Here is a 144,179-nt window from a genome sequence, read left to right as displayed (position 1 = left end):
TCTTGAGTTAGTGTCGTAAAACATAGTTTAAAGTTTAGCGCGGAAAATAAGCAAAAATAACAAGAAACTTGAAAACAATGTTCGGAGTTCAGTTAAACCTCTCACTCTTTCACCCTTTCTCTCTGGTGCTAATAAAACGGTAAATTCTCTTTCATGTTATTTCTGCAGCCAGACTAGGGCCATTTTCATTGCTATTCTTTTTAGTTTTGTACTTTGTCAGTGCCTGATATCGATAAAACGATATCTCGCCTGGGAGTTGGTCATCTTGGCTTGCCTGATCTGCAGTTGTCTCTAAACTTGATGGAACACTAAACGTTGTCTCATGAAGATTATTTACTGCGGTGTAGATTCTCTGATGCTAATTTTATTCGTTCCTGAAATGATAACATGATAACATAACCTGTCCGAGCTTGAATTCGCAATATTCAAGACTGAAGTAAAAACTGAATTAATTATAAATCAGTTTCTTTTCGTTATATGTTTGAATATCTGAGTCTTCACTTCATCAACTTACAACTGAACAACTCTAAAAAGTGTCCATAAACAACACATGTAACTCTGTGTAACTCTGCCCACTTAACCCTAAATACAGTTTATGAAGATATATATATGTCACAGTTGGCAGTGATAGACTGTTTTGTTGTCTATCTTAAGGTCAGTTCTTATGACTTCTGATCCTGTAGGTCAACAATCAAAATGATCTAACCGGTCATCTGCCACTTATTCGGACACAAATGTTTCTTGGACTATATTATCTAACATGTCCTTATTTCTAAGATGGTGCGATTCGAGGGAGACTTGTTTACTCTCTCTAATGTTTTGTTACATAATAAATCTGATTATAATTAGTCGATTTATATTAGAGAAGAGACGAAAAGTCATTCTAAGTCAACTTCACTGAAATTATAACATGAAGACCTGACAATTCTTTAATGGATCAATGTGTTACGAGATTTGCCATTAGCGTTCAGGCTATTTATTATCATCTTTAATGTATTAAAGATGGCCTTTTTTTTATTTCTCCCCATTTTCATCAACACTGCTTTCTTTTGTATGCGTACATCAAAGCCAGGGCTTCTAATAAATACCAAATAATGAAAGAGACATTGACATAGAATAATGTGTCATAAATCTATTTCTATAGAGTGTTTTCAGGACTAGAAGAAGAAAGAAAACTGACTGTTCCAACAAAGGACTTTTATCTTCAAATAATACGTCTAAATTCGGTTTGAATTTTAAAGACTGTCTCAATCAGCGCATGAGAGTGTGCACACGAACAAATACACGCAACAAACACACACACACACACACACACACACACACATTTACCCCCCCCCACCACCACCTACACACACACACACAAGCACTCGCACTGCCACTAGCCTGTGTGTATATATACAACATTTCAAGAGTCGTAACCACCCAAATATACTGGTTGTTCTATCTTTTAATGGAATCGGCCACAAATATTTATTTAGAATCCGAGAAGAAAACAGAAGCTGCAAAGAATATAAAATCTGGAATTTTAATCCTACAGCAGGGAAACTAACTTGGCAGCAGCCAACAGTAGTTGTTTTCCTGTTATTTATATTTTTGTATTTCTTCTTTTCTCTCTTTTTTTTTTTTATATTCTTCTCATAGAAATCTGTTTCTGATTAGCTAGAGTTCCCCCGCTGAATGCTTTGCCACTGGAAAGAGAATTTCATAACCATGTTTTATGGGCAACATTCACAGCTTTACACCGGTTAACATGATTTTTTTTTTTTTCTCTAAATAAAGTTTTTCTAGTCGTTCCAAATTTACTGATTCCCCTCCACTCTATGTTAAGTATCGCATTAAACTCTACTTTCTGACATTACGCCTGTTAGATTATAACTCGGCCAGATGTTAATCTCTCTGCCAATTCTATTGGAGATTTCGTTTTCGAACAGGAAGAATGTTATTAATTCTTCTCAGCAATAGACACAGATGGCTGCCTGTATGGAGCTGCCAACAACTGGACAATTAAAGCATTCGATACCGGCTGTTTGGAAGAGCAGCGTCTTGGTAGAAATAATAGAGCGTCGGACTAAATACTGTAAAGTATTTAGTCTTTGCTCTCTTTCTCTCTCTATCTCTCTCTCTCTCTCTATCTCTCTCTCTCTCTCTCTCTCTTTCTCTCTCTCTCTCTCATTCCTCACCTCTGTCTCTTAGTTAATTTAGATTTTCATCTTACCAAAACTGATAAAATAAAGGATCTATTTTAAAACGGGGGCGCCAGTTTTCATTTATGCTTTATGTAGTGTTTTTGGTACGGAAAGACTTTCAAACTTCGTATACTTATCTATTTTGTGTTATAGAACAGAAAAATATTTTTGTATTCGAATTTATTTCATGTAAAAAATTGTCTTATTTCGATAATTTCTACTAATCACTGACGTCTATCCAGTTGAAAACAGTTAGCGCTGTAACGGTGTATATCGTATTAATCCCCTAACCCTAACTAGACTGTTAACCCTAACCCTAAAACTAACCCTAACTCTAGAATCCGAACTCTAAAATTGTTACACACATAGATAGATACGCAAAGCGTAATTTATTATATAAACAATATATGCGTATAAATTACGATTAAACCGGATGAAATATGTCACAGGGAATAACATTTTTATGACCGCCCAGCAGTAACTCTTATTGAGCTGAATAGACGTCAGTGATTGGTTGAAATTACAGAAATACGACAACTTTAACATGGAATAAACTTGCGAATTCCTTTTTTTTGTTAAGAAGACTAAGAGTAAAAGATGTTTTATATGACACATTCTACCAGTGTCCCAAGTTTCAAAGCGTTTCGTTAAGAAAATACTGGCGCCCCCGTTTTAAAATAGATCCAAAATAAAAGCAAAATATAATTTACTGGGACCCATCCAATCCTTGATTACACTATCATCTTGACAGAAAAGAAGAGACTTGTGTAGTTACACGTAATTCTCTCTCCCCCTCTCTTGTGGCTGTTGTTTAACCCCAAGTCAACTCCAATAGAACAGACCTCAATAAAAGACACTCCAGCCACAACCATCTCCGCTTTCTATACTGTATTATCCACTGACTCCTTTCTTTTTTAAGACGGTGGGTATAATTTGATGAGAACCTTTTTGGCTACTGTTCCAGGCAGAACAAGTTATGACGAAGAAGCTCTCTCACAAGTACACTCCCATCAAGTCAAGTTTGCCACTCGGTTTCGATCCTCGGTTAGAACAATTTCATTCTCTTATAGGCGGCGAATTGTTGTTGTTGGCACTTCGCTTACGACGTCGAGGGTTCCAGTTGATCCGATCAACGGAACAGCCTGCTCGTGAAATTAACGTGCAAGTGGCTGAGCACTCCACAGATACGTGTATCCTTAACGTAGTTCTCGGGGATATTCAGCGTGACACAGTGTGACAAGGCTGACCCTTTGAATTACAGGCACAACAGAAACAGGAAGTAAGAGTGAGAGAAAGGTGTGGTGGAAGAGTACAGCAGGGTTCGCCACCATCCCCTGCCGGAGCCTCGTGGAGCTTTAGGTGTTTTCGCTCAATAAACACTCACAACACCCGGTCTGGGAATCGAAACCGCGATCTTATGACCGCGAGTCCGCTGCCCTAATCACTGGGCCATTGCGCCTCCACAGGCGGCGAATTAACAAGGGTGTTAGAGTACAAGACTTCAGGCTTGAGATATGCATGTACACCCATTACCTATTTTTTTTCTATCTTCGATCGCATTATCTATATAGATATATTTGTATAGAAAACATTGTAACAAATCAGTGCTGGCTCTGAATTTTATAGATAATCTATCGCGATAAACTTTAAAATTCTTAATCCTAATTTTAACCTAAACTTCATCTGCAAAACTTAATGCTCGCTTTTTATTTTATCTCCTACCTCTTCTCTCCACGTCTACACTTAACATGTTATAGGTGAGTTCTCAAATCAAACATAGTTTCAAATCCACTGACTATCGAATTTACAATGCCTCTTTGAAATTCGTACAATTTTATGGAATTGATAATTAATTTATCATAATTAAAAGTTTATAAATAAAGCTACCGCTTTATTCATTTTGTGATAGAGATGACAGGAGCATGAAATGTTGTGTGTGTGTGCGTGTGTGTGTGCGTGTGCGTGCGTGTAAGTAGCCATAGAAAGCCATTAGATGAAATTCGTAATCGAGTGATGACATCTTGAAAGTTATCCAATTGTACGAAAGGAGAGACCGATTGAAAATGCTTCGAAAGCACGAAATTATTAAAACATCTAAAATGTCGATATATTTATAATTACTGACATGCTGCTGAATTGCTTATAAAATTCAGTGTAAAATCATCCTCACCCATATGTCAATGCTAACTTCTGTGCCATCATCTGTTGTCTCCGCCTGTATCCTTACTCGGGATATGTCCAGGATACCCTCCTATATAGCCTGGAGTTTAAACAATCTGGAAACGATTTATAAATAAGCTTCTCTAAACTCCTACATGTCACTTTTTTCTTAATTCCACCGATTTTTCTGTTGAGGGTTGTCTTCAACAGAATTACGACTGTGTATAACAATATCGGTGAATCTCTACGATATTCCATTCAAAATAACAACTGTCTTCGTGATTAGTGCGCATTTTATACTTTTCATTGTTATTTTGTCTTCTGTCATGATGGATGCTTTCATGAATCTTTCAAAAAAAATTTTAGCCTCATTTTTACCAATATACTATCATTTCTTCGTTTTCTCACCCACACTATTCTAATACTGTTGTTTTATTAGATGCTGCAGATTTTTCAGTATAATTCTTTTCTTTGTAGATCTTTATATTTCTCTTGTAGAACTTTCTCCCGTCGTTGTCTTTCACTCTACAGAACATACAAATACAAACAGACTGTCAGAATAGTCTGCTTGCATTTGTATACTAACAACCATTTTTCAGTGTCTTGCCTATAGTCTTTCTATAGTTTTTCTCTTAATTATTCTTATAGCCTCATTGCTTATTCCTTCCGTAATCTCTATCATTTTCCTTTTTTAGTCATTGTCTTAAAGATAGACTCTATCTTTATTCTTATTATTGTCACTGTGGGCCTTATACAGTTGTTTTATTTTTTAAATTCATTCTGTAGTTTCTGTCTTTATTCGTTGTAAAACTTCTGTCTTTACCTTTTTAATTGTATATGCATAATTTGTCTTTTTACAGTCTAGATCTCTAATCTTGTACAACTGTCGATAGTTTCCTTTGTTCTTTGTATCATCCTTAACTTTATTTCTTCCACTTCTACCTTTTTTAGCTTTATTCTTTGTGTGATATCGATATTTATTTATTGCATAGTCCGTTTTCGTTCCTTTTATAGAGCCTTCGTCTTTAAATAGTGTATGTTCTTATTCTTCCTAACCTAGTCTTATAACATCCATTTTTTTATCCTTTGTGTGGTCTCCTTATAACCGCTAGTTTGATTTCTACAATCCGTTTCCTTATTGATTCTATTGTCCCCCTCCTTGTTTCTTTCTAGACTCACTATCTTTAGTCTTGCAATAGTATTAAAGGCTATCTTCTATATTCTTAATCTTGTTATAGACACTTACTCTCTGTTTCTAAACTCTAATGTTTATAACTCAAAACTGTTTTCTAAATTTCTCATAAACCTATTTCTTTTCTATTATTATTTTTTTTTTACCATTACCAGTTTTTACCTTTTCATTACATATTTAAAAAGTTTATTGCTATATTAGCTTTATGATTTTTAGAAAAAAATATTGATTAAAATGTTGATTTTTGTGATGACTGAATTTTTATTTTGCATTTCACATATACATACATCGATTGTGATACTACTCCCACAACGGCTGCGCATGTCGACCCAGCATATAAAAATTACCAAGAGGAGAGGTGACAATACGCTCCCCTGCCGAAGTCCAACACCTACTTTGAAAGGTTCCGACTTCACCCGAACACAAACATCTAGGCATTCATATAGGGACTTCACGGCAACGAAAAGTTGCCCATTAATTCATGACTCTTGCAAAATTTCTACATATCCTGTGGCACGCGGTCATGTCCCTGTTTGAGGTCTACAAAGCAACCGTACATCTTTTGGCGCAATTTCCACGATTCTTCAAAGACTTGCCGTAGAGCGAATATCGATCGGCTGATGCTACTTGGTTCATCAGAAGATGATCCCTAGCATACACCAAATGAATTCCATGCAGAGTGTGGTGACAAAACTTGTCTAAATACTGAAAGCTTATCAATTAGATAGTGAAGAAAATCGTGTTAGGAACTGATTTCATGGGATTCACCATTTTGCACCACATTAAAATCTTAATTTATAATTAAATAGAAACCATTCGAGTGCATTTCGCTAAAGTGGAAACTTTTGTAGAAGATACGTGGCGATAAGATACTTTATCTTGATACTGACATGGTCCTCCTCCTCCTCCTCTTCCTCCTCTTCCTTCTCCTCCTCCTCCTCCTCTTCCTTCTCCTCCTCCTCCTCTTCCTTCTCCTCCTCCTCCTCTTCCTTCTCCTCCTCCTCCTCTTCCTTCTCCTCCTCCTCCTCTTCCTTCTCCTCCTCCTCCTCCTTCTTCTTCTTCTTCTTTGTTCTTTACCTTTCTAAAATTGATACAGTGTTTCAAGTATACTGGGAGACAAATCAAGTATATCTCTGCCTTAAAAAATGTGTTACCGTGTGCTGAAGTTAGAAATTGTAGTTGTTGTCCCTATCCTCACCTACATCATCATCATCATGAACAGCAACAACAGCAGCAGCAGTGACGTACTTTTGTATTCAATCAACAGAGAATATTTCAAGTGTAATTTTCCATAAAATAACAATTTTCTCGAACGAATCTTCCCTTTATCTTCTGCATAATTATTCCCGCGTTTCCTTGTAACAAGTCTCTCTTTATTTCCAAATACATTGAAGCAAGAGATTAGAAATTAAGCGTCCAATCTTCCTCGTTATTCTTATATTTACGGGGGGTTTCTTTGTATTGAAGCTTAGCGTCTAATGATAGCCACGTGACTACCGTGGTAATAATAGACGAAACGGTTTTCAATTTGACAAAAAGGTGTCACACTGATTTCAATGAATTCATTCTTCTTCTCACTCAAGTTGCACAATACCAAAAAGCGTTGATTGGAACGTTTTGGTCGAGGCCACGAAATATGGTTTCTGTTTACGACAGAACACCTGCTTGACTCGACTAATGACCATGGCTTCAGCAAATCTATCCTTGATAACACCGCTAAACTGAAATATTATCAGTCACTTTGTAAATGTCGCTAATGAGGGACGGGGCGGGTAGACGACTATATGAAAGTTTTCGTTATCATTGCCATGCTATGTATAAGTATATATCTTATTTAGACAACGCGTCTGTTATTTGATACCTCGTGGTCATGGGCATCTCTCAATGGGGGATCAAATTTATTAACTCATAAACAAGATCCGTCGGACCGTAATGTCTTTTTTTTAATGGAAATATCCATAAAGAACTCGGTAATAAAAGATAAGGAATTAGACGTTATTGTGAACTGTAGGGCCGCTGCGTAGAGGAGCAAACCACTACAGATTGTGATACCTGTTTATAACTATGTACATTAGGCTATTAAGAAATACTCATCATACATTCAGCAAACTTTAGTGTACATATATGATGCACTGAGTTATTTGAATCTTAAATCTCGGCGACAGATTACAAACCCAACTCCCTCTATTAGAGGGAATATATATATATATATATATATATATATATATATATATATGACTTAGAGGTTAAACTATCGGAGGAATATTAAATGTCCAATATACTACTGGATGTGTACCTACGTATTTTTAACCAAGTGCTTACTATGGCATGGCAATTGTATATATATGGCATAAGAACGTAGTAGAGTACTGTATAAAGCTCGTCCATCTTCAGATTTACCCTGTGCTATAGAGTAGTAGTATTATACGTACTTCCAGGTTTGCGTTTGGACATCCGTCGCGTGAATATTACATACATACATACATGCATATATATATATATATATATATATATATATATATACCTTTCACTTGTTTCATTTATTAGACTGCAAACATGCGGGAGAAGCGCTTTGATAAAATTTTTAGTCGAATGAATCTACCCTAGTACTTAATTTTGATAAGCTTGGTGCATATTCTGTCGGATTCTTTTGACGAACCGTTAAATTACGGGGACGTAAACACCAAAACCGGTTGTCCGGTGATGGTGGAAGGACAGACAGACACACACACACGCACACACACACACACACACACACACACACACACACACACACACAAACAAGCTTAATATAACTAACCTATCTATCTCTCTATATATAATAATGCTTCGACATACGAGTTAACCTGTTCCCAGAGACCACTCATAAAGCAAAAACTCGTAAAGCAGAGCAATAATTTTCCATAGTAGTAATGTTATAAATCGTAATTCGTTCCCAGACAAATATTTTACCTATAAAATTTATAATACTCGTAAATAAATGACAATAAATGAACAGGTTTGCATAGTTGAGGCCCATGTATACGTATCTATCTATCTATCTATCTATCTATACACACACAGACACATATACATACACACACACACACACACACATATTGATGGATAGCAACATCAATTAAATTGAATTATAGTCTCCTTAACAAATTGACTCTTACACTTGGCAGAATATTTGTCTAGACGTTCTGTGTTTAGTCATTTGACTTACCCATACCCAGTCATGACAAAATGGCTGGACATAACTGTTTGCGAATATACTAATACAACTGACATTATCTTTTTAGTATTATTAATATTATTATCTAGGTCACGAACTCCATTTTAGACTATCGTCAGTCGTCGTCGTTGTCACTACCACTATCACCACCACTGAAATCATCATCATCGCCATCTTCATTATTACTGTTGCCCATACTGGGACAAAATACCTTAAAAACCGGATTAATGAAGTGATTCCTATCGCATATGTCTATATTTTCCTTCGTTATTTTATTTATTCGTTTATTTGATTTTGGGCCGATGAATGTAAACCCTATTGCTGTTTCCATTGTTATTTTATTGTCATCGATGTTGTCATTATCGAAGTGGTTTTTTGCAGCAACAACAACAACAACAACGACGACGACGACCGTTTTGTGATGATTTCGATGTGAAAATTATTAGGAAGACTGACTCATTTCAGCCTTAGTCAAGTAGTTGTTCACTATAAAAGGTATGTTTAACGTTTGTCACGAAATTTATGTCAGCTGGGTTTTTTTTTTTTATAAAAGAAAAAAATGCATGAATGTGAGCTTCCTTGGCAAAGAATCCCAAGTTGTTTAACAAGAGATATCTGATAACATGTAATAGAGAATCGGTTTGGAGAATACGAACGCTTTAGTCGTCGTTGCATAGTTCGAATTACCAGTGTAAGTTTTCTCTCCAGCACAATAACAATACAGGTGCAATAACAACGACAACAACAACAACAACAACAACTACAGCACAAGCGTTGACCCATGCAAAGCTAGTCTGTCACATTTCGCTTGAGGTCTCCTTCTACAGGAACTTCAACAGAAAATTGATATGTCAAAAGGTGCACGTTAAGAAATTGTGCTGGGAAGCGTATAATAATAATAATAATAATAATAATAATAATAATAATAATTTCTTTTATTTGCCTCAAGGGCGAAGGACAGACACAAAGCGTTGGAGGTTGCAGATGATAAAATGACAATTTTTAAAAAAAAGTATACACGGTATACATTAAAAGAAGGGAAGTTTGCATAATATACGGTACTAGAAGGGAAAAAAATGAATGATGGAGCCCTCCCGATAAGGAGGACCTCTAGGGATAATCGAGGAACCCCACCATCTAAAATCACCCTGAATACCAAGGAAGAGTGCCTTCTTCAACTCCTTTCCTCCGACTCATAGGACTACGCTGAGAGTGGTACCATCCACACTTGCCATTTTCGTAACTTTCAACCCACCTATTGATAAATTCACCTGAGGACAGCATTTCCCCCTCCCCTTCACCATTTCAATTGAAACTTGGAGCAGTCGAAGAGGGATGTTTCTGCTCTCATTCCTTTCAACCTCGTCCACCAGACAATCTCTTGCGTCACAATCACCAGGCAAAGGAAAACTGCCTTGCCTGCCCAATTAAAGTAGGACGGTAAGGCAATCATCATTATGGACTCAGCTGACAGATGGATCCGTCCCACACGCGACAGCAGCTGTTCGACATAAACTCCACAAGTTAGCAATGCCCAAACACTGAATGCGTGCATGTAGAACATCTGTGAGCACCTCGGACAAGCCCGTCTGACGGTACATCTATGTCTGTAGAGTTTATCTCGGATCGGTAGCGCACCCCGGCAGCACTACCAGGCCTAAGACATCTGCAAATTATCCACAATAGTCACCGAATGGAATGTCCTCCGGAATAGACTTGTCCGTTCGTCTTCGTCAACGCTTAGAGTTTCCTCAAGGACGCCGTCGCACTTCCCCGCTACTAATCCTCTGTATATAGCTAAAGTGGAACATCTACCGATCCTATTGCCCGGCTTGTAGAGGACAGTGAGGGCCTGGCGACATTCTAGGACTTTACGCAGGACTGCTGCTTCGTCAAGGAGACGAGCTGCGGAAAGGCCGCCACGCAGACTGACCGTCTGACCATTGACACGTGTCTCTTCCACAAGAAAATAAACAGGATACGCTCCAACTTAATCAAGCAGAAACTGTGGCATGGTACGATGATCAGACGATAAATAATGACAGAGGCGATGTAGGCATTCGCCACCTCTGCCCGACCTTTCAAGGACAACTTCCTCTCTGCCCATTCCTGGGTAAGACAAGTTACCTCGTTCGTCACCTCGTTCAACAGGTGATGGATGCGATGCTGGCAGACTTACAAATTGTTATTCCTTACCTTGATGACGTATTAATCAAAAGCGAATCGCGGAATGAGCATATCGAAGTGAAGTGTGTCTTTAAAAAATTAAGGATTATAGTTTCACACTCAGTGAAGAGAAGTGTCATTATATTTGCCTTTAATGAGGAGCTTTGTATATTGGACGACTGTGGACACGGACATCGAGAAATTGGTGAAAGCATGTAGAATTTGCGCACTGACAACCAAAGTACCACCAGTAAAATACCAATCGTGGCCGGAGAATGAGAGCCCATGTCCAGGATACACACCGATTATGCTGGACCAGTGAATGGTGCATGCTATCTAATCGTTGTGGATAGCTATACAAAGAGGCCAGGAGTATGCAGATGTAAAAACCCACAGCAAAGACAACAATAAAGTTCCTACTCGAGTTATTTGTTCCATACGGTGTTCCGGACACGTTAGTTTCAGATAATGGAACACAATTCACGGGATATGAATTAAGAAATTTCTGCGAATTACATGCTATAAGGCATATCTTTACCCTGCCCTACCACCCGAGGGCAAATAGGCAGGCGGGAAGATTTGACACGTTCAAAAGAGCTCTTAGGAAAGCTAGGAACGAGCTAGATAATGACGAGGCACTAACGAAATTTTTGAGAGTTTATAGAATAACGCCAAAACCAGATACTAATTCAGGAAAGTCACCAGCAGAGTTAATGTTCGCGTAAAATAAAATCGATCTTCGATAAATTATTGTCAGGAAAAAAAAAACATATAAAGGAAAGACAAAAAATACATTTGAAGGAAATACAAGAAATATTTCAAAACATTTCAAAGTAGGAGATAAAGTTCATTTTAAAAATTACAAAAATGGCAAAGAAGGTTGGGAGGATGGATGTTTAATCAAAAGATTAGGTAACATGATGTATTTAATTAAAAGATAACGCTCGGAACATAAGAGACACCTTAAACAGTTAAAGATAAGACATACAGAAGAAGGGTAATACCAATGGAAGTCTTCTATGGTATGTTTGAAGTGCCAGTACCGAAAGGATATTGAACCTTGTAGAACTAGCTTCAGAAAACTAAAACAGGCTAAATATCTGGAATACTTAAACGAAAAAGATATTAAATTTTCAAAAAAAGAAAAAAAAAGAGTGTTTAGTTCAACGAAAAGAGAAAGCGCTGTGTGCAACGAACAATACTACCTTAAAAGTCGGGCAACAATTAAGATACAACAGCTAGAGAAGGAAAGGTGCTGGAAAGAAAAAAAGGGAGATGCTGTGATGAGAGTTATAGTGCCCTCTTGCGAGAGATAGACTGGTCCGAGTAAAGTATAAGTAGTAACGATCCGAGTGAGTTCAGGGTTTGGAGTCGAATAAAATTCGCGTTAGTTCGCAGTGAAGTCGGAAGGTTTCGATTGGTTAGTTCACAAGGAATATTGACTGTTGGTTTGTAAAGAGATTTGTTAGTTCGTTACATTGTTTTACTGTTGTCTGGTTATCTTATATATTGTACGCAACAAATTACGTAAATATCAAACGGGGCAAACAAGTATGTAGGCCAAATCCCTGGCAGCCCCAAAATAAGAGAATTACAAAAGATTACACTTATGGATACCTCAGATATTCTACGTAAATTTCTCTTCATGTAAACGTAACCTTACTCATTCTGTATCCTTTTCTGTCTCCCATAGGCATTAGTGTTTTCAATTGCATGGCACCTTATCTGTTAGCATCTTCAGATGCAAAACCTTGTTGTCTCTTGGCGTCTCTGGTTGACTTGGGTTCAACTCGTATAAATTAAAGCAAAACCAAATCATAATAATAATGCTAATGATGATGATGATAATAATAATAATAATAATAATAATAATAATAATAATGGTGATGATGATGATGATAATGATGATGACGACGAGGCTTTGTTTTCGTTTTTTTATAAGGTAAGAAAGACATTTTGACAAAACAGAAAAACGCAGAGGGTTTTGAAACATGTACGCTGGTTACAACAAAAACAAGGTAACAATATAATTTTAAACAATGAAAATTTGCCCGTGAGTGCGAAGAGAAATCCGAGGGTTACCCATGAAAACAGCACAAAATGCATGGTCAGTCACCCCAAACTCTGAGCCAAACGCTCTCTCTAATCTAAAAGCGCATACTCAGAGCAGGCTCGTTCATTCGGACCATGATTGACGCTCTCATCCCCATTTCAACGAATTTCCTGGTAGGCAACACTTCCTTCCTTGTTCTCAGTTTCCTTTTCAAGTTGACAAGGGCTTGGTTAAAGAGGAAGGTGTCTATCTTCAGCCCTTTCAGTCTCGTTCACCATATGACCTCTTTCACCATGCCTACAGGCAGACGAAGACTGTCCGCTTTTCTCGGCCAAAGGGTAGTGGTGGATTAATCCTCAATATGGACTCAGGTGAGAGTTGGATCCGTTTTATATGCAGGAGCAGGTGCTTGACATAAACCCATAAATCGGCAATGCTCGTGCAGTACGCTTTCGTCGCTCTGCATGCGCCTCAGATAAGTCCGGCTGACGATGCTTCCGTACCTATAGAGCGTATCTTGAACCAGCAACGCCACCCGGTAGCACTCTCAAGCCGAGGATTTCTGGAAATTATCTATGGGTTGTGAACCGAAAGTCGTCCCGAGCAGAATAGCCCGTTGATTTTTAAGCGACGCTTCGAGTTTTCCCAAGAACGTCATCGTACTTTTTCGCTACTAATCCTTTATTAATCGCCATGGAATTTCCCCCGACTGCATTGACGAAATCCAGATGCCAAGCATTCTGTCGAAATTCCAGATCCCAAGCGCCCTGTCTCGGTCTTCGCTTGATCCAGGGCTGTAACTCTGTCAATGAGACGAGCTGAAGAAAATATGTCTGACAAATGATGACCACACCAGTCCATTGACAAGGACAGGTTGAAGATGTTGCACGCCCCGCGCAAGACTGCACATCGTTAACCACGATATGCGTTGTAGGCATTCGCCTTCTCTTCCCGATCTTTCAAGGGAAACTTCTTTTCAGCCCATTTCTGAATAAGACTGGCCACACTGTTCGTCACCTTGTACTAGTTCTTGTCCAAATGGAGGCCTCAGGCAAACCAGAGTACGAGATTTCTAGTAGGCCAGTTCGTCCAGTGACCATGGTTCTGTTGGACAGCATGGACCTGCTTCTTCAGATGCCGTGTTGCTTGCCTGATGACATCCCGCGGTTAATTTTTCTCTCTTGTCATCATCTCGTCTTGCCCTAGAGCAGTGCCGATTTACTGGATGTACTTGCTCAGTGTTCGACACTATGACGGTGAAGTTTTCCGCATATGCCGACACAGATGCACACCACGCTAATTCGCGCTGTATGTTCTTCAATTTCCGAGGTGGTGGCTCTAGAGTTAAAGCTTACAGAAGAAACGAGAGCGGACAGCCTTGGCGACTTGAGTGCATGATACTGAATAGTTCCGAAAGGTGGCCATTCATTCTGACCACTGAACACATACTACTGTAATTTGCAGTGACCCAGCACTTGAAAATGGGGCCGAAGTAAATTGACTTAGATACACCACATAAACTTGCAAGTAATACAATGACTCACAACAAAATAAGTCGACTCCTCATCTACCATCAGTAATTTACACTTCGCATGAAATTCAATATATATATAGGAAAGAACAAGTGATATGTATGTGTGCATATGTGCGCACGCACACACACACACACACACACACACACACACACACACACACACACACACACACACACACACACACTTGATGGAGATTATAATAACAAGGATATCTTCATATTTGCACAAAATATTTTGGAAGGTTGCATATGCAGCATGGATCTTATCTATAATGGTCTTTATAGCACTATGTACGGTTTGTAGGTACAGTTTCTCATTACTGGCACATCCAATTAACATATTTATACATCCTATTGTATACCATTATCTACAGCCTCGCAGCACCATATCGTTTACTATATAGTAGAATCATAGACTAGATATAATGTACTATTATATTTCGGTAACTGTTCAAGTTGTTTCATCAATCAAACTTAAAACAATGTGTCACCTCAAAAGATTAGTTGGAAATTATCATGTTGACTGACCCTAACTAAACGAAGACATATTTTCGCATTCTTATTAAGGTTTGTAATTACCCAATAGTTATAAAACAAATAAAGAAATAACAACAACCAAAGCAACCACGTTTATTATTCAATAACAATAACAAAATAAAATCGCAAAAAAAAAGAAAAAATTATATTTATAAAAGTCATTCTTAGGAACAGACGACCTTTCAATTTCCTAGTCCATCCTCCATTTTATTTCTCTGAAAACATCTGCTGTTACGGCTTCTTAGCATGAGAACTGTACATTCTTCGGTGCTGCTTACAACACAATGTCATTTTTAATAACGACATGTCAACACGTTGTAATAACATGGCGACTAGCTGTGTCACATTACTGAGATGTAACAGTGTTTAGAGGCTGAGCTGGGTCCTCTAAAATTATCTGAGAAACTCTGGAAAATCGGTTTCACTACAATGTTTTAACACTGACTTTTTCGGCAGAGAATTACTATGTCAGAAAATCACCACCATCAGATTGTTGTGAATACCTGAATAAGTAGCAGGGAATGCTTTAGTTTAAACTCACTATGACCTCTGGCCTCAGACTTAAAATTCGGCTGGCTTTTTTTTTTTTAACATGATAGTGTTTACATAAAAACAAAACTAAAAACAAAACAGCAAACATACAACAGCCTCCTGCCGCCTTGTCATTTTAATTGGGGCAGGCTCCGAGTTAATCATTGTCGACACGATTGGGCCGCTTGCTTAAAAGTTTGTCACGTACCATGATAAAAAGCACATAATTCCCCCACAATGAATAGCTTTTCCCACCCTAAACAGCCAGAGAGTAACTACTGTCTCAGTTGGTATATAAGCAATGATTTCATGGAATAATTTCGCCCTCCCCATCCAGAACAGATTTTGTTCATTTCTCTTCGAATATTTTTCTCTTGGAGTAAATGACTCATGCTTTGTATACACTGTAGTTCGTTATTTCAGTAGCTAAAAACAAGAGATAATGACGACCAGACTAAATGAAAATAATCCATAATAGTTTTATCAGTGGGAAACTCTACTGGTACATAATGGAGCAAATTGCATACATACTCAAACGGATGTATCACTTTAACATGCGCACACGCGCGCGCATACACACACACACACACACACACACACACACACACACACACACACTCTTACATACACACATACATTTTAGAATCATTATCTCTTTCTTCCTGTAGATTTAAATAAAGACTGAAAAAAATATAGGTTAGTTCGGTTGGTCAAATCTTTCTCTGGCCACTTCTATTCTGGCATTAAAGCATTTTTTTCTTTCATGTTGCAAAAGCTAACTACAGTTGGAAGAAGGTCTGATGAAAAATAAACAAGTATTATCGGTAGAAACGGGAATAAAGTGAAAGACCCTGTTCTAAACTGAAAACTACGAGTACTAACAATAATAATAATAATGTTACCGCTCTCCATTGTTCTGAGAAAGATGGGAATTGGTTACAAACTACGGATAAACATGAGACCAATCAATCAACTGATATTTATGGATGATTTAAAGCTTTACGGAGCTAGCTGTGGTCAATTGTATTCCCTTATTCAGTCAGTACGAATTTTCTTTCAAGACACCCAGATGACATTTGGTATAAAGAAATGCGATGTTATCGAACTAAGGAGATAATGAAATGTAAAAGTAGATAACAGTAGAGTACAACTTCCAAGTTTATGAGCGGATAAGATACGTGAACGAAGAGGGTTACAAGTAAGTATTTTGGTGTTTTACAACAACACCAAATACTAAACACCTAGACGAAAGAGAAAATCTCTTCTGAATATACCAGAAGAGTTAAAAAGTTATGTAGGTCTAAACTAAATGGAGAGAACTTGATTAGAAGTATCAACATGTAGGCTGTAGGTGTGATACGTTACTATGCAGGTGTTGTGGAATGGTCAAAGGAAGAACTTATCAAATTGGATAAAAAAACAAGTTGGAAAGTAATGGCTATGCATGGATGTCTTCGTACTAGGAGTTACGTAGCAGCGCTATACTTAGCTACGAAGGAAGGTGAAAGAGACCTGGTTGGAATAGAAGATAGTGTTGTGAAGGAGATCAATTCCTTGCATGCTTATGTGAGGAATAGTGAAGAAAGAATGTTGTAGGCTGCACTAAATGAGAAGGTACTCAAAGACAATGGAAGAACCCTCCAGGAGTACAATATGAGAATTGATAGAGAAAAGAACACAAACTGGAAAGAGAAAGTCCTATAAGGAGAGTTTTTACAACAAATAACGGATGAAAGAGATGGTTAAGACAGGGTTCTTTAAAGAAGGAAACGGAAGGACTTATTCTTGCTGCTGAAGAACATGCTTTACGTACTCATTCAAATGTAGTATTGATAAGATAAAAGCATCACTTTTGTGTAGACTTCGTGGAAAATCATCTGAGACAGTTAAACATGTAATTAGTGGATGTTCAAAACTAGCCCAAAAGGAATACAAAAAAAACCCCGCTATGACAAAGAATGCACTGAGAGAAGTGCAAGAAGTATGAACTAGAATGTTCCAACAAGTAGTATGAGCACCAACCTTTACCAGTAGCAGGAAATGATCAGGTGGAACTCATGTGGAATATGACAATATATACAAACGAAAAACTACAACATAACTGGCAAAATATCACTCTCCTACAGAAGGAGTCCAAAGAATAGATCTGCATCGACGTAGCGATACCTGCAAACGGATATATTGCTAAGGTTGGGAAATACCAAGACTTAGGATAGGCAATGAAAAGAATACTTAGAGCCTCTAAAGCGAGTGTGGTACCTATTGTGATCGGTGCACCAAACTTCATAGGAAGTATTTAGATAGCAGTAATACTTGTGTTGACGAAAGTGATGCGTCCCAAAGCTGTGGGATGGAGCTGAGACGTGACATAGGCATAGATAAATTGGTTAACTGAATAATAATAATAGGTGTATTGCAAAAGTCGGCATTACTTGGAACTGCACGCATATTGCGTAAAGTACTGTCTGTCTGATGTCCTTGTTGTGACTTGACAAACAGTACAAGCCCTCGGTAGACACAAATATTCAATCAACAACTTCATATTGTATACCGAGCGATGTCTATAATAATAATAATAACGATGATAATAATAATAATAATAATAGTAATAATAATAATAATACCGGTTGTTAGTAACCTAAAAACACACCTCATTTGCCAAGAAAAATAAATGACGATAACGGTGTGAACGGGACTAGAACCTATGGTGAAGGTGCCGCACCCGGCAGGTACCCCACTGTGCAGTAGGGTGGGCCCGATCATAATCCAACAACTACTAGCCATACTATAAGACACAGTCCATGTACTGGTCAAATTACGCAACGTGCACCAAAAGGTGATTCAGTGCCATGAACAAGGCTTGCTAGACAAGAACAGTGGCAAATGTAAAGCTGTCGGAAAAAGATCATTAGAATTTTGGAACCAGCTGGGTATGTTCCAGATTACGGAAAATGGATTCATGAATCAGATAAGAATAATTCGGAATAGAGGCTTTCTTAATGGGTCCAGATTAAGACAATCAGGTAAAGCCTCTGTAGTGGTGAGAATCTCGAGGAGAATAACGTAGGTGAAGATCAGCGAATGCGTAGGCAAGGTGATGTTGTAGTGGAGGAGAGGCCGGCCAATCAATATAATGTAGTAAACCCCGATATAAGAGAAGATATGACTAAAGAACAGAGAAACCTCAGGAAAAGACTCAAGGATATAAGAATTACAAGAACAGAGACCAAGCCGGTGAATCTAAGAAGCTTCAACCGTAACAATGTGAAACGCGCGACCCAAAAAGTTTCTGAAACACATTCTGACAAAGGATTTAGCAGAAACAAGGGACTTGATCAGATCCGTTTCAATTTTAGTAGGTGAACTGGTTGGAAAGAAAGAGAGGAAAGCAGACGGACAGAAGGAGCCAAGCAGAAGAAGCGCACCAGCCTGTTCAACCACGAAGCGGGGCAAGGGACGACATTCAGGTGGTAGTATATGACGGATGCGATGTACGCATTCGCCACCTCCGCCCGACCTTTCAGGGACAGCTTCCTCTCGGTCCATTTCTGTGTGAGACTGGCCACCCTGTCTGTCACCTCACCCCAGTTCTTGTCCACTTGGAAGTCTGGACCGAACCAGACACCGAGCAACTTAACCGATCCTTCCGTCCAGCGCCCCCCAACGCCGTCGGTCGGCAAGGACCTGCCTTTCCAGGTGGTGAGCTGCAGGCCCACTGATTTATCCTTAATCATTGCTACAGTTACCGTTTCGTATTCCATTAGGGTAGTGCCGACCATTTCGATTTCCGAGACTCCCGACACTATCACGTTGACGTCGTCTGCATTTGCCGACACAAACCTTTCGCGTCCTAGTTCACGCGGAATTCCCCTCGAAACATCCAGTTCCCGCAGTAATAGCTGAAGTGCCAGTACGTATAGGAGGGATGAGAGTGGGCATCCTTGACTGACCGAACGCGCGATGCTAAACGATTACGACATGCGGTCATTTACTTTGACCACCGAACAGATGTCGTTGTACATTGTAGCAATCCAGCTTCTGAAAACGGGACCGAAACCAGCTGCCTTAAGGATAGCATCCAAGTACTGATGTTCGACCCTATCGAAAGCTTTCGATTGATCCAAATTTATCAGGGCCCTCACTCATGTCAGGTTCTTGTTTCAGTCACTCAATTACTTTTCGAACTCACAATTAAATAATTATAGTTTAAAATCCTCTTTGATGGACAAACAAAAGAACTTTAAATCGATATTCGAACAATGCGCGCACACACCCGCATACACTTACCCAAGGTCCCACTGCGTGGCTCTTTGGGCAAGTGCCTTGTGAGTGGGTTTGGTAGACGGAAGCTGAAAGAAGCTCGTCCTACACATAAATATATATGAGTGTGTGTGCCTTTGTGTCTGTGTTTGTCACCACCACCGCTTGGCAACCAGTGTTGGTGTGTTTATGTTCCCGTAACTTAGCAGTTCGGTAAAATTTCGACAGAATAAGTACTGGGGTCGATTCATTCTAGTAAAATTCTTTAAGCATGGCTGCAATGTAATGACTGAAACAAGTAAACGAAGAAAAAAAAAAGATAAAGGGACCATCGAACATTGTTCAAATGCCAGTGCTGTTATAACAGCAACCTATTTCAATGAACTGTATTATATAATTGTCATTACTGTATTGATAAATATAATAAAAAATAAAACTCACTATTGTCACATAATAAACAAACAGAAGTTCATGTATGAAGTTCATTTCTTTTCTACTTCAATTATTATGTAAGATCAACGCTTTCACGAGATCAGTCAGCAGAACTATTTGCAGTGCAACTTTTGAAACTCAGTGAAGGGAGAGTTCCAATTGATGAAGAACAGTTTCTTACACTCAATGCAATATATAATTCAACTGATTCCGTCGATGATTTGATGTATGAAACCTTTCTTAATCTTCTTCATAATTACAACAATACAGATTACATCGATGACAGAGTTATCCTGGCTCCAAAAAATGTTCTTCTTCATACCATTAATAATATGCTAACGAATAAACTTCCAGTGTTGTTGATGATCAGGATAGTGTTGGCTACCCCATCGAATTCTTTAACTCACTACAACCATCAGGTACAACTCATTATTTTCAGTTGAAAAAAGGGACTCCTATTACGCTATTACATATTTTGTCTCAACTAGAATTATGCAATGGTACAAGATTAACTGTGCATAAAGTTCATTGGCCCAAACATGCTCACTGTTTGTAGTAAAGGCTTGTGTACCACGAAATAAAACAAAAAAACATTGTTCATAAAGAAATATTCATTCTTAATACAACATGAATACTTCAATAACTTCATTTACCATTACTATCATTACATTCAAGAATGAGTAAATTGCCTATTTCAATGAACTGTGTTATTTTATTTATCAATACAGTAATGATAATTATATAACACATACATCTCACTTATTATCATGTAATAAACAAACAGAACTTCATATGTAAAAACAATCTTTTTCTTACTTCAATTATTATGTCTTTCTCTTATAAAAATATTCTTTTCTACTCCAGGCCGAAGTTTTTGGGGGAGGGGGTCAGTCGATTAGATCGGCCCCAGTGCGTAGTTGGTATTTAATTTATCGACTCCGGAAGGATGAAAGGCAAAGTCGACCTCGGCAGAATTTGAACACAGAGCGTAAAGATAGACGAAATACCGGTAAGCATTTCGCCGGTGTGCTAACGTTTCTGCCAGCTCGCTGCCTTTCTCTTATAAAAATATTATATCATTGCCATTACTGTATGGATAAGCAAAATAACACATACAACTCATTTATTATTGTCGTATCATAAACAAACACAAGTTCTTGTATCATATTGGTCTTTCTTCTACTTCAATTATTACGTAGTTTCTCTTCTAAAAATGCACACATACAGGAGGGGTAAATTATACATATAATAATACTTTCAATGTGACTCCCGATAAACAGTAATTACTCGATATATGTATATATATATATATGTGTGTGTGTGTGTGTGTGTGTGTGTGTATGTATGTATATATATATATATATATATATATATATATATATATATATGTGCATGTATGTACGTATGTATATATGTATATATATATATATTTATACACACACACACACATATATATATATATATGGGTATGGTGATGCAAACAGAACGTAAACAAGTCAACGCTAGTTGTCAAACGTAAACACAAAGCTGCTCACGCGCACACATACACATATACACGCGCACGCACACATACACACACATACACATACACACACACACTCACATCCAAGGAAACATATACACACACCGTATGTTCATACCTACACGCATACATACAACAGACTTTCGCAGTTTCATAAGACACTGGTCATTCCGGGGTTTAGTGGAACACACCTTTCCAAGGGGAGATAGATAGATAGATAGATAGATAGATAGATAGAAGTGTTGTGAGGCAAACAGAAGAAAGCGAACTCAAAATATATCACTGTCGCATACTGTTGTCGACCCAGTGCTGGATGAAAACCTCAACCGAGCATTGTCAGTTTTTTTTCAGTCTTCTTCTTGATGTTACCAGTTAACCCAGTCGCACTGTGTCTTTCATAGTTTTTTTCCTTTTCGTTTGTCTGCTAATGGTCGCAATTCTGTAGTGATCTTTGTCCACTGATTGTCTCTCCTGCTGATGTGTCCTGACAACCTACATTTTCTACGTTTTACGTTAAGAACAATATTGTCTGCCTTCATCTATTCTCTTATCTGTTTGTTTTCCTCAGTAAATTTTATCATTCTTCCAGTTTCTTTCCCATCTCTAATGTTAGAATCCATATTCTATATCCGAAAACGATTGCTAGCGATAAGCGTTGACTGAAGCTTTTTTCTTTTGAGATAGACTAGAGCTTTAAGGCCATAATGCTGCAGCGCTTGTTGAAAGAGGCCCAGCTTGATATTATTCTCCTCTTCATTTCTTTCTCTTGCTCTTTTGCGCCCCGTTCTCGGATTCGTAGCTTTGTATTTTTTGTTTCGTTCCTCCATTATAACCATTTTTTGGTGCCATTTCATTATTTATCATGATTTTTGTTTTGTTCATTTTGAATCTTATTTATGGCGCAAAACTCTCTCAGCATTTCCAGTCTACATTAGACTGTCTGTTATCAGCATGATGCCATCGGCGAATCTCAGATGATGGAGGTCGTTTCTCTTGATACTGATGCCTCGTTTCTCCCAATCTATCATTCTGAAGATGTTTTCCAGGGATGCAGTAAAAAAATTGGGCTTTATGATGCCTCCTTGTCATACTCCATTCCTTATCTGGACTTTGTTATTCATTATATGTCATTAAATTTTATTATGCAGATGGAGCTTTGGTTTTCGAACTAGTTATAAATTGTGTCTCAATTGAGTTGATGGAATTTTCGTAGTCGATATCAATTAGGTATAGTTGTAGATTGTACTTCTAGTATATGTTTTATAATGTTTATTGATGTTGTAAATCGAGTCGTTAGTAAAGAAGCAGCTTCTGAAGTTTGTCTTCTCCCGTGGGTGTCATCTCCATTCTGTTGGTAAGTATGCCATGTTGACACACATAATGTATAGTCAGTCTAGCAAGCTCTCTGTTTATAACTTTATCTCACTTAATAATAGTTATAATTTTATCTCAATAATAGTATCGATCGTAGTGTTTTCAAATTCTTGAGCATTTCTTGTCATTTGTGTATTTTATTTCCCAAATGGTACGGCTTGTTAATTCCGATAAAGTCTATTTTGAGTTTTGTTTTTCAGGTTCATCAATGTTCGTTTTCGATTCTTGTCCTTTTTGAAGCAAGTGTTCGTGATTTCAGTTTGTTAGATATTGCAAATTCTAATATTCTTTGTCCTCTTTCATTACCCTGTTCAGTGTTGCCCCATATTTCTCCTTCCACGTTTTTGCTCTCCGGGTTTCGAGTTAAAGTCCTCCATTATTATCTTTTTTTATGAGACGTGAATATTTCAGCTAGCCTTGTAACATCTTCGTAGAATTCGTCGACTTACTCGTTAGTATTAAATTGTCGTTTGTACATAAAACTGGACTTTCTAATGTAAAGTTTCACTGATATTTCCGTGTTATTCGTTCTCACCTTTTATTTCTGCTTTGTAATTTGTCAGTTTCTTGGCAATAAAAAAATTCGATTTCTGTCGATTTCTATCTTTCATTCCCCTGTGGTATAGCTGATGTCTATTTTATAGTTCAACATATTCATCTAGTCTCTTCTTACTTAACTCAACCATTGAAGTCCCTTATTAAATCCTTTAAGGTTTTGTAGTTGTAAATCATCTCCACTAATCCAGACTAGTGGGATCCAGGCTGAGTGAACTGCTAAAGATATGGGGCCATTTATTTGTTGGTTTACTCCTGTTGGTTGATTGTAGACCTAAGCATCCATGCGGACCAATTCTAGATAACGATGTTATTGGATCCATCACTGAATCGAGGGTAGATGGCACACTAGGGCGAATTTCACTCATGGTGCATTATCTATAAGGGCTCTTGCTACTCGGCTATTTGAAGGTGTATTTGTCAATATGTAGTAGAACACGCTTCACACAGCGGCCTATACACTACACCTCACCACTGTGGACCATACTGCTCCGAGATCACTCGCATATTAGCCTATCTCCGTTAGTAAACAGTCCCTATAGGTTGTTACATGGAAGCCACAGAATATTCTTTAAAAAGAGGCTATACAGTGATAGGTGAGGGTTACACACAAGGCAGCTCCATTTTTCTCATTAACGGTTAATCGTAGCTATCCGCGAGTGAAAACATCACTAGACACTTCATTCATCCCTATAGCTTGCACCATTCTCTAATAACTACGTGAAGAAAGGAATACACGTTTTATTAAGTGAAAATACTACGAAATTAATGGAGGGAGTAGAGTTTTGTCCGTGCTGATGCACCTAACAGATTGATGGCAAGTAAAATCTCAATGACTGTTTATGTGGGACATGAATGAGAGGTTCTAAAATTTTTTAACGAATACCTTTAATATCACGTGATTATAGTGCATAATTTTCAAGATTCGCTTTTGTAATATGATATAAATATGAGATAAAGTATGTATATAAAACAAGTATATTTATATATGTTCACGGCTACACTCGCAGGCGCGCAACCACGTGGTAGCACACACATTTGCTTTCTTAAAAGAATATAATATATATACTTTCTAATAACAGAACACATACCTGTACACACATACTTGAACACTGATACTTGTACACTGATACTTGTACACAATAAGGAAAACATGCGTATATACAAACACACATGAATTAACGTGTGTAAAGAAGGCACAAATGGAAATACATATATGCGTATAAATTAACACAAACAAGCATATGTTGAAATATGTACATTATATGCACGCACTCTCACACGTATATATGTATACATATATGCATGTGTGATTATATATGTGTGTGTGCGTGTATATATATATATATATATATATATATATATATACGGCAAATAAGAAAATGGAGAGGATACAAAAACGACATACATCAGCCGGTTGACATTCTAGTATGTCTGTTTATTCCAATGTATTAGAATGCATTAGATGAATACATACACATGAATTAACCATGTATTACATACACATGTACTAATATTACAGAAAAGAGCAAAAGATCAGATTGTCAGTAGTTCCTTACGACCGTTTCTGCCAAGAGGCAACGAAATCGTCCATCTCTTCAGTGTTCTGTAGGGATGGGTAGATAAAGTTTGGATGATGAATGTGCCTCTAGGCTTCCTCAGAGGGTCTAAGTGGTTGGGAGGGCTAATACATATAAGAAACAGTTAACAATAGGTACAGCATGTTTGTCTTTTTTAAAAAGGGCAGATAAAGAATATTCCTATACCTATTCTTTTTCTGCCGTTTTTAAAAAAGACAAACATACTGTACCTATTGTTAACTGTTTCTTATATGTATTATCCCTCCCAACCACTTAGACCTTCTGAAGAAGCCTAAAGGCACATTCATCATCCAAACTTTATCAACCCATCCAAGAGATGGGTCAGGAACCACTGGTCAGGCGCTCCATCTGCTGCCAACAGCCGCTGAACGGAGGCCTTGGCATGCCGTGATTGCTGATGTGCAAACATGCGCTCAGGCTACGACATCTCAAGCGTTTCCTGGACGGTGAACAGGTGTGGTCGCCGTTCGTCAGACACGATTTTTCGCAGCTCGTTTCTTTAACAGAGCTGCAATCCTGGATCAAACGTAGACCGAGAAAGGGCGCTTGGCACCTCGAGTGCCGCCAAGCTCTTACCGCCCTCAGTCAAGCGGGCAATGCGATCGGTAGTAGCCCCACTCTAGCGTTCTATAGAGGGTTAGTGGAGGAAAAGTGCAACGACGTTCTCGTGGAAACTCTAGGCGTCGAAGATAATCAGTTAAACAGGAAGATGAAAGTAGAGAGGGAAGTGCTGTCTCATAGCAAATTTGTTGAATGATGGGTGACTGTTGGAAGAATGGCCAGTATGAACTGACCAATTCTGAAGATACACCTGTAAAAAATAGGTAATATAAAAGGAGAAAGGGCTCTATACCCCTTTCTTATTTTTCTGATCAGGCCCCGGTGGCTTTTATGGGTTTTTCCACGTGTAACCTTTTAAGCGCCTCCCCCTATTGGGAGTTTTATTTGTTATATCTTTCTCTGTTTTCCTCACTGTTTACACGAACGTTTTCTTTTCGGACAAAACTCTTTGTAACCTTCGTCCTGTCTTTGTCCTTACATGTTTTTAATTTATATTAGCCCTTGTGGCCAATAAAACCAGAATTATTTATTATTATTATTATTATTATTATTATTATTATTATTATAGGACAAGACGGTGTTGATATCTTTTCCAAAGATATTAACTGTGTAAGTGAAAGCGACTCAAACAGGAAATCGAAACCGCGCTTCGGAATAACATGTCGGGTGTCGTCTATCTTTTGCTTTGCAGTGGTCGCTGGGGGTGATGGGAAAATATTTCCTTTTCGTTAACAGCCGAAACTAAGCAGCAGAGAATATTCTATGTGTAAATACATAATAGACGCAAGCTATTTCTCGCCCAAACAACGCTTCAAAAGCATCCATTTTCTATTTCGAATCATCATCAACATTAATAAGTAAGGCTTTTTTGTGTTCGCAATTTTCTTAAATAACGGTATTGATACGGGTGGCGGCGGCGGCAATGGCATTGGTGGTGGTGATGTCAGTGTTGGTGGTTGTAACGATTAGTAATTGGCCGGGTGGTAAAGTTCACTTGTGTGTGTGTGTGTGTGTGTGTGTGTGTGTGTGTGTGTGTGTGTGTGTGTAGATATGTATGTATGTATGTATGTATGTAAGTATGTATCGTTACAGTGACAGCTCTCATTTCTACAATTATCGATATCATCTTTAACATCACCACTACTATCACCACCACCACCATCACTTCTGACACCACTCCATAGTCACCACCAACGCCGCCGCCACCACCACCACCACCACCACCACCACCATAACCACCACCACCACTTACCAATGCTTTTTACTCACCGTCTGGCTTCTTGATCAAATTCTTGTTTTCAGTTTGCCACAGCGAATAAATACATTACTTTCATTGTGTATGCTTCTGTTTGTGTGAATAATAATATGTGTGAGTGTGTGCGTGCGTGCGTGCGTTTGCATGCATGTATGTATGTATGTATGTATGTATGTATGTATGCATGCATATATGTATGTATCTGTGCGTAAGTGTATATAAGCGTGCGTCTGCGAGGGAGTGTTTGAACGGTTCCTTTCATCAAAGAACATGTTCCTCACCTTTCCCAACCATCCCACGCTATCGTCGGAGGAAACAAGGAACGGGGGGTGGGAAGGGCAGGGCAGGGCAATGGCGAACTGCTAGGAAATTTTCATGCAAACTCATGCTACATTAGTTTGTGTTCATCAACAGCCAATCGATATTTTTGCACCTCTATTTTTTTTTTTACGAAATATTATTGATGTTGATGTTGCTGCTGCTGCTGTTGCTGATGATGATGATGATGATGATAACGATGGTGGTGTTGGGTGTGATGGGGAAAAGGGAAGGGGGGGGGGCCCTCCCATAGTTTCGTTTCTGTCAGTGATGATTTTTACCTTTGATTTTTTCCCGACACTGCTGCTCTCTTCTTGTTTCTTTCAACAAACACCTTAAATAGGAAAATGAGCCGAAAAGCATTCTTCAGAGTTCAAGATTTTCTTCCTTCCTTTAACAAGACTCTTCTTTTTTTTTCGTTTTCTTCCTATCGATTTTTGTCATCAAAGGGAATCTTCAAAGAACACCGAATCTGCTTGTTTGTTGAGATCTCATAAAAAGGTAGTTTCTAAAAATAAAACATACTTTTATCTAAGACTTATATTTTATTTCAGTTGTTTTTCTTTATTTTTCTTTCTTTCTGTCTTTTGACACAGCATATATTTATTTACTTCAAGTCCGATGAACGATAAACCAACGCATATGTTTTTTAACGATTTAATATAATTTTAGCATCTAACACGTTTTCGTCTTTCTTGTTTGTTGTTGTCAATGTTATCGTCATATTAAGAGTTGTATTTGTTACTGTTAGCGGTGACGTTGTTTTTCAACTTGTTATTGTTGTTCCTGCTGTTGTTAAGTTTATTATTGTTGCTGTTGTTTACATCGTCAATAACATTTTTTTAAAGTTTAAGACTCCCTAATGATAAATAAACTATATTGAGACAGTGGTACATCATCAACAAGGATTTCTATATTTGTTTCCTTTCTCGAAAACGTTTTTTTTTTTAATGAAGCAATTAAATTTCCACTTCAGTATTGAGAAAGGGTTCTCAAAAAATTAGGGAAGTTCTGATAAAGTTTTCTCATGGAAGCAGACGACTATATCACAGGCGAAGGATTTTTGATGCGAAAATACCAAAAGTTTATTTGGAAGGATCGTTGATAAGAATACATAGAAAGTTTATTTTGAAGAATTATAATACAAAAATATCTAAGAAAAACTTAGTTCTAAGAATTCTTGAGAAGAAAATATAGAAAAATTATTTCGTTGAATTGTTGATATGAAAATATAGAAAGTTTAATTCCGAAAATTATTGAAAATATCCTTATTTCATTTCTCATCTTCAGTTTCTGCAATATTTCAAAGTAACTTGAGATGTTATTTATGATATTGATTTCAAATTTTGACACAAGGCCAGCAATTTCAGGGAAGGAGCTAAATCGATTACATCAACCCTAGTGCTCAGCTAGTATTTATTTTATCAACCCCGAAAAAAAATGAAAGGCAAAGTAAACTTTGATGGAATTTGAACTCAGAACGTGAAGACGGACAAAATGCTGCTAAACATTTTACCCGACATGCTGCCGATTCTGCCAGCTCGCCGCCCTAATATGATTTATAATATTACAAATTGATTTTGCTGTCCCTTTCACTTACTTACTAATAGAATAGGAACTATCTACCTTCAGACTCCTTCATAAAACTGATAAAGTTCATTGATGCCATTATTTTAGAGACAATAAGAAACAACCGGTTACAAATTCCGTGTTTCTGGGTGACCATTGATACGAGTTCAATTTCCACACTATCCCTTACACATATATAGTGTTGAGACGAAATATTTTCGTGGAGAATGTGCTAATGAACATAATCTTTCGAAGTTGATATTCTGCAATAAATAAAACAGAATCATTTGGATGACCATCTTTTATCTTTTCAGTCGTTTTGAGTGCAGCCATGCTGGGGTACCGCCCTCAAGGATTTTAGTCGAATGAATCGACCCCAGGACTTTCTTTAAAAGCCTAGTACTTATTCTATCAGTATCTTTTGTCGAACGTCTCAGTTACGGGGACGTAAACACAGCAACCCAGGTTGTCAAGTTGTGGTGGAGGACAAACACAGGCACAATGACACACACACATAGATATATATGCATATATATATACACACACACACACATATGTAGATATCTACATACGACGGGCTACTCTCAGTTTCCGTCTACCAAATCCACTCACAAGGTTTTGGTCGGCCCCAGGCTATAGATGAAGACAATTGCCCAAGGTGTCACGCAGTGCTACTGAACCTTGAACAATGTGGTTGGGAAGCAAACTTCTTACCACACAGCCATACCTGCGCCTATCTACATTAAAAAATAACCCATTTATCTCAAATACATTTTCCCATGAATTTATTCTTGCTTATTCTCAGGTCACGCTTCATCGAACCGGCCTGTGACCAAAGACTTTTGCCGATGTAGTGTATCAAGGAGTATATTTTACTTGTGTACTTTATAGAGAGATTTGAAAAAGCTTTGTGTGGACCGTATAGAAACTCCTTCGTTGAGTGGAATGAAATGAAATGATACTTGGGGAAAATGCACGCAGTGCCCCAACATGGCCACAACCAACTGTTTGTAACAGATAAAAGGGTAATGGAGTCAGCTCAGAATTACAATAATCTTATTATTCGTTAATATATCAAATTAGAAGTTTTACTGGGAAAGTAATTACCTGAGGACCTTTATTGGTTAAGGGTAGTACTGTCGAATGAGATAATCTCAGACTATTACTAGTACTTTGTAGAGTCTTTCGAAACATGGAAAATGAACATGTGATGTAAACTTTAAACGTAGAAGGGCAAATTTTAACTTTAAACGTAGATGGGCAAATTTTAATGACTCAAAGGCCTTTACTCCAACAAAGTATTCTTTCGGTGTTCTCACTAATATGAAATAGTGATTCCTAAAACATCTACACAGAGGGAAGGCGTTCATATTTGCCTCCTGTACTCTTGGGTGGTGCATAAGTTTATCGATATCAGAAAAATGGAAAACAAAGTAGACATCGGGAGGTGAAGCAGAACTAAGTGTTCAACAGCAGCATAGTCAAGATGATATGTTTTCTTCTCTTACACTTGTTTTTTGCACACATCTACAAAGTGACTTTCTAAAATGAAATTCAATTATGCAGCTGAGGAGTACATTTTCATTGTACATTCTATGTAGTGTTCTCACTACATGAATAAATGGACCTTGTACGAAACGTACGTACTGCTATAACCTTTTTAATTTTTTGTTGCTTTTCTTCAAATATATATATATATATATATATATATATATATATATATATATATATATATGTATGTATGTATGTATGTATGTATGTATCCACGCACATAGATATACGCACATAACATTCCTCCGCTTCAAATATGATATATATATATATATATATATATATATATGAGAGAGAGAGAGAGACGAAGATAGATAGATAGATAGATAGATTATTGGACTTCACCGTTGTTTCGACGAACGAAGTTTCGGCAGGACACAGTCTCTCAGTGTTCTCAGTTAATGTTTTGCCAAGTCGTCTCTTGTAGGAATACAGACCCTGTTGCAGACCTTGAAGTGTTGGTCACCGTCATTAGGGAGTACATTGAACCTGGCTCTACGCTGGGCTCTTTTCTCTCTCAGGTTGTTAATTCTGGCTGCCTTAAAGTTGGAAATGGCTTGGTAGCACTAGCGTCTATACTGGGCTCTATTTAGCGCTACCAATTTCCATGTCTTCAGATTTATCTTGTAGGTTTTCAAGCAGGTCTTTAGAGTGTTCTTTTAATGAAACAATGGGTGGCCTTGGTAGTGTGTGTGTGTGTGTGTGTGTGTGTGTGTGTGTGTGTGTGTGTGTGTGTAAGTGTGTGTGTGTGTGTGTGTGTGTGTGTGTGTGCACATATATAAATATACGTATGTGTGTGTGTGCACATATATAAATATACGTATGTGTGTGTGTGCACATATATAAATATACGTATGTGTGTGTGTGCACATATATAAATATACGTATGTGTTACATGACAGCGGAGGCATGTGGCTTCGTGATTAGAGTGTTGGATTCCTGGTCGTAAGATTGTGGTTTCGATTCTTTCACCGGGTGAAGCGTTGTGTTCTTGAACAATACACTTCATTTCACGTTGCTCTAGTCTGCTCAGCTGGCACAAGTGAGTAATCCTGCAACGGACTGGGGCCTCGTCCTGACGCCACGGAAATCGGGAAAACCGACCCTCTGAGTTAGTACGACTTCATTTTTTTGTTTTACATACATATGTATTAAATATATGTGCATGCTGTGTCTGTACGTATGTATGTATATATATGTATATACATACGCATATGCATTACTTATATATCTTTACATGCATATACGCAAACATACATGTAGACGTACGAGATACATATACACACATATTTAACAGAGATAGACATAGTCAGACAAATGGATGGACTGATGGAGTGAAAGATAGGCAGACAGACAGATAGGGCGAGAGAAATAGACAGATAGACAGACTGACTGATAGAAAGACAGACAGACAAATAGACAGACAGGTACATAGAATGATAGATAGATAGATAGATAGATAGATAGATAGATAGATAAATAGGTAGGTAGATAGATAGATAAATAGGTAGGTAGATAGATAGATAAATAGGTAGGTAGATAGATAGATAGATAGGTAGGTAGATAGATAGATAAATAGATAGATAAATAGATAGATAGATAGAAATGCATATAGATAGACTGATAGATAGATTGATAGATAGAAATGCATATAGATAGACTGATATATATATATATAGATACATTTCTTTTATTAGCCACACAGGGCTCAACGAAGATGGGACAAATACAATGTAGAGCTTTTCTTTTTGGGAGGGGGAAGGAAGGAAAAAAAAATTGGTGGTGTCGATCAAAAGGGATCGTAGGAAGGGAAAAAGGGGCAGTTCGATCAAAAGGGATCGAAAAAAAAAGAAAAGGAAAGGCCGATCAATAGGGATCGTGTATCACACAGTAATGTTCTCGTGTAAAAAGAGGGGAGGACAGTTTAGGTTTAGCCGTGGAAGGAAAAGCCCACGGAAAAGACCACGGTAACCTTGGTCAATATTCTCATTGAAGAAACTATAACAGTAAGTGACTCTCTTTTGCCTTTTTGTTTTTTTTTTTTTTTCTTGTTCATAGGGTTATGCTCAAGATGGCTCCGTCGTTCACACGTGCCATCCTTGCTACATTCACCCATCTTTTTTTGAAGCATTCACTAGACAAGACTTCCTTTTCTACTCTCAACTTCCTCTTCAGGTGATACTTGAAGAAGTTGATGAGAGATTGCCCAGAGAGGAAAGTCTTTGTCTCTAGACCTTTCAGACGCGTCCACCATACACATTCTTTCGCCATAGCCACCAGTACGATGAAAATAGCTCTTCCTTCCCGTTTAAAGGAAGGAGGCGCGACAATATTCACGATAGACTCGGCTGATAGACCGACTCGTCCCACACGCGATAGGCGAAGAGATGCATATAGATAGATAGATAGATAGATAGATAGGTACACAAATAGACAAACATAGATAAATAAACAGTGGTGAACATTGATAAAAAAAAACAACACTGATCCTTCTATACCTATTTTCAACATATATATTATTTTTATTATCAGGTTTTTTTTATCTTCTGTTTAATAAATTCTTTTTCTATTCTCTAAACTATGACATCTGATCAAGTATCAGGTGTGTTCACCTCAATGCAGTGCTAAGTCCTTGACAGGATAGAATCTTTGTCTATGTCAGTTCGATCTCATTCACAAACAGATCAAGTGAAAAACTTCGACTGACATTAAGAATGGATCTTCTTTCTTTTGTCCTTAACTACATGTCAATTAGGCTAAACAAATATTGCACTAACTAGCGACTACTTAATAATAAACGCAATTACACTAATCATTTATGCCCGGATCAGTACGTGTAAATATGTGTTTATGTGGACAAATGTCCACACGAACACATATTCCACATATACATTCATATTCTTTTACTTATTTTATTTATTTTAGTTATTCTACTGCGACCACGCTGGGGCACAACTTTTAGTCGAACAAATTGACCCCAGGACTTATTCTCTGTAAGCCTTGGACTTATTCTATTCTCCATCACCGAACTGCTATATTACGGGTACGAAAATACACCAATATCGGCCGTCAAGCGATGGTGGTGGTGGTGGTGGTGGTTGTGGTGCAAACACTGACACACAAATACACACACTCACATACACATACACACACACAGACACACACACACACACACAAAAGGGCTTCTTTCAGTTTCCGTCTACCAAATCCATTCACAAGGCTTTGATCGGCCCGAGGATATAGTAGAAGACACTTGCCCAAGGTGCCACGCAGTGGGACTGAATGCGGAACCATGTGGTTGGGAAGCAAGCTTCTTAGCACACAGTCACTCCTGCGCATATATATATATATATATATATATATATATATGCATGTAGGTACGTATACATTTATATATGTATGTATACATGCATGTATATATACATATGCATATACACATACATATATATATATACTAGACATACATATACACACATACGCATAAAGTCTGTCATACCGGCCATGATGAAATACCACAAGGTGTAGAAAATACGTATTCGCCTTTATATATTTAATCCTTTATATTGAACACTCAATATTTCATGTATTCAATAAGACATATTCCATATATTCAATAAGACATTCAATACTTTATTTCATTGTACCATCCATTTTTATTTTATATTATATATTGTATATTATATTATATATTGTATATTCCATATTCCATATTCTATATCCCACATTGGTTTTGCAGGAATATAAATAAAACATAAAAAACAGACAATGTTGAACTCTTTTAAACAAAATAATATATATATAAGCAATGTTAAATCTCTGAACGAGGTATTAACAGTAACTGCACGATAAAGTGAAGTATATTTGCCACTTAAATGTGGCTGACCCCGAGGGGTGGATGTTACTGTTGCTTTTAGCCCCAGGAGGACATCTCCTCCAGCTGGCTATCGACACACTATATATATATATATATATATATATATATATATATATATATATATATATATATATAGGGAAAAACAGGAAAAATCTTGAAATTAAGGCCACTGGTGTCATTAGTGGGCGTATGTGTGTGTGTGTGTTTGCGTTTTCGTGTGTTTACAAGCGTGTATGATGTAGACACAGTGTATGCTTGTTTATATAAGAGAGAGTGTGTTGTTCTAAGCTTATGTATTTGTGTACGATTGGGAAAGAGAGACGAGGAAAGTCTTGTGCGTTTGTGTGTAGGTGTGTATGTCCTCGCATCATTATGTGTGTGTGTGTGTGTGTAAGTGTGTATGTGCACGCTAGTATGCGTGTTTGTAAGTGAGTATCTGTGCGCGCCAGTTTGTGTGTGCGCGAACGTACATCTGCTTGCATGTTTAAATATATATATGTGTGTGTGTGTGTATGTATATATATACATATACATATATATATATATATATATATATATATGTGTGTGTGTGTGTGTGTGTGTGTGTATGTATATATATATACATATATATATATATATATACATATATATATATATATATATATATATATATATATATATATATATATATATATATATATATATATATATATAAATGTTAGAGGTAATACTTGATAATTGTAAGCACCAGTGTATGCCAGCTCGTGGTTGAGGTGAATGAATAAATTGTAAATGCAATTACAATTTAGATATATATATATATAATCAATTTTTTTTTCTCCATGTTTTTCTCCTTGTCTCCGTATTCTTTCTGTTGAAGAGCGTAGCTCGAAACGTCAAAGACCTTCCGTATTCCCGAGCGTCATACTAATATATCCTTTTGTTATTTACACCACCTGTCCTCGTCTGTTGTTATTATTTGTATATTCTCCCACATATATATATATATATATATATATATATATATATATATATATATATATATATATATATATATATATATATATATATAGATAGGCACATGCACACAGACACACACACAGACACACACACACAGACACACACACACACACACACACACACACACACACACACGCACACACACACACGTCTGTATGTTCTAGATTCAGTGACAGAATAAGCATGGATATGTGTGTATGCTTGTCTGGGCATATGTGTGTGTGAGTGTGTGTGTGAGTGCGTGTGTGTGAGTGTGTGTGTATGTATGTGTGTATAAGAAGCAGAATGAAGAAGACTGGCGGTCAGAGAGACTGTGACTGTGTGTATTGAGTGTGTGTATATATAAGTGTGTGTGTGTAATAAATTGGTCGGGTAAAATAAATAACGATGTCGGTGTAAATAGATATTTAAAAGGAAGCAGCCAGGTGACAACGATACCTGGGATACTAAAACCATTAGGATGTATACACAATAAAGTAGATATTGATTGTAGTAACCATTTATTTGTTGGAAAGACACGGGTTGACAAGATTGGTGACGTCAGTGTCGGGCGACGGTGGCAGCACGAGTTAGATTGGAGTAGAGTCTAGAAATAATATTAAGAATAAACGGTAAAAACCTGTTTTAAAAAGTGAAGCGAAAAATTTTTTATGTTTTTCACCACAATGGAGGGTAACTGGACACTGGCCATTGCTTACAGTTGTGAGCTGTTCTTATTTTGTAGAAGCTATGTATGTATGTTAAGGTGGACACGACCATTTCAGAGTTGAGTGTCTTGTATTGGTGACAATATAAGAATTGCTGACCATTTCTGCATGGCCGTCTACTCGTGACCGAGGAAGACCATTGCTGACCTTCAGGAACATTGTGCGCTCTAAGGACTTACTTATATTTTGCATTTGCGGTTCCGTTGGTGGTTAATGAACCCTGCTCTTGACAAGCATACACAACTGCAAACATTTCAAACCAAGCTTTCCCCATTCACCACACCAGCAGTGCGCTTTCGAGCAGCACGCTTAAGTTCTTCATGCAGAATACGTGCTCTCTCAAAGGTACCGACCCCCTCCTTAACCTGCTTCCTCCATTTGTGGAGATGACTCTCTCAATCAGTCTCCTGCATATCACAGGCCTTTAAGGAAAATTGACACAGTCCTTAAATCGCAGCCTTGGTTTCTGCTTAGGGATCCTGCTACCCTTCATTCTAATAAGGTGTCCAGTCCATCGTAACCGGTGCTTGTGCACCATCACCTCAATACTCAAGATATCAGCTGTCCTCAGGACCTGTGTGTCTGGAGTTTTTAAGGTCCAGCCAACATTCAGAATGTCTGAGACATCTCTGATGAAAGGGTTCAAAGGACCCTTACATGATGTTTGTAAGGGTCCACGTTTCACATGAGCAAAGGAGCTATGTCAGTATACATGCACGGTACATAACAATTTTTGTTTGCTTTGTAATGCCATGCTGGGACCAGACACGAGACTGAAGAGACCAGAAGGAATCAGTTGCTTTCTGCAGCCTGAAAGATATTTCATCATCCAGGGAGCAAGAACGGCTGAGTGTGCTGCCCAGGTAAACAAACTTGTCTACCACTTTCAGAATTGTTCCTTCAACCAAGATAGCTGGTTCCACATATGGATTTCCTGGTGAAGGCGTAACATTACAACAGTCTTGTCCAGGCTAATGCTGAGTCCAAATGCCTTGCAAGAAGCAGAAATACGTTTCATAAGTATTTGCATGTCATCCACTGTATGAGTGACTAAGTCACAGTCACCTGCATAAAGGAGGTCACGAATAAAAGACTGGAAAATTTGAATTGACAGCAAATCGGCGCAGATTAAAGAGGTGGCCAGAAGATCGATACATGACATATATTCCCAGAGAGCTAACCTTAGCAAAAGCATGAGTAAAAGTACAAAGAAAAGAGAGTTGGGGCAAGGATTTCACCCTCTTTGACACCATTCTCTACAGGAATGGGTCTCGCCATGCCACCACCAACATTAACCCAAGCCTCCGTCCTATCATGAAATGATTTACTTATAGATACAAAGTGATCCGGACATCCAAATTTGCCAAGTATTTTCCATAGAAAGGCCTTATTTACAGTATCAAAGGCCTTTGTTAAATCAATGAATACCTGGACAAGATCATAGCACTCCTCCTGCATCTGTCTTGCGTGAAGATCATATCCCTCTACCAGATCGGAAGCCACACTGAGATTCAGATAGGACATCATTTACGAGACACCCATTCATGCGAGTAGAAGAATATTTGCCAGAACCTTGATAGCAGCTGATAGTAGAGCATAGTCCTTAGGCATTGCAGATGCCCTTATAAGTTCATGAAGGGACTGTATGATGTAATCACCACCAAATCGCAAGACCTCAACACAAATTCCATCCTTTCCATGTGCCCTACCAATATTCAATTTACTTATTGATGTCATTATCTTATCTATTGAGGGCGTGGAATTTAAGGAGCAATGATAGGTCCTTGTTACAAAGTATCAATCACTGTTTCATCCACAACTGACTCATGGATTAGGAGTTCAGAGAAGTGTTCAATCCAGCGACCTGTGATTTCTGTTGATTTAGTAAATAGAGGAGAAGACTTCTCAGAAAGCAAAGGAACTGACGCGGAGCTCTTAGGCCCATAAACTTGCTTCATGAGATGGTAAAGCTTCTTGCTGTCATTTGCATCAGCAGTAGCCTGAACATCACGAGCAAGATACTCCCACCAAGAGTCCTGCATCTTTCTGAGAGATCGCTGCAATAGTGATTTTACACTGCTATAGTGGGCAAGTGCTAGATTTCGCTGCACAGCTGAAAGTCCTCTGTGCAGCAATACATTGTAGGCATGGCGCTTTACAGCCAATAGTCGCTGAAATTCAGCATCATTTTCATCAAACCAGTCTCTGTGTCTGGCAGTAGCATATCCCAGTGTTTCAGCGGCACAATGAAGAACCTGGTTCGAAAATAATCCCATGCTGCAGTATTTTCAATGCAAGACAAGCGAGTCTGAAGCTCTTTCTTCAACACAGCATCATATATCTTGTGGACGTTCAGACGCCGAGGAATGCCGATTGGCCCTCTTCTCTCTTTCACTCTAACCATCATCCGGAACTTTCATGGATCGGAATGCTGGAATATGTATATATATATATATATATATATATATATATATATATGTATGTATGTATGTATGTATGTATGTATGTATCTCCTTCATTGGAATTTCAACATTAACAACAGGGTATTTTTGTTTGTTTGTATGTATACATATGTGCAGATTTGAATGTTTTGCTTTATGTATGTATTCTCATGTATATAGTTACATATCTAGACATGCTCACATATATCTAAATGATAAACTTCTGGAAAGTTTTACAAATTTTTACAGTTCCGGCGATGAATTGGATCTGTAGTCTTCAAATTACCTTTCTCCTTTCTGATTTTGAGAAGCCTAATTTCTCAAAATTGCTGTTTACCTGAATATGGTGGTTTCTATGTTATGTTGTAATCTATGAGGACATCAATAAAACTCTACCGAAAGAGCTGTCGTAAGTTTTAAACACTATTTGTCTTCTCTTTTTATACCTACGTCACTCCAGGAATCAGCCCAGAGTCGGATCTATGGTTTAAATTAAATTTGAAACTTACATATCTGAAGCCGTTTGGCACAGATTGACCTTGAAGTCTGCTTTGCATGGGCACTAAGTTTCAACGTTCTAGCTCACTCCCGTTGTTTACAGCAGTGCTTGGAAGGAAGGTGTGTTGCGTGTGATCGTCGCAATGACCATGGCGATACCTGCTCAGAGGCTAACGCAAAGTTGCAGAAAGTGTATGGAGAGGAAGGCATGAGCCGCACACAAGTGTAGATATTGGCGAACGTTCAGGGAGACCCGCAACCAGGTGTGCGTGCAGCTGTGAGGGGAAATCGTCGAACCACCATCCGTGGGTTATCAGAGGATGTGCAGATTAATTACGGTTCAGTTCAGACCATTATTACTGAAGATTTGGGTACGTGAGGCGTGTCTGCCAAGTTTGAGGCAAAACTACTTTCAGCTGACCATAAAGACACTCGGGTTTCAGTTGCAAAAGATTTCTTTGATTGCGTCGAGAACGATGAAAACTTTTTGAAAACATTGCTAGGTCTCTGAGCAGGTATCGCCAAGCTTTTGGCAAAATTTGATGCAGATTCCCTGCTCAACTTTCTCTGTTATTGTCAATGCGACGATCACAGCCGGATTACTACCTCCCACTTTGAAGAGTATGCGTTTTCAATCCAGGAACAAGAAATATCAACCAAGTACCTGATTCACAAAAGAGAAGCAGGAAAAGCAGTAAAATGTGATAACCGATGCAGACTTTGTGGAGTTCACATTGAAGATATCACCCACATCATAATCAGTTGTCCGAAAATGTCATCACGGTATTATCTACCGATGAGACATAATGTTATAACTAGGACTCTCTATAATGAAATCCGTCAGAACGATAATCCCGAGGACAAAGAAATATGTACCCACAATATGGTAGAAGCTATAGCCACTCATAATGAAAAAAAGTACACGGGTATAATGTACCAGTGAAGACCTCAATAAAATGTAAGCACAACAGACCTGATATAATGATTTCGGAGAAGAGAAACTGTGTACAGTTGTAGAAATTAGCTGCCCAGCGGATGTTAACATAAAGCTGAAGATAAATGAAAAAGAAAACACCTACGCTGGACTATTGAGAAATCTGCAGTTACTCTATCCAGATTACAAGTTCAGGTTTATACCTGTAATTGGAGGGGGGGGGGCTGGGATACGTAACACACTGCCTAAATACCAATCTTGAGAAATTAGGCTTCTCAAAATAAGAAAGGAGAAAGCTAATTTGAAGACTACAGATCCAGTTCATCACTGGAACTGTAAAAATGTGTAAAACTTTCCAGAAGTGTCATATAAATATATATGAGCATGTCTAGATATGTAACTATATGCATGAGAATACATACATAAAACATTCAAATCTGCACATACATACATACCCTGTTGTTGATGTTGAAATTCCAATGAAGCCTTGGATCTAGGTTAGAAACCGGTTCTATCTCTATTGACCAGAAATCTTGAATTAAACTAAATAATGACATACATACATACATACATACATACATACATACATTACGTTGTGGAAATCAGTCGCACTCTCGACACGAATGTGGTTAAGAAAATACAAAAGGAAGAGATTTATAGACCAGTGATAAGGAGTCTGAAAATCCAGTACTCAAGATACACTTTCAGTTTCATACCTATTACTATTGGAGCAACAGGATACATACCAACCTATTTGGAGCAAATATGGATGAACTCGGGATCTTGGGGAGAGAATGCAAGCCCTTAATTCATATGCTACAAATGATCGCGATATCTGGAACTATAGAAATCTGCAAGACTTTCTTAAGATTTAAAAGATGGTGGTTAAAACAACATGCTTTCCTTCGCAACCTTGTTACCAAGCAGGCGGCTGGTTAAAAATTATTCTAAATTTAAAAGTGAAAGAGAACATACATACATACATGCGCTCGCGCGTGTGTGCACATGTGTGTGTGTGCTTGTATATGTGTGTGTGCTTGTATATGTGTGTGTGCTTGTATATGTGTGTGTGCTTGTATATGTGTGTGTGCTTGTATATGTGTGTGTGTGCTTGTATGTGTGTGCGCGCGCGCTTGTGTTTGTCTCTCACACCTTGACAACTAGTGCTGGTTAGTTTTCGTCTCCGTAATCTAGCGATTCGGCAAAGAAACCGATAGAGTAAGTACCCAACTACAAACACTGAAGTTTATCTAATCGACTAAACCTTCAAAGCACTGCCCTAGCTTTGCACTGAAGGCTCAATCAGCTGAAACAACGAGAGACTAAATCTGTATTTTATTAATATTCATTATATCTAAATTCATATATACTTGTTCGGCTGAGCTGTATTTCGTTGCTTCAGTTTACAAGCTCGTTTAGACGGCAAGTTAATGTAGAGAAAGCAAAAGAAAAGAAAACACGAACTCTATATCGGTGATTGTTTGCGACTCTGAATGAGGAGATATAATTAAAAGAAATTACCAATAATTCTCGGAATTAATATTCTATTCGAAAAAGCCAACAAATTTTCCTTTCAATGGCAAGGGACATCGATGGACTTGTGTTTCTGACTTAATGGGCGTCATTGTCATAACTTATTGTCCTTATCTCCTCCGAATCAACTGTAGACATTTGACAACCATCGAAAGCGATCACGAAATAAAAACAAGCAGAACAACAAATACAGCCACCACAACAATTGTAGAATTAGTTTCTATTTGGAGAGATAGATTTTTCTCAGTAAGCGATAAATTATATATAGCTTTAATATATATACATATATATAAAGGGTGTGTTTCGGGGTCGAAACCAAGATATATAATTAACGGGTGTTTATTTGTTACCATGAATGTGCAGTTAAAACCAATGGAGAAAGGAAAACAAGTAGCAACAATATTGATTTCAAATTTTGGTACAAAGCCATCAGTTTCGGGGAAGGGGGTTAGTCGATTACATCGAACCCAGCTTTCAGCTGGTACTTTTTTTTTTATCGATCTCGAAAGTATAAAAGGCAAAGTCGACCTCGGCGGAATTTGAAACCAAAACTTGAAGACGGACGAAATGCCGCTAAGCATTTCACTTGGCGTGCTAACGATTCTGTCTGCTCGCCGTCTTAAGTTATAGCAACAATATTGACAACAACAAGAATCACATGAAGCTTAACAACTCTAGAAACAAATACAGTAACAGGAACCGCACCATTCGAAGCGTAAATGACAGAGATAGAACAATAGATATTAGGATGATCTAAAAGAGAGAATTAGGCCTCAATGCCATCGACTAGAAGAATATATATAGGAGTCAAGAACTAGAGTAGATAAGAATTTTGAAAGCTGTATCGCATCTGAGAGTAAAACTCTCGGAGCCATTTGGGTGGCGTCTTTGATGTCAAATATTTGAGAATACAGAGATAAATATCATGCACTAAACTAAAAGTGATGGAAGACCATCTTCCTACATTTGGTAAAACAACGAGCAATACAGCTACAATATATTCTCCTATCACAATTATGGAACGAATGTATGAGTTTTTTTTTTATCAAAACATTGCCGAAAACTTGTGAGAGGGCGGATATTTTCAACCCAGGTGGTCCAACTGATATCAATAGCCCTGGCTACTTTCTCGTTATCTTATCCAGTCGAAATAGAAAATTTGAACTCAACAACTCACGCTGACGAGATAATCCTTTATTACATAATATAAATATTGGTTTCAAATTTTAGCACACGACCAGCAATTATTTCGGTAGAGGAGATAAGTCGATTACATCAACCTCAGTGTTCAACTGGCACTAATTTTTATCGAAAAGGATGAAAAACAAAGTCGTCCTCGACAGAAATTGAATTTTGAATGTAAAGACGGACGAAATGCCGCTAAGCATTTTGTCTGGCGTGCTAGCGATTCTGCCAGCTCGCCGCCTTACGTAATATAAATATTACATATCAAATGATAGGTAATACAAAGCTGGTCGCTGATAATTGTATCTGTCCGTAAATCTTATTTTCAGGAAGGTGATAGCGTACAATGTTTTCAGTCAATGACCCGACATCTTTTCCATTCGACCAGCTGTGGTCCTATACAACGTATTTCTTCAATAAAAACCTTATAATTTCTAGACACTAGAACACTTTGGCTTTCTTTAATCTAGCTGTTTATTTTAATTTATTTCACAGTGTCAACAAATGTTTCTTATATGTGATATTAACTTACCTATGTAAGATGGTCACCTAGCAGAACCGTTAGTATCCCGGAGAAAATGCTTAGTAGCTTATCTTCATGTTCTGAGTTCAAAATTCGGCCGATGTCAATTTTTCTTTTTATCCTTTCGGTATCGATGATATAAGTACCAGTTGAGTACTGGAGTCGGTGTAATCGACTTACCCTTTGCCTGAAATTGCTGGTCTTGTGTCAAAATCTGAAACCAATATTAACTTTCCTATATAGTTTACCATTTTCTTTAGTTTTTCTTTTTCTTGATAGTATATTTCGTTGCTGCCAGTATGTATCTAATATAAAGACCCAGCGTTTCACAAAAGAATACCATTTTCATCAAAAATTTAAGCAATTGGTCTACTTGCTTCCAACACTTCTCTGATCTCTAACAAAGTTCCAGATCAGAAATAGTTTTACTGTGAACTTGGAGGATAAACCAGTTTTAGTCCCAGAAAGCAACGCCCTCCCCTAACAAATAAACAACAACTTAACTAGAGGCTAATCCAAATAAATCCGTCCTAAAATCTTCGACAGCAGATCTTCTGTCTGGCTTTTTTTTTTCCTTCTTTTTATATTAGAAGAACGGCAAACCAAATAAACATAATGATTTCTATAAAACAAACCCAAAAATATATTCTAAAGGAAACTACTGCTCTAAAAGAAAAATCAAATAGCGATTAGTCACGTTCGTATGTAGTAAACTAGCGCTATGTCTCCGGTGACGTGGCTAGCTGTTCGCTCGAGTTGTTGTATATCCCCACCAGCACACACAATCATTTTCTGTTCAGTCAAAGTTTTCAAACTGGTAGAGAAGGACCTGATTTTCTGGCTGCCCAGAGATTTCCCATGTTTGATTGCAATAAAGATGTTCATTATTTAGGTTTATATTTTACTGTCAACACCACAGTGTCTTTATAATGATGCCAATACTACAATGTCTATATGTCAGTGTTGATAATCACAGTGGCAATGTGTTAAAGTCAATATAGCAGTGTTAATGTGTTAGTACTTATAGCATAGTGTTAGTATTACCAATGGTAGTTTGTTTATATGCTACCTCCAACATTACCATATCTGTATATAGAACAGTATCTATATGTTGCTGCCAATATTACAATGGCTAAGGCAGCGAGCTGGCAGAATCGTTAACACGCCGGGAAAAATTCGTATCGGCGTTTTGTCCGTCTTCATGTTCTGAGTTCAAATCCCGCCGAGGTCGACTTTGCCTTTCATCCTTGCAGGATCTATAATATGAGTACCTGTTGGACACCGGGATCGATGTAATCGACTTGAAACCAATATTACAATGGCTAAGGCAGCGAGTTGGCAGAATCGTTGATAGGTCGGACAAAATACTTAGCAACATTTCATCCTTCTTTTCGTTCAGAGCTCAAACTCTGTCGAGGTCGACTTTACTTTTCATCTTTTCGGGGTCGATAAAAGAAGTACCAGTTGAGCACTTGGGTTGATGTAAGCGACTATCCCCATTCCTCCAAATTTCAAACCTTGTACCTATATATTAGTGCTAATAGCATTATGTCTATATTAATGCCAATGCCAAAAGTGTTTTTGTATTAGTCACTATATCAAAGTGACTTTACATTAGAGTTAATAACACAGTACTATATCGATACGTTTGTGCCAACATCACAGTATTAATATATTAGTTTCAAATTTTGGACAATGCCGGTAGTTTTGGAAGAGGGGCCAAGTCGGTTAAATCGATCCCAATGCTCAACTGGTACATTGTCAACCTCGGTGGAATTTGAACTCAGAACGTAGAGACGGACGAAATGTAGCTAAGCACCTTTCTCGGCGTGCTAACGATTCTGCCAGCTCGCTGCCTTTACAGTATTAATATATTAGTGTGAATACCACAATATCGATATGCTGTTGCCAGCCGTTAATATGATGACTCTCTAATCCAAAAGTATCTATGCAATAGTGCTTATCTCGTCACTGTCTGTATGCTGTTGCCCTTATCATAGTTTTCATACCATAGTACTAATAACAGAATGTCTATATCTTAGTTAAACTATTATTGGATCTGTATGCTATTGCAATTATCACAGTGTTAGTATGTTGGTATTAAAATCCCTGCATCCCTATGTAAGAACTAATATCTAATTCTTCATACGTTCATGTTTCTATCTTAGTGTCCTTTCGTTAGCACTAACACTACACAGTCTATCTATGATTGCCTGACTCAGAGTATATGCTCATGAGTATATGTTCATTATCACACTGTGTTAATACCTATCATTTTGTATGTTATTTTATTGTTTGTGTTAGTGCTAAAACGCCTGTACCTCTAAGTTAGCGGTAATATCATATTGTCTATTTGTTAACACAGTTCCTAATAATATTTACTTATAAAAATATTATAATAGCAATCCAGTAGAATAACCTAGAAATAAAAGGGGCTCATAGGCAAAAAATGGTTGAGAAACACTGCTTTTGTTCAATCTGTTTTTTGTTAGTGTGCAGATAATTTGTCGGCAGACAATTCGCCGATTGGACAATTGGCTGATTGGACAATAAGTTGACATGCGGAAGTGTTGATCATGGAGTTCATCAAAACGGAATGAGGAGGCAGAAAACTTCCATACAAAGGGTACGCCTATATTATTGATAGAACCGACAAATTGTCCAATCGGTCAATTGTCCTGTCTGTAAGTTGTCTGTCGGCCAACTGTCTGTCGACGAATTGTCTGTCTACCGTTTCTGTTAGTGTCAATATCACAGTGTCACTGTGTTAATATCAATCGAGGGGCAGCACAGGAAGAAGCGAGGTGCAGGAATGAAGGGAGCATAGAATTTCATTTTGGTGTCATGCCTAATTAATAAAGTGGAGATCGTCAGGAGTGTTTTTGTTTCACCTACGGATGCTAGGACTCTTGTTACTTCTCTACATGGCAATATCACACTGTCTATTCGTTAATTTCAGTATCACAATTCCTAGTTATTACTGCTAATATTCCTGTTCATTAAGGCAGCGAAATGGCAAAATCGGTAGCACGCCGGGCATATTGCTTGGCGGCATTTTGTTCGCCTTTACGCTCTGAGTTCAAGTTCTGCTAAGGTCACTATGTCCTTCATCTTTCGGGATCGATAAAATAAGTACAAATTGATCACTGGGGTCGATGTAATCGACTTACCCACTCCACCGAACTTGCTGGCCTTGTGCCAAAATTTGAAATCAATATTCCTGTTAATCAATATTAGTACTGATATCAAAGTATAGATTAATGTAATAGTGCCAATAACTCATAAATTCCACCTATTCTTCAACCTCATCCCCATTTCACCAGCACTACCCCACCCTGCTGTACTCACCATGCTCACCCCATCGTCTTCGTAGCCACCACCCCGACACCCACACTAACCCTCGTTTCTTTCACATCACCTTTACAGACACAATCTTCCACCTTACCCTGTTCCATATAGTCATTCAGCACCTGCACCCACACGGCCCCCCAAACCTAGCACGAAATCAGCTGTGCTCTCCGCCTCTTCAACCTCCTTTTTCTCCTCCGGCTCCTCCCGCCTAATTTTTACTATGGATATGGATATCATCTCTCTTTACACCATAACCTTTCACGATGACGATCTCAAGGCCCTTGAACACTTCCTCGACCTATGCACCATTCTCCATCCCAATACTCCTGCTTTCCTTTATCTTGCCGAGTTCGTGCTCACATTTAATGCTTACTCCTTCGCAGGCAACATGTATAAGCTGGTCACTGAAGTGGCCATGGGAACGAGAATGGGATCCATCTGTGCCAACTTAGTCGGTTACATTGAATCCAAAATTCTCTCCCAGTTCATCGGTCTCGCTCCAAAGCAGTACGGTCGTTAAGTTGACAACTGATTCGGTGCTACCTGTCTTCTTCGTAAGAAGTTCCTTTTTCATCCACTTTTCCAGTCTACGTCTATCATTTTCGAAACTTCCCTTGCCTTTACATCTCTCTCTCCATCGAACATGCTACTCGCACCCTTCCCACATACGTTTTCAACATACTCACCGAATTCCACTCCAACCGTGACTTCTGGTCGCATCCCACCCACACCAAACGCTTCATTACTTCCAATTCTTCCGTTTCTGGCGCCTCTGCAACTCTAACCACGACCCATCCACTGCACTTTCCATATCAGGAACATCTTTTGCTGCACCTTTAATAACTTGACATATGCGCTCCAATCCCTCTGTAATCTCGCCGGCTGGTTGCTATATTCATGGATCTTTTTGTTCCCTCATCAGCAAAGAAAAAAAAAATCTCCCGAAATATGGCATATAAGCCCATTATCCTTTATTCATCTTCGATCTCATTGCTTGTTTACAACTGACGTCTCGGATACGAAACGTCGTAATAAAAATTAGTGCTGGTTATAATTTCTATAACCAGCACTAATTGAGATAACTTTAACAAGTGATGTCAAGCGCCCTACTAACACAATAGAACTTATAAAATACGTGTAATATACTCTATAGTATATTATGGTTGCATAACGAAATACCGCGTCCGTACAAGTCATTATACCCACACATCTACTCTCAGCCCACGTGTATCTTACACGTATACACCAACATATACATATATCGCCATTCATCCACCTTCCCCCCTCTCTCTCTCTCTTTCTTTCTCTGACAGATACACAACCACTACACTTTACTTACGCACACACGTTTAAATTTATGCATATACACATATATAAACACACATCCTTAAACTAGAGTGCACATCCATCCACACACTCACATACACTTGCATACACACATTTTCTCACTCTCTCCAACGAAAAAGCCAATAGTAAGTATCCAGTGTAAAAGGAGAATTCATCCCCAAACCAAGGAGAAAAGTTATTTTCTGTGTTTAGTGAGATTGAGATATAAAGAATGACTTCCATCATGAAGTGTTAAACTATAATGAAACAGTTAATGTGAAAATGTATCGTTGTCAACTGGAAGCATTGCACAAAAAATTGCAAAAAAAAAACAAAAAACAAAAACAAAAAAAAAAACACCGATGATTGGTCAGTCGCTAAGGAGTGTTGCTCTTCTACGCTAACAATCTGTAACAAAATTTTTATTTATTTATTTATTTATTTTTGCTTTGGTCAGTAAGTGTTATTTCCTATTTGCTTCAGTCTAGAAATCAAAGGAAATTACTACTCTTCCCTTCAAACTTTGCCTTTGGGACCTGGACATCAATGTTTTGAAACTGACCTCTTTTTCCATTACATTTCAGACAGATTCAGTGCTGAATTGCTGAAGCAGAAATATCATTATAGCGAATATTCTGCTCAATATCACATATTTCCTTGTCAGTTGCTTGACCTTAAGCATTTGAGCTTGTCCCTTAATGGTTGACAATATGCGCGTCTCTGATCATGAGCTGGAGTTGTGGGGAGGGGGGAACACCATATCCAAGTACTGAGAGGGATTCTTTAGGGTTTGAATAAATGTAAGAAAAGCAAAGTTTGAAGGAAATATTAGCCATTTTTCATATTCTCTAGGGGTAAGCAAATAAGAAATGACAGTTGCTATCCAAGGACAAAGATCCTGTTACACATATTGTCTAAGTCACTTAGCAAAAGATTATAGCAATAAATAAGTTTTGCCTCATCCTTCTAACCCTCTAGACCTTACACCATCTGACAATCATCTTTTCAGATCATTGAAACATTGTTTAGAGGTTAAAAGTGATGTTTCAAAAATGGAAGAATTTTATACCTAGAGGTATAATATGAAGGGAAATGTCTTGATTAAATATATAAACTCAGGTCCAAAAAAGCATTTATTTGTTTCTCATCATGAAATCAACAGGACTTTCTTTCCAATCAAATACAATCTGCTACTAAAGCTGAAATGCACCATAAATATTTTTTACATTTCCAGAAATACACCCCTCCCTACACACACACAACATTGCATACATGTATATCGTTCAATTCGTGTTCGTTCCACATCACTATCGTTATTAACAGAATATGACTATTAACAAAAAACAAATAGCTTAAGAATACCACAGCGCAAGGTCTAAGGGAAGTAACTCCGGATAGAAAATATAGCAAAATGTATTAAATCGTGAACGCACGCACATACACAAATAAACACGTACGTACTTACATACATACATACATACATACACATGCATACACACACACATGCACGCACGCACGCGCGTGTGCACACACACACACACACACACACACACACACACACACACACACACACACACACACACACACACACACACACACACACACACACACATAATTAGCAAATATCTATATTAGTTTTAATATCTCATCTCTACATATTATCAATATCATAGTTTTGATATGTTTGTGTCAATATTGCAGAATTTAGTACTACTATATATCTCCGTCTATGTATTTTTGTCAATATGAATGTTTATATATTGGTATTAATTCTACAAAGTCTCTATGCGGTACGTCAATATAACAATATCTATCGTTTTGTATCAATACCAAACTATTTATACATCAATATCAATATTACAGTGTCAATATGTCAAAAACCTAAACTGCACTGTCAATTCCTTCATGTCACTTTGACAATGTCTTTATGTGATGTTGAGTGTTCCTATGTTAATATCAATCTGTCAATTCATAGTATTAATGCTTTGAGTGCTTTAAAATGAGTTAGTCTGTTTGCTATGTGAAAGCGTGTGACGAAGTGGTTAGGGTATTTGGTTTGCGATCGTAAGGTTCATACTCAGCAGCCATAATATCCATGAGCAAGACAATTTATTTCATGTTGCTCCAGTCCATTCATCTGGCAAAAATTAGTTGGACTTGTATTTCAAAGAGCCAGCTTTATCTCATTCTGTCTCTCACTGAATATCCCTGAGAGCTACATTAAGAGTATGCGTGTCTGTAGACAGCCCTGCTACTTTCACAAGCAGGCTGTTCCGTTGACCGGATGAACTGAAATCTTCGTTGTCGTAACTGATAGAGTGTCAGTCTATTTGCTATTGACGATATCACATTGTTTATATACTAGTGGTGGAGGCGCAATGGCCTAGTGGTTAGGGCAGCGGACTCGCGGTCGTAGAATCACGGTTTCGATTCCCAGACCAGGCGTTGTGAGTGTTTATTGAGCGAAAACACCTAAAGCTCCACGAGGCTCCGGCAGGGGATGGTGGCGAACCCTGCTGTACTCTTTCACCACAACTTTGTCTCAGTCTTACTTCCTGTTTCTGTTGTACCTGTAATTCAAAGGGTCAGCCTTGTCACACTGTGTGTCACGATGAATATCCCCGAGAACTACGTGTCTGTGGAGTACTCAGCCACTTTCACGTTAATTTCACGAGCAGGCTGTTCCGTTGATCGGATCAACTGGAACCCTCGACGTCGTAAGCGACTAGTGACTGAAACCATATGATCTAGTACAAACTATTAGGTGGTCGGGTTGTCTGTAACTAAAGCATCTCTCACACCATGTTGGTCTTGTGAGGAGGGTTGCTAGAAACCTAGCATGACACAAGCTAAACTTGTTAATAGAACGGATGAACCGAGAAAAGTCAACGTTTATGTTATATGGGGCCATAAAAATACTGAGTTGGTGATTGAACACACAGTGATACCATTGGAAGTAAAGAGCCACTAGTTATAGTCAGAATATTTTCTTAGGGAATTGAAAAGTTTAAATTTACCTTGCCACCCACTATATTGTAATTAAAACAGTGATGTACGATGTTCATTGACAGACCTGAATGCAAGAAGCAAATAATCTCCCAACTTCTGGGCTGTTGGTGAAAGTAGAGGGCGAAGGGAAATAACTCTGACATGAATCAGAGTGGTACCCCGCAGACGGGGTTCAGTTCAGCCGTTGCTGAGTCTCTGGAAATTATTGTATCCAGACAGTTACTGTATCCAGTCTAGTCTTTAACCAAACTGATCCTGATTGTCAGGTACATGTCGTGAATTTGCGCCCGACACGAACATCTTGCAACCACAAATAGAGAACACAAAAATAGCACTTCCATATATACAATGTTTCTAGTGCAGATAATTCCCCTTCTGAGACCATCAGGCACGATCCAGAGCCTCGTTTTCAATCCAGAACCTCGTTTTCAATCCAGAGCCTCATTTTCATTCCAGATCCTCGTTTTCATTTCAGAGCCTCGTTTTCATTCCAGAGCCTCGTTTTGAATACAAAGCCTCGTTTTCATTGCAGAGCCTCGTTTTAAATACAGAGCCTCGTTTTAAATACAGAGCCTCGTTTTCAATCAAGAGCCTCGTTTTCATTCCAGAGCCTCGCTTTCGTTTCAGAGCCTCGTTTTCGATCCAGAGCCTCGTTTTCGTTCCAGAGCCTCGTTTTCGAACCGGAGCCTCGTTTTCAATCCGGAGCCTCGTTTTCGTTTCAGAGCCTCGTTTTCGTTTCAGAGCCTCGTTTTCGTTTCGGAGCCTCGTTTTCGATCCAGAGCCTCGTTTTCGTTTTAGAGCCTCGTTTTCAATCCAGAGCGTCGTTTTCGTTCCAGAGCCTCGTTTTCGATCCAGAGCCTCGTTTTCGACCCAGAGCCTCGTTTTCGTTCCGGAGCCTCGTTTTCGATCCGGAGCCTCGTTTTCGATCCGGAGCCTCGTTTTCGATCCAGAGCCTCGTTTTCGATCCAGAGCCTCGTTTTCGTTTCAGAGCCTCGTTTTCGATCCGGAGCCTCGTTTTCGATCCAGAGCCTCGTTTTCGATCCAGAGCCTCGTTTTCGATCCAGAGCCTCGTCTTCGTTTCAGAGCCTCGTTTTCGTTTCAGAGCCTCGTTTTCGATCCAGAGCCTCGTTTTCGATCCAGAGCCTCGTTTTCGTTTCAGAGCCTCGTTTTCGTTTCAGAGCCTCGTTTTCGATCCAGAGCCTCGTTTTCGATACAGAGCCTCGTTTTCGTTTCAGAGCCTCGTTTTCGATCCAGAGCCTCGTTTTCGTTTCAGAGCCTCGTTTTCGTTTCAGAGCCTCGTCTTCGATCCAGAGCCTCGTTTTCGATCCAGAGCCTCGTTTTCATTCCAGAGCCTCGTTTTCGATCCAGAGCCTCGTTTTCGATCCAGAGCCTCGTTTTCGTTCCAGAGCCTCGCTTTCGATCCGGAGCCTCGTTTTCAATCCGGAGCCTCGTTTTCGTTTTAGAGCCTCGTTTTCGATCCAGAGCCTCGTTTTCAATCCAGAGCCTCGTTTTCGATCCAGAGCCTCGTTTTCGTTTCAGAGCCTCGTTTTCGTTTCAGAGCCTCGTTTTCGATCCAGAGCCCCGTTTTCGATACAGAGCCTCGTTTTCGTTTCAGAGCCTCGTTTTCGATCCAGAGCCTCGTTTTCGTTTCAGAGCCTCGTCTTCGATCCAGAGCCTCGTTTTCGATCCAGAGCCTCGTTTTCATTCCAGAGCCTCGTTTTCGATCCAGAGCCTCGTTTTCGATCCAGAGCTTCGTTTTCGATCCAGAGCCTCGTTTTCGTTCCAGAGCCTCGCTTTCGATCCGGAGCCTCGTTTTCAATCCGGAGCCTCGTTTTCGTTTTAGAGCCTCGTTTTCGATCCAGAGCCTCGTTTTCAATCCACAGCCTCGTTTTCGATCCAGAGCCTCGTTTTCGTTCCAGAGCCTCGTTTTCGATCCGGAGCCTCGTTTTCGATACAAAGCCTCGTTTTCGTTTCAGAGCCTCGTTTTCGATCCAGAGCCTCGTTTTCGTTTCAGAGCCTCGTTTTCGATCCAGAGCCTCGTTTTCGTTTCAGAGCCTCGTTTTCGATCCAGAGCCTCGTTTTCGTTTCAGAGCCTCGTTTTCGATCGAGCCTCGTTTTCGATCCAGAGCCTCGTTTTCGTTTCAGAGCCTCGTTTTCGATCCAGAGCCTCGTTTTCGTCTCAGAGCCTCGTTTTCGATCCAGAGCCTCGTTTTCGATCCAGAGCCTCGTTTTCGTTTCAGTGCCTCGTTTTCGTTTCAGAGCCTCGTTTTCGATCCAGAGCCTCGTTTTCGATACAGAGCCTCGTTTTCGTTTCAGAGCCTCGTTTTCGATCCAGAGCCTCGTTTTCGTTTCAGAGCCTCGTTCTCGATCAAGAGCCTCGTTTTCGATCCAGAGCCTCGTTTTCGTTCCAGAGCCTCGCTTTCGATCCGGAGCCTCGTTTTCAATCCGGAGCCTCGTTTTCGTTTTAGAGCCTCGTTTTCGATCCAGAGCCTTGTTTTCAATCCAGAGCCTCGTTTTCGATCCAGAGCCTCGTTTTCGATCCGGAGCCTCGTTTTCGATACAGAGCCTCGTTTTCGTTTCAGAGCCTCGTTTTCGATCCAGAGCCTCGTTTTCGATCCAGAGCCTCGTTTTCGTTTCAGAGCCTCGTTCTCGATTAAGAGCCTCGTTTTCGATCCAGAGCCTCGTTTTCGTTCCGGAGCCTCGTTTTCGATCCGGAGCCTCGTTTTCGATCCGGAGCCTCGTTTTCGATCCGGAGCCTCGTTTTCGATCCGGAGCCTCGTTTTCGTTCCAGAGCCTCGTTTTCGTTTCAGAGCCTCGTTTTCGATCCAGAGCCTCGTTTTCGTTTCAGAGCCTCGTTTTCGATCCGGAGCCTCGTTTTCGATCCGGAGCCTCGTTTTCGTTTCATGGCCTCGTTTTCAATCCAGAGCCTCGTTTTCAATCCGGAGCCTCGTTTTCGATCCAGAGCCTCGTTTTCGTTTCAGAGCCTCGTTTTCGATCCAGAGCCTCGTTTTCGTTCCAGAGCCTCGTTTTCGATCCAGAGCCTCGTTTTCGATCCAGAGCCTCGTTTTCGATTCAGAGCCTCGTTTTCGATCCAGAGCCTCGTTTTCGATCCAGAGCCTCGCTTTCGATCCGGAGCCTCGTTTTCGATCCGGAGCCTCGTTTTCGATCCGGAGCCTCGTTTTCGTTTCAGAGCCTCGTTTTCGATCCAGAGCCTCGTTTTCGTTTCAGAGCCTCGTTTTCAATCCGGAGCCTCGTTTTCGATCCAGAGCCTCGTTTTCGATCCAGAGCCTCGTTTTCGATCCGGAGCCTCGTTTTCGTTTCAGAGCCTCGTTTTCGATCCAGAGCCTCGTTTTCGATCCGGAGCCTCGTTTTCGATCCGCAGCCTCGTTTTCGTTTCAGAGCCTCGTTTTCGATCCGGAGCCTCGTTTTCGAACCGGAGCCTCGTTTTCGATCCGGAGCCTCGTTTTCGATCCGCAGCCTCGTTTTCGATCCGGAGCCTCGTTTTCGTTCCAGGGCCTCGTTTTCGTTTCAGAGCCTCGTTTTCGATCCGGAGTTTCGTTTTCGTTTCAGAGCCTCGTTTTCGATCCGGAACGAAACGAAAACGAGGCTCTGGGTCGAAAACGAGGCTCTGAAACGAAAACGAGGCTCCGGATCGAAAACGAGGCTCCGGAACGAAAACGAGGCTCTGGATCGAAAACGAGGCTCTGAAACGAAAACGAGGCTCTGGATCGAAAACGAGGCTCTGGATCGAAAACGAGGCTACTGATCGAAAACGAGGCTCTGGATCGAAAACGAGGCTCTGAAACGAAAACGAGGCTCTGGATCGAAAACGAGGCTCTGGATCGAAAACGAGGCTCTGGATCGAAAACGAGGCTCTGAAACGAAAACGAGGCTCTGGATCGAAAGCGAGGCTCTGGATCGAAAACGAGGCTCTGAAACGAAAACGAGGCTCTGAAACGAAAACGAAGCTCTGAATCGAAAACGAGGCTCTGGAACGAACACGAGGCTCTGGATCGAAAACGAGGCTCTGAAACGAAAACGAGGCTATGGATCGAAAACGAGGCTCTGGATCGAAAACGAGGCTCCGGATCGAAAACGAGGCTCTGAAACGAAAACGAGGCTCTGAAACGAAAACGAGGCTCCGGATCGAAAACGAGGCTCAGGATCGAAAACGAGGCTCTGGATCGAAAACGAGGCTCCGGATTGAAAACGAGGCTCTGAAACTAAAACGAGGCTCTGGATCGAAAACGAGGCTCTGAAACGAAAACGAGGCTCCGGATCGAAAACGAGGCTCCGGATCGAAAACGAGGCTCCGGATCGAAAGCGAGGCTCTGGATCGAAAACGAGGCTCTGGATCGAAAACGAGGCTCTGAATCGAAAACGAGGCTCTGGATCGAAAACGAGGCTCTGAAACGAAAACGAGGCTCCGGATCGAAAACGAGACTCCGGATCGAAAACGAGGCTCCGGATCGAAAACGAGGCTCTGGTTCGAAAACGAGGCTCTGAAACGAAAACGAGGCTCTGGATCGAAAACGAGGCTCTGAAACGAAAACGAGGCTCTGAAACGAAAACGAGGCTCTGAAACGAAAACGAGGCTCTGAAACGAAAACGAGGCTCTGGATCGAAAACGAGGCTCTGGATCGAAAACGAGGCTCCGGATCGAAAACGAGGCTCCGGAACGAAAACGAGGCTCTGGATCGAAAGCGAGGCTCTGGATCGAAAGCGAGGCTCTGGATCGAAAACGAGGCTGTGAAACGAAAACGAGGCTCTGGATCGAAAACGAGGCTCTGGATCGAAAACGAGGCTCTGAAACGAAAACGAGGCTCTGGATCGAAAACGAGGCTCTGAAACGAAAACGAGGCTCTGGATCGAAAACGAGGCTTTGGATCGAAAACGAGGCTCCGGATCGAAAACGAGGCTCCGGAACGAAAACGAGGCTCTGGATCGAAAACGAGGCTCTGAAACGAAAACGAGGCTCTGGATCGAAAACGAGGCTCTGGATCGAAAACGAGGCTCTGGATCGAAAACGAGGCTCTGGATCGAAAACGAGGCTCTGGATCGAAAACGAGGCTCTGGATCGAAAACGAGGCTCTGAAACGAAAACGAGGCTCTGGATCGAAAGCGAGGCTCTGGATCGAAAACGAGGCTCTGAAACGAAAACGAGGCTCTGAAACGAAAACGAAGCTCTGAATCGAAAACGAGGCTCTGGAACGAACACGAGGCTCTGGATCGAAAACGAGACTCTGAAACGAAAACGAGGCTATGGATCGAAAACGAGGCTCTGGATCGAAAACGAGGCTCCGGATCGAAAACGAGGCTCTGAAACGAAAACGAGGCTCTGAAACGAAAACGAGGCTCCGGATCGAAAACGAGGCTCTGGATCGAAAACGAGGCTCTGGATCGAAAACGAGGCTCCGGATTGAAAACGAGGCTCTGAAACGAAAACGAGGCTCTGGATCGAAAACGAGGCTCTGAAACGAAAACGAGGCTCCGGATCGAAAACGAGGCTCCGGATCGAAAACGAGGCTCCGGATCGAAAGCGAGGCTCTGGATCGAAAACGAGGCTCTGAATCGAAAACGAGGCTCTGGATCGAAAACGAGGCTCTGGATCGAAAACGAGGCTCTGAAACGAAAACGAGGCTCCGGATCGAAAACGAGGCTCCGGATCGAAAACGAGGCTCCGGATCGAAAACGAGGCTCTGGTTCGAAAACGAGGCTCTGAAACGAAAACGAGGCTCTGGATCGAAAACGAGGCTCTGAAACGAAAACGAGGCTCTGAAACGAAAACGAGGCTCTGAAACGAAAACGAGGCTCTGGATCGAAAACGAGGCTCTGGATCGAAAACGAGGCTCCGGATCGAAAACGAGGCTCCGGAACGAAAACGAGGCTCTGGATCGAAAGCGAGGCTCTGGATCGAAAGCGAGGCTCTGGATCGAAAACGAGGCTGTGAAACGAAAACGAGGCTCTGGATCGAAAACGAGGCTCTGGATCGAAAACGAGGCTCTGAAACGAAAACGAGGCTCTGGATCGAAAACGAGGCTCTGGATTGAAAACGAGGCTCTGGATCGAAAACGAGGCTCTGGATCGAAAACGAGGCTCCGGATCGAAAACGAGGCTCCGGAACGAAAACGAGGCTCTGGATCGAAAACGAGGCTCTGAAACGAAAACGAGGCTCTGGATCGAAAACGAGGCTCTGGATCGAAAACGAGGCTCCTGATCGAAAACGAGGCTCTGGATCGAAAACGAGGCTCTGAAACGAAAACGAGGCTCTGGATCGAAAACGAGGCTCTGGATCGAAAACGAGGCTCTGGATCGAAAACGAGGCTCTGGATCGAAAACGAGGCTCTGAAACGAAAACGAGGCTCTGGATCGAAAGCGAGGCTCTGGATCGAAAACGAGGCTCTGAAACGAAAACGAGGCTCTGAAACGAAAACGAAGCTCTGAATCGAAAACGAGGCTCTGGAACGAACACGAGGCTCTGGATCGAAAACGAGGCTCTGAAACGAAAACGAGGCTATGGATCGAAAACGAGGCTCTGGATCGAAAACGAGGCTCCGGATCGAAAACGAGGCTCTGGATCGAAAACGAGGCTCTGAAACGAAAACGAGGCTCCGGATCGAAAACGAGGCTCTGGATCGAAAACGAGGCTCTGGATCGAAAACGTGGCTCCGGATTGAAAACGAGGCTCTGAAACGAAAACGAGGCTCTGGATCGAAAACGAGGCTCTGAAACGAAAACGAGGCTCCGGATCGAAAACGATGCTCCGGATCGAAAACGAGGCTCCGGATTGAAAACGAGGCTCTGAAACGAAAACGAGGCTCTGGATCGAAAACGAGGCTCTGAAACGAAAACGAGGCTCCGGATCGAAAACGATGCTCCGGATCGAAAACGAGGCTCCGGATCGAAAGCGAGGCTCTGGATCGAAAACGAGGCTCTGGATCGAAAACGAGGCTCTGAATCGAAAACGAGGCTCTGGATCGAAAACGAGGCTCTGAAACGAAAACGAGGCTCCGGATCGAAAACGAGGCTCCGGATCGAAAACGAGGCTCCGGATCGAAAACGAGGCTCTGGTTCGAAAACGAGGCTCTGAAACGAAAACGAGGCTCTGGATCGAAAACGAGGCTCTGAAACGAAAACGAGGCTCCGAAACGAAAACGAGGCTCTGGATCGAAAACGAGGCTCTGAAACGAAAACGAGGCTCCGGAACGAAAACGAGGCTCCGGATCGAAAACGAGGCTCCGGATCGAAAACGAGGCTCTGAAACGAAAACGAGGCTCTGGATCGAAAACGAGGCTCTGAAACGAAAACGAGGCTCCGGAACGAAAACGAGGCTCCGGATCGAAAACGAGGCTCCGGATCGAAAACGAGGCTCTGAAACGAAAACGAGGCTCCGGATCGAAAACGAGGCTCTGGATCGAAAACGATGCTCTGGATCGAAAACGAGGCTCCGGATTGAAAACGAGTCTCTGAAACGAAAACGAGGCTCTGGATCGAAAACGAGGCTCTGAAACGAAAACGAGACTCTGGATCGAAAACGAGGCTCTGAAACGAAAACGAGGCTCTGGATCGAAAACGAGGCTCTGAAACGAAAACGAGGCTCCGCAACGAAAACGAGGCTCCGGATCGAAAACGAGGCTCCGGATCGAAAACGAGGCTCCGGATCGAAAGCGAGGCTCTGGATCGAAAACGAGGCTCTGGATCGGAAACGAGGCTCTGGATCGAAAACGAGGCTCTGGATCGAAAACGAGGCTCCGGAACGAAAACGAGGCTCCGGATCGAAAACGAGGCTCCGGATCGAAAACGAGGCTCTGAAACGAAAACGAGGCTCTGAAACGAAAACGAGGCTCCGGAACGAAAACGAGGCTCCAGATCGAAAACGAGGCTCCGGATCGAAAACGAGGCTCCGGATCGAAAACGAGGCTCCGGGTCGAAAACGAGGCTCTGGATCGAAAACGAGGCTCCGGATCGAAAGCGAGGCTCTGGATCGAAAACGAGGCTCTGGATCGAAAACGAGGCTCTGGATCGAAAACGAGGCTCTGAAACGAAAACGAGGCTCTGGATCGAAAACGAGGCTCTGAAACGAAAACGAGGCTCCGGAACGAAAACGAGGCTCCGGATCGAAAACGAGGCTCCGGATCGAAAACGAGGCTGCGGATCGAAAACGAGGCTCCGGATCGAAAACGAGGCTCTGGATCGAAAACGAGGCTCTGAAACGAAAACGAGGCTCCGGATCGAAAACGAGGCTCCGGATCGAAAACGAGGCTCTGGATCGAAAACTAGGCTCCGGATCGAAAACGAGGCTGCGGATCGAAAACGAGGCTCCGGATCGAAAACGAGGCTCCGGATCGAAAACGAGGCTCCGGATCGAAAACGAGGCTCCGGATTGAAAACGAGGCTCTGAAACGAAAACGAGGCTCTGGATCGAAAACGAGGCTCTGAAACGAAAACGAGGCTCTGAAACGAAAACGAGGCTCTGGATCGAAAACGAGGCTCCGAAACGAAAACGAGGCTCCGGAACGAAAACGAGGCTCCGGATCGAAAACGAGGCTCCGGATCGAAAACGAGGCTCTGAAACGAAAACGAGGCTCTGGATCGAAAACGAGGCTCTGAAACGAAAACGAGGCTCCGGAACGAAAACGAGGCTCCGGATCGAAAACGAGGCTCTGAAACGAAAACGAGGCTCTGAAACGAAAACGAGGCTCTGGATCGAAAACGAGGCTCCGAAACGAAAACGAGGCTCCGGAACGAAAACGAGGCTCCGGATCGAAAACGAGGCTCCGGATCGAAAACGAGGCTCTGAAACGAAAACGAGGCTCTGGATCGAAAACGAGGCTCTGAAACGAAAACGAGGCTCCGGAACGAAAACGAGGCTCCGGATCGAAAACGAGGCTCCGGAACGAAAACGAGGCTCCGGATCGAAAACGAGGCTCCGGATCGAAAACGAGGCTCCGGATTGGAAACGAGGCTCTGAAACGAAAACGAGGCTCTGGATCGAAAACGAGGCTCCGGATCGAAAACGAGGCTCTGGCCCGAAAACGAGGCTCCGAAACGAAAACGAGGCTCCGGAACGAAAACGAGGCTCCGGGTCGAAAACGAGGCTCTGGATCGAAAACGAGGATCTGAAACGAAAACGAGGCTCCGGATCGAAAACGAGGCTCCGGATCGAAAACGAGGCTCCGGGTCGAAAACGAGGCTCTGGATCGAAAACGAGGCTCTGAAACGAAAACGAGGCTCCGGATCGAAAACGAGGCTCCGGATCGAAAACGAGGCTCTGGATCGAAAACGAGGCTCCGGATTGAAAACGAGGCTCTGAAACGAAAACGAGGCTCTGGATCGAAAACGAGGCTCTGAAACGAAAACGAGGCTCCGAAACGAAAACGAGGCTCCGGAACGAAAACGAGGCTCCGGATCGAAAACGAGGCTCCGGATCGAAAACGAGGCTCCGGATCGAAAGCGAGGCTCTGGATCGAAAACGAGGCTCTGGATCGAAAACGAGGCTCTGGATCGAAAGCGAGGCTCTGAAACGAAAACGAGGCTCTGGATCGAAAACGAGGCTCTGAAACGAAAACGAGGCTCCGGAACGAAAACGAGGCTCCGGATCGAAAACGAGGCTCCGGATCGAAAACGAGCCTGCGGATCGAAAACGAGGCTCCGGATCGAAAACGAGGCTCCGGATCGAAAACGAGGCTCTGGATCGAAAACGAGGCTCTGAAACGAAAACGAGGCTCCGGATCGAAAACGAGGCTCCGGATCGAAAACGAGGCTCTGGATCGAAAACGAGGCTCCGGATTGAAAACGAGGCTGCGGATCGAAAACGAGGCTCCGGATCGAAAGCGAGGCTCCGGATCGAAAACGAGGCTCCGGATCAAAAACGAGGCTCCGGATTGAAAACGAGGCTCTGAAACGAAAACGAGGCTCTGGATCGAAAACGAGGCTCTGAAACGAAAACGAGGCTCTGAAACGTAAACGAGGCTCTGGATCGAAAACGAGGCTCTGAAACGAAAACGAGGCTCCGGAACGAAAACGAGGCTCCGGATCGAAAACGAGGCTCCGGATCGAAAACGAGGCTCTGAAACGAAAACGAGGCTCTGGATCGAAAACGAGGCTCTGAAACGAAAACGAGGCTCCGGATCGAAAACGAGGCTGCGGATCGAAAAACGAGGCTCCGGATCGAAAACGAGGCTCTGGATCGAAAACGAGGCTCTGAAACGAAAACGAGGCTCCGGATCGAAAACGAGGCTCTGAAACGAAAACGAGGCTCTGGATCGAAAACGAGGCTCCGAAACGAAAACGAGGCTCTGAATCGAAAACGAGGCTCTGTAACGAAAACGAGGCTCCGAAACGAAAACGAGGCTCCGGAACGAAAACGAGGCTCCGGATCGAAAACGAGGCTCCGGATCGAAAACGAGGCTCTGGATCGAAAACGAGGCTCGGAAAGGAAAACGAGGCGCCGGATCGAAAACGAGGCTCTGGATCGAAAACGAGGCTCCGGATTGAAAACGAGGCTCCGGATCGAAAACGAGGCTCTGAAACGAAAACGAGGCTCCGGATCGAAAACGAGGCTCCGGATCGAAAACGAGGCTCTGGATCGAAAACGAGGCTCCGGATTGAAAACGAGGCTCTGAAACGAAAACGAGGCTCTGGATCGAAAACGAGGCTCCGGATCGACAACGAGGCTCCGGATCGAAAACGAGGCTCCGGATCGAAAACGAGGACCTGGACCGAAAACGAGGCTCCGAAACGAAAACGAGGCTCCGGGTCGAAAACGAGGCTCCGGATCGAAAGCGAGGCTCTGGATCGAAAACGAGGCCCTGGATCGAAAACGAGGCTCTGAAACGAAAACGAGGCTCTGGATCGAAAACGAGGCTCTGAAACGAAAACGAGGCTCCGGAACGAAAACGAGGCTCCGGGTCGAAAACGAGGCTCCGGATCGAAAACGAGGCTCCGGATCGAAAACGAGGCTCCGGGACGAAAACGAGGCTCTGGATCGAAAACGAGGCTCTGGATCGAAAACGAGGCTCCGGATTGAAAACGAGGCTCTGAAACGAAAACGAGGCTCTGAAACGAAAACGAGGCTCTGAAACGAAAACGAGGCTCCGGATCGAAAACGAGGCTCCGGATCGAAAACGAGGCTCCGGATCGAAAACGAGGCTCCGGAACGAAAACGAGGCTCTGGATCGAAAACGAGGCTCTGGATCGAAAACGAGGCTCCGGATCGAAAACGAGGCTCCGGATTGAAAACGAAGCTCTGAGACGAAAACGAGGCTCTGAAACGAAAACGAGGCTCTGAAACGAAAACGAGGCTCTGAAACGAAAACGAGGCTCCGAAATGAAAACGAGGCTCCGGAACGAAAACGAGGCTCCGGATCGAAAACGAGGCTCCGGATCGAAAGCGAGGCTCTGGATCGAAAACGAGGCTCTGGATCGAAAACGAGGCTCTGAAACGAAAACGAGGCTCTGGATCGAAAACGAGGCTCTGAAACGAAAACGAGGCTCTGGATCGAAAACGAGGCTCTGGATCGAAAACGAGGCTCTGAAACGAAAACGAGGCTCTGAAACGAAAACGCGGCTCCGGAACGAAAACGAGGCTCCGGATCGAAAACGAGGCTCCGGATCGAAAACGAGGCTCCGGATCGAAAACGAGGCTCTGGAACGAAAACGAGGCTCTGAAACGAAAACGAGGCTCTGGATCGAAAACGAGGCTCCGGATCGAAAACGAGGCTCTGGATCGAAAACGAGGCTCCGGATTGAAAACGAGGCTCTGAAACGAAAACGAGGCTCTGGATCGAAAACGAGGCTCTGAAACGAAAACGAGGCTCCGAAACGAAAACGAGGCTCCGGAACGAAAACGAGGCTCCGCATCGAAAACGAGCCTCCGGATCGAAAACGAGGCTCCGGATCGAAAGCGAGGCTCTGGATCGAAAACGAGGCTCTGGATCGAAAACGAGGCTCTGAAACGAAAACGAGGCTCTGGATCGAAAACGAGGCTCTGGATCGAAAACGAGGCTCTGAAACGAAAACGAGGCTCCGGATCGAAAACGAGGCTCCGAATCGAAAACAAGGCTCCGAAACGAAAACGAGGCTCTGGAACGAAAACGAGGCTCCGGATCGAAAACGAGGCTCCGGATCGAAAACGAGGCTCCGGAACGAAAACGAGTCTCCGGATCGAAAACGAGGCTCTGGATCGAAAACGAGGCTCTGAAACGAAAACGAGGCTCTGGATCGAAAACGAGGCTCTGGAACGAAAACGAGGCTCTGAAACGAAAACGAGGCTCCGGGACGAAAACGAGGCTCCGGATCGAAAACGAGGCTCCGGATCGAAAACGAGGCTCCGGATCGAAAGCGAGGCTCTGGATCGAAAACGAGGCTCTGGATCGAAAACGAGGCTCTGGATCGAAAACGAGGCTCTGAATCGAAAACGAGGCTCTGGATCGAAAACGAGGCTCTGAAACGAAAACGAGGCTCCGGAACGAAAACGAGGCTCCGGATCGAAAACGAGGCTCCGGATCGAAAACGAGGCTCCGGATCGAAAACGAGGCTCTGGTTCGAAAACGAGGCTCTGAAACGAAAACGAGGCTCTGGATCGAAAACGAGGCTCCGAAACGAAAACGAGGCTCCGGATCGAAAACGAGGCTCTGGTTCGAAAACGAGGCTCCGGATTGAAAACGAGGCTCTGAAACGAAAACGAGGCTCTGGATCGAAAACGAGGCTCCGAAACGAAAACGAGGCTCCGGAACGAAAACGAGGCTCCGGATCGAAAGCGAGGCTCTGGATCGAAAACGAGGCTCTGGATCGAAAACGAGGCTCTGAAACGAAAACGAGGCTCTGGATCGAAAACGAGGCACCGAAACGAAAACGAGGTTCTGAATCGAAAACGAGGCTCTGAAACGAAAACGAGGCTCCGAAAGGAAAACGAGGCTCCGGAACGAAAACGAGGCTCCGCATCGAAAACGAGGCTCCGGATCGAAAACGAGGCTCCGGATCGAAAACGAGGCTCTGGATCGAAAACGAGGCTCTGAAACGAAAACGTGGCTCTGGATCGAAAACGAGGCTCTGGATCGAAAACGAGGCTCCGGATTGAAAACGAGGCTCTGAAACGAAAACGAGGCTCCGGATTGAAAACGAGGCTCTGAAACGAAAACGAGGCTCTGGATCGAAAACGAGGCTCTGGATCGAAAACGAGGCTCTGGATCGAAAACGAGGCTCTGAAACGAAAACGAGGCTCCGGATCGAAAACGAGGCTCCGAAACGAAAACGAGGCTCTGGAACGAAAACGAGGCTCTGGATCGAAAACGAGGCTCCGGATCGAAAACGAGGCTCCGGATCGAAAACGAGGCTCCGGAACGAAAACGAGGCTCCGGATCGAAAACGAGGCTCTGGATCGAAAACGAGGCTCTGAAACGAAAACGAGGCTCTGGATCGAAAACGAGGCTCTGGAACGAAAACGAGGCTCTGGAACGAAAACGAGGCTCCGGATCGAAAACGAGGCTCCAGAACGAAAACGAGGCTCTGGATCGAAAGCGAGGCTCTGGATCGAAAGCGAGGCTCTGGATCGAAAACGAGGCTCTGAAACGAAAACGAGGCTCTGGATCGAAAACGAGGCTCTGAAACGAAAACGAGGCTCTGGATCGAAAACGAGGCTCTGAAACGAAAACGAGGCTCTGGATCGAAAACGAGGCTCCGGATTGAAAACGAGGCTCTGAAATGAAAACGAGGCTCTGGATCGAAAACGAGGCTCTGGATCGAAAACGAGGCTCCGGATCGAAAACGAGGCTCCGGATCGAAAACGAGGCTCTGGATCGAAAACGAGGCTCTGAAACGAAAACGAGGCTCTGGATCGAAAACGAGGCTCTGAAACGAAAACGAGGCTCTGAAACGAAAACGAGGCTCTGTATCGAAAACGAGGCTCTGGATCGAAAACGAGGTTCTGAAACGAAAACGAGGCTCTGGATCGAAAACGAGGCTCCGGATCGAAAACGAGGCTCCGGAACGAAAACGAGGCTCCGGAACGAAAACGAGGCTCCGGATCGAAAACGAGGCTCCGGGTCGAAAACGAGGCTCTGGATCGAAAACGAGGCTCTGAAACGAAAACGAGGCTCCGGATCGAAAACGAGGCTCCGGATCGAAAACGAGGCTCTGGTTCGAAAACGAGGCTCCGGATTGAAAACGAGGCTCTGAAACGAAAACGAGGCTCTGGATCGAAAACGAGGCTCCGAAACGAAAACGAGGCTCCGGAACGAAAACGAGGCTCCGGATCGAAAACGAGGCTCCGGATCGAAAACGAGGCTCCGGATCGAAAGCGAGGCTCTGGATCGAAAACGAGGCTCTGGATCGAAAACGAGGCTCTGGATCGAAAACGAGGCTCTGGATCGAAAACGAGGCTCTGAAACGAAAACGAGGCTCTGGAACGAAAACGAAGCTCCGGATCGAAAACGAGGCTCCGGATCGAAAACGAGGCTCTGAAACGAAAACGAGGCTCTGGATCGAAAACGAGGCTCCGGATCGAAAACGAGGCTCCGGATCGAAAATGAGGCTGCGGATCGAAAACGAGGCTCCGGATCGAAAACGAGGCTCTGGATCGAAAACGAGGCTCTGAAACGAAAACGAGGCTCCGGATCGAAAACGAGGCTCCGGATCGAAAATGAGGCTGCGGATCGAAAACGAGGCTCCGGATCGAAAACGAGGCTCTGGATCGAAAACGAGGCTCTGAAACGAAAACGAGGCTCCGGATCGAAAACGAGGCTCTGGATCGAAAACGAGGCTCTGAAACGAAAACGAGGCTCTGGATCGAAAACGAGGCTCCGAAACGAAAACGAGGTTCTGAATCGAAAACGAGGCTCTGAAACGAAAACGAGGCTCCGAAACGAAAACGAGGCTCCGGAACGAAAACGAGGCTCCGGATCGAAAACGAGGCTCCGGATCGAAAACGAGGCTCCGGATCGAAAACGAGGCTCTGGATCGAAAACGAGGCTCGGAAACGAAAACGAGGCGCCGGATCGAAAACGAGGCTCTGGATCGAAAACGAGGCTCCGGATTGAAAACGAGACTCCGGATCGAAAACGAGGCTCCGGATCGAAAACGAGGCTCTGAAACGAAAACGAGGCTCTGGATCGAAAACGAGGCTCTGAAACGAAAACGAGGCTCTGGATCGAAAACGAGGCTCGGAAACGAAAACGAGGCTCCGAAACGAAAACGAGGCTCCGGATCGAAAACGAGGCTCCGGATCGAAAACGAGGCTCTGGATCGAAAACGAGGCTCTGGATCGAAAACGAGGCTCTGGATCGAAAACGAGGCTCTGGATCGAAAACGAGGCTCTGAAACGAAAACGAGGCTCTGGATCGAAAACGAGGCTCTGAAACGAAAACGAGGCTCCGGAACGAAAACGAGGCTCCGGATCGAAAACGAGGCTCCGGATCGAAAACGAGGCTCTGAAACGAAAACGAGGCTCTGGATCGAAAACGAGGCTCTGTAACGAAAACGAGGCTCCGGAACGAAAACGAGGCTCCGGATCGAAAACGAGGCTCCGGATCGAAAACGAGGCTCTGAAACGAAAACGAGGCTCCGGATCGAAAACGAGGCTCCGGATCGAAAACGAGGCTGCGGATCGAAAACGAGGCTCCGGATCGAAAACGAGGCTCTGGATCGAAAACGAGGCTCTGAAACGAAAACGAGGCTCCGGATCGAAAACGAGGCTCTGGATCGAAAACGAGGCTCTGAAACGAAAACGAGGCTCTGGATCGAAAACGAGGCTCCGAAACGAAAACGAGGCTCGGAAACGAAAACGAGGCTCCGAAACGAAAACGAGGCTCCGGATCGAAAACGAGGCTCCGGATCGAAAACGAGGCTCCGGATCGAAAGCGAGGCTCTGGATCGAAAACGAGGCTCTGGATCGAAAACGAGGCTCTGGATCGAAAACGAGGCTCTGGATCGAAAACGAGGCTCTGAAACGAAAACGAGGCTCTGGATCGAAAACGAGGCTCTGAAACGAAAACGAGGCTCCGGAACGAAAACGAGGCTCCGGATCGAAAACGAGGCTCCGGATCGAAAACGAGGCTCTGAAACGAAAACGAGGCTCTGGATCGAAAACGAGGCTCTGTAACGAAAACGAGGCTCCGGAACGAAAACGAGGCTCCGGATCGAAAACGAGGCTCCGGATCGAAAACGAGGCTCTGAAACGAAAACGAGGCTCCGGATCGAAAACGAGGCTCCGGATCGAAAACGAGGCTGCGGATCGAAAACGAGGCTCCGGATCGAAAACGAGGCTCTGGATCGAAAACGAGGCTCTGAAACGAAAACGAGGCTCCGGATCGAAAACGAGGCTCTGGATCGAAAACGAGGCTCTGAAACGAAAACGAGGCTCTGGATCGAAAACGAGGCTCTGAAACGAAAACGAGGCTCCGGAACGAAAACGAGGCTCCGGATCGAAAACGAGGCTCCGGATCGAAAACGAGGCTCTGGATCGAAAACGAGGCTCGGAAACGAAAACGAGGCTCGGAAACGAAAACGAGGCGCCGGATCGAAAACGAGGCTCTGGATCGAAAACGAGGCTCCGGATTGAAAACGAGGCTGCGGATCGAAAACGAGGCTCCGGATCGAAAACGAGGCTCTGAAACGAAAACGAGGCTCTGGATCGAAAACGAGGCTCTGAAACGAAAACGAGGCTCTGGATCGAAAACGAGGCTCGGAAACGAAAACGAGGCTCCGAAACGAAAACGAGGCTCCGGATCGAAAACGAGGCTCCGGATCGAAAACGAGGCTCCGGATCGAAAGCGAGGCTCTGGATCGAAAACGAGGCTCTGGATCGAAAACGAGGCTCTGGATCGAAAACGAGGCTCTGAAACGAAAACGAGGCTCTGGATCGAAAACGAGGCTCTGAAACGAAAACGAGGCTCCGGAACGAAAACGAGGCTCCGGATCGAAAACGAGGCTCTGAAACGAAAACGAGGCTCTGGATCGAAAACGAGGCTCTGAAACGAAAACGAGGCTCCGGAACGAAAACGAGGCTCCGGATCGAAAACGAGGCTCCGGATCGAAAACGAGGCTCTGAAACGAAAACGAGGCTCCGGATCGAAAACGAGGCTCCGGATCGAAAACGAGGCCGCGGATCGAAAACGAGGCTCCGGATCGAAAACGAGGCTCTGGATCGAAAACGAGGCTCTGAAACGAAAACGAGGCTCCGGATCGAAAACGAGGCTCTGGATCGAAAACGAGGCTCTGAAACGAAAACGAGGCTCTGGATCGAAAACGAGGTTCCGAAACGAAAACGAGGTTCTGAATCGAAAACGAGGCTCTGAAACGAAAACGAGGCTCCGGAACGAAAACGAGGCTCCGGATCGAAAACGAGGCTCCGGATCGAAAACGAGGCTCCGGATCGAAAACGAGGCTCTGGATCGAAAACGAGGCTCGGAAACGAAAACGAGGCGCCGGATCGAAAATGAGGCTCTGGATCGAAAACGAGGCTCCGGATTGAAAACGAGGCTGCGGATCGAAAACGAGGCTCCGGATCGAAAACGAGGCTCTGAAACGAAAACGAGGCTCTGGATCGAAAACGAGGCTCTGAAACGAAAACGAGGCTCTGGATCGAAAACGAGGCTCGGAAACGAAAACGAGGCTCCGAAACGAAAACGAGGCTCCGGATCGAAAACGAGGCTCCGGATCGAAAACGAGGCTCCGGATCGAAAGCGAGGCTCTGGATCGAAAACGAGGCTCTGGATCGAAAACGAGGCTCTGGATCGAAAACGAGGCTCTGGATCGAAAACGAGGCTCTGAAACGAAAACGAGGCTCTGGATCGAAAACGAGGCCCGGAAACGAAAACGAGGCTCCGGAACGAAAACGAGGCTCCGGATCGAAAACGAGGCTGCGGATCGAAAACGAGGCTCCGGATCGAAAACGAGGCTCCGGATCGAAAACGAGGCTCTGGATCGAAAACGAGGCTCTGAAACGAAAACGAGGCTCCGGATCGAAAACGAGGCTCCGGATCGAAAACGAGGCTCTGGATCGAAAACGAGGCTCCGGATCGAAAACGAGGAACTGGATCGAAAACGAGGCTCTGGATCGAAAACGAGGCTCCGGATTGAAAACGAGGCTCTGAAACGAAAACGAGGCTCTGGATCGAAAACGAGGCTCTGAAACGAAAACTAGGCTCTGGATCGAAAACGAGGCTCTGAAACGAAAACGAGGCTCCGAAACGAAAACGAGGCTCCGGAACGAAAACGAGGCTCGGGATCGAAAACGAGGCTCCGGATCGAAAACGAGGCTCCGGATCGAAAGCGAGGCTCTGGATCGAAAACGAGGCTCTGGATCGAAAACGAGGCTCTGGATCGAAAACGAGGCTCTGAAACGAAAACGAGGCTCCGAAATGAAAACGAGGCTCTGGATCGAAAACGAGGCTCCGGATTGAAAACGAGGCTCTGAAACGAAAACGAGGCTCTGGATCGAAAACGAGGCTCTGAAACGAAAACGAGGCTCTGGATCGAAAACGAGGCTCTGAAACGAAATCGAGGCTCTGAAACGAAAACGAGGCTCTGGATCGAAAACGAGGCTCTGAAATGAAAACGAGGCTCTGGATCGAAAACGAGGCTCTGGATCGAAAACGAGGCTCCGGATCGAAAACGAGGCTCCGGATCGAAAACGAGGCTCTGGACCGAAAACGAGGCTCCGAAACGAAAACGAGGTTCCGGAACGAAAACGAGGCTCCGGATCGAAAACGAGGCTCCGGATCGAAAGCGAGGCTCTGGATCGAAAACGAGGCTCTGGATCGAAAACGAGGCTCTGAAACGAAAACGAGGCTCCGGAACGAAAACGAGGCTCCGGATCGAAAACGAGGCTCCGGATCGAAAACGAGGCTCCGGATCGAAAACGAGGCTCCGGATCGAAAACGAGGCTCTGAAACGAAAACGAGGCTCCGGATCGAAAACGAGGCTCTGGATCGAAAACGAGGCTCCGGATCGAAAACGAGGCTCTGAAACGAAAACGAGGCTCCGGAACGAAAACGAGGCTCCGGATCGAAAACGAGGCTCTGAAACGAAAACGAGGCTCTGGATCGAAAACGAGGCTCTGGATCGAAAACGAGGCTCCGGATTGAAAACGAGGCTCTGAAACGAAAACGAGGCTCCGGATTGAAAACGAGGCTCTGAAACGAAAACGAGGCTCTGGATCGAAAACGAGGCTCTGGATCGAAAACGAGGCTCTGAAACGAAAACGAGGCTCCGGATCGAAAACGAGGCTCCGAAACGAAAACGAGGCTCTGGAACGAAAACGAGGCTCTGGATCGAAAACGAGGCTCCGGATCGAAAACGAGGCTCCGGATCGAAAACGAGGCTCCGGAACGAAAACGAGGCTCCGGATCGAAAACGAGGCTCTGGATCGAAAACGAGGCTCTGAAACGAAAACGAGGCTCTGGATCGAAAACGAGGCTCTGGAACGAAAACGAGGCTCTGGAACGAAAACGAGGCTCCGGATCGAAAACGAGGCTCCAGAACGAAAACGAGGCTCTGGATCGAAAGCGAGGCTCTGGATCGAAAACGAGGCTCTGAAACGAAAACGAGGCTCTGGATCGAAAACGAGGCTCTGAAACGAAAACGAGGCTCTGGATCGAAAACGAGGCTCTGAAACGAAAACGAGGCTCTGGATCGAAAACGAGGCTCCGGATTGAAAACGAGGTTCTGAAATGAAAACGAGGCTCTGGATCGAAAACGAGGCTCTGGATCGAAAACGAGGCTCCGGATCGAAAACGAGGCTCCGGATCGAAAACGAGGCTCTGGATCGAAAACGAGGCTCTGAAACGAAAACGAGGCTCTGGATCGAAAACGAGGCTCTGAAACGAAAACGAGGCTCTGAAACGAAAACGAGGCTCTGTATCGAAAACGAGGCTCTGGATCGAAAACGAGGTTCTGAAACGAAAACGAGGCTCTGGATCGAAAACGAGGTTCTGGGTCGAAAACGAGGCTCCGGATCGAAAACGAGGCTCCGGATCGAAAACGAGGCTCCGAAACGAAAACGAGACTCCGGAACGAAAACGAGGCTCTGGATCGAAAACGAGGCTCCGGATCGAAAACGAGGCTCCGGAACGAAAACGAGGCTCCGGATCGAAAACGAGGCTCCGGATCGAAAACGAGGCTCCGGAACGAAAACGAGGCTCTGGATCGAAAACGAGGCTCTGGATCGAAAACGAGGCTCTGAAACGAAAACGAGGCTCTGGATCGAAAACGAGGCTCTGAAACGAAAACGAGGCTCTGGAACGAAAACGAGGCTCTAGATCGAAAACGAGGCTCCGGATCGAAAACGAGGCTCCGGATCGAAAACGAGGCTCCGGATCGAAAACGAGGCTCCGGATCGAAAGCGAGGCTCTGGATCGAAAGCGAGGCTCTGGATCGAAAACGAGGCTCTGAAACGAAAACGAGGCTCTGGATCGAAAACGAGGCTCTGAAACGAAAACGAGGCTCTGGATCGAAAACGAGGCTCCGGATTGAAAACGAGGCTCTGAAATGAAAACGAGGCTCTGAATCGAAAACGAGGCTCTGGAATGAAAACGAGGCTCCGGAATGAAAACGAGGCTCCGGAACGAAAACGAGGCTCCTGATCGAAAACGAGGCTCCGGAACGAAAATGAGGCTCCGGATCGAAAACGAGGCTCCTGATCGAAAACGAGGCTCTGGAACGAAAGTGAGATCCACTTTCGAAAGTGACGCATCGATGCTATGCTCGTGAAGCTGAGGTACTTCCAAGCGAGTCCCGATGCATAGACCTTGTGTTATAGAGAGGTTTCTACGAAGCGTAATAATTGCTCCAATTTTAAAGTTAAGGAGATTGAGAGGCACTCCAGAAGGTGTCAGAGAGTTTATAAACTCCATCGGATAACTCTCGGCTTCTTCATTATCAGAAGTTACTCAGTCGGTGCTTAAATATGTCTTAGTCTCAGTGGTAATTTCTTCATTTACTACTAAGCAGTCCGAATTTTTAGGAGTAAGATCACTCTATTTTTCATTTCTTCTGCTGTACAATTGTCAAATATATCAGACACCAAAGAATTGTTACATATGCAAGCTTCAGGAATATCAATAGTATCTTCTGAGAGATTATCAAGAGAGCTTTGAAGAAATCCACTTCCAAGTTGTAATAGCCACCTCGAAAAATCTTGTTCATTTGCATTTGTTCTCATGTTTTGCGTAAGTTGCATTTGATGAAAATTATCCCACATAGAAGAGTGTTTGAGGCAGGCATCAATTACAGCTGCAGGAGGAGCTCTGGTAATATCTGGAAGAACTTGTCTAAAATCTCCTCCTAGTATGATAACTTTCCCACCAAATATACTATTACTATTCATAATATCTCTTAAACAATTATCTATAACTTTTAAAGCATAAACTTGTATCATTGAAGTTTCGTTAATAATGAAGACTTTTACTCGCCTAAGAATGTTTCCTTGATCAGAATTTGGTGGAACATTGCACACACTTGTTTCACTCAAAGGAACTGGAAGCTTGAATATGCTGTGAAGAGTTTTACCACCTTGCAAGAGTGTTTGCAGTAATGCCAGTCCAGAAGCCAAGGGAAATAACTTGAATTTAATCCTGACTTATCTCCCTTAGTGACAAACACCGACGGCACAAGCGTAGTAATATGTTGATGGAGAACAACATGGCAAACGAGATATTGTTTTGAAATATGACAATTGCGTCACGTTTATAAACGAAACTCTCGGTGGATACAATCCTTTATAAGATCCTTTGCTTTTTGTCAACGGAGAAAATGGATACTTCTTTAGTATACCACAAGCTGGTGCATTATTATATTCACCGATTAATGAGTCGAAGTAATTCGTTTAATCATCTTCAAGGTTAAACAGATATTGTTACAATGTAAAATAGAATTGAAAAGGTTATGCTATATAAAAAGCGTATTAAAAGAACATCGTTCAGAATTCTACATGCATTTTAAGCGAAGGGAAATAACTCTGACATATAAATCAGAGTGGTGCCCCGCAGACGGGGGTTCAGTTCAACCTTCGCTGAATCTCTGGAAATTATTGTATCCAGACAATTACTGTATCCAGTCTAGTCTTTAACCATACCGACCCTGATTGTCAGGTACATGTCGTGAATTTGCGCCCGACACATTGGCATCACAGGGGGAAAATACGGATTATTGCCCATCCACTTTTACAGGAAGTCCAATATATAATCTTGAGAAGACATGGAATGCCATGATTTACCGGCGTAATTGTGGACGTCCTGGGCCTTTATTCACTTTTACTTGCAATGCTAAGTGGAACGAAATCGAATCAGAAATTTTCCCAAGACAGTTATACACCAACAGACAAGACCTATTTGCAAGAGTTTTTTTTATCTCAAGATTTTCAAACATATGGACCTTATAACGAAGTCTTAAATATTTCGACCAGTACTTTGTTATATACACAACTAAATGGTTATAAAAGTGACCTAACTTATGCACATGTATTAGTCTGGATTCTTCGGAAAATTCTTACCAATGAAATTGATTCCATAATCTCATCAGAAATTCATACCCCCCACCCCCACCCCACCCCCCAAAACCCCCCCAACTTTATGAAATTCTAATATCTAACATGATTCACGGTCTATGCTGTTACCTCAGTCTAACTGCACCTTGCATAAAAATTAACAAGTATACGAAACAGACAGTTCTATATTTAAAAGATGAAGAATTATTTACATTATTTACATTCAACGGATATTTGTCCTCATCTTGTTTGTAGTTAACACAACGTTTCGGCTGATATACTCTCCAGCCTTCATCAGATGTCTTGGGGAAATTTGCCCACTACGCCAAATGCCTACGGGCATATGGCGTAGTGGTTAAGAGCGCGAGGTACTACCCCCAAGATTCCGAGTTCGATTCCAAGCACTTCGCTTAATTTAGGCATTTTGGACACAATTTCTTCACTTTTTACACTTGCAGATCGTTTCATTAGAAACATATGAATAGAAGTCTGCTTTTTCCTGCCTTTCAAAATGTTATGAAAATGCGCCAAAACAGCGTCATTAAATTAAGAAGCTGCACGACCTGTAGCGACTTTTTCAGGATGATATTTACCAACAGAAACATACAGCGCCAACACTGCTTTTATGTCAATCGTAGAGATATCCTTCTCTGCAACATTGTCCTTCTCCGGGGAACCAATCTCTTCTACTGCATCCAATGAAGTTGCAGGAGTTAATCTGTCATCAGCTCCTCTGAGTGTTCCTCAACGAGATCGTTAATGTCCCCATCATCAACCTTGAGGCCCATGGACTTGCCAAGAGACACTATCTCTTCGACGAAGTTATCTCAAATTCAAATCCCTCGAAGTCTCTTTTGGATACGCAGTTAGGCCACAGTTTCCTCCATGTAGAATTCAGCGTTCTCCTTGTAACATCCTGTCTGATTTTCAGGCAGTTTACAATGTTGTAATGCTCCTTCCAAAACTCACGAAGAGTTAGATTTTTATTTTCGGTAACTTCAAGCCACCGATGAAACAGGTGCTTGATGCACAATTTCTTAAAATTAGAAATCACCTGTGGTGTTGCGTGAAAGGTACAGAACTTTTTAAATAAATTCATCCAGGATATCATCTTCGAGATTAGGAAGGTGAGCAGAAGCATTGTCAAGGATGAGGAGGGCCTTGAGAGGAAGATCGTTCTCCAGAAGGTACTTTTTCACTGCTGGTCCGAAAACAAGGTTGACCCATTCGGAGAAGAATTGCCTGGTGACCCAGGTTTTAACGTTTGCCCTTCACACGACCTGCAGCTTATCCTTCAGTATATTGTGTTACTTGAACGTTCGTGGGTTTTCGGAATGGTAGACAAGGAGCGGCTTAATCTTCAAGTCTCTACACGCATTCGCACAAAGGGCGAGAGTTAGTCTAATTTTGATAGGCTTACGGCCTGGCATTTTCTTCTCCTCTGCAGGACTTTCTGGGCATTTTAACCCCCCAAAAAGGCCAGTTTCATCACAAATGAATACCTGTTGTGCGATGTATCCCTCAGCTGCGATGAGCTGACGGAATTCACGCACGAAAATTTCAGCTGCCTTCGTGTCAGAACACGCTGCTTCTCCATACGTGTCCTTTTCTTGAAATTATTAAACCAGCCGTGACTGGCCTTAAATGCGTCTGCTGATGTCTCCTCCGTCGATGTTCCAGGCTTCTGCTTCAGGAGATCCCCATACAGCGCTCGTGCTTTCTCGCAGATGAGGGTCTCCGTAATCGTATTCCCTACTAGTTGCTTAAGGAGAAGCAATTTTTCCATCCATTCGTGGACAGGTGGGCGTTGCTTAGAAAGCCTGGAGACACTCTTTGCTGTTGTAACGGCCTTGATCTCGTCATTTTTCTTCAGGATGGTGCAGATCGTCGACGTGCTATGTTCACTACACACACCCCTCTCTCATGTTTTTCTATGATTTTGTTCTTTAATTTTATCGTAATTAGCTTTTTCTTCTTTTCAGCACTGTCCTTTGCACCAACCTTCTTAGGACCTGTGGCTAGCACAATTAATTCTTATAAAATAATAGCAACAAATGCACAAAAGTAAACAAAAACACTGGGAAAAACACAACAGGGATGCTGTCACAACGAGATAAGCACATGAACTGAGTGAGCGGAGACTGCACTTGATGGGAGAGCGTGAGCGAGCTCAGTAACGACTAGCGGTCGCTTGTATGAAACTTGCTCGTACTGCGGATTTTCACTCGTACTTCAAGACTAAAATTCGCACGAGTCTCGGGGTTGGTACAGCAAATTACTCGTACAATGGGGCACTCGTTTTGCGAGGTTCTACTGTATATTTCTTTAATCTAATATCTTTTCTGTGTTTCAATATTTTATATAACGCCAAATTATTCGAAGGTTATGCAATAACCTGTTTGTAATAAGCTTGGATATATAAAAACAAAAACAAAAGGAGTGAAAATAAAAATAAATTCATACACTGATGGATATCGAGTAGTAAAATTGTATTTATTTACTCTACAGAACTAAGTCAAACAATAAAAAAAGATTCTAGAAACAGAATCATATTAACGTTCTCAAAAACCGTATTCATTTATTTTAATTCATAACATTTTAAAATTCAGAGCAAGTATGAAGTTTACTTACGAGATATCTATAATTGTCAAAAACTGGCTACTCCATTAAAAAGAATGTTTTCAACTATAGATAGATTCAAAAAAGTCCTTTGTATCATAAAAAAGTAAAGTCCTTGTGTTATAGAATTTATTCCTTTAAGATATTATGAGATACCCGACAGAAAAAAAATAATAAATAAATAACGTAAGGGAAATTACTTTTGCGTTTTCTACAGTTGTCTCCCTTGCAAATCCTTCCTATTAGCGTAAAGAAAGGTAGTTTTTATTCCAATAAATCAATTGGCTGTATTTTTGTTGTAGTAAGGCGTCGAAGTGACAGAATCGTTAACAGGTGAAATGCTTAGTGGATCAGCAAAAGGGAATGATGGTATAACTCCTGGGTTTTAAAAAATAAGTACTGGGATCAATCTGTTTGATGAATAGTTCTTTAAGGTGGTGCCTCAGCACGGCACTGTCTAATGAATGAAACAAGCAAGAGGTAAATGTTACCCGTTAACTGAATAGTTTCACATTTTTACAAAATGTCAACCCAATTAATGTTTGATTCTAATCAGGTTAAACAAAGTTCTTTTAACAAGACTCATTTCTTATAGAATTTATTAAATCATCCTTCCTATATTACAAATACATACTTTTAAACTAAGAAACTCAAAACTTAGAATGCTCACAAACTGAATAAAATAATGTAAGACATTTAGTTTTCTCTGGTGTTGCGAACTAATCCTCAGTTGAATAGGTATCTAATGAACACTCTGTCAGTTACGATGACAAGGGTTTCAGTTGATTCAATTGACAGAACGGCCTGCTTGTGAAACTGACATTGGTCATACTGTCCAAATTATCTGAATGTGTACGAAGATGGATCGTTACTTTGTTTTTTTTTTTCCTAATGTTTCTCATAATTTTAATTTTAAGAAAAAATTACACAGATGTAGAGGTACAGAGTGTCAAGAATTTTTAGCTAAAATATTTTCAAATGACTATGTTTGGTGAGTGGGGTGTAAGGAAAAAAGATAAACATAACTATCATGTATCATAACAGTTAAGACCAACTTTTCCCAACACTATAAATATAATGAGCTATTTATATTGTTCCTATATACATACATACATACATAGACACATACACACATATAATGCATGTGAATATGTAAGGACACACGGAATAATGTAGTACTAAAACTTACAAAGTTGATGGTCACACCTGGAATGTGCTTAATCGATAGGTGTACTGAGAGATTGGTCTGACGGATTAATGTTGATCTGGGTTGAACGTAAACAGCACCCATATTTGCAGTTTGGACTGTGTGGGTGTGAACACTAGACAACAAAATTTTGGCTACTATTACACAAAATGGTGCTCATAGGTAGTGTGGGAGCACTGATTCTGAATCTGCAACCATTTTTGCTCTAGTACGTCACGCTTTTGTGCTATCATTATTATACTGCTATCAAAATTACAATAATGTGAAAATTCATGACAAATAAAATGAATGTTATGTTAAGTGTAAATTACTGTTATTTGGTATAAGAACAATAGCAACCAGGTGAACAAGTAGCTCTAAAACCAATAAAGCACAAAGCAATAGTGTTAAGTGAATATTATTAATTTTATGTTTTTCAAAAATAGCTTTGGTGTCTTCTTTTATGCTTGTGCTGCATGTCTGTTTCTCGTTTTAAAAACCAGCAGTAGTCGTCAGCATGTTTGGCGTAAGTCAGCCACTGTAGTGGCTGTCTAGCTCTTTGATTTCTTGATGAAATCGTTCACCATGCTCATCACTTACATCACCCATATTGAGTGGAAAAAAGTCAAGATGAGAGTGGAGAAAATGAACTTTTAGAGACATTCTTGCCCCAAGTTCCTTATAAGCTTTCAAAAAATCATTCACAATTGCAACATAGCCAGATGATTTTTCATTTCCCAAAAAATTTTTACAGGAGAAACAAACTTTTCCCAAGCAGTTTTCTTTACTGAGTTTAATTTTTCTTGAAAAAGCTCATCACAAATTAGTATGCGAATTTCTGGTCCATTAAAGACACCACCTTTGATTTTAGCTTCACTCTTGCTAGAAACAAATTTTTCACTGAGATATTTGAACCTTTTACCGTCTTCATTCACGGCCTTAACAAAATTCTTAAACAAGCCAGGGAGGAAGGTAAATTTTCTGAGAGTCAACTAAAGGGATATATTTAGCATTGTATCTCCCTATAGTGAAATCACTTCTCTTAGGCCACTCTTTTTAATCATAGTGATGCTTGTCATCTCTGCTGTTCCAAAGGCACAAAAAGCACTGATGCTTTGTATACCCCATTTGTAACCCAAGAAGCAAACCAACAACTTTCAAGTCCCTGCATATGTTCCACTTGTGCTCAGAATATTTAATCAAGTGCAAAATTTTATCCATTGATTCATAAGTTGTATTTTAACTTTGTGGCTGGTTTAATCTTTAAGCTCCCGGGTTCAGTCCCATTGCGTGGCACCTTGGGCAAGTGTCTTCTACTATAGCCTCGGGCTGACCAAAGCCTTGTGAGTGGATTTGGTAGACAGAAACTGGAAGAAGCCCGTCGTATATATATATATATCTATATAATATAAATAATGTATAAATATATGCATATATCCATGCATACCTGTACATACCTACATCTATATGTATACATACATGCATATGTGGGTACAGGACATCAAAAAAAAGCTAAGTGTGTGTGTGTGTGTGTGTGTGTCTGTGTGTGTATGTCTGTGTGTCTGTGTCTGTTTGTCCCCCCAGTATCGCTTGAGAACCGATGCTGGTGTGTTTACATCCCCGTAACTTAGCGGTTCGGCAAATAAGACTGATAGAATAAGTACTAGGCTTACAAAGAATAAGCTCTGGAGTCGATTTGCTCGACTATAAAGGTGGTGCTCCAGCATGGCCGCAGTCAAATGACTGAAACAAGTAAAAGAGTAAAAGAGTAAAGAGTATATGCATCTGTGAAGGGGTGCTGAAAAGTTCCTGGCTTTAAGGGTATCATAAAAGGCCTGATTGGAAGCCCAACCTTCTGGGTTCTTTTACAAGGCTAAGAAAAACTGAAGGACTACTGCAAAAAGTGTGTGAATCTGAGAGAGGAATATGTTGATTAAAATCCTAATTAACTGATCCTCCTGTATTTTCTTTTACCCAAAGCTAAGAACTTTTCAGCACCTCTTGTAATTATAAAGAGACACTCAGAAACATTGGGCACCTTTCTACAAAATTATTTTAAGTAGTCAAACTAACAAATATGCTTTGAGATAGTTGAGCAGGTAGAAAAACTTGCAACTGTCATGCATCTAAATTATGCCTCTTGCAGGCTCCTGTCTGCACAAAACTGTGATCTATAAGTACTGTGTTATAACACCCTGTTCCCACCAAGCAAAGGTATATATCAACAGCACCATAGATTTCAAGCACCACTACCATTTACATTTCACTAATCCAAACTTTAAATTATCTGCCTCCTTTGCAATGTACATATACAACCTCAAATCACAAAATATGCCATACACCCTATCTTGGTCCATAGTAAGTGAAGTTCCCCCATACAATGCAAATATCAGTAAGTGTAAGTTATGTCTAAAAGAATCCTCAACCATTCTTCGCTTTCACAACTCCTCATTACTCAATAGATTCTCTGATGTTATTTATTCTTGTAAACACAAGTACTACTCATCTTTCACGCACTTCACTAAATCTATATAATCCTATAATATAATAAGTTTCCATACCTCAAAAAACTTTAATCTAAAACAAAGTCAGCCTTGCAACCTACTAATTGATAAATACTACCTTCCCCCATCTTATTCCTTCCCATACACATCTCAAACTTCTTCCAAATCTTCAAATCAACCACTTCTCACCTTCCTCTTAGCCTCCCCAACAGTACTTAACAAAACCCCACTCCTTTGAAAACTACCAACCCAATTCCCACTAACAATTACTTAGCTACTGAACCAGTCAACTCATTTCCCCCAATTAATAAAAAGCCCTTTTCACTATCTCAACCATTAACTCTGTAGCCTTCATCTAAACTATCACAAAGGTCATCACCCACACACTACCTAAACTACCCTTCCCCCTTCCTCCCACCTTCTACCTCTACTACTATCACTAGATTCATTATTAACCCTAACCCTGAAATCTATTTTCTCCTCCCCCTACTCTCTATCTAAACATTTCCAACTCCCCTTCCTAACACACTTAGCTCCCCACAAAATCATTCCATCTTTAAACTCCAGCCTGTCAACACCTCAAGTGTAAAATTCTTCAATGTAAAATACTCCCCTGAAGATGGAGGTGGTGTTATCCGATGGTGGATCCAAGTATTATTCCAGACCACCAAGCTCCCAGAAACAGCTGTTGGACTTGTAAAACTCTACCCATTTAACTCCTGGTATCATTTATATTCTATAAGTCAGACTATTTTATATCCATATACATGTACATATTTTCTATTAAATGTATTTAATATTCTGTGTAAATCAACTTGCCTAATTTGCTTCTCATTACATTTACTCATCTACAGGCTCAAGTTCAAATCTCTTGAGTATTCTATATAGAGAACGCCTGTCTCTAACCTATATATATATATATATATATATATATATATATATATGTATGCAGCACAGAATTTTGTCAGTGAACAGGTTGCGGTCTCAAAGCGACAAAAATATTTTGACAAATTAAATTTAAATGTTGAAGTGAATCTAACGGATTTTGTGTGTTATTTTAAATGGCTTACAAACACCTTCCATGCTGTAATTGTTTTCGTTCCAGCACATGTTCTCAGATCAGGTCACTTGCTATGCAAGTACATCTCCGTAATATATATATATATATATATATATATATATATATATATATATATATATATATCTGTCAACTGAAATCGTGGCAGAATCATTGAAAATGTTTTGCTCCTTGGATTTTAAACTGCGTTAATCATTTTGAATGTCCTTAGTTGTAAAGTTCATGTATTCATCTGAAGAAAACGGTTTCTTTATAATGATATAATGATATAGTGTACTCATTAATCAATTAAAGGAGTCATTAGCAGTGGCTGTAATAAATTAACACCTGTCCTTCAATTGTTACTTATTTATATTTCATTCACCTACCTCAGAACATGCCCTTCACAAGTTCTGAAGTATATTATGGACTTCATATTTAATAAAACATACATGTCTGAATAGCTCAAGCTCAGGAGCAGATTATATACTCAGCTGGGTCTAATTGGCTGCATGTACAACAGGAATATCATTCTGCTGGTATTTCTATACCAAGGTCGATATTTACATAATATTGTTGTATGTGTGTATATTATTCCAACCTAATAAGGTGCCTCAACGTAAGTACTTAATTCAACTGAATTTTACTTATAGTGTGTGTGTGTGTGTGTGTAAATATATGATAAAAAAAAAAGATATTTAAAAAGAAAGGAAATTGTTGTTATTTAGCCTCCGGTAATCTTTGAGTGAGTGTAACTATGATCAAAAGAATTCCATCTGTGACAATCTAGTCTCTTGTTTTCCCATTACACCTTAGACAACATTATCCTATGTATCCTTTCCAATTTCAAGTGATGGGATATGATTTGATACAAGATTTAGCTGTTATTTGCTTACAAATAAATATTCTATGACTTAATTACGTCACTTGTTCTAAACAGAATAAAAAATAAGTATTTACATCCTCCTTGGTAAGTTATGTTGAATAAGTTTTGAAGCATTTAATATTCTCTGGAATGATGCCACAATTGTCTGGTTGAGGCTTATATATACAAACATGTTGAACTTGTCTGTCAAACAATTGGTTCAAAAACAAAGGCAAGGTGATAACTAAATATAGACATCAACTCAAATACTCATATATGTCATGCATGCATACGTACATACGTACATACGTACATACATACATACATACATTGTTAGCACTCCGTCGCTTACGATGTCGAGGGTTCCAGTTGATCCGATCAACGGAACAGCCTGCTCGTGAAATTAACGTGCAAGTGGCTGAGCACTCCACAGACACGTGTATCCTTAATGTAGTTCTCGGGGATATTCAACGTGACACAGTGTGACAAGGCTGGCCCTTTGAATTACAGGCACAACAGAAACAGGAAGTAAGAATGAGAGAAAGTTGTGGTGAAAGAGTACAGCAGTGTTCGCCACTATCGCCTGCTGGAGCCTCGTAGAGCTTTAGGTGTTTTCGCTCAATAAACAGTCACAACGCCCAGTCTGGGAATTGAAACCGCGATCTTATGACCGCGAGTCCGCTGCCCTAACCACTGGGCCATTGCGCCTCCACTACATACATACATACATACATACAGTGAACCAGTATGCCCTACATACATTTTTCTCTCTTTGTTTTTTTTACCTCTTAAAACTTCCTGTCGAAGAGCATAGGCTTGAAATACAAAAGACTTTCCCATTCTTCCCAAGCATTAAACTAATACACCTGCTTGTTGTTCTTTCACCTGTCTTCATCTTTTGTTTTCTGTAAATTTGAACTATACTCACAATTTCTTATTTTAATACGTAATTACTCTGCAAATACTATTTTTCCAGTATTTTTCAATCCTTATGCCTACCTCACACATATATAACATCTGCTCTAGAGACAACAGTTTTGGGGTACTGGATTTTGCAGACATGTTTCACAAGAACACTGCTTGGATTATAATCCTATTGGCATACTATATTATATATATAAACACACACACACACACACACACATATATATATATATATATATATACATACATATATGTGTGTGTATATATATATATATATATATATATATATATATATATATATATACATATATGTGTGTGTATATATATATATATATATATATATATATATAGATATACATATATATATGTATATATATATATATATATATATGTATGCATATATATATCTAAATTATAATATATATATATATATATATATATATATATATTATAATTTAGAACAAACAGTAAGTTGTCATTATAGTACTCAGAGTTTCGAATGTCAGAGTGAAGAGCTATGACGCATTCTCGTTGGCTATTAATGGAAACAGATGCTATGAAAAACCGTTGAAAAAAATGGAAGTTACTCTAATAGGTAGGAAAGGAAAAAAAGAAAAATTATAAAAAATACACGCAACCATATTCTCACAATATATAGACATTAAACCTCCTGCGTTCATAACGTTTACATACGTACCCACTCACACAAACATGTATATGTACATGTACATACACACACAAACATATATGTGCATGTATGTTCTCATACATACACACATACCCACACATACACATGTATATATATGTATATGTGTACGCAGCTTCATCTTCATATACACATAGGTGTTTGCATGCATACACATAACAATACATATATATTTAGACATTTATTACATATAAATATATAAATATAAACGCATACACGTATATACATATATATATGTACATACATATATGTGTATTTCCAGTGCCCCTGGGCTGGCACTTGTGTGGGGCTGTCGTAGGATTCTCAAGCAAGATCGTTGCCGGTGCCCCAGGACTGGCTCATGTGCGGGTGACACATGAAATTTTTCGTGGGATTTTCGATCAAGATCGTTGCCAGTGCCCCTGGACTGGCTCTTGTGCGGGTGGCACATAAATTGCACCATTTTGAGCGTGACCATTGCCAGTACCGCCTGACTGGCCTTCGTGCGGGTGACACGTAAAAGCACCCACTACACTCTCTGAGTGGTTGGCGTTAGGAAGGGCATCCGGCTGTAGAAACTCTGCCAAATCAGATTGGAGCCTGGTGTAGCCATCTGGTTTCACCAGTACTCAGTCAAATCGTCCAACCCATGCTAGCATGGAAAGCGGACGTTAAACAAAGATGATGATGATGATGATATATATAGTATAGGACAATCAGTAAGTTGTCATAATAGAACTCAGAGTTTCAAATACCAGAGCTAAGAGCTTTGAGGCATTTTCATCAGCTATTTTGATGATAGACGATAGAAAATTTCGTAAGTCCTTTAACACTTTTCAACAGAAACTGTTAATAGACATCAAAAACATTAAAAGTTCCAAAAAATGGCACTTTTTTCTGATAAAACCAAGAACTTATACCTTGTAGACAACAGCACATACTCACAACTCCTACATAAAAATGTTATTAATAATTACACTAAAGCTCGATCACAAGTTTATAACAACATTAATAAAGAAGCTAGTATCATCGCCACTTGGCTTAAATTAGATAAAAAAATAAAGATCCTGCCAAAAAAGAGGACCATAAAAAGAACTTCCTCTCTAATTGTAAATGCAGACTAATTAACTCGGCAAAATCAGAAAGTGGTATAATTAGTAAAGAAATTTTAAGAAAAATCAATGCTAACGTTAGAGGAGCAACCAATTTAGTACAATGGTCCAATAGTATAGAAGTTGTTAGCTGGTTTAAAGCAATTAGACATAAGAATAAAGCAAGATTTACACAATTTGATATTGTAGATTTCTGTGCATTTATTTCTAGGAAACTGCTAAATAAAGCCCTCACTTTCGCAAGCGATTTTATAGAGATTAGTATAAAAGATAAAGATATAATAAAAAAAAAGGTCTGTTATCAAAATAGCCGTTATCAAAATGCCTTGAAGCTCTTAGCTCCAGTATTTGAAACTTGGAGTTCTATTATGACAACTTACTGATTGTCCTATACTATATATATACATATATATATATATAAATTCCTCAATTTACATAATATCGCACTTATGCACCAGATACAGTCTTATACTGATATACACATATATACACACGCACACATACATACATATAAAATGACGCATGCGTACGAACAGCAGACTGTATGACGCATGCGTACGAACAGCAGACTGTATGACGCATGCGTACGAACAGCAGACTGTATGACGCATGCGTACGAACAACCATGCTACATGGCAGTGAAACATGGGCTGTAACTGCTGAGGACATACGTAAGCTCGCAAGGAATGAAGCCAGTATGCTCCGTTGGATGTGTAATGTCAATGTGAATACCCGTCAGAGTGTAAGTATCTTGAGAGAAAAGCTGAACATTAGAAGCATCAGTTGTGGCGTGCAAGAGAGACGATTGCGCTGGTATGGACATGTGGTGAGAATGGAGGAGGATAGCTGCGTGAAAAAGTGCCACACCCTAACAGTTGAGGGAACCCGTGGAAGAGGTAGGCCCAGGAAGACCTGGGCTGAGGTGGTGAGGCAAGACCTTCGTACATTGGGCCTCACCGAGGCGATGACTACGGACCGAGACCTTTGGAAATGGGCTGTGCGTGAGAAGACCCGGCAAGCCAAGTAAGATCGTTGCCAGTGCCCCTGGACTGGTTCTTGTGCGGGTGGCACATGAGATGCACCATTTTGAGCGTGGCCGTTGCCAGTACCGCCTGACTGGCTCCTGTAGGATTTTCGAGCGAGATCGTTGCCAGTGCCCCTGGACTGGCTTGTGCGGGTGGCACATAAAAGACACCATTTCGAGCGTGGCCGTTTTCGTGCGGGTGACACGTAAAAGCACCCACTACACTCTCTGAGTGGTTGGCGTTAGGAAGGGCATCCAGCTGTAGAAACTCTGCCAAATCGGACTGGAGCCTGGTGTTGCCATCCGGTTTCACCAGTCCTCAGTCAAATCGTCCAACCCATGCTAGCATGGAAAGCGGACGTGAAACGATGATGATGATGATGATGATATACATATACTCATACACGTACACATTCACACAGTTAGAAAGGAAAAAAAATGAAAGAATATATATAAAAATAAAAAAATTGAAAGAAGTTAAGACATATGGGAAGTTTGTGTAGGAACATTGTAAAAATGTGGATTCTAACTGTGAACTTGGGGGCCCAAAACTGTAATAGGTATTTTGTCACATGTGGACATGATCCAAAAAGTTCAGTTCATGAATTTAGACATGTAGTGGGGTCCAAGGAACTTTTCCAGATAAGCCATCTTTCCATATTACAATGACTGCACTTACCACTACCGTTGGTGTAAGGTTTACACTTTGCTAAGATCTTCTAGTAAATCCTATAGCTGAAAACTTGTTCTTTTAAGAACCATATATACGTAACTGGATAATTTGGTAGTTTTTCATTGATTCCAGTGTCTGAAGCTTAAGGTGTGATTGTTGAACCTTGCTTTGAAATTTCCCTCTATGAAACCCACATATCTCTTTGATGAAACTGTGTTATTAGCATTCATAGAATTTATTATGTTAATTTATTAACATATTGTCAATTTACACTTGCCTACAATTGTTTCCATATTCACTCTCATACAAATTACAAACTTATAAATTAAATTTGCATTTTGAAAATTGTGAGGTAAATATTTCTTCAGGGCAAAAAAATTGAGACAATGTATAAATGTCTTTGAATAAATGCCTTTGAATAAGGCCTTGAAATCAATGTTACCACCTGGGGACTATGTGTGACCCAGTGATAATAAAAAGACTCAAAGGAGGTCTGCAAGGAAATAACTTTACTCAACACTTTGCAACAGAATCAGTGGAGGCAAGGATGCCTCTCATTTACTTGACAATTTATGTACCACATTGCAGAAATCACAATGTAAGTATATCTCAAAATTTATAGAAAACAATAAGGAAACATTTACTTGAAACTTAAAATGTCCTAAATACCTAATGCAATGAAATCTCATATTGAAGGATGTAAAACTTGATATAAAGTGATACGGTCTATACACTTAATTGCTATCTTACTTTATTCGTATGTAATAAGGTGCAGGTTAAGAAGCTCACTTTCCAACCATGCATTCTCAGGTTCAGTCCCACTGTGTAGCACACGGGGCAAGTGTGCTTTACTATAGCTTCGAGCTGATCAAAGTCATGTGAGTGGATTTGGTAGACAGAAAGCTAAAAGAAGCCCATTTTGTGTGTGTGTGTGGGTGTGTGTGTGTGCGCGTGCACACTTGTATGTGTGTGTGCATGCATGCATGCATGTGTCTTTGTGTATGTGTTTGTCTTGCACCACAATTTGACAACCTGTGCTGGCTTGTTTGTATCCCCATAATATAGTGGTTTGACCAAAGGAACTGATAGAATACTAGGCTTAAAAAATAAGGACTGGGATCAATATGTTCGACTAAACCTTTTAGGATGGGTCCCCAGCATGACTGTAGTCAGAAAATGAAAAAAGATAGTATGCATACATGCATACATACATATGTACATACAGCATACATACACGTGTCACTAAAACCAGAAAAGAAAAAGCTAATTTGAAGACCATAAATCCAATCCATCACTGGAACTGTAAAAATCTGTAAAGCTTTTCAGAAGTTTATCATTTAAATATATATGAGCATGTCTAGATTTGCAACTACATAGGTGCAGCAGTGGCTGTGTAGCTTGCTTACCAACTACATGGTTCTGGGTTCAGTTCCACTGCGTGACACCTTGGGCCAACCAATGCCTTGTGAGTGGATTTGGTAGACAGAAACTGAAAGAAGCCTGTCGTATATATATATATATATATATATATATATAATTAATAATATCAGGATAATAAAAATTTTAGAAATTTTTACCAGTGGCATAGCATGTAGAAAAATTAGTCAATAGACTATATATTATTCATCTGAATACAGTGTACATTTAAACACATAAGAGGTATCCATCATAGGATACCTGGCACGCTAGAAGAAATAGCCAAAATCCCAAATCCATGGATTTTGGCTATTCTTTCTAGCGTGTCTGGTATCCTATAATGGATATCTCTTATGTGTTTAAATGTACACTGTATTCATATATATATATGTGTGTGTGTGTGTTTGTGTTTGTCCCCAACATCGTTTGACAACCGATACTGGTGTGTTTACGTCCTCGTAACTTAACAGTTTGACAAAAGAATCCGATAGAATAAGTATTAGGCTTACAAAGAATAAGTCCTCGGGTCAATTTGCTCGACTAAAGGCGGTGTTCCAGCATGGCCGCAGTCAAATGACTGAAACAAATAAAAGAATAAAAGAATATAAGCATGAGAATACATACATAAAACATAAATCTGCATACATACATACACACATACATACATACATATATGTGAAATTTGGTTACAGCTACTAATGGAAACCCTCTTCAGTCGTAGGCCTGCTAATTCAGTTGTCCTGGGTGCTAAACAACAGTAAACAACAATCATTACTTCACAACTTTCTCTTCTCTGTTTTTTTTTTGTTTTTTTTTTCTTGTTAACGTCTCACTTTAAAGAAAATAGTATTTTTGCGCACTTTGTGCATAAAATCAAACAACGCATTAGAAAAAGGTATTCATATATTTAATCCATGAATATGATCTAAATAAGGATAATTAAGTACTTCTTTATTTAGTAAACAAAACATAGTTATTATGATATTGTATTTAAAGTTTTAGCTTTCATGTTCATAAAGTGTAATTTTTTTCGACACACCTCGCTATATTTCACGACACATCAATGTATTGAGGTGCACAGTTCAGGAATCGGATTTATACTCTCTATTACTTTCTAAAGACATACACTTTAAACCGTTGGCATCGTGCGTTGTCACAGAAGATTATTATTGCTTTTAACATATACAATATAAATAGAAACATTATTGTTCCAAAATCTCTCAGCGAGAGATATACAGTAGCTTTACTTTAAAGTAATTTAAAGTAAAGCTTTACATATGCAATATCTTTCCTTTTTATTACTTCTGGCAGTTCATAATAACAGAATTTCCCAGTGTTAATTATAGATTGATCCAATGTTTGGATCCTGTGCTCATTTTAAGCTCTGCTAATATACCAATAGCAACTACAGCCAACATCTAATTATGGTTGTCTTCTGTAAATTCATTCATTAAAAATTTTTTCATGACATTTCTATACCTTTATCGCAACTTAATAGAGAGAAAAGGGTGACATTTATTTTGTGGAATCAAATAAAATCACATAGGGACATTCACGATATATCAATTATGTCATAATGGTTTTGTCTTTGGGGGAAATTAAATATATTCTTTCGAAAGAAAAGAAATAATAAGGAATTACGTCAAGCTCTCAAGGAGGCCTGTTCGCAGTTGATAGAAGTGCTAAAAATAGCAGGCAAATCTCTTGCATCTTAGTTCCTCTGCATTTAAAGGATAATGTGGTTGTAGATACATTATTTGCAGGGGAAAAAAAGACAGGATGATCACGATTGGAATGATGCATTCGATAAAATGTTTTGATTATGGTTAACCAGGGAAGAAATAACATAAATGCCAGTAATTTTTACGATAGTCAGTCCTCTATTCAAGTTTTCCATTTTCATACCTACATACTTCATAATCTATTTTTAATTCTAACAATCCGTCAGCTAGACTTTATTTTCATAACAATAACATTGATAAAGGTGTTTTTATTCCAGGTCATCAGCTGCTGACATCAAGTCTGTTAAATTTATAGAAATTGTAAGACTATATATAGCTGGTACAATAAATATGTTGGTGATTTGGAGAGAATATAATAAAAACTGAAGTTTATTAATATTAAAGAAACTTCAAGAAAAAAGACACAGTGGTTGGTGTTTTGATACGAAACTAACGTGAAGTGATACCGAGGCTATATAACAGCAGCAGTGAAACATAAATAATAATTTGCTCCAAAATGGATGCTAATAGTGGTGAGAAGTATCTTTATTTTAGTAAATGATGATCCCAAGGTCATCATCATCGACGACAGCTTCCTCAAAGGTGAGATCGTCTCGAGAATTCTGTCAGGAACGGCTTTGCTGTCCCCAGGACCGGACGGAAGCTGATTTCAGATGTGATAAATGTGGTACACTTCAATGTAAGGACTGTGAAAAAACCATACATCACAATTCTAAGTTTGTATGTCATGAAAGACAGCCATTGGCACCACCACCGTCGTCAAAGCTTTGCGCTAGTTCGTTTTGTGACAACAAGAACTATGCTGATGTCCGCTGTGAAGATTGTCAATTAAATTTGTGCTACCAGTGCAATGAAGCCTTGCATCGCTCTAATAGCAGACGGTGCTCCCATAGGCGACTTCGCTTCCGTGACTACGAGAAAAAAGCTCAGCAACCAACCTTAGTTTCATTAGTGCACCCAACTCCTAATACAAGTTCACTTCCTCAATGTTCAGATCAAAGCCAGCCAGCCACTCTGCTACTTCAAACAACGAGCAATAATAATAATAGCACCATTTCTAACACGGCAAGTGCAGCCACAGTGTTTACTTGTAATCCAATTATTAAACCTTTATCTCCGATCGGTGACAATGATGATTCCCTAACTTATGTGACTCTGCCACAAGAGCTTGCACAAACTCTGCCCGAAACAGAAATGTCCTTCTCTAGTGCCCATTCTGATTCTAGTATACAAAGTATTCCTGATGTGTGTATCAACGAAAAAGATATGGCGACAACCTCGAAGGAAGTTGACAAAAAACTACCCCAACCGGGCTCCACTGCTCAAAACAAAAACAAAGTGTCTTACGATGAATGTGTTTGCTTCAAACTTGTTGACGAAGAAGAAAAACTGCTCGTAAGTTCGTTGTCAATATTATTAATACCACTGTCAGCATTATTAATTAATTGATTTTTTAACTAATTAATTAATTTATTATTATTATTATTTGAGTTCAAATTTGTCCGAAATTATTTTTGCCTCTCATCCCTCCGAGGTCGATGAAATATAGTGCCAGTCGAACACTGAGATCGATGGTTTAACTAATCCCCACCCCTGAAAATAACTGATCTTGTTCCTAAATTAGAAATCATCATCATTATTATTATTACGTTCTCAGTTCAAATTTGGTTAGTATCAACTTTATTTTCCAGGGTTGATAAATAGATACTCATCGAATACCGAGGTTAATTTAATTTCTTCTTCAAAATTTCTGGGTAGAGAATGTCAGGCAAAATGTATTTTGTTAGGTTTCCAGTTCAATTCCTATGGGGGGATCGGGCAAATAGTCTAGAACTGGGGTTGAGTTACTTCTCCAAAATATGTGGCCTTGTGCCATTTTTCGCTATTATTTACAGTCATTAATTTTAATAAAAGTTGCTGACACTAATTTTTGTTTAGGAAACGATATAATTAATGAAGTCAGCGGGGTCCTGCATTACTGGTACTAATTGACTATGGTGTGGCTATGAAAGAAAAGCTCGTCCTATTTTTATTGTTTATATCATTGTCTTTATTACCAACCAATGACTATTACTTTCAGTGTGATTAATCACATATGATCGTTAAAAACAAAATATTGACTATTTTTCACAACACCACATATTGCTTTCTTTGAATCTCTTTTTTTTACTCATCGATTTACTGATATTTATTTTTGTTTATCTGATATGTTCTATGATAACAGCTCTTCTTCCTCTCGCCTTTCCTTACTCTATATCTACATAGTAAACAAAGCTTCCAATATAAAATGGACTTTTCGATTAGTTTCTTCGATGTTTTTTTCCCCTCAGTGTGTAATATTTTAACAAACTAAGTGATATTTCTGTATTAGGGCTCCCTTATCGAACGCTTATGTTTTCTTAAAATATTTATTTTATTTTACCCTACTGCACTCTTTCAACCGTCTCAGAATATCTAACATTATTTTTATACTGTTTATTCTCAGGTGACCCAAATAAGATTTTCTCGCTCCTAATTGTTCCAATTTAACAAGTGTTTACAGAATTAATTTATGTCTCTCCTTTTTGCCTGTCTATCGACATCATTGGTATTTGTCTCCACATTTCTTTGAGGGAAGGCTTTTCTGTTAAATGCCCTGGTTTCCTCGGAGTTGAGCCACACTTCAAAGCCATATTTCCATTCAAATGGTAAATATTATAAACAAACATAAATATCAACAACCCGAGTAAAATTCTTTTCTTTCTTCTGTCTTTTTCTACCTAATATTTTCTTTTGTTTTCCGTCTTTTTTCTCTCGTACTTATTTTCTTGTTAAATTGCTTTTTCTCTTTCCCTTTCTTTTACTCTGTTTTTATTTCGCTCTTTTTCTTTTGTATATTTCTTGCTTTGTTTATACTTTTCATTCACTCCTTTATTATTTATTTTTGTTTTTTTCACTTTCTTCGATTCTTCCTTCCTTCATTCCCTCCAGTACCCCTCTCCCTCCCTTCATCCCCCTACCGTCATTCTTTCTATCTTTCCTTCCTGTCTTTGTTCCCTCTTCCTTCCTCTGTCCCTCTTCGTTTCCCCCCCGTTTCCTCTTTTCAATCCACCCTCCCCCTTCACAACCTTTTTTTTTTCCTTAGCTTCAAAGTTATTCCAGAGATATCATCTTGCTGTGTGTGTGCGCATATGAATGATAAATTGAAAACCTTAAAAAATTCAAATTCCCATTGACAGTAGATCATTGGAGAAAACCTGTCAACCAATTCCTAAACCAGTGACTCCAGCCAGAGAGAATTTTGGGAAATACTCATAATCTACCACTGATATGAGCCACCAACCTCTGCTGAAGTTAGTGCTGTAACAAAAACGCTGAACATTCGAAAATCTGGATCGTACAACAGTCTAGCTGAGATCTTGAAAGAGCAACGGCTATCTATACACAAGAGTACTTCATCACTACGTTATGATAGCATGGAACCAAGAGAAACATAAATCAATGTTGAAACGACTAACATTGTCACTACATAAACAAAAGAGACAAATCTGTTTCCTCCAAGTTAGCTAAGAACAGATTAGAAAAACTGCTTTAATATTAGAAAATATCACACGTAAGTCACTGTGTGGTATCTGCTGTAGCTGATCCACAGTCAAGGCAGCTTTGAGAAAAATGCAAGCAATAACATCCAGTTCTGTTCGTTGCATTTGTGGATCTGTAAAAGGCTTTTAAAATTGTAAATAGAAAAATTGTATGAAATGTTCTCAGTCAGATTGCCTCTGACAGTTTAACAGTTATGAGGTAGAAATCAGTTCCAGGCTTGGCTACATGCTGGCTCCTGGACTGTTTAATGCAGGGGTCACCAAAGGGGGTCTTAGGGACCCCCTAGGGGTCAGCGAGGAATTACAGGGGGTCAATCATAGCCAAGGGGTTGAAGTGGCGGGGTCGGCATGCAAAAGACCAGCTCACCCAGATGAACTGCCTGAAATACTTAGCGCCATGCTCACCCCTCATATTGATGTTGTCAATTTCAATAAAAGATATTCCAGCAAATATGATGCGTTTTTCACATTTTCTAACTGTGAAAACAATTTCACAAAAATTGAAAGTTTAATATTGTATACTTGTACACGTAGTTTTAAATGTAATAAGTGTGTCATCTTCAATAGAATTTCTTAATTTGTCGTACATGTATATTTTAGCTAACATTTTAATTGCCAGCATCAGTACCCAGTACACATTTAATATATAGTACGGTAGGGTAGGGTATTATGATATTCTAAATGAGGAGGGTGGTCGATGTGGAAGAAGTGACTAAAGGGGGTCAATGGTCGAAAAAGTTAGATGACAATTGACTTAATGTATTCATTTATGTGACGATGCTGCCATTACTCAAAATAGGAAAAAAAGGATGGGAAGACGTTATTAACTTCTGATTCAACAGGAACTTTAAACAGCAGAAAGCTGCAGATCACCAAGCTCAGCTCTGAACAGATTATTGAACTATAGTATGCTGTGCTTTTATAGCTCTAGCAGCCATAACTTATGAAAGAGTGTCAATGACATGCTGTACCGTCCTCCTGTCCTACTCTCTTTGGTACGACAACATTAATAAACTACAGTCTCCCACTGTACATATCTTGGCATCATCATTTTGAATGACTGTTCATTGGTTCATTCAAATGTACGGTGAAAAATATTGGGTGAGGAGATTCAGAACCACCTTTAACAGGTCATTGCACCTTTTGAAAGGCTTAAAAGAAAGGATTGAAAGAAACAATTATCTTAGCCACCATACCAAAATCTCCGTCTACTGAGCAACCTGTATATTTCCAATTTTTCTTATATGTGTGCAAGACCTGGACCACATACAACCAACACATTATTAAGGCAGCCTTATTTATCCAGTGTTTCCAGATTCTTTCAGTGTCAGCTGGCAAGATAGGATTACATACACAGAAATATTCCTTCAAACTAACACTGGCAATATTGAATCCACACTAAATAGTTTGCACGTCTGACGCATGCCTCATCTATAGTGATTCAGAAAGCTGATGTCTTAGGATTTCCAGGTTGTTTTAAGCACATCCAGATGATTTGAAACTTCATTCAGCATTCTAAGAAAGGTAAAAAAAAAAAAGAGCCTTTCATGTTATTTAGTTTGACCTGCAAAATGCATATGATTAATGTTCCATAAACGAATGAGAAAGAATTGGCCTCTTTGCTTCTCACTGGTGGGTGCTAGTGGCTTGTAAAATGCACTGGTGCCACATAAAAGGCATCTGGTACACTCTATAAAGTGACTGGCATTAGGAAGGGCATCCAGCTGTAGAAACCAAGCCAAAACAGACAATGGAGCCTGGTGCAGTTCCCAACTTTTCCAGGTCTTGTCAAACTGTCCAACCCATGCCAGCATGGAAAACAGACATTAAATGATGATTATAGTTTTACATCTTAGTTCAGTATTAATAGGAATTCATGACCAACTGGCAGACACTAGAAATAAGCATCATGATGGAGCATACTATTTCTCAAGTCTTCTTTGTGATGGTCTTGGAATTCCTATTGAGATGTACTGGAAGCTGTTTAGAAGGAACAAAGACCACAGTACTCCTAGTGCAGCCATCAGTATGAGGGGTGGTAAACAAGGGCAAAACTGAAATCTTTGTTAATCCAGCTGGATTAGCTATTCCAGTGACACCAAAACCCCACAAAGCTGCAATTTGCATGTAATGCAGGATCAGATAAAAAACTTTCTGCATTGAAATTAAAGCTGATTGCAACAGTCCAGAAGCAAGCAATTTAGGTGTTTCCGTGTGGGTAGTAACCTCTCTGAAGCCCCTGGTATTTCTGTAACAGTGTTGACACAGGGTTCAATGCCAAGATGGTGAACAATATTACAGACACGCTCTCACTCTGGAATATTCCCATTGATAACCCACATCTATTTACCTACATTCCAGCATCTTCATAATATTTTCAGACCCATCTTTTGTCACGCCAATGGTGATGGGACCTCCCCTTAGAACTAATTAGATAGCAAAGCGAGCAGAGAGGCTTTGTTATTGTCTGGAAAGTTTGATTAATAACAACTTATACTTGTCATGGTGGCTATCTAACATTTACATGATTACATGATCAGTAGGGCACATGTACAATTTCTAGCATTCAAGATAGGCCCCTACCAGGCAGTGGCTCTTGTGGCTTTTGATCTTGACTGATTGGATGTGTGAACATGTACATGTTTTATCTTGGTGTAAATGGTGGGATACAGCAAATATTCTGCTCAATACCACAGATTTGCTTGTCACTTGCTTGACCTTAACCAGTTGAGCATGTCTTTTAGTGGCTGACGATATGTACAATTCTGTTTTAGGATGAATGAAACACCCATGTTTCATTCATCCTAAAACAACCCTTATTGAGGGACCTTTTGAGTGGGATGGGCTAGTCAACCTGAAGAAAATACTAACTGGGTTCCACCTGCAAGGTCAGGTGCTGTTTTTTTCACTATGAGGTTACTATGTTGCACACATATGGTTGTGATGCATGTGCTTGTACCCTTATCAGATGAGTAGCAGCAGAAATATCTTTGTCATAGATGTTTACACCATAAAAGAGAGTGTCAGTTTTCACCACGGTATAGAGGTAAAGTGTTATAGCCTCTTCATTCAAGATTATTTTTATGAACAAGTGTATGTTAATATTAATTTTCAGCAGAGAGAGTTTTAAACATAGATGACTTGTAAATAATTTCAATAGAAATAGTGAATAGCTATTCTGCTCTACTTCTGTTCAGTAATTTTTGAAAAATGAAATTAGATTTTATGATTTGTATTCAAAACAATTTATGATGTAGCGTTTTCTTAAATAGCTGCTCAATTTGGGGAAAACAAGAAAAGACAACAAGAGCTTCAACAACAACAGCATATAAGTACATGCGAGTAAGAGTCTGTCATTAAGTTCTACATACATTCTACTGATGTAATATTTAGACACATTGTCAACATAGTTTTCAGAAACATAATGGCCAAAATAAGAATGAGACGACATTAAAAGCTGAAAGAATTGTTACCTCTGGTAACTAACAGGATTCTCTTATGAAGTGAAGTCTTAATTATCTGATGTCTGTACACAAAAGTTTAATGCTGCTTAATAATGAACCATAGCCTTTGAATAAAAAAGCTGTGTGAATTCTGGAAACAAATGAGCTTAGCATGGTCTGCTGGATATGTGTGTTTGGTGTGCATGAATGATAGAGCAAAAATGGGTGTAAGAAGTAATTAACAATTAATAACACAAAATTTAGGGGGGGGGGATACAATGGAGCATTGCTCTCATATCTGGGACGATGGTGCTACTGCTGCTCACATAGACATCCTTGACTTGCATCTCGAAAAGGGCCACCTAATTGATTAATAATAAAGTCACTCACAAACACACTCCAACCTCAGGTCTGCAGGTACCAAGTTTCCTCTCTTTACCTTTTTTTACTGTTAACATAATGGTCTCTGCTCCTGTGTCCATGTCACCTGTGTCCTACTTGTCTCTCCTCCTCCCATCACTCGTGTGATGCCCTCCCTTCCCCCAGGTTCCACACTAATCCCTAAGCATGGTCTGGTCCTTCCTTCCCAGGGTGTCGGTTCTCTGGAATTTCCTCTCTGCTTGTCATATTTTGCCTGCAGCTGTTGACTTCCAATGGTTTAAGTAAAACAGTAACGGCATCAATCTCACTGGTCTAGGAGACTCTGGGAGTTGTGCCTTCCTTCAGAACCGGCAAATGAAAAAAAAAAGCTAGTTTGGGTGTGTTTTGCATATAGGACAGTTAAATAAAAGAAGTGCTGCCAAGTAATTTAAATGGAAGAAACCTCCAGAAGAAGAAGATCAAGACATGAGAAGAAGTGAAAAAAGCTCATCTCTAGTGATTGAGTCCCTCAAAAGAGATGACAAAACCTTCACAAGTAGCGTGAATGTGTGTTGAGAAAACTTGACCGATCAACTGAATTTTAGAATAATAACAGACATAATGATTATATTAATGTTATATAACAATAAAATTTAGTATTGTTTACATTAATTAAATTAAAATATTAGTACAGATTTAATATAAAGAATATATGTGTGTGTGTGTGTGTGTGTGTGTGTATATGAGACTGTCTATGTCAGTGTGTCTCACATTTTTAACTAATCACCCCTTTTCTTCTGTGAACACTTTTTAAATGTTGCTCATTGTTATGATTCAGTGCCCCCTCCCCTTCCCCTCATTTTTAGTGTACTTTCACATAATATCAGACCAGAGTAATTTAGTTCTGGGCACTACAAGTTTGACATGGGTGACTCATTTCCATATCACCCCACCCCTACTATAAGTGAGTATTTGATGCACCACCACTTGACTTTTAGTTATGCCCCCCACCCCACCAACCATTAGCTTGTAGATCTGGTCAATCTCTAATACATGGATTCCAGGTGAAAGTTATTTATTTTCTGATTTAATATATTTTCAACACACACACCAGAATGTTATTTTGTTGCATGTATGGAAATACCCACGAATACTGACAGTGTATTTTTAAATATTTTAGTTATTTATAGTTTACATGCAAAGGTTGTATATATTCAGTTTTGTTTATTTGCATATTAACCTTCAAAGTCTTATTGTTGTCATTGTCATTGCTATTCTGATTGTTGTTAACAAGCAGTTTATTGTAATATTGCATTTAAAATTTTATCAGGTTGATATTTAATTAGGAGACAAAGACTAACCACCTAGATGTATCTATTGCCCCTTTGTCCCCAATACCCTTATAAAATATTCCACTAAAGAGTCTATGCTATAAATAATTTGCTTCACAATAGGTGCACTTCTGGAAAACAGGTGGTTTTAAAAATATTAAATAACACTAAATAAAGGTATGATGCAACCAGATAGCAGCCTAGTCAGAAGTATTTATTTTAGCTATTCAACATTTAGCTATTCAACGTGTTACTTAACAGTTAAGGATTATGTATTGAGTTTGCATTCTCTGTAGATGTTCCAACTTAGAAAGGTGCCATTGAATATATAGCCCTTTCCCTAACCTTTCCATGTGCTTAATTCTTCAAAAATGCACTGTGTATTTATTTTGATGGGAGTGGTTTAGTAAAATAGCTATTTCATTATTAAGCTGGTGTTTCGAAGTATAAAAGTTTCTTACATAAAATGACTTTGAAAGTTTAAGTCAGAAGACTTGAAAATTAGCAGATTTAAACTGGTATCAAAAAGGTTAAGGTACTTTTGAGATTTAAAAAAAAAATCAAGAAACAAGTAGCCTATGAATTTATGGAAGATTTTGGAAAAATCTGTCAAGAGGATCATATTTATTCATTTTAAACCATTTCAAATTATTTACTTTTAATCTTTCAAAGTCTTTAGGCAGTGTGCTGGCAGAAATTTTTGTGTTCTGGGCAAAATGCTTAACAGCATTTCATCCATCTTTACATTCTGTGTTTGAATGCTGAAGGGGTCAATTTTGCCTTTCATCCTTTTGGGATCGATAAAGTAAGTATTGGTTGAACATTGAAGTTGATGCAGTCAACTCTGAAACTGCTGGTTTTTTGCCAAAATTTGCAGCTAATATTTAAACATTAAACATCCTTGGGCAGCAAGCTGACAGAATCATGAATATGCTGGGAAAAGTACTTAGCAGAATTTCGTCCATCTTTATGTTCAAATTCTAATGAGATTGACTTTGCTTTTCATCCTTTTGGGATTGATAAAATAAGTACCAGTCGAGCACTGGGGTCAATGTTGGCCTTATATCAAAATTTGAAATCAATATTTCAAAGCTTCTCTATATAATTCAAATGCCTCCCTGCTTTTGCAAATCTTAGTCACTATTTAAACTACAGGTAAACTGGCTTAATATTAGTCTTTAATTTTTACTAGGTGTACATCTCACATTTATATATCCTATTTGGTGTTATGGAACTTTAATATGACCATACTCCATCTTTGTATTTAAAAGTAAGTGGTTTCATCAGCTTTCAGAATTATTTATCTATCAGGAGTTCTGATAATGTAACAATAGATTGGCTTATGGTGAACCAAATAATGCCATTTGGAAAATACATAACTGTCACAAAATCTCATCATCTGTTCTTTGAAAACACAAGGCAGGGGTCTTAGTCCATAGAACCCAGTATTCACTATAGAATCATAATTTTGGATTTTTTCTTTTTTGTCATTAAAAATAACGTAGAATTAACTTATTTTCATCATCCTTATTTTTATTACATATTTTTTTATTCATTATATATATTTTTATTTACCATTTATCTTTTTCAGATTGAAAGTGAGGAAGATCTACTTAAGAGACTTGGATGTAACGTAAACTGTCTTGTGAAAGTTATTTCTATATTTGGCAACACTGGTGATGGCAAATCTCATACACTCAACCACACTTTTTTCCATGGTAAAGAGGTGTTTCCAACTTCAACATCTCAGGACTCCTGCACCATAGGAGTTTGGGCAGCTTATGATCCAATAAACAAAGCAGTAATCATAGACACTGAAGGTATGTTGGGTGTGACAAAAAACCAAAACCAAAGAACACGCCTTCTACTCAAAGTCCTTGCTGTCTCTGACATTGTTATCTACAGAACACGTGCTGAGCGCCTGCACAATGATCTCTTTTACTTTCTCGGTGACGCTTCTAATGCATATGGGAAACATTTTGCAGAAGAGCTGAAAGCAGCGAATAAACGGTGCAATTTGAACCTCTCCCTCTCTACTATGGGACCAAGTGTAATCATCTTTCATGAAACCATGCATACCAAAGTTTTACGGACAGGTAAACATAGTCTTTTCTAAATTTGACTGGATTCTTAAAATAATAATTATAATAAAAATAAAGATCAGTGACCAGTTGTCACTTTGAAAACAATGTATTTCGAACGGGAATTTGGCAGTGCCACCTCTAGCCGAACAATTATTCTGTGCTGATGAAAGGAAATAACCTGGAAATCGCGATACTCAGATATTGTTATGAGCTGAGTTGGGGTGCTAGATTCCCTCGTTCAAAAATATAAGGACACAGATCGTGTTGTATAGCCAGCTGGAGATGATGTTTACTGGGGTTAAATTACAGCAACATTCTTCCTAAATCAGGACTGCCATGTTATGTTGGCAAACAATCTTGACTTGAAAAATGTATGTTTTATTGGTTGCTTAAATAGCAAAAGATTTTTTCTTACAAGTATACGTACAAAAAAAAAAAATACACAAAAGAGGGGAAAAAAGATATATATATATATAAAAATACAAAAGCATGTGCGAAGTAGAAGAAGAACAACATCTTTATATATCTTAATTTATTATTTGAAAATCAAGTATATTTTGAATGCATTTTATATGTATGGTTCAAGTAGTTATGTGACATAATCATTATGTAATACTAGCAAGGTGGCGAACTGGCAGAGTCGTTAGCATGCTGGGTGAAATGCTTAGTGGTATTTTGTCTGTCTTTATATTCTGAGTTCCAATTCCACCAAGGTCAACTTTGCCTTTTCATCCTTTTGGGGTCAATGGAAAGAGTACCAGTCAAACACCAGGGTCAATGTAATCGACTAGTCCCCTTCCCCAAAAATTTTCAAGAGACATTAGATAAAAGATTGGAGAAGGGGAGGCAAAAAGTGAGATATATATATAGTTGGAAAATGGAGAGATAATACCAGATGTGAAAATAACACATACAGCAGTAGTAGTAGGAATTATTAGTAATAGTAATATTAATAATAATAATGGTATGAATATCAATAATATTAATAGTAGTATTTCTCCTAGTTGCAATTATAGAGTTAAATCCCACTGTCAATTATTAGGCTGATGTCTAACCCAAAACGTAATCTATAAGTGTACAATCACAACTGTAGCTGGTAACTTTGTATATATAGGATGTTCAATGAATATGAAAAAACGTATTAGTAACCATTTTTCATCTTTTAGGCTCGAACATAAGGCCTATTGTATGTCCTTATCTAGCAAGATTTGGGAACTGAAGGAAAGTGGAATTGAATTTAGTCTTAAATGGGATATTATAAGGAAAGCGCAGCCTTTTAGAAATAGTCGATATGGGTGTGAGATGTGCTCTATGGCAGAGGCCCTGGATTTAGGCCTCACTTGGCTTGCCAGGTCTTCTCACGCACAGCATATTTCCAAAGGTCTCGGTCAGAAGTCATCGCCTTGGTGAGACCCAATGTTCGGAGGTCGTGCCTCACCACCTCATCCCAAGTCTTCCTGGGCCTACCTCTTCCACAGGTTCCCTCAACTGCTTGGGAGTGGCACTTTTTCACACAGCTATCGTCATCCATTCTCACCACATGACCATACCAGCGCAATAGTCTCTCTTGCACACCACAACTGATACTTCTTAGGTTCAACTTTTCTCTCAAGGTACTTACGCTCTGTCTAGTATGCACACTGACATTACACATCCATCGGAGCATACTGGCTTCATTCCTTGCAAGCCTACGCATGTCTTCAACAGTCACGGCCCATGTTTCACTGCCATGAAGCATGGCTGTTCGTACACATACGTCATACAGTCTGCCTTTTACTCTGAGAGAGAGACCCTTTGTCACCAGGAGAAGTAAGAGCTCTCTGAACTTTGCCCAGGCTATTCTTATTCTAGCAGCTACACTTTCAGTGCACCCTCCCCCACTACTGACTTGGTCACCTAGATAACGGAAGCTATCAACTACGTCTAGTTTTTCTCCCTGGAATGTGGCCAAAGTTGTTTTCTGCACATTTTCAGTGTTTATTGCTCCTGAACATCTGCCATAGACAAAACTAACTTCCTAGTTAACCATATATATATATATATATATATGTGTGTGTGTGTATATATTTGATTAATAAATTAAAAAAAGGATAAAAATCTTTTACAAGAATTTTATCAGGAAGTCAGTGTGTACAAAAATTCATAAGGGAAATTTCTATTCCCAAGAATATAATTATTCGCTTATATTTATATAAGGGCATTACTACAGAATAATGCCACACAACAGACTTCCCAAATAAACACATTTTAGTACCGAATGCGAGGAAAGCAACCATCAAAAGAAACCAACTTTCTTTTAAATAACTCAACTATGTATCGACTGATTTCGCGATTACTAAAAAACGGAAACTAGATTTCATTGTAGTAATCGCAAAATCGGTCGATACATAGTTGAGTTATTTAAAAGAAAGTTGGTTTCTTCTGATAGTTGCTTTCCTCGCATTCGGTACTAAAATGTGTTTATTTGGGAAGTCTGTTGTGTGGCATTATTCTGTAGTAATGCCCTTATATAAATATAAACGAATATATGTATATATATATATATATATATATATACTTTACATACACATACATACATACACACACAATATACAAATGCTTCAAATTTTAGGTTCATGGAACATTTAAAAAAAATTTCTTTTCATATCTTTCCTTCTTTTCTATTTCATTCTTGTGTATAGATTTTGATGCCTACCTTTGCATATCCTATTTAAATGACTTATTGATATTTTGTTATGATAATCTTTGATGAAATCGCATTTTCCTGTTTCTTAATTCTTATATCTAGATGGCAATCCAATTGAAATGGCTCTGAGAGAACGATTCAAAAAGTTAGATTGCAGTTTTGAAAGCTTTAGTGATCTGAAATATGTTGGCATTCAAACGCAGGTGCCACCTACAGATTTTGGGGTTTTACGCAGAGTTGTTCAGGAACAATTGAATAATCGATCGATCAGGTCACCAAGGAAACCGGAGATTATATTCAAAGTTCTTAAAGTAAGTTGATCTTACATACATATACATATGCACACACACACACACTCTCTCTCTTTTACATAGTCTGGATATAAAATATATATTGAAATATTACTATATCCTTGCTAGTTGTGTTCTTCGCATCTTCTGTTTATGTCTTAAAATGAGGTTAAGAATTATTAATGTAATCACACATTCCAACTTGTGACCACCCTTGGCAGGGTATCTATATTTATTTACATTTGTTGTTTACTGTCAAGCTCATCAGCATCCTCTTTTAATGTCCATCTTCCATTCTGGCATAGGTTCTCCAAGACAACTACAGAACCATATACGTATATTAAACTCGTGTTTTGTTTACCATGCCATTCTCTCTCTCTCTAGAGAATTACTTCATTTCTTAGTGAAATCTGATCCCTGTCTTTTTTCATTTTCTAAGTCTGACTTAAATGTCTGGTCATTCCATTCTCAGACTTTTTGATACTGTTGCGAAAAATAAGAGATGGTTAGTTCTCCCCTTGACAAGGAGAAGAGAAATCATTTGATCTTTGTAATGCATATGGGCATTGCTCTCTACTTCAGGGCAACCTATTTTTACTGGCAGTGCCCCAGCATGGCCACGGCCCTTGGGCTGAAACGCATAAAAGAATAAAAAACTTATCTCTAGATTGAGTACAGTAATCCCTCACCATATCGTGGTTTATTATTAAGCTTACATCGAAATTATAAAAATAATAAAAAATATACAGTACAGTACTGTTTTTACTTTGCAGATTTTCATCTATCGTGGGGGGTTTTGGAACATAGCACCTGCGATAGTCGAGGGATTACTGTTCTTCTTTAAATTATTTAGAGACTTCTTGAATCTTTTGCAGATATTTTTTGCTTCAAATAAATACAGAGAGTGGCGTTAGGAAGGGCATCCAGCTTTAGAAACACTGCCAGATCAGATTGGGGCCTGGTGCAGCCTCCTGGCTTCCCAGACCCCAGTCGAACCGTCCAACCCATGCCAGCATAGAAAACGGACATTAAATGATGATGATGATGATGAATCATGGTTCTTATTTGAGCAAACACTTCATGTATATCTGTCCAGAGTCCTTTCTAAATATTGTATATTTATGTTCTTAAAAAGGTTCTGAATGGTAAATTTAGTGGAGAAATAGAAAAACCAGATGCCCTCACATTCCCAGACCAGTACTTCACTTGTACTTCAAAATGTCTTTCTTGTAGGTAAGAACCTTTTCCTGTAGATTCTTTTGTCCATTTATTACAACTGGTATCTTTTTTAAGTTGTATTTCATGACATTTTACTTAAGCTGCATTCAGCAGACTTGTCATATGAGAATATCAGAACTTTTTGAGGTGACTTCTTTTAGTACAAGTTTTACTATTCTCTTTTCAGCACCCGATGTATTCGAAGTATGAACCATGAGCTGGATCATTTACCTCATGAGACAGAGAAGGGAAGAAACTGTCAATACCAACATCAATATGAAAACAAGGTTTATTTATGTAAAGTAAGTACAGCGATATTAGAAATTGACAATCTTGTTATTTGAAGAAATATGGACAAAAGTGTGTATATATAGCTTCAAATTTTTCTACACACACTTTAGCAAATATATGGAAAGACATACAGAACCTCAAAGAACATCTATTATAAGATTGAGTCTTAATTCAAACTCAAATTTATGGATTCTTGCACAAAAAAATAAATACTACTTTCTGATATTTCATGGTATACTTCTGAAGATAAAAGTTTTATAGTTATTTTACTGTGTGTGTGTGTGCGTGTGCGTGTGTATGTGCCATTTGTTTGTATGCATATTTGTATGTAACTATGCATGTGTGCATCATTATCATTAATTTATCATCAATACATGACCACTTTCCTTGCTGGTATGGATTGGACGGTTTCCAACAATTTGGGTTAGTGTTCATTTGGAGTTACTGCCTTCCTAGACATATTGGTGGGGGTGGGGGCACATTTGTTTTTTTGGTTTGGTTTCTGTTGTATGTTCATTCATTCATTGACCATCTTACAGAGTGTACTGAATACATTTTATCATGAAACTGGTGCTAGAGAGAGATTGTCATGTCTTCACCAAGACTGGACAGTTATTAGTAGGTTATTACTTGGTTTATATGCTTGTGGTGTATATATAAAGATATATGAATAGATAGATGTGTGTGAGCAAATGTCAGTGAATAAATATGTGCGTATATATATATGTGTGTGTATGTATATGTATGTGTGTGTGTATATATATATATAATAATAATATAGCCTGAACAGGATAAGCCACCCCTATTTTGCAGAAAAAAAGTTTTGGTGGCCGGCTATGAGACTCGAACTCACACCTCCATGATTACGCGTCGTGGTGCTCTAAACCATTAAGCTAAACCGTGAGGGTGGTTTAGAGCACCGTGACATGTAATCACAGAGGTGTGAGTTCGAGTCTCATAGCCGGCCGCCAACACTTTTTTCTGCAAAATAGGGGCAGCTTATCCTGTTCAGGCTATATTATTAGCATTATCCTGCGTATGAGAATTTAAAATCACTTCTTTAACTTTCTAAGACATCTCAACACTTCTAAAGCAAACTTCGTTTGTTTGTTTACGTTCATCGTAATTTGAATTTAACATATATATATATATATATATATTTGTTTTTTTATCTATTTTCAGCAATGCTATTTTAAAAGTGGTAAAAATATTGTTGTTGTCCCTAAAACCTCTGCATCATCAGATAATGCTTGGCTTGGTTTTGCTAAGTATGTTTGGTCAGGGTAAGTTTTTCTCTAGAAATCAACTTCTTAATTATCTGAATTGTGCATTGTAAAGAAAGTTGTGCTCAAATGACTGAAACAAGTAAAAAAAAAAAAATGTTTTCTGGAGTGGGAAGAAGAACCAGAGAAAGAATAAAAATACCTGTGTAATTAAAATGTTTAATCAGCAAATACTAGGTTTTGGGGTCAGACCTGCTGTTTGTCATCTTTGTTAAGTCTCTTCTGTTAGAATTTTGGGTTGACCTATGCCTTGTGAGCGAAAATGTTAACTGTGAAGAATATTGGTCGGAGTATATGCATGCATGAATAAATGTGTGTGTGTGTATTGTCTGAATATATATATAGGTGTGTGCGAGGTAGTTGAGGATGTATTTGATAATTTGATAATTTAATAAAATAAGTCTAATCTAGCAAAAACCAAATATATTTTAATATAAATTGGTGCACATGTTCTCCATGAGCTTTCTTAAGATTATTCCATGAATCTGCCTTCAGCTTTGATGACTGCGTCAATGTGGGGCTGGAATTGTCAGCTTGCATGCACCGAGTGGTCCTTATTCATTTCAGACATCACCTGGAGAATGGTGGCCTTTCGGTGAAGTTATAGTATTGTGTCTATGTCAATTAGTCTACCTTTCAACAACACTCCAAGTGTCCATTGGATTTGAAACTGGCGAGTTTCAAGGCCACATGTTTGGTGTTAGATGAGTATAAAAATTGTCTGACATCCATTCTTGGGTTATGTGCGTTTTGTGAAAAGGTGCTGAGTCTTGTTGAAATACATATGGCTTTCCACAACATACTTCATTTCTCCAGTGCTTAACAATTGTTTCTAGCATCTCTGTTTTCAGCAGTATTAATTTTAAGACCCTGTAGAAAGATGTGAGTAGGCATGACATGATCTTCATTACTCACCACTCTTAAAACCATCACAATTACTGAAAACTTAGTGCTCTGGGAGCATCAAAAGGATCTGCACATAACCATCTATCATTTCTCCTGTTAGACTTTTGGTCTTGGTTGAAGTGTTTCTTATCAGAGATCAACCAAAGTATGCCATGTTCATGAGATTTTAAAACCCTGTTAAGTAACCTTGTTTGACATAGATCAGATGGTTTCCCTGTGTCTTTGCAGACATGAATTGGCTTCTCTTCTGTACATATAACTTGTATTGAATATCCCCGTGCACCACAGTTTTGATAGTCCACTCTGACTCCTGAAGTTATTTGGTGATGGCCATGGCTCTCATTGATTTTCTGGGATCATCATTGATAATGCTTTGAACCCATTGAATGAATTGTGGTGTTCTTACAGTGTCTCAATGCTTAGAATGTTTTTATTTTCTTTGATGCAGTTGAAACATTCCTGCCAGAGGCTAACAACTCCAGCTAAACTTCATTTACAAAAGATCTTGCCACATTTAGAAAATTGGCAATTTGTAAATGGCTGAGTTCCATAGATATGTGTTAGCACTTTTTCTGCCATGGAGGATCTGAAAGAAATGAAATCCTGTTAATTGGATTGGAGAGAGTAATATACTGATAATTAAGTGTTCTGAATATATATATATATATGTGTGTGTGCGTGCGGTAAATTTGTCACTGTGTCTAACTGCTTTTAAATCCCATCTGCATCTGATTTTGTTTCAGGTATGTGTTGGAATGCCCAAACTGTGGTATTATTTATCGTAGCCATGAATATTGGTATGGCAATCAGGATATTGAACAAGTTGTACAAGTGATGGTCAGTCATATCTGGCCAGGTGTAAGTAGCTTTGTTAATGTAAATATAATCAAATCTCTCCTCTCAGACTACTGAAGTGCTAGAACTAGCACATATTTTGTTGTATCACAGAAGGAACATTATGCCAATAATAAACATATATATTGTGCATGTATTTATTATTTGCATACTGACCCTCTCAAGATACAACAAAATATGTCTCAATGCCCAGGTTCATGCCAAGAGTCTTGGAAACCAAGTACATAAATGAAGCCAACAGATAATTCTTCTGACATCACTCCCTATAACACCATTGTATTAATACAAGAAAGACATTGGACTGTGTAGTTTTAGGTAGGCTGAGACATAAAAAACAGGATGTATTTGATCGTAGATTTACTCACAGCTGTCCTAGGGTTCAACCTCTAAGCAAATTTGGTCATGAAAGTAATGGATATCTGGAAAATGTGATGTAAGTATATTTTCTATTTATCATCATCATTCAACATCCGTTTTTCATGCTGGCATGGGTTGGTCAGTTTGACCAGAGCTGGTAAGACTAGGGGCTGAACCAGGCTCCATTGTCTGTTTGGGCATGGTTTCTATGGCTGGATGCCCTTCCTAATGCCAACCACTCCACAAAGTGCACAGGGTGCTTCTTATGTGGCACCAGCACCAGAGTGTCTTGAAATTGGCCTTCAGTACTTCGTCCCATGTCTTCCTGGGTCTTCCTCTTCCACAATTTCCATTCACTATAATAATACTTGTTAACAGATTTCTGTCCTTGCGGCAGTAAGATTGTAGTAGACAAAACATTTCTATTTCTACATTTGCTATATAGGAACAAAAATTATTGAGCGCCAAAAAATAATTTGTAGTTAATGATCTGGTAAAATTTGTGTTGTTCTACTCCAAGTGATAATGAAACTCACAGTTAGGCCATGGGTTGAACAAATAAGATACAATAGTATAAGACTGGTGTCTAATAAAGAAATTGGTGTTTATGTAATGTGTGTGTATGTATGTATATATATGTATGTATATGTATATATATATATATATACACACACACACACATATATATCTTTGAATATGATGTGGGAAGCTGGCTGAGTTATTAGAGCATCAGATAGATCCCATTACATTGAACAAATGAAACTTACCTTGAGAACCAGACTCACTAGTGATAAGTAACAAATACTAGTTTCTCCTAATACCAGATAGATTCCATTAAGAGAACATTTAGACTTATGTACAACAAACAAATCATCAAAATTGTTAGTCTTCCCACTTTATCTGTTTTCTTATAAAACTTTACAACTATCAAACTACAAAGAAAATATAATTATTAAAAAGTGTAAACCATGACTGAATAAACAATAACATACTGAACTGATTTGTAATAAGTTTCTGGCTAGAATTTGAGACCAGACCAGGGCTTATTGTTTCCATTTGGGAAATATTTAAAAATGATCAATCAGTCATTCTAAATTGAGTAATAATAGTGTCTCCAAAGCAATAACTTTCTTTGGACAAAACATCAAATTGACTGATTGGCATGAGCCAAAACTTAACCAGTGAAATCCCATGAATATATTTGATGGTGCCATGAGGGAATTAGCAACTGAAATTGCTCAGCCCTGACTGTTAAAACAGAATTAGATTATTAATTATTTTTGAAATTTAAGCTTTTATACTTTTCTTAATGTGTGTGTATTCCTAAGATATCCAGATTGTTTACCCCAGGTTGAATACAAATATATTGTGATAATAATTCAGTTAGTACCTTATTTCAGTTTTGAAAGCTGAAAAGTGAAAGTTTTGAGTTGTCTGGTCAGAAATGTCAGAGAAAGTAAAAGATTGCTTCTCTGTCTGAAGATGATTATCAAAACTCTTCTTTACAAGTGTATAACCAAACCATGATGTATGTAGTTTGTGATGGAATGAAACGTTGAATAATATCTGTAAAATAACACTGACTCCAAGACTTAGAGACCACTGTGGATTATCCTCAACCATTAATGATAGTCTTAAAATGGGATGGTCTCTACAGATATAATTGTGTTATGATTGTAAATTGAAAATTAACATTTCCCTTTCATTAGGACCAACGCAACATGCAAGGGGCCCACAACGCTGCTCGAAAATTGCTTGATGGACTTCATTATGTTGCTGACACTGTGACTAGTGTTGGTGCTAAACCTACCAAAGTGCTAGCTGACTGGATGACAGACCAAATTGCACCAAGCTATTGGATTCCTAATGCACTTATTGCTGTGAGTTCTCCACCTGTATTTGTTTTTTTAATTTTGATTTGTTTTTTAGTAGAATATTTCTAATTAGTTAATATTCTCTCATCTAAAGTGTCTTCATGTTGGTGAATATCTTGTCAGTTGAATTTAGTAGCTGGAAATTTATGTAGAATCATGTTTTAATTGTGTATGTATGTAGCTTTCTCCAATGTATATTAGTACAAGATACAAATATTAGCCAGAAATCAAGACTTAAAGTGACACTCACTTGTCACTCTTGTCAGAAATATTGTGACCCACTTACTGGGCCGCTTGAAACCAATATTGATCACTAATTGTAGTTGTTGGCACTCCGTCGCTTACGACGACGAGGGTTCCAATTGATCTGATCAACGGAACAGCCTGCTCATGAAATTAACGTGCAAGTGGCTGAGCACTCCACAGACACGTGTACCCTTAACGTGGTTCTCAGGGATATTCAGCGTGACACAGAGTGTAACAAGGCTGGCCCTTTGAATTACAGGCACAACAGAAACAGGAAGAAAGACTGAGAGAAAGTTGTGGTGGAAGAGTACAGCAGGGTTCGCCACCATCCCCTGCCGGAGCCTCGTGGAGATTTAGGTTTTTTTCGCTCAATAAACACTCACAACGCCCGGAATCGAAACCACGATCCTATGACTGCGAGTCCGCTGCCCTAACCACTGGGCCATTGCGCCTCCACAATTGTAGTATATAATAATTATATAAGATAGTATTTCTTCATGACCAGAAAATTTGTCATAAGAAATTTCACTGTACAGAAAAAAAGAAAAAAAATTAGCAAAAGGTTTTATAAGAAGCATTAAATAGCCAAGTCTTTATTCAATATTCCATTCTGTATCAAATGCTGTGGAACATGATTTGGCTTCTATTTATAGTTCAAGCTTTTCCCTCTTTGCTTACACCACTGATGTTTATTAGGGAAGCATGATTGTCACAGCATCTTATTTTTCCTCCTCTAATAGTAGGTCTTTTAAGGAATCTTAATGATGATTTAAAATATGATTAGTTTTCCAAATAACCAACTTTTTTGTGTCGTTTTTACTAAATGACATGGTGATGATCAATAATTGTCTTTTGACTCTTCAGCTTTTCTATATTGTCTGCTGTGTGCTAATATAATTGCTTTGTGTTTCAGCACTGTACAAATTGTGAGAAATTATTTGAAGGGAATGAGCAGAAGCATCATTGCCGAGCTTGTGGGAAAGGCTTTTGTGATAGCTGCTCAAGTCACAAGGACCCTGTACCTGAACGAGGCTGGGGAGATACATTAGTGAGAACCTGTGATAAATGTCATCTAGAAAGAAATAATGGTAAATATTCTCTGATAATTACTATAAAAGTGATTTAGATATTGAATTGCTTTTAATGTCTTTTGACTGTTTGTCATAGAAACAAAATGGCTAGTTAGATACATTAATGATGAAGATCTTCTTGGTTTTTAGTTTAACATCTGCATTTGTTTTCATTGACTATGTTCAGCATCTTTCATTTTACGTGTCTCAGTTCACTTGTAAGAAATGGGCACCATGTCTTCTAGGAAAGAGACTCAAGATAGATCAATATTCAGTTAGAGATTTATCTTCTGCTTAATAAGATCTGTTATAGACACTAACAGATCTCATCTATTAAAGAAACTAGCATCTTGTGTTTACACTGTGGAATTGTAATTTAAGAAACATGATGCAGTACCATGGTTGTTTCAAACAGAGTTTTTCACAATGGTGTCTTGATTCACACAAATGCATTACTTAATCTGAAACACCACATGCCTTTGATCCTCTCATTGTAAAACATTGGCAAACAACCTTAAATTTATTTTATTACATTCATCTGATAAATTATTTCACTATCAGCCATCTGATTGATTTCTATTTCCCTTTTTCAGCAATATTTCCTGACCTATCTTTTAGCTTTTAAAGCTTTATCTGCTCTCCCTTTCCACTTATATGTCACCTTGCTCCAACCACATATCAGATCTTTGGCTCACAAACCAACATTCTTTTCATCTTATTCCAATTTGCTGAAGTTTGATTGTCATGTCTCGTATGGAAGTCAATGTCTTGAAGATTGTCAGTTGGCAAAGATGTGCATTCAGTTTTGATGTTTTGTAGCCTACATTAGCTGAGCTTTCTGTTTTTGTATAGAAGGCACTTGGTGGAGCTTTCTTGCTCCTAGATTGCATGAAAGTAACTGTCAAGGTCTGATGTTTTAAGGTTATCAATACTCTGGTGTGGTTTATTCCCTCTATTTCTTGTGTTTTTTATTTCACTACCTAAACACAACCTTCTCAATGAACTGGTATATTAAAAAAAAAAATTGTTTGGCAATATTTTTCAATATTTCATGGAAGGAGTTCAGTGTCATTTTGTATTTCAAGTTCCTTAATTTTCCTTGACATTTTTATCTTTGTGTCCTGGTTGCAATCTCTTCAATATTCAATTTATTGAATCTCAGTTTCAAGTTACTGCATATTTTCTTTTCAGTTACCAATCACAAACCATCAACAAGTCCATCTCACTCAACACCAGTGACCGCACGCAAAGTTGGTGAAGTTTTGGGAAGTACTATTGGTGCAGTAGCTTCCATTGTTGATTATCCTTTAGGTAAGATTAATCTACATATTTTAGTGATTAAATGTTTTTTTAGTTAGCAAAAATGTTTTGTAGAATTCTTGTAGCAACTTCACTCTCTTTTAATTGTAGAGTCTTTAGCAGTACCAAGCTTTTATTTATTTAATTCTTTCAAAAACACTACTCTATTATTCTATAAATGTTGAACAATTTGATTTAACCATTTAGAATTTAAACTGGCCACAGCTGGCCCAAATATTCTACCTGTTTTATATTCAAAATAAGCAGATGCACCCCTTCACACCTATCCTACAATGTCATTCTAAAAGTAAACAATCACATTGTCAAAATCTCAAAGCTACAAGCTAATGCATAATTAATTCAAAGTAATGTGAATACATATTAATTACATTTGACAGAGTAATCTAAATGCTAAAGGCTTAAATCAATTTTTAAAAAAATCTATTTTAAATTGAAATATGTTGTAGAACGAGAGTTATGTTGTCCGAGAAAATAACATTCTTCCACTGCTCTAGGGACCAATTCTGTAGGTTTTTACTCCACTCTAAACACTTTGCAACATTTGTTTTTGAAAGTAGTGGTTTTCTGATTGCAGCCCTCCCGTGAAATCTGACTTTGTACAGCTCCTTGCGAACAGTTTTTGTGGAAACTGGTTTCTTGAGATGGTCATTAATTTCTGCAGTAGTTTTGGGAGCTGTAATTTTATGATCTTTTTAACAATTCACATAAGAGTCCGATGGTCCCTATCTGCAAATTTTGGTTTTCTTCCGGAGTTTTGTTTCGATGAGGTTTTTCCCTCTTTCTCATAGGCTGTCATTACTTTCGAGACAGTACTTCTTGATATACCAAACATTTCGGCTGTTTCTGTTATGCTAGCACCATACAAGCACCAACAATTTGACCGCTTTGGAAGTCCGATAGATCTGTCATTTTAATGAATTTTAACTACTTTTTTCTAATGATATCTGAAAAGAAACAGCAATTTTAGTAAAATATATTAAGCAACAGTAATAATAAATCAAAAACATAAAAATAAACAAGTGTTTGACAGTTTTATAGATATTTCAAAATTATGATGCTATGAAGCTAGGTGTTTCCATTATTTTGTCCAACCCCTGTATATATAGGGAGATATAGATATGTATATATGTCTAAGTTTTGTGAATTAAATATATTGAGCCGATTTATTTATTTATTTTTATTTCATTTATTTATTCACTTTTATTGTAGGAATTATCAAAGACAGTGTACGTCCAGCGTATTGGATTCCCGATGAAACAGTAACACAATGTGCAGTGTGTAATACAGAATTTGGTCCTAAAGTATCTAAACATCATTGCCGTGACTGTGGTAAGGTGGTTTGCCACAAATGCTCTCCAAACAAGTACTCTGTACCACATCGAGGTTGGGACTATCCTGTTAGAGTGTGTCAAAGCTGTGAGGGGAACAGCTCTGCTAATCTATGCTAACAGAACTACATAACCAGAAGAATTCAATCAAGACATTCATTTAGAAATGACATGACACTAACTGTGGCCTTTTCTTCATAAACGACTCTTTCAAGTTGAAATCATCCCTGATTGTCTTATACTGACCACTGCTGTATCACGACACAGACATTGACGCATTCTTCAACTCAGTCGAACATTACATTAACAACAAAGAACTTCGAAAGCTTTCTGGGCCAAATTTTGAAATATTTCTCAAATCTTAGGTGGCCATTTGAACAATATTTTGAATAATGATAATAATAATAATGATAAGAATAATAATCCTAATAATGATTATGATGTTTGTCTTGGTATAAAAGATGGGCTATAGCAAATATTCTGCTCAATACCACAGATTTACTTGTGAGTTGTTTGACCTTAACTAGTTGAGCATGTCCCTTAGTGGCTGACGATATGTGCATCTCTGATCACAAGCAGAAGTTGTATGGGAGCATCATAGTCATGTGTTGAGAGAAATTCTTTGGGGTTTGAATAATTTACCTCTGGAAACATAGGTGTTTCATTCATCATCCTTAAACAACCTTTATTCAGTAACCTTTTTAGTAGGATGGTCTACTCAACCTGAAGAAAATTCTAACTGGGCCGGCCCCCACCTGCAAGGTCACACACTGTTTATCTTGATATGAAATCACCATGTTGTGCACATATGGTTGTGATGCATGTGCTTGTTGTACTCTTATCAAATGGGTAGTCATGATGGGTATATTGGGCTTCATATATTTGTACCCCAGTGTCACTTTGATGGCATGCGCTGCTCTCTCACTCAGTGATGATAATAATAATAATAATAATAAGTGAAAAGGGAAATGAAGAAAGCTTCTAACCTCTGCATTGTTAGAAGCTTAATTCATTTCCATTTTTATTTATTATTCTACTTCTGTACTACAATGTTTCAAGCAAACTACAACACTTATTATTAGGTGAGCTGGCAGAATTGTTAGCATGCTGGGTGAAATGCTTAGCTGTATTTCGTCCGTCTTCATGTTCTAAGTTCAAATTCCATCGAGGTCGCTTTTGCCTTTCATCCTTTTGGGGTCAATAAAAAAAAGTGCCAGTTGAGTGCTGGTGTCAATGTAATCCACTTGCCCTACCCCCGAAGTTGCTGGCCTTGTGCCAAAATTTGAAATCATTATTATTAATATTAGGTGGCAAGCTTGCAGAATTGTTAGCACGTCAGGCAAAATGCTTAGTGCCATTTCGTCTACTTTGACATTCTGAGTTCAAATTCCGCGAAGGTTGATTTTGCCTTTCATCCTTTGTGGGGGTCAATAAATTAAGTATCAGTTGAGCACAGGGGTTGATGTAATTGACTAATCCCTTCCCCACCAAATTTCAGGCTTTGTGCCTATAATAGAAAGGATTATTATTATTATTAAGTTCCATCCCTATTTTTAGTGGATAAAATAAAGTACCAGAGTGGTACTAGGATCAATGTAATCAACTAACCCCTCTTCTGACTTTTTGCCTAAATCAGAAACTATCATCATTATTTTATTATTATTTTAATAAGAATTGTTAAAGCTTTGGGACCTCTGCCTTGCAGTATTTGTTCTAGCTCTTTATGTTCTGAGTTCAAATTCCAACAGGGTCAGCTTAGTTTTCATCCTTTTGGGAGATCAATGAAATAAAGTAACAGTCTAATACTGGGGCTAATGATATTGCCTGATTCCCTCCCTACAAAACTGCTGGCCTTGTACCTAAATTAGAAATTTATTATTATTATTAAAGCACTGAACAAGAAGCCTAGTGGTATGCATTCTAAATTTAAATCACACTGCAGTCAACCTTTAGACCTTTTCATGTCAGTGAAATACCAACGAAGTTCGGAGGGGGCGGTCAAGCTAATCAACTTCCCTCTCCCCAAACAAATTTCTGGCTATCTACCTATGTCAGAATCAATTATCATTAAATTGTTGAGGTAGCAGAAGTAATGAAGTGCTGGATTGAATGAAGCATAGATTTAGTTCTCCCTATCCAAATCTTGTGGAACAAAACTAAAATTAGTACCAGGCCAGGCTTGTATTGGGATCAGTTTAACTAAGTGTACATGCCCTCTTAAAATTTGTGGCCTTGTACTCATGTGAGAATGATGATGATTATTGTTATTATTATTATTATTAGTGGCAGTTCTTCCGACTCTACATTCTGAGTTCAAAATCCTGTGTGGTTGACTTTCATCTTTTGTGGTTGATAAACTAAGTACCAGTTGCGCACTGGGATCTATGTAATCAACTTCCCCTTCCCCTCATTTTCTGGCCTTGTGCCAAAATTTGAAAGAATAATAATAATTATTATTATTATTGTTGGCAGTTAAGGCAGTGAGGTGGTAGAATCGTTAGCACCCCAGACAAAGAAGCTTTGTGGCATTTCATCCGTCTTCATGTTCTGAGTTCAAATTCCACTGAGGTTGACTTTGCCTTTCATTTTTTTGGGGTTGATAAAATAAGTACCAGTTGAGTACTGGGGTTGAGGTCGTTGACTTACCCTCCCACACCCAAATCTGCAACCATTATTATTGTGGGCAGTGAACTGTATTTGGATACCAAGTTAAGTGCTTAACAATATTTAGTTATATCCCTTTACATTCTTAAAATGAAATCCTGACAGGTCAATTTGGTTTTCTTTCCATTTGGAGATGATAAAATAAAAGCTAGAAATGTAACTTTCATCACACATTTTTTTGGTTCTATAGCAAAGTTAAAAAAAAACTGAAAAAACCTTATTATTGCCAACCTGTTTCTGTTATCCTTTCTGTAAATGTTATAGATTTATTTAGTAAGAGACTTCACTGTTGAAGTCATGTTGGAGCTGGTTTTATCTTTCACTAGAGTTAAAATTTGTACAGCTATTGTACTGAGTCTCCTGAATAAGTTGGTTTAACAGATTAACAAGAAATTGTTATTTTGTTTGTTTATTTCTGTATGTATCAGCATGAGTTCTAAATTATTTAGAAATTTCATGTCATTGCACATCCAGTCTTTCTAAATATTCTAAGGAATCAAGAAAATATTTCCTGGAACTAAAACTTAAATCACTACCAATAATAATAGTAATAATAATAATAAATGCCCGGATGCAGTACCAGTCACTGGCTCTCATGGTTTCTGATCTTAATTGATTGGAAGTGTTATCATGTACATTGTTTTGTCTTGGTATAAAAGATGGGCTACAGCAAATATTCTGCTCAATACCACAGATTTGCTTGTCAGTTGTTTGACCATAACCAGTTGAACATGTCCCTTGGTGGCTGATAATATGTGCATCTCTGATCGTGAGCAGAAGTAGTGGGGGAGCATCATAGTCATGTGTTGAGAGGAGTTTTTTGGGGTTTGAATAATTCACCTTTGGAAACATGGGTGTTTTGCTCAACATCCTTAAACAAACCATATTCAGGGACCTTTTGAGCGAGATGGGTTACTCGACCTGAAAAAAATTCTAACTGGGTTCCACCTGCAAGGTCATGCGCTGTTTATCTTGATATAAGATCACCATGTCGCGCACATATGGTTGTGATGCATGTGCCTGGTGTACCCTTGTCAGACGGGTAGTCATGATGGGTATATTGGGCTTTGTATATTTGTACCCCAGTGTCACTTTGATGGCATGCACTGCTCTTTCACTCAATAATAATATTTAGTATATAAAGTAAGTTAGCCTTTGACCCTTGGCAGTTCTAAAATTACACACATCTATATAGTTTACAAGTTCACTAAACTGCTCTAATTTTCTGAATGATTTTGTATAATTTTACATTGGATTTTTGTTTTAAGGTTCCCTTCTGGTGTAGAATATAATATATTGAAGAAAAAACGGTAACTAAGTTGTGTTGTTATTGATGTGTAGATCCAGTCAGCTTTGTATGACTAGAGCCCTTATGTTTCAAAAGTACCCTGCTGAATGCATTGCTATTAAGCTACAAGTCCTTCATCTGAGATATGCAGCTACCAGCTGTCTGTGTTGGTTGGGGTTGATCTCCAACATTCAATTTGGCATTCTAATTGTGGCCATTCCATAATTACTTAGGGTCATGCCTGTAAGGATTAAAGAAGTAAAACAAATCTGGTCACTATTCTAGGGTATTTATTGAAGTAGATTGGGTTGCTGTTTGAGCATTTCAAGGGACAAGCTCCCATCTACTGGCTGGACTAAACTATTTTGTTAATGAAAACAAAACAAAATGTTGTTTTCAAACAAGGCACGGTCTTGAGGAGATAAGTACAACCTAGTTTTGTTTTCCACTTGTAACATTTCACTTCCACATGTCCCTGACAAAGATCTGGACATCATCCTACGATGTTTTTCTCCTGTTTTCTAAACCTGATGTTGTGCCTACATTAGAAAAACAAATCTATGTGACATCTATCTGCCACTCTGTTTTGAATTCAAATCCTGTTATGGTTGACTTTACATTTCATCAAATTGAAATTGATAAATAACTACCAGTGATATTCTGGGTTTATTTAAATGGCAATATCCTTTCCCTATCAATGTAGGCATTGTTCCTCGTTAAATGAAACCAATATTAAATAACCCCATCCCTCATTTTTGTTGTTGTCTTTAGTCACAACTATAATCAGTCCTTCCTGCTAATAAAATCTCATTGCTCATAATTATGTTTTATTTTCTTTATATAATTAAGGTTCTTTTTTTATATTTTTCCAATACTGCTTCTTTTAGTTTCTTGGCTTTTGAAATAATTTTTTGTGGAATATTGGTTCAGTATAGGTTGTGATGTGGCTAGGTAAATTAGATATTTGACTACTAACTTATGGGTCATGAGTTCACATACTGTTGAAGTACTTTGAGTTCAGTTAACAGCAAGAAGTCCAAATATGTTTTATGTTCATTGTTATATGTAAGAGACACAACATCAGTGACTGTTTGACTGTTTTAGTAATGATGAAAGTGTTAAAGAAATGACATAAAGGAGTTAAATGTAGTTTGTGATATTTTTCCTTACAGACTTAGTAATTCCTGATTTGATAGATTTGATGAAGTTGTAGGAAAATACTCAAGTTCTATCCGCTGTGATTCAAAGACCAGTAAGGAATCTGTTAATCCATGCTGTTAGAGTTCTGTCAGATTTAGATATTGAACTCAATTGAAAGTGTTGTTAATTCTGAGATAAGTTACTCTATTTTCAATAAAATTTTGGTGTGAGGGACCATTCTTATGAATATAGATTTCATGTGACAGTCATCATATAAATGTATTGTAGCACATTTAATATTGTTCAAAGAGAAATCAGTTAGCCATAAATGAATGGTGCTAATGAGATTGCTTTAATTTTAAGAATTGGCAACAAAATTGCAAGCTTCCAGACTTCCAGTTATTTTTGGATCATGAGAAATTAAAGAAGTAAGATAGTGAGGTTTTGGAACTGAGTATTTGAGAATAAAGGCGCTCTGCTAGTCATTTCATGTTTAATAGGTGAAGGGTTTGTCATATTTGGATTCTGTAAACACGAGTAGATCTACCATTGGAGGTAATCCAACTATGACCATCTCATCTTTGCAGACACAGTGTACCTCGGACTTCTCTATCCAAGGTGTCCTTTCTTTTATGATTGGCAATTGTAATTAGAGAAAAATTTGGTTGCTATTTTTAGGAGCTTAAGGAACTGCATAACAGTACCCTCATTAAATCATAAGAGGCAATTTGAAGCTTTTGTTGGTGGTCAAGGTGAACTTGACCAGAGTATAACAGTTCCTTCCTGCTTCTTTAGAGGAATGGTGGCGGCAGTGGTGGGTGTTAATGATTTTGCTGCTGGTTTTGTGTGTCTGGAAATGTTTATATTTGTCTCAAATGAATGGGAGAGATAGTGTTTTTATGATGTTGATGTTGTCAACTCTAATCCAGCAGACCTACACCTTGAAATATTCTAACCTTGGCCATACAGTTTTTGGTGGGGTTTGTAGAACTGTCTAAAGCAGGGGTTCCCACTGCAGGGTGCAAATAACATTTCAAGGGATACCACAAAGAGGTAAGGGCGGTAAGCTGGCAGAAACGTTAGCACGCTGGGCGAAATGCTTAGCGGTATTTCGTCTGTCACTGCGTTCTGAGTTCAAATTCCGCCGAGGTCGACTTAGCCTTTCATCCTTTCGGGGCCGATAAATTAAGTACCAGTTACGCACTGGGGTCGATATAATCGACTTAATCCGTTTGTCTGTCCTTGTTTGTCCCCTCTGTGTGTAGCCCCTTGTGGGCAGTAAAAAAATAGGGATACCACAAAGAGGCTAAGTATAGACTGTGTTAAAATAATTTTTCAGAACAAAATAAACTGGCTCTTAAAAATAACCTTCTTCTGTTAAACACAATCAAAACTAAATTATTCTAATTCTGTGTAGATTTATTAACCTTCATGAGATTATATATAAGAACTGCATCTTCATTCTGTTTACTATGATATATTAGTGTAAATCCAGTTCTCTTTTGTCAATTAAGATAAAACCTAGGAATTGCTTGAATCCACAGACAAAGCTGTGGGCCAGCTGGAAAGTTCCACATTTTGGTAGAGTCTTCAATGAGAAGCAGGACCAAAGAAGTCATTGAATTTATATTCAGAATTGTGATTTCAATGTTCATGGTTTTTCTTTAATTGCTCAATTTTACATTTATAATTTATTCACATTTTCAAGTTCATTTTGTTCCCTCACATTATTAATGTTTGTGGTTCAATTAAAGAAAAAATAAACTAGTTGTTAGACAATTGGCTTTTCCATCTTCGAATGTGCTATTATTTTTGTAGAGGTGTGAAAATTAATCAAATATTTCCTGGCGGTGTGAGTCATTGAAAAGGCTGAGGAACACTGTTCTGACTTCTATAAAATGAGAGGGTGTTCTTTGGTTATTATTTTTAGTAGAAGCTCCTTGATTGGCATGATGTAGGTTTGCCCTTGTGGCAAATTTAAATGAAATAATGATGTAGGTTTGACTGGTCATCATAAGAGTCGACAGATATTTGGGAGTACTGCTTACCTTGACAGGTCCTCATCTTAATTGTTTCATTTTGGGCATAGTTTCTATGCCTACGTGCCCTTCCTAATATTAACCACTTCACTAGGTAACTTGTGGGAGCCACCAGCACTAGAGAGGTGACAGTTCCTCAGCAATACTCTATGATCCTCTCAACCTCACATGTTGCACACTGTATTGAGTGCATTTCTCACAACACCAGTATTATAGAGGTAGCCATGTCCTATCTTGACTAAAAAGATCTAATAGCTGTATGTTTCTGCTTGCTTGCCAGTATTTTTACAGAGTGAGAAGTATGAATGATAATGATAAGAGGGCTGAGTGATAGGGGCATTAAGTAATCAGATATATTGAAAGTAATGTGGCTGAGATGGCAGGGCAATGACAAAGTGCTATGTGGCATAGGAGATGGTGGGGGACAGTCAAGAGTATGATGACAGAGTGCAGTGGGATTAATGACAGGCAGTATAAGAAGAGGAGAGGATGAAAGATGAATGTACAGGGTAGAAGCGGTCCAATATAATCCCCTATATATATAGCTTTTGAGATGATGAGGATGGTGGCTAAGGAAATGGAAGGTAGGTGAGCCCTGTACCAGTGAGTGGCTCAGACCAGCTGCAATGGTATCGTTAATTGCAGCACGTGTAATGGAGGATGAAGAGAAGCGAGATCCATTGTCATCTTTAATCTTAGGAATATTGTACGGTGAAATTGTGGAGGGAATGAGGGATGATCAATAGGCATGGGTATAGAAAGGCAATAGTGGAGGCGCAATGGCCCAGTGGTTAGGGCAGCAGACTCGCGGTCGGAGGATCGCGGTTTCGATTCCCAGACTGGGCATTGTGTGTGTGTTTATTGAGCGAAACACCTAAGCTCCATGAAGCTCTGGCAGGGGATAGTGGCGACTCCTGTTGTACTCTTTCGCCCCAACTTTCTCTCACTCTTTCTTCCTGTTTCTTGAGTAACGCTGCGATGGACTGGCGTCCCGTCCAGCTGGGGGCGAACACATACGCCATAGAAACCAGGAAACCGGGCCCATGAGCCTGGCTAGGCTTTGAAAGGGCGACGTTTTATAGCAAGGCAATGAATAGTGAATAGAAAAGAGAGAGCCAATGGGATCCTTAGTTACACTAACAGCATTGTACTGTGAAACTGAGACATGAAACAAGGGAAACAAGAGAAATGAATGAGAGAAAGAGACCTTGGTGACAGTGATATGATGATAGACAGGATGCATGGTTATGTGATGTGGTGGATATGAAAAGGTAAGAGATTTACAGGTTGGAGGAAAGAAATGGATTGAGTCAAGATGATCTTCAGCTTCTGTTTGAGATTATTTTTATTGCTATCAGTATTCTGTTCTAGATTTCTGGATGTATATAATGGAAAAAAGAGATTTAAGGAAGAGTTGGAACATTTAACAAATAACCGAAGTTACAGTCATATAATGTAAATCATATCATTGATTATATATCACAGGTTATTACAGTATGGTTGAGTATATATTACAGTAATTGAATGTTATTAGTTTCCAGTTCTTTTCTATATTTCTATTCCTACCAGAGCTTATTATACTCTGCAGGCATTGGTTATTATCTTTAGATCTATTTCTGACATTCCTCAATATCAGAAATTTTGTTCCAAAGTCAGATGGATGAGTGACACTTTGAAAATATTGTTTAACTTACGAACTAGATTCCGAATTTCTTTATTGCTCAAAAGATAATCATATCTTTTATCTGTTTTAGTCATTGGACTATGGCCATACTGGGGCACCACCTTGAATTTTTAGTCAAATGAATTGATCCCAGTATTTTTTTTAACCTGGTACTTATTCTATTGGTTTCTTTTGCTGAACTGCTAGGTTATGGGGACATAAACACACTGACATTGGTTGTCAGATGTGGTGGTGGACAAACACACACACACACACATATAAGAGGGGCTTCTTCCAGTTTCCATCTACCAAATCCACTCACAAGGTTTTGGTTGACCTGAGGTTATGGTACAAAACACTTGCCCAAAGTGCCACACAGTGTGACTGAACCTGGAACCATATGGTTGGGAAGCAAGTTTCTTACCACACAGCCACACCTACACCTGTTAATAGTTTAGGTAAAACTCACTTTTTTTCAGTTAGCACATCAGGTATTGTCTGTCTTCTATATAATTACATAGCTACTTCATAAACTGCAGAATAACTCACTTTTTTTTTTATTACTTTATTTCCAGTCTTGACAGTAGCTGCTGTCATGACTGGAAATAAAGTGAAACCACTATGGAAAGTGTATTACATAAATTGTGATTTCAGTTTCTTTTTTTGTCTTGGCAAATTGAAAGCCTGAAATAAACACAATATAGATTTGCTAAAAAACACAGTACATTCCTATGAATTCAATCAAAATATTTATTGCCAATCACAGCTGAAACTTAGTTTGGGACTTTGTAACCATTTTCAAACTAAACTTGCAATAGGATCAATTCTATCTTTAATGTCTTTGACAAGTTTTTAATAATTTTTAACTGAACCTTTCATTGTAAGACAACTTTGTGTGTGCCTAACTTGGTTTAATGGTTCATGTGAGGAGCCATTGTATTCACCAAATCTGGATGGCGTTACTGAATATTTATTCAATATCTTTTATCCTGTACAAAGAAATGATTCCACATTCTTCAGTGCTGACAGATTTTACTATAGATTATTGATCTCTTTACATAGATATAAGATGCTATTCTGCCAGATATGAACTTTCCTTGATTAGTAATGCGTTTTCCTGTTGAGGTATGCATTACTATTTTTTTATTTTTTTTTTTTGCACAGTTGACTTTCACAGCAGTTACCATCAAATGTTGGCAGCTGTGTCCTTCTGTCAAATAGAGAAACAATACTTCATGTAATAAAATCAACATTTTACTCAGTAAAATTTCATGTACAATGTATTTAGAGGCATTGTAGATATGCAACACACTTTCATAAACAACTTACTTAATACACTTGGCAAATTCAAATGGTTAATTTATGCTGTACATATTTTCTGAAACTCTAACATATTTTCAACAAATTCATTGAGTAGGAGACTGAGTTACATGTATTGGTGTGTGATGATGGCCTCCGTTCATTTGAAGGGAACTACTGTTGTTATAATGTTCTATTTAGATTTCCTACTTAGTGAGATCAATAAACCATGGCCTATGCATTGAACATTGATCACCAATTCAATCAACATTGTTTATTCAATCAACATTATAAATTCATTGAGCATCTCCCAACAATAAGCTATTTATTCTGTTAGATTCATAAATGAAGTTCCCACTTTTGAAGCTCCAACAAAGCTATAAGGTGATACTTTTTCTGTTATTAATTTCACTTTCAGTTTCTTTCTCCATAGAGATCCTGGGATAGATTTTAAATATAAATAATGTTCCACCCTCAAGTTAGAGAAAACACATGACCTAGTGGTCAGAGTGTTGCACTCACTATAGCAAGATTGTGGTTTCAAATTCCTGATCAGGCAGTGTGTTGTGTTCTTAACATAACACTTCATTTCACGTTGCTCCATTCCACTCATCTGCAAATGAGTAACCCTGCAATAGACTGGCATACTGTTCAGGATGAATGTGGGGATCTCAGCCACTTATACACCATGGAAAGTGGGTGACTGGCTCTATCAAATGTAATGCTTATTTATTCATGTTGTTTTGAATTTATGCATTTATCTCATAGCTTTGAAATTTCACTGATTTGATTCTTTATTGAAGGATAGGTGTGAGAAGCTGGATCTTGCCTGTTTGAACATAAAACAGATAAGATATTCGGGCCATATGTAACCAGTTTAAATGCTGAAGGGTTGAACCTAACTGCATCATTCTAGTAAATCCACAAAGCAGAAAATGTCCTAGAGAGAATAATTATATTTTTGTTGGATTGAACTATAGCACCATTTTTATTCTGTTTGAGAAGACATTTATTTATCAGGCGTGTACAGTTTTTCAACAGCATTTAATAAAACTTTGACAATCAGACATAGGGGACAAAAGCTACCAGATCTCAATAAGTGTTTCAAGTTTGTTGGGTCCAAAGAAGCTGCAAAACATCAGGATTTGATGTCCATAAAAATGATAGAAATTTCAGGCAGTCAAGAAGCAGGACAGTTGTCTGTATAATAAAAGAACCAACCATACGGCTATTTATAGCAGACAGATGTAGACTCAAAATAGCTGAAGGATATTAAGAATGATTTATGTTTTATACAAATTTCAGCCAAGTTTTGAGTCTTGGTGAGGCTGATCAGTAGATCTGTCATCATGTCAGTCATTACTGTTATTGCTGCTGCCACCACCACCACCATCATCATCATCATAATTTAATGTTTGAATTCCATGCTAGCATGGATTGAACTTTGTAGTAAAGATTATTTGCCAACATAACATGGCAGTCCTGGTTTAGGACTAATGTTGCTGTAATTTAATCCCAGGAGACATTGTCTTCAGCTGGCTATATGACACAAAATGTGTCCTTACATTTTCGAACAAGGGAATCTAGCACCCCCACTCAACTCTAAACAATATCTGTGTATTGCGACTTCTGGATTATTTCCCTTCATCCTGGGGCTAAATTACAGCAACATTAGTCCTAAACCAGGACTGCCATGTTATGCTGGCAAACACTCTTTACTACAAGGTACTGTTGCTGAATATCTCACATTGTGAGATTTAAAAATAGTAATTTTCTAATAGATTGAACTGTTTAAAAGGAGTTGACTAGCCAGAGGACTACACCAAGCTCCACTGTTTTGGCATGGTTTTTGCAGCTGGATGACCTTCCTAATGACAAACACTTTACAGCGTGTACTGCCTTTTACATGGCATCCGCACCCGTGCTTTTTACATGGCACCAACACTGGCAAGGTCTGCATTGGCATGTGTAAAATTCAATTTCTACCAGCAGCGGATGTAAAATGGTGGTGGTGGTAGTGATGATATTTAGTTTGAAATAAAAAGAGCATGAACCAAAACGTTAGTTTCCTTTGAACCTTATCATATCTGTTTCTAATCCAGCTATGGGTACCTAACAATTCTTTTCACAGTAGCCAACTTCCATGACCTTTTTAGACTCTGTATCATAATGACACAAAGATATCTTCTCTATATCTTTGGAAAAAGGCATGAATGCCATTAAATCCCATATTATTTCTTTCTGTATCAATTAGTAGAGTTGTAATTATGTAAGTCATTGTTTGTCATCAAATTTAATTTTGTGACATATCCTCAGCTAAAGAATTCTTGGTTTTCCTACACAAAATCTTTAGTAAATAAATATTTGAAGAAAACTGTGTTAGAGTAAAACCAAAAAGGAATTTTAACCAAATCAGATAAATCTGAATGTGGCCGCAGGAAAGCAATAAATATTTGTTTATTCAATAACGTCTTATTTATAATTTATTTATTTTAGATATTTCACTAAATTAGATATTTGATTTAGAGAAGAAAAAAAAAGAACAACTCTACTGTTAGCTTCATTCCCATCTCATCATTTTCTCTTTCGACTTGTCTTTGAAAAAATAATAATTCTGAGCAGCAGAGCAGCAGCAGCAGTAGTAGTATATTTCAGTATATTTTAAGGAATACTTTATTAGATTTACTTGAAAGATCTCCTCTTACAGATTTATCATCAAACCATTTCAACGTTCAAATTATCATTTTTCTTTTAGTTTCTTCTCTCTCTCTCTCCCTCTCCACCATTAAAATAATTTTTTTTTTTTACTGTGTATCAGTTATTAGCTCTGAGACCTAATAATCTTTCTTTGTGGCGCTATCCCACCAAACTGAATCTAATAAATCTTCAATGAATCAAGAGATTCATTCTGCTCTAAGATTTTCCATTAGAATGTGTTCTAATGAGGTTTTGATGATTTATTTAAATCTTAGGCTAAATACAAAAATATTTCTTCAAGTATTTTGATCTTTGTATCAGATTACATTTTTATGGTCTGTGTATTTTACAGACTAATGAAAAAAAGAAACCTTCCTTACTAGTTCATAGCTTTTGAAATCTAAATTCAGATCCGCGTGCGTGTGTGTGGCGGATGGTTTTAAATATATTCCAAAAGATTTGCCAACAGAAGCTTATCATTGTAAACTAGTTATTGTTCATGAATACATCTGTAAGTGTTCAATAATTTTCATAAAATAAGTTTTAGTCATTATTATATATCAAAATTTAGTGTGGTATCTCTTGAAAATTGGTGATGACCAAATTGAAAGGATTCTGTAGCACCACTGAGAAATCAATGATTTGTATATTAGTGCAGTATTATGTCTGCAGATTCAGAGAACCATGGAGGTCTTGTATTTTCCTCAAATTTTCATGAGGGATAATTTTCAGTTATATACATTCAGCACTTTAAAACGTCTTCATTTCGTTATACTTTAGTTTTTCATGAGAAAAATGACAGAAGACTTTCTTTAATTGATGCCTGTTATGCTTGTGGTACAGGGCTTACCCTGATCGGAAGCAGTTGAGGTTTGGCAACAGAAGAGCATCTGACTGTAGAAAATCTACCTCAACAAATTCTAACCCATGCAAACATAGGAAATTGGATGTTATATGATGAAGATGGCAATAGTGAAAATTTTCCTCCCTTATGTAATTTTTATGTGGCTACTCCTCTATCTCATAATATTTTCTCATTAATACTAAAGCTATTTTAGAAATATCCATTTGTAGAATATGATTGTATTCTGATAAATGCAGAATTTATAACATACAAAATAATGAGAAAATATCAATTGATTCTAAATAAACCACAAATTAGAAAATAGAATTTCTTTTTCATGCCATGAATATATGGAACAAGCTGCAGTGGCAAAAGCAATACTGCAGCTGATAAACAAACTGCTCATCCAATATGAAGTCATTTTAGTTCAGTTAAAAGAGAAATGGTATGAATGTACCGGGAATATAGAAATTGTTCTGGCACAGAAATGAGCACAATGTTCTTGCATATCATCATCATCATTTAACATACATTTTCCATGTTGGCATGAGTTGGATAGTTTAAGAGGATCTGATGGGTTCAAGGGCTGCATTGTGCTCCAGTGTCTGCTTTAATATGGTTTCTATTGTTGGATGCCCTTCCTAATACCAACAACTGTACAGAGTACACCGGATGCTTTTTTTGTGGCACCAGCACTAGTGAGGTCACTATGCAATTTGCAAGACTAAGATTCCCTTTGATTGAGTGAAGTTGTGGTAGAATGGAAGATGGCTTTATGCTATGGGATGAGGAGTTAAAGTGGGAGAGGAACCAGAACAAAGTGTGTGGGGGGGGGGGGAGCTGTATGGTGGTGGAGGAGAGAGAATTTGTTGGCTCAAGTGGGTGATCAATGTAAAATGTGGGTAGATATGACAGCATTAAGAAAGGAAGAAAAATAGTTCCTGGTAGTAAAATGGGTAAATGGTATTAGAAAAAACAAGCGAAATATGCAGTTCTGCTCATGTTTAATTACAACAGCAGAATAGTAAAGTTACAGAGGTGATGGTAGGAATGTCTCAAGGAGGAAATAGTGGTGGGTGGGGAACAATTGTGTGCACACACACACATACACACAGTGTGCTTTCAGAATGTCGCTTTATTTGGATCTTCTCAAGAATTACATACGATCCATCATCCTGATAAAGATGTAAAGGGAAGGAAAGCTCCTAGTCCATCAGGAATTACTGCTGAGATGCTTAAAATATCTGACGGAGTGGGACACGGTCTAGTCACCCATTTAGTTACTCAGTTTGCACAGGAAGGCATCATACTCAATGACTGGTGTAGCAGTTACAATGTCACCTGTTACAATTGTATAGCAGATGCTTTAGAGAGGAGTAATTACAGGGTGTATCAACTTGCTGGACCAGGTCATGAAAGTTACAGGAAGAGTTATAGTTAAACTAGTTAGGAAGATAGTTAACCTAGAAGAGATGCAGTTTAGTTCAGAGGCTCAGGATGTTAAGAATTGTGAGACAAAGTGTGAGAGAGAACGGGATATCATTGGTGAGCAGTGTATTTGGAATGATAATGTCATTCTCATCGATATGGAAAAAAAAAATTAACAGGAATGGAAGTGTTATTATGAGAGGCTGGAGACCGTGGAAAAACGTATGGAATAAACAAAGATTTCTTCCGTACTGACCTAATACAGGGACCAACAATTAAAGTTCACATCAATGTGGTAGATAGAATAATCAAAGATATGAAGACAGGGAAAGCTATGTGTTGATTAGGGATAGTTGCAGAGATGCTTGAAGCATCATTCAGGGAAGATTCAAAATTACCATCCGAATAGTTATTTAAGTCTTACAGGAAGGTGTTATATCCATTGACTGGCGTAGCACTTCCATCGTGAACGAAGCAGCAATAGAGGAGTTAATCTACTAGACCAGGTTATGAAGGTCACAGAAAGATTCATAGAAGAATTGATCCGTGATAAAGTAGACCTGGATGAGATGCAGTATCATTGATGCAATCTTATTAGGGAGGCAGCTACAGGAAAATACTTGGCTAAGAGTTAACCACTATTCTTAGCATTCGTTGACTTGTAGCTATGTCTGACGACTAGAAATTACCCATCCACACATGGAAGGTTCATTAATATGAAACCGATTGGTAACATAAATTGTTTGTTGTGATATTAAAGTTATAATACTCTAAACAAACACACACACACAATGTTATTATAAGAACCACAAGTGTAGTGAGAGAACACAAATGGGGTTTAAAATTTACTATAGCTATTTCAGTAGAATTTTATTGAGGCATTCATAGATTACATCATAACATATAGTCCATCGTCTTTAAATAAAATTTTAAACTGGTAAGACACCAAACAGGTGAGATAATACATCGATCTTGACGAAACGAACATTTTTGGATAAGTGGTATTTTGAAAAAAAGCATTCGAATTTATAGAATTATTAGGAATGGTTTTAACGAGCATGCGATAAACAGAGAGATCCAACGACTCTATATCAAATCACTTATCTAAATTGGTTTATAGCTAATATTGGCTTTGAGAACGCACAAAAATTAATCATAGACATGCTGTAGCCATGAATTGAACGTAAGGTCATTGAAGCAAGCAGATATCTTGTCAGTTAAGCTAGATAAAAGAAAACAAACAGCAGAGCAAGAGAAAGCCATAAAACGGTCATCACGCTTTTTGCCTCGTTCCATCCAGCTTCAACGTATTCACTCATATTTCAAAACACACACACACACACCAACACTGGTTGTCAAGCGGTGATGGGTGACAAACACACACACACACTCTCATGCACGCATATATATATAATATTAGGGACCAAATCCAAAATTACAGGTAAAAACTCAATTAAAATTAAAGGCATAACTACAGGGTTTTACCCCCAGACTTTGGGGGTAAAACCCTGTAGTTATGCCAAATTAAATTGAGCTTTATAGATAAAATATATAGTTTTAGAGAAAATAACCAAGTTTCAAGAACTCATCGATGAAAATCCACTATCACATATAGAAAAAATTAACAATTAAAAGCACAATAAATGAGTATAATATAAAGCAAAGTAAATATCATAAGATATATATTTATATATAGAAAGATGACCAGTAGGGTGGACATTTAATATGCTAGAAATAGCTCACATGTTGTGTCTACTAAGACCTAGTAGTTCTCAAAAAAACCCAGCGAAAAACCAAACCGTAAGCGGGCAACACATTGAAAATTACATATAATTAAAAAGTTATTCGTGGACCAAGGTTTCGGAGTTAAAAATCTCTTACCGAGAAAATCTGCTCCATCTTCAGCACGAACTGCTAGTGGCAATTCCCAGAATCTTATACAAGTTGTTCACCGCTAGAGGCGAACGTGTATATGGTTCTGTTAATTACAACGAACTGGTAAAAATCAAATGTCTTCGTTTTGGCGCGCTAATTCCGGAAATATGTCTGCAGAAAATAGTTACTGCGTAGCATATATCCAATTTGAGAACAGGGTTATGGTTAATTAAAATATAGGGTAAAAATCAGATATTAATGGATCTATTTTAAAACGGGGGCCACATTTTTCATTAATGTTTTACGTAGTGTTTTTGGTACGGAAAGACTTTCAAACTTCGTATACTTATCTATTTTGTGTTATAGAACAGAAAAATATTTTTGTATTCGAATTTATTTAATGTAAAAAATTGTCTTATTTCGATAATTTCAACCAATCACTGACAAGTATTCAGTTGTTTATATTTACTCCTTTGGCTGATTAAGCGATGTAAAGCGTATTTAATCTCCATACCTTCGTTTTATTTGCTTTTTTCATTTTAAATTTGCTTTAACCCTAACCCTAGGGTTAGGGTTAGGGTTAATTGTTTCAGAATCGTTTGTTTATGTAGTCGGCACTTAATGTATATCGGCTGAATGGACGTCAGTGATTGGTTGAAATTACAGAAATACAACAACTTTAACATGGAATAACTTATGGATTTCTTTTTTTTTTAAAGAAGACTAAGAGAAAAAGATGTTTTATATGACACATTCTACCAGTGTTCCAAGTTTCAAAGTGTTTCGTTAATGAAAAATGTGGCCCCCGTTTTAAAAAAGACCCTTATTATTATTATTATTATTATTATTATTATTTATGGACAACCTTCTCTTTGGGACGCAGATTTCTCGAGGGTGCAGCGTTCGTTTCAGATCCTTTCGGGACTGAACACACATAAATAATCACATTTATATAGTAGATATGTATTATACACCATTTTGCGATATTTTCGTAAGAACTTAAAATTTTCATCCAAACGCTTACCTGCTCTAAAACGTACATTTAACATAAATCAAAGCATAAAGCAGACTTTTTTTGAAGTAGATTTCTTCTAGTCATTTCCACCAAATTCACATAAAATGCTGTATCACATTGCACCCTCCTCTTTCACTAATATCTCTACAGCCATGGGGGTATTTAACCTATTACCTACCAGTGATCTCATATGAGATCACTTAAAAATTACAAATTTCGTAATTATCTGTCAATTATCTACTAGGTATATTTCTCTGATATTCAAATGTGCTTTGCTAATTTTTCACCCAATATCTCGCTAATTTCTATTTAAAATGTTATTTTGAAATGTTATTTTGATCATTCCAGCGTGTTTCTAAGGCTGTTTTATGCTAGAAATCAAAGTTACATAAAAAAGATTCCAGTTAATAGAATTATGGGAGGTAATGGGTTAATGTCCATCTCAAAATCTGACGCCACCTCTTTAGCTTCATTTCAGATACTTTTCTAGTTGTTTCATGATATTTGGATCAAAATGTTTTCCACATTTTTTTCCCCTCAGATCCATTTTTATTGTTAATCTCTTGATCAACCTACTTTACGATTTAAGTCAGCTTTATTTGATCGCTTTCGTTTTCTATGCTTAAGTCGCTGCACTCCAGGACTCCGAGTTTAACATTACAGAGAATGTCTTGAGGATTTTTGACAAAAATCTCTCTACACTTTTTATTTGCTAATGTTGATATTTGAAACATGTGATACTGAATTTGCAAGCACGAAATTTCAGACAATAGGATATGCAAAATAAGGCGGCGAGCTGACAGAATCCTAAGCACGCCGGGCAAAATGCTTAGCAGCATTTCTTCCGTATTTACGTTCTGGGTTCAAATCGAGGTCGACTTAGCCTTTCATCCTTTCAGGGCTGATAAAATAAATACCAGTTGAGCACTAGGGTCGATTTAATCGACTAAGCCCCTCTCACGAAATTACTGGCCTTGTGCAAAAATTTGAAACCAATATGATATGCAAAACAAATATAAAGCTGACTGGTTTCGTCTTTAGAGTATGCGAAACGCAATTCCTTGTCTTTGTGAATAACTGACATTGAGATTTCTCCCACTACTATAAGATTAACTGAATAGATTTCTCTTTGACTAACCGACGAACTGTGTTTAGTTTGAGAATTTTTTATAGCATGTATTGAGTTGTCAGATAAGCTCCGTTCCTTTCCAATGTTATTTGAATTAAGACGAGAAATATCTTTATCAGTGTTTTATGGGGTTTTATAACTCTATTTTTCCTCTGCAACTCTTATTTATTGTTTTTGAAATTTAACAAAATTTTACCTGTATTCAAACATATGACGATAAGTTGAAAAAAGGCGAGCATTTTTGACACATGCTTCTCTTCACTTTCAAAGTTTCAAAGTTGCCAAAGCCCTTGAGACATTTGTATTGCGTATGAAGAGGGCGCTTTTACTGAAATAGCTGCACAGAAATGGCCTTCACTCTTCAAAGTGGAGAAAATCCGACCTCACTGACTCTCTGTGTTGCAGCCGATCTATTCAGTTCAATGGACCGATTGAACGATCTCATCCACGTGGATCCGCGCCAGTCCACTAGCAGATTGTTCCAATATATGGGATGCTCTCATGATACTGTTGCCAGTCACCTTCACTTGATGAGTTAGATTCAGAAACTCAAATACATGGGTGCCACTAGTTATGAACGAAGGAAACAAACTCTAGCCTCCGCATCGCTAATTTGACCAGAAATGCTATTCAAGATGTGTCCCAAGTCCATTTCGATTATTTACAAAAATGTTGCTTGTCGTTAATTAATTTACCTGTTTCATTCCATCAATGTGTGTGTGTGTGTGTGTGTGTGTGTGTGTGTGTGTGTGTGTGTGTGTGTGTGTGTGTGTATGTGTGTGTCTGTGTCTGTGTGTGTACAAATTTTTATGTTTCTAAACTGTCAATTAACGCCTCCTGCAAGTCCAGAGCAATAATATCTTGATTATACTCATGCATTTTGTTCGATATAACTTAATCTTTTTCAAGTACATACCCTTTATTTGTTATTAGATCGATGTACGGACCTACCGATCGATCACAGAATAACAGATGCTCTACTTAATTTGAAATTTTTCATTTCTATATATATTGGACACTAGCCTTAGTTAACAACTATTATCATTCTTTCAGTACTTTACAGAGTGTTCATGATCAGTTAGAGCTGTAAGGAAGTGGTTATACACCATTAGGTGTATTCCGCTTCCGTACATTAAATTTCTTGAAGAAACAACGGAACGCAGATTCTGAACTATCAACACAACAATATTTATTACAATAGAATTCGGCAGAACTTCGCCCTTTGGTTACTGAGACGCCGTCAATGATGTTGCGTGGTTATTTGTCTAGCTCCAGAGTTGGAATGTTGGAGAGGGGCTGCTACGACGTCCAGGCCCTTCTCCGGCCAGCGAGAAAGAGGATGAAAATCCGCGCGAAGCTTGGATATCGATGACTACGCATGCACATGAGACTCTTCCTGTATTCCTACCGGAACTAGTCCCTGCGCATGCGTGGATAGAAACTCCGAAAATGTCGTCTGCTATAAAGGCGTCACTACATGGCTCCCCCTCGAGTGCCGAAAGCACGAAAATAGAAAATTTGGAGGGGCGCCTGAGCCAAGATGGCCACCGAAACCACCCACAAGATGTGGCACAAACACACACAAAGAAAAATCAAAGAAATGATGTACACTTGTGAGATACATGCATGCAATGTACAAATGAATTGACAATGACAAAACAACCGTGATGACCACTGTCCAGGAAAACTGGAATCACGCGATGTAAAAGTCTGATTTTTTTTTGTTTTCTTCTGAAAGGAAAGAAAATATATGAGTGCACAAGTGTGTGTGTGAGAGAAAACACAGAACATAGTAAAAGTGTCTGTAGTATAGACTGTGAAAAGTCTTAAAACACTGAGATAGAGAAAACCAGTTCGTATAAAAGTTACACAAGGAGATTTAGAATGTTCATACGCAGGAAGTTGCGGTCAAGGAGCAGAGCTGTAGTTGAGCGTCGGATGCTGGGACCTGTGTTACCTGGTACGGAATATTCTGGCTGGTTAGTTCTGGTCTGTTGATCGTGAGTGGAAACATCCACTCTAACAGGGTCGAGATAAAACCGCGCTTGTTGATGGTGTTGCTGGCGACGACAATGGTAGACAGTACATTGGTGGTGAAGACGTCGGCGCTGGAACTGGCTGTAGCTGTGTTCTGTATGTGTGTTTGCGATGGTGTATGCATTGGTAAAGATGCTGACAGTGGTGTGTGTGGTAGTTGTGACAGGGCGTCTATTTGAGAGATACCGTTGAGTGGCATTGCTTGAAAATGCTGTCATGAATTCGGAGCTGCGAGCGAAAAGGACCAAAAGATCCCGTGCAAATGAAGATGAGCCAGAACTCTTCCATTCTCCAGCCGAGAGAAACGGAGAGGTGACGAAAAATGCTGAACTGAGAACAAGTAAGCATCAAGAAATGTTATGTACTCACTGAAATGTAACTGTGCATTTTACTGCTATTTTCAGCAAGTAGAGGATGCTGTGTAAGAATGAATTGACGTCTCGTGAAACATGTAGGAAACTGCTCAAAAAGTTGTTAGGATGAAATAACCGTGAAGTTTTTTGTGTGAAAAACTACAAAGGTCTCAGCCGCAAAGAAGTCTTTGGTTATAGGCTCTGGAAGTCATTGACAAAATGAAAAACTTTAACGTAGGAAAATTTACTTAGCTTTTCACTTGTGATGGATGAGAATGTAGAGGCAATCCTGAAGTTGAACGTCGCGAAACATACGAATTCAATGGCTGTTGAAACGAGGTCTGTAGATCTTTTAGCTCGGGGTACCAATTTGCAAAGTACCGTGTGATGACCAAGAGAAAGTCCTGCAACTGTGGAATAAGCTGATGTGAGTGAGTGTGTGTGCATTCTCTATCTGTGACGAGCATGTTGAGAGACAGGCGATGGCTCGTGTAGTATTATCGGTCGGTAGTTCAGATTTTCGGCTGCAGTTGTTCTTTATTCGGGGTCACCAATTGAAGGGAAGTTGTTGAACCGAATCACGTCGGGTGTCACCAATTGTAGGAAATTGATTATACACCACTAGGTGTACTCCGCTTCCGTACATTAATTTTCTTGAAGAAACAACGGAACGCAGATTCTGAACTATCAACACAACAATATTTATTACAATAGAATTCGGCAGCACTTCGCTCTTTGGTTACTGAGACGCCGTCAATGAAGTTGCGTGGTTATTTGTCTAGCTCCAGAGTTGGAATGTTGGAGAGAGGCTGCTACGACGTCTAGGCCCTTCGTCGGCCAGCGAGAAAGAGGATGAAAATCCGCACGAAGCTTGGATATCGATGACTACGCATGCGCATGAGACTCTTCCTGTATTCCTACCGGAACTAGTCCCTGCGCATGCGTGGGTAGACTCCGGAAATGTCGTCTGCTATAAAGGCGTCACTACAGAGCCGACTCACGCATGTTTGATATTACTGCTACAACACATGCATACTGCATTCTTTCTCATATCCATTTAAACTGACTTTCCAAATCCTTGTTATGCTCTCTGCCATCCTTAGTATTCCACTTTCCTATTATGAGAGACTGCTAATAAGATCAGGTAAAATTTCACGATAAGGACAGCAGCTGTTATTAAAGCTATGGTATTTTAAATTTAATTCATTAAATCATATAATTCATTGGTTATTCGTAGGTAGGGTTTTTTTTTTTTTAAAAAAAGAAGCATAATCAAATAAATATAATAAACTCTGCAAAAGTATGTTTCAATTTTTTCAACTTAGTTATGTTAAAAGTTAACTATAGCAGAATGAATTCTACATCGAAAAAGGCTTTAAAAATGTACCTTTTAAAAAAAAAAAAAAAAAAGTCACTCTATCTATATAAATTGCAAAAGCAATTTAATTTGGTGAAAATACAAAGCCTATCCCAAAAAGCCTAGCGTGAGTCATTACAGAGAACTCGTATTTCGCCTTTTTTTTTAGTGCGGTGGTTAGTCATCGTTGATTGTTTACAATGTTATGAAGGTTGCATGTAAAGATAAGAGTGATCACATTAATATATAATTGTGTCTTTTTTTCTTTCCAACATTGTACTAAGCCGCATCGTTTATATCTACATGTGTACATACAAATATATTGAAGGAGCAATATTTATGGAATAACAATTAGGTATCTTCTGTCATACAACATGCTAGATAATAATATGAAAGTAGTACAAAATTATTGAAGACGAAATAAGTAGAAGTCACTGAGATGACTACGTATAATTATTGTGCATAATTAAGGAACTGAAATGAATGTGTATAATTGTTATTCGATACTAAAATTTAAGGTTGGTGTCTTTTGTTGAATACGACAATTAAAACAAAAAGTGGAAGCGGGATAGAGACCAATTTGCTGAGCCAAGTGACATAGATTCGTCTAAACGGCTGCATGAATCTGGTCTGAGTTTAATTTGCCAACTTTGTACAACAGTAAGCCACATTTCCAGAACCTTTTGGAGGGAAAACTCGCTCACTGTGTTTGAAGCTTGCTGCATCAGCCAGTACTGATTGGTCGCCCCATATTCACGTAGCCCTTACTACTTTTTCTGATGACACTTCTATTTACAGCAATACAGTAGGTCATGGTTTTGAGCTAGGGAAACCTAAGAGCCATGGTTCAAAACTCAGCAGGAGCTACGCTACATTTTCTTTGGAACTTATAGGAAAACTACCTCATACACAACCATATTAATTTTGTAACGTTAATATCAGTTGTTCGTCAATAGATAACGAGTAACAACAGACTACACTGAATCCGTCTGAACATATTAAAAATGAATAAATATGTTATTGTTTGGATACCCTGCATGCACCTAATGAATTATTATGAGAATAATGCTTGTTAGAATAATTAAGAATCGCCAAAATAAGAGAACAGTATAATTTATAGAACATATTGTTTTAACGTTATACGATTCAAAATAAACTCAATCTGACGTTATACGATTCAAAATAAACTCAAAATAAACTCAATCTGTGAGATTTGGTTAAGACATTTTTTGCAGCTCAGCTTTGATTAAGAAACCGTATAATCAAAAGCAATCTATTAGTGATCGCCTCTTTTTCAAATTCAAAATTCAATTTAGATAAAGAATAACACAGGCAGAGTTACAGAATAAAGTATCCCACTTGTAATTATCTAAAATTTTTATGTATTTATTCATTTTGCATTTCTTCTCTATTTCTATATCATAAACATAAGATATTAAAGTTCTAAAAACCATTTTAATCACAAATTCAAAATTCTATTCTATTACCTGCATAGCTCTGCCAAATATTTATCCTTGATAATTGATGTATGTGTTAATCAAGCATGCATACTTGCATATATGCAGGCATACATTACACCTGTATTCGCAAAACACAGTTAATGTGTCTATGTAAATGTATATTGGTACGTCTGCAGAACCGTGCGATGGAAATGTTCAACAATGTTTTCATTTAAATGGAATTTGGAATTTGTATAGTTGAGTCATATCTATGTGATTAGATAACAGCCAGCTGTAAAGAGATATATATAAAATATGTAACGCGCTTTTTTTTTTTTTTCTTGCTATGTCTTAGTGGCTGACGATATTGTCGTAGCTAAATTGAAAAGCTGATTGTTAGCTAAATGAGAGCGAGAGAGAAATGGAAAGAAAGAAAGAAAGAAAGAAAGAAAGAAAGAAAGAAAGAAAGAGCTTAACCCTAGCTGCCGGGTCAAGAAAGACAGGTTTGGCTGGTATTGAATGAAACGAGATTATATTTTACCTGCTTAATATAGCTAAAACGCACCCCAAGAATTCTCACAAACAAGTAGACTTTTGATTGGCCAAAATAACACGACTATGGTGAAACTACAAGTTCGCTATATTAGCCTCCTCCTAGACTGTTGGGAAAACAATATTCTATAAAAATCAATATAAAACAATAAGTGTGAAATCACCAACATAAGTGAGAGGTAAAGATAGTAAGTCAACCGTCAGAAAAAATACTACCGTAAATCCTCGAGTATAATCTGCATTTTTTACCCAAAATTTAAAGGTCAAAATCCCTAGTGCGTACTATATACGAGGTTAAAAGTGAAAAACATTTTCTAAGCAATGTCCTAGTCTCTATTTGCTGTCCGGCAATGTTCATTCAGACGCATTTTGTGATGTCGGGCTTGTAACTGATAGTGATAAATATGTAAAGGCAATTTACTTAATATTTATTTTTCACTGACGTTATTACTGTTATTTCTTTATTTTCTGCAAACAAAGTGCACAAAAAAGCTACACGTTTGTATTATGTTATATATATACAATAATAATAAAGGACGTTACCGTATATACATTTACAAAACAAGGACGTTATATAGACCTCCTTGACTCAAGTTAGAGAAGGGGTGCATATTATACACAAGGTTTAAGTTTTTCAAAGGTACAGCCCCCTAAAAATCCCCTGCGTATTATACTCAAGAGCGGACTACACTCGAGGATTTACGGTATGTACGTGTACACAATGTAGAAAAGTAGATCTGCATGACCTATGTGAAAATATGCCAGGGAGTCTTCGTAGTATATCCGCTACATGGAGAGAGAGAGAGAGAGAGAGAGAGAGAAAGAGAGAAAGAGAGATAGAGTCAAAAAGGATGAGAGAGAATAACAGGGCGAGACAGGAAAGAATTAGACGGAGAGAGAAAAGTAGTTATAAATGTATATAAGTATGCTCCTATATATGTATGTACACGTGTGTGTGTGTTTGTATATGTACATGCATGTAAATATATGTATGTAAATATATATATATGTGTGTATGTATGTGTGTGTATATATATATATATATATATATATATATATATATATATATATATATATATATATATATATATATATATATAGCCAAGTAGTGTGTATTTTCACACGAATTGCTTATAACGAAATTGTTTTTTTACAACGTATTTCCCCAGCGTATGTCTTTTCATGTCCGATTGTGCGGGAAAATACTAAATACGATTGTACACACCTATATATGCTCCTCTAGTTTATATATTATTATCATTGAGTGAGAGAGCAGTGAATGCCATCAAAGTGACACGGTGTACAAATATACGAAGCCCATTATACCCATCATGACTACCCGCCTGATAAGGGTACACCAGGCACAACTGGTTAAGGTGAAACAACTGACAAGCAAATCTGTGGTATTGAGCAGAATATTTGGTGTAGCCCATCTTTTATACCAAGACAAAACATGGTGCCGTAGCCAGGATTATTATTATTATTATTATTATTATTATTATTATTATTATTATTATTATTATTATTATTATTATTATCATCATCATCATCATTATTATTATCGATATATAAAGGAATGAGGTAACTCTTCCAGGAGATATAGAGTTAAAATTAAAAGAAGAGTGCCATTGTCATCTAGTGAACGGTATTTCGACATCTTGTGTATCTTCAACAGGTTCAAAATATAATTTTGTCAATCTAAATTCATTTTGGTTAATATAAAAAGGATTGAGGTAACTCCTCCACAGGATATTGAGTCAAAAGCGATCCGGTTACACCCACCACCATAATAAGCAATTATAGGAATGATATCACTCGACACGAGAGCTACTATAAGCTACATCCCCGGACAGTTCTCTCACCACTCCAATCCTATGCAGCTGTAAATGACCCACCTCCTGTTCCTTAAAAAATTGATGCCTCACAAAAAATGTTGTATGTAAATGCACGGTATCCACGAAAGATTCTAAGTATGTATATATCGACTCATACAGCACTACCTGTTGGTAACCACTATTTTAGCTTTAAATCTCAGGTGAAAACTAACAGCACTTCTTTATCTAAGCTCATTCATAGCCTGAAACAAAACTCAGATCTATACAATTTAAAATGGTTCATCGTTACCCATGCCAAACTGTATAATGTTTATAACAACAAATGTTATCTCTGCACAGCATAAGTCTTATCTATTAATGAACGGAGCGTCCTAATTCTTAACTGTAAACACAAGTTATGTAATACATTCTGAAGGTACAAATAATAGTGTCCTCCCCAATTATTCCCTAACTAATCCTCCTGCATTCCTACTCACCCCATTGAAGCTCTTCTATGTATTCATAACATCAATTCTTTAACCCTGTGATCCCCTTACATCTTCTCTGCACATGAGAATATGATGCAGGTGCGTGCACACCTATGGGGATACTATAGGAGCACAGTGAACGTACGCACGTACGCACAGATATGCGTATGTATAGTTTTACTGTTAAGTAGTAAGCCACTAATTTAACTCCCACTGCTATGTTCTCCTAATGGCTAGAAACTTTATATCCTACTTCCCTCTCTTTCTTCCTCCTCCCCTCTTATTCTCTCTTAGCAAATCCACCTTATTCCCACTCTTAAATGTTTTCTTTTCTTTTTATTCTGTATAAATATATATGCATGGATGCGACAATATATTTATTTACCGTTGTGTTTATTTACCCAGCTTAATATTCACTACGGTGGAGGCGCAATGGCCCAGTGGTTAGGGCAGCGGACTCGCAGTTTCGATTCCCAGACCGGGCGTTGTGAGTGTTTATTAATCGAAAACACCTAAAGTGGCGAACCCTGCTGTACTCTTTCACCACAACTTTCTCTCACTCTTTCTTCCTGTTTCTGTTGTACCTGTAATTCAAAGGGTCAGCCTTGTCACACTGTGTCACGCTGAATATCTCCGAGAACTACGTTAAGGATACACGTATCTGTGGAGTGCTCAGCCACTTGCACGTTAATTTCACGAGCAGGCTGTTCCGTTGATCGGATCAACTGGAACCCTCGACGTCGTAAGCGACGGAGGGCCAACACACAATTCACTACGACTTTCCTCTACAGTCAGTATCAATCTAACAAATATTTTCCCTTCTTCCCCCTTTTCTTTATTCTTAACAACTTTAGACAATTGCCCACTCCCGTATTTTTTTCCTCTTCCTTCTTTTCTATTACCGACCATCTTATTTCTCATGCCTATGATTTTCCGTTTTGTTTTTTACTCTGTTCTTCCAACTTCACTTGTTTTAAATTATATCTCCGATGAGTTAACTTGAGATTCCTTAACGACAATGTAACCTTCATATAACTAAGGTATCTTCGGCCAGATGAGTAGCTAGTGGAGTACCCTTCATTGAGTAATTATTACTTCTGAGAGTCTGCTAGCTCGGAAACATATGTAGCCTTGATTATACTTCCTCCATTCCCTCAATTTGGATTTTTATTCGCATTCCTAACAACCTTAGTTTCTAACCGTAAACTATAAAAACAAACTTTTTTTTCAGCTTATCGAACTTCGATATAGGAAAAGCCTGCAAGCTTCTACGTCAATAAATTATTATTATTCCTGTTGTTTTTTTTTATTCCTACCACGGACTGCTCGAAACTTACTAAGCTCCTGCACCTAGATCCCTGGATCTTACAATTATATATAAATATATAATGGTAGAGATACCTGGCGTTGCCAATGTCACATGGAACTGAAGAATTAGACTTTTATATTTACTTTAATGAACTGGAATACCTATGATTCAAGTTTCATCAAAATTGAAGATTAAGAATTTTAATGAGGGTTCTTTCAGCAAAAATTCTAATCATGACATATTTATCCCATACTACTCATTTTTATGCCCAGATTCCCAAATCGAAATCTTATAAAACCTATTGAAAGGTTTTTGCTCCGGAAAAATGGAGCACATGGAGCTCTAAAATGTGGGAGTTAAGGCCCCTAATAGGGAGGTCTTAAAGTCAACCAGAGAAGTTTAATTGTTGGGAATCTTTTTTAACTTGTGTCTTGTATCTATTGTTCAAATTTCTTTGAAATCGAAAATATATGAATGTTCACTGGGTTTGTAAAAGAGAGCAAAGCTACAGAAAACCAAAAGACGAATAATCACAATAAGCAGTCAGCTACCCTACCCTAGTCGTTACCATTCTCCAATGTAGGATTCCTCACCATACAGGTGACCAGCACAGCCGTAAGATGCATTACGGATCTATAGCAATTGGAAGGGCGTGACCCAACCCAAATAAACATTAACAACTGTGTGATGTGAGGGCTAAGGGGAAATGAGGGCTGTGTGATGTGAGGTCTAAGTGTGACCTCTAGAGTTTGCCAATGATCACTATACTGATAGGTAACTGAACAGAATAAATTTGCAATCTATAAATCTCTTTGAATGACCAATCACTTATCTGGAAAGGCCTTGTAATCAATGTTACCATCTGGGGACTATCTCTGAACCAGTGGTAATAAAAAGACTCAAAGGGGCTCTGCAACCAAATAACTTTACTCAAAATAACACTTTGCAACTGAATCAGTGGAAGCGAAGATGCCTCTTCTTTACTTGGCAATTTATGCACCACATTGCAAAAATCACAATCTAAGTATATCTCAAAGCAAACTCTTACACTGTTGTACCATTGAATTACAAATAACGCTCATCTTGTATGCTCGGGTGACTCTACAGCTTTTAAGACTACAATTGTATTCGTCTTAGCTTAGGAAAAAATGACTAAATTGTGGGGGTTAAGCCCCCATTAAGGGGTCTTACTAACTCCTAAGAAGTTGAAATTTTAGGAATATTACTTCATTTGTGTGTAATATCTATGGTTAAAATTTCATCAACAGCAAAACTAGATGAATTTTCATGAGGGTTATGACCTCATTTATGCCCCCTCTCTTTCAAACATATACTGCATTACATCTGACCTTTTGCATAGAATATAATTTCCAAATTTCATAAAGGTCCATTCAGTACTTTTGACCTAGTTTTGGATCATAAAAAATGACTAAAATTTGGAAGTTAAGGCCGCCATTAGGGGGTCTTAGAATCCTCATGAGAAGCGAAAACTTTGGGAATACTTCATGATGTGTGTCAATTACCTATGGTTGAAATTTCATCAACATCGGAAATTTATGAATTTTCATGGGGGTTTCTGCTCCCTTTAAGCCACCTCAAATTCACACCAAACATACTGCATTATACCCACCGTTATGCAATGAATCTAAGTTCCAAATGTCATAAGGATCCATTCAGTAATTTTGGTCCATGAAATTGTATGAAACATGCGCCATTACCCTTCTTAGGTTTGGGTTTTGTATTCCAAATTTCATTAGGATCGGTGCAGTAGTTTTCGAGTCTATAAGTAACACACGAACACACAGAAAGACATTGACTTTTATATAATAGATATATATACATATGCACATATACATACATGTATTATATATATATATATATTAATATAAATAATATATAAATATATGCATATATACGTGCATATATGGGTACAGGACATTAAAAAAAACCAATGAACAGAATGAGAAACAAGAACATAAAAA

At 39.1% G+C, this 144,179-nt stretch overlaps 1 protein-coding gene, 1 long non-coding RNA gene and 1 other non-coding gene across 3 annotated transcripts; 2 read left to right on the top strand and 1 right to left on the bottom strand.

Annotated features, from left to right (window-relative positions):
• Positions 1 to 89,713: 89,713 nt before the first annotated feature.
• On the top strand, positions 89,714 to 118,539 carry LOC106879851 (zinc finger FYVE domain-containing protein 1). The gene is made up of 11 exons (XM_014929567.3): positions 89,714 to 90,639; positions 99,551 to 100,055; positions 102,832 to 103,040; positions 104,155 to 104,252; positions 104,425 to 104,539; positions 105,711 to 105,811; positions 107,461 to 107,575; positions 109,639 to 109,809; positions 110,963 to 111,137; positions 112,311 to 112,430; positions 113,649 to 118,539. The coding sequence occupies exons 1-11, from the start codon at positions 89,782 to 89,784 to the stop codon at positions 113,885 to 113,887; spliced, it is 2,706 nt and encodes a 901-aa protein (XP_014785053.2). The 5' UTR covers positions 89,714 to 89,781; the 3' UTR covers positions 113,888 to 118,539.
• On the top strand, positions 103,503 to 103,615 carry LOC128249147 (U6atac minor spliceosomal RNA). Its single transcript, XR_008265264.1, has one exon. It is a non-coding gene; the product is annotated as a U6atac minor spliceosomal RNA (small nuclear RNA).
• LOC106879852 (uncharacterized) lies at positions 106,740 to 131,716 on the bottom strand. Its single transcript, XR_016243674.1, has 2 exons — positions 130,711 to 131,716; positions 106,740 to 107,303 (listed from the first exon to the last, which is right to left on the bottom strand). It is a non-coding gene; the product is annotated as an uncharacterized LOC106879852 (long non-coding RNA).
• Positions 131,717 to 144,179: the final 12,463 nt, after the last annotated feature.

Source organism: Octopus bimaculoides, chromosome 11 (assembly GCF_046866305.1).
Source record: "Octopus bimaculoides isolate indiv1 chromosome 11, ASM4686630v1, whole genome shotgun sequence".
Lineage (NCBI taxonomy): Eukaryota > Metazoa > Mollusca > Cephalopoda > Octopoda > Octopodidae > Octopus > Octopus bimaculoides.
This window is presented reverse-complemented; position numbering and strand designations above follow the sequence as displayed.

Coding starts and splice junctions, on each gene's coding strand:
- LOC106879851 (XM_014929567.3), top strand. CDS start 89,782: ATGATGATCCCAAGGTCATCATCATCGACGACAGCTTCCTCAAAGGTG. Junction 105,812..107,460: donor GCTAAGTATGTTTGGTCAGG/GTAAGTTTTTCT, acceptor ATTTTGTTTCAG/GTATGTGTTGGAATGCCCAA. Junction 107,576..109,638: donor TCAGTCATATCTGGCCAGGT/GTAAGTAGCTTT, acceptor CCCTTTCATTAG/GACCAACGCAACATGCAAGG.